The sequence below is a fragment of the Diadema antillarum genome, unplaced genomic scaffold, assembly GCF_040938485.1.
Source record: "Diadema antillarum isolate AM-2024a unplaced genomic scaffold, OU_Dant_1.0 seq00001914_RagTag, whole genome shotgun sequence".
NCBI lineage: Eukaryota > Metazoa > Echinodermata > Echinoidea > Diadematoida > Diadematidae > Diadema > Diadema antillarum.
This window is the reverse complement of record NW_027272577.1, coordinates 53,496-180,875: the sequence shown is the minus strand read 5'-3', so window position 1 is coordinate 180,875 and position 127,380 is coordinate 53,496. Positions and strand designations below refer to the sequence as shown.

Here is a 127,380-nt window from a genome sequence, read left to right as displayed (position 1 = left end):
GGATTGACATTGGCCACAATTTTGAGAGGATGTGACACGCCTATCCTAGCAAGGAGGAAAGTTTTTTATTTGCCAATCCTACTGACCCCTGAGGCCTTTGCTTTTACCTCTTTGAATGCTTCTGACCCTGCTCCAATAAAATGCCCTTTTTCAAATCAGTTTTTAGCTCCGTGGCAACCTCTTTGGGATTTAATGAGGGAGGATTTTCTGTGTTATTGGACAAGGGGTGAATTTTGTGCACGTTCATTTCTGAGCGAATGGTTATGAACCCTGATAAAAATTAATCAGAAGCAGGAACAACATTTGCTTGCTCTGTGGCAAATGTACCCCACAGAATCACACACACACACACACACACACACACACACACACACACACACACACACACACGCACACACACACATGTGACAAGACAAAGTCACCTCTTACTAATAATTTGTAAGTGAGACCACTCATATTCCTACGGAGAATTGATTTGCAAAGTACAATGTGAGCTCTTCTGTTTTATGGAACATTTATCATAGTAAGAGTGACATATACTGAAAATTTTACTGTCCTGCCCATTTGGCAAGAAAACAAAATGTTTGAAAAACGCAAAGATTTATACTAGCTTTCTGTTTCCATCATAGCATCCTTCATTTGGATTCTTTTTTGTGATATAGTGGGGAAATTTCATCAGTTATGAACCACTGAGAGTTGATGGACCAGGGCCTCGTTTCATAGAACTTGTTATCAGTGACAAGTTGTCATAGTTGTTGTAAGCTACTGAAATCCTTGCATCTGATTGGCTAAGAGCAAATTTGTCACAGAAATGTGGCAGTTGTCACAAGCTACTAAAATCCTTGCATCTGATTGGCTAAGAGCAAATTTGTCACAGAAATGTGGCAGTTGTCACTGATAACAAGTTTTGTGAAGCAGGACCAAGGACATGCCCAAAATGAGACAGAAATATGGAATGGATATTGAGGAAATGAGGTATTCCAATTGAATGATTGAAAATATATGACTCTGAGCGAGGATAAAGGAATTTTGTACCAATTTTGATCCACACATAATGAATGCTCAGAGCACTGCTCTCAACTGAGTGCAGCAGTGTTTTTAATGCTGCGCAGAAACAAGACGGGTAACAAAGTCGTCATACAAGCGTGCTAAGTTTAACATGTCTGCCGACTGCCAATATTGCTCAGTCCATATAAACAACAGGTGTTTTCGCAGGGTGCTGTTAGTCATTTATGGACTCCACACTTCTGGCTTAAAGGGCAACTCGTCTTCATGGTTATAAATTGTCTGTCACACTTGCATGTACAAAATATGCATATCTAAGAAGGTTATGACATCATCCTTGCCTCACAGTTCTTCCATTGGTTTGTGTGTGAAGATTATTTTATGGGCTATTTGTTGGATGTTTTTTCTTTGCCAGTGATTTTGCACCCATGATTCCGCTATGTGTAAAGTGGCATCGCCAACTTGCTTTTAAGATCCCTAAAACTCCTGAACAATTGATGCAAAGGATTCAGTTTTTTCCTGTTGATTCTGTTCAACAGTGATAAGTTGGTGAAGACTTTAATCTTTAAGGATTTCCTGTATTTCTTGAAGATTGTCTAATTTCAATGAAACTTTTCTGTAAGATGTGTTTAGTGGAGGTCAATTCAAGCACAGAAATGGAGTTTCTCTTTAAGAATCGGCCGCACTCCAGACATCTCTACTGTGGGCCAGAAGTGACGAGTAATTCGGGTATTAAGTCTGATTGAGTGATTCACACCGTCGACAGATGATCACAATCTTACACACTGGCCTGGTTTGCAATGCTCCTAGACAAAGAGGAGAAATACAAACAATCATTTCACTTTATATTCATCTCTTCATATTGATGAACCCTTTGAAATAATGATAATAGAAATAATGATAACAATAATGGTAATAATGATAGTAATAATGATAATAATAATAATAATATTAATAATAATAATAATAATAATAATAATAATCATGATAATGATAATGATAATAATGATAATAATAATAATAATTATAATAATAATAATGATAATGATAATGATAATGATAATGATAATGATAATGATAATGATAATAATGATAATAATGATAATAATGATAATAATAACAATAATAATAATAACAGTAATAATAATAATAATAATAGTAATAATAATAATAATGATAATGTATAAACTTATATTGCACCAAATCCACTCTGTAGGGTGCCCAAGGTGCATAAACACAGAGCAAAATTAAGACCTGTAGACCATGATTTCAGAAGTGATGTTTTGCCAAGTTTGCATTCAGACTCGCAGAAGAAAAAAGAAAGTACTCATGATCAACTTGAAACATATAGAAGGGTATTTGCAGTGTGAAAGCCCTCAACCACTGGGTGACCATGTTTACGATTCACGAAGCTAATCTTCAGGTCACTCTGGTGAACCGAAAAGAAGGAAGACTCGCCCTGTGGATGTCAGACAAGTGGTTAATGAAATGTTTCCCCACTTTGCAGTATGAGAGGTCACTGCCCTTTGACCGCAGTGCAGTTGGTCAGCGAAACCACAAACACACCTGACCACAGCAATGGTGTTTACCTGTTTTTGTCTCTGTGTGTGAATAAGCAGGAAATCGCAGCACAAAAGTACAAAGAATAGCTCTTTTCGCCTTCATCGTGACTAAAAACTTTAAATCCATGGGGAATTTATAGATCATGAGTTATATTGAAAGACGACTATAGGGGGGGGGGGGGGAGGAGTGCGCGGTTGATGCAAAGGACGAGAAGGGAAAGGATTTTAAAGAATGGTGTTCGGCAACACCAGGAGGGTCAACCACATGTCAAACATTGTCATGTGATTAGTAACAAATGTGCAAGTTTCTTATGATATGTGTAAAACCCCAAATATTGGGCATTGGGATTGTTACTGGTGGTCTTTTTTTTTTCTTGGGGGGGGGGGAGGATTCTGAAAGTGGAGGATGTTCTTCAGTTCTGTTGTTTTTATACAAATACTGAAGTTTATGACATACAATGTAAGCGCAGGATTTATGACCATTAACTATAATCTTATGGGGGAAAAATTAACCATTGTAATAGGTCACTTGCTTTTTCAGGCTAGATCATAGCTTGTAGTCATAGATCTTGCACACACAGTTTTTTTCTTTCTTTTGATGAAACATGCAACCACTCTGTTAGGATGATGATGATTATGATGATGATGATGATTATGATGATGATGATGATGATGATGATATGAAGATGATATTACTTATGCTAATGAAAATTAGAATGGTAGAAATAATGAGATTTCCTATTTCTACTACCACTTTTAATTCACTAGTTTTGTTGCTGTTATCATTGGTATCATTATCAGTGTCACATTAATATCATTGTGGTTAATATGATTATGATTATTCTCATTGTCATTATAGATGAGTCATTTCTTCATGAAATGATAAGCTGGCTGAGCTTTGTGTATGATGGGATCAAGTTCTGGTCCCCATCATCTCTAACAAACCCAGTAGTGTAGGGATTCATGGGTTGCCTGATTCATTCGCTGCCCACAGGGGTACATTAAAAAAACATGAATGGCGCCAGCCAGCGAATTTGTGCATTGAAGCGTACACTCATCAGCAATGGTCGACTCCAGTCAAGATTCTTTGGCTATGTGTGCACTTTTTTCACCGAGTTCAGTGATAAAGCTGTCCATGATTTCTTTAAATAAGGATTCTCGAATATATCCAACCTGGGCCGGCCTTCCCACTCCAAGGTATCCCAACACTACTGGGATTTTTAATTCAAGGTACTCTCTGGGCACCTGCCAGCTCCTTATGGCTGATTTCCCCTTTTAACGTCAACTTTGACTATTCCCCCCCCCCCCCACCTTGGAGTAACCAACCACTCACTCACTCATAACACAGTGCGCTTGACCAGGGAGGAAGTCCCCTTCTATTAACCCATTATACACAAGGAGGGTAAGGGGGTGGAGGGGGGAAGGGGCAGGTAGGGAAAAGGGGGAAGAGGGGGATGATCAAATTTTGGAAAGTGTTATAGAGGTAGGAAGTGAAACTAGACAGTGAATCACCTGCAGAAGTGCTTGATAATGAAAGGAAGACACAGAAATCTATTTTTTTTTTCCACTGCTCAAAGTTGTATTCCTTGGCTCGTCTCTGCAATTTTCATGTAATGAAGTGTCGAGTGTATTTGATATCAATTTTATGTGGATCACATGTTGTATATCTTTATAGCCTTGGCTCACGGTAGTTCGTGTGTGTGGTCAGCTGCAAAGCAGATAGGTGGCAGTGCCGCATTGAGAACATCTGCTTTAAGCCTCTCAGAACCTCCACACGAAGCAGCCATTCACATCGTGTGCAAACAGATTGCCTTTGGTAGAGATAGAGTTAAGCAGCCAGGCTCTTTAACTATTGTTCACATTTTGCATATATACAATACTTAACATTTATAGTGATCGTGATTAAAATTTTTACATTGGTTGTTTCTATTCCTAATTCACATTTCAGAACTATTTTGCAGCACAAAAGCTGGGTTTTTGTTTCATCTGCAAATGGTTGATAATGCCTTTAAGGTAGGCTATTATTCAGGGAAGACATTGGAACGTTGCTCAGGCTGTACATGATAGATATGAAGCTTTGCTGGAGGTAGAGCACATCAAATACATCTAGTGTTGCAAGTGAGCTTGAATGAAACTTTTGATATATATATATATATATATATATATATATATATATATATATATATATATATATATGTATATATATATATATATATATATATATATATATATATATATGTATATATATATATATATATATATATATATATATATATATATATATATATGAAATATGCCCCCCTTGACATTCTAGTGAAAAAGTGTATTTTCTCTTTCTTAAAAAGAGATGTACCATGTGCAAAGTTTTGTTTTTGTTTTGTTTTCATTCACCATGTGCAAATGTAGTCCCGTTTCTACTGATTACATGATGGAAAACATTGGAGCAGCAACTCCTATTCATTGTTTCAATTTCGTGTCTTCCTGTTCCCTTTGCCAATTAGGTATCACGTGAAGAAGATCAGTCCAGTTCAGTTCAGTTCAGTTCAATGACATTTATTTCCAGCAAACACTATACTAGGTACAAAAACCATGTGATCAATTTGGACATGCCGGGGGCACGTCTCTAGAAGTAAAAAAAAACTTTTGGCGAGTGGGCCCCTAACATAAATGAGTATGATATACAGTAATATAGGATAGAATATACTGAAAATCATCTCAGAAACTCCCTTCATCTTATGCTGAAAACAAAATAACTGGATGAAGTGTTTGTGATGGTTGTTGTTTTTATTGCAATTTGTTGCAAGCGCACTCAGTGCAAAAATGAGAATTCTCTGATTTTTCTTTCTAATTTTAGACTCTTTCTTAATGGAGGCTTGAAGTTCTCAACTGGTATTACTCACCAGGCTGAGTCAAAAATGAGCACACAAGGGGTGTAAAATGGACCCAGGGAATTTGTTATTTTGAGCGGTTTAACCTTGACTTTTTTTTCTCCCCTTAGAAGCCTTTCATAAATGGAAAGATGCAGTCATAATACTTGTGTTATAAATGGAAAAGCGTAGTCCTATAATACTTGTCGAGCTAATTTGGGGAGGTGGAAGGAGGGGGAGGAAGGGTTCCTATGTTTGAATGCATTTGAGGCTCTCAATATATGAGTACATTCTTTCTATGTTTATGTTGTTGTTATTTCGCTCCCAGGGTCTGCTCAGCTTACTGTTATTGTTGTGTGTTTAATCACCTCGAGGCGTACATGAGGAGACATGACACAAATTCTGCGGTTTTTGACGCATCTTTTCCTTTTTCGAGCCCCAGCTACCGCTATGCTATCATTACTGTCTGGCGGATTTGCGATGCAAGAACAACAAGCTCTTTCCACGTTGGCTCCTCAAAGAAAATAAAATCACAGCATCACAGCCTCGTAGAAAGAGGATAACGATTCCTAATGGAAAAAAAAAATTATCTCCCCCCCCCCATGTTAGACTAGAGCACAGTCACTTAGTGCTAGTAAAATGATATGGACAGAAATGAGTGGAATTAATGAACAAAGTCGAATAGTCTAGAGCTAGATTTCTGAGTACCTCAACATCCAGAATATTGTTGTTCACATCCAGAATATTATTGTCCACCATCCTAAGGCATGATTTCTGTATGTTTTCTGTTACATCTAGAATTTTGTTGCCATAGGAGAAAATACACTGAAGATGTTGGATTGTTCCCTTTAATTTTTTTTTTACCTCTGTTCTCACTTTTATCCTGTCCAGAGGGCTGCTTGGAGTCGGTTACTATGGCAACGAGGCTTCTGCAATAGGAGTGCATCACTTTGTCAACTCAGCAGATGAGATCAACGAGACAGTCACGCAGATCGATTATAAGGTGATGGTTTGAACCCCGCCTCTTTCTTTAACCCATCCAATCCAAGAAACAGGATCTTTAGAGTAATGCAGTAGTAGAGTTACTAAAAATCTTAAGTCAAAAAGCCTGTTCCTTGTGGCGTTTGTAGTAGCAATGGCCATCATGGAGGTCATGGTTGTGATGCTGGAAATGGCACCAACTAACAACAGCCCCACTACCCATTCAGTACATCTTAAATAATTAAGTTTTGTGGTGTGTGCATTATGCCCGATATTCATATCTCTTTTAAACTGAGTTCAGGCTTTAACCCGACGATGTTAAGGACGTCACAAGGTGCGCATTGCATGGCAAATTTTTTTTGCATCTTTGTAGTGAAAATGCATGTTGTGACATTTGTATCACATGCTTTTCATTCGAGACACACCATTTCCCTACTCCCACATAAATTTGCAAACAAAGGACCCGTGATTTTAATTGATGCATGTTCGCATCCCCAGCAATTCATCTCCTCAGCCTCCTACGCACTTTGAGGTTGAGGTTGTTGACGCAACGCTGAAAAGTATAGATGGTTATCTTTGCCCTTTCCTATATATACCGGTTCTTTTTATCACTCTGTAGGATTTCATTTCGTTGCTGATGCATGCTATTTGTTTTTAATTTCCTCTAGTCCTTCAATCTCGGATCAGAGACTAATGGTGGAGATATAATAACAAGATTGATTATCGTGCCCATTCCTTGAAGAAAGAGAAAAAAAAAAGAGGGGGGAGGGGTGGGGGGCTACTGACTGACCCTAATCGACCAACCCAAAGAGGACTTGCCTGGTCACCAAACATTTGGCAGGGGAGAGAAAGGTTACAACAATTAGCCGTAATTGATGGCGCGGGGAGACGGCCCCTTACCCCATTTGCTCACTTCTACCGTTCGCTCGCTGCGGGAGAATACAAATCAGTCATAGGCTATTTGCAAGCTTTCTTATACTTCTGACACATTAATCGAGTAGAAGATATATAGATATAGATATAGATAAGGGGCTGGAGTTCATCGGTAGGGAGGTGGTTTGATAGCAAAGTTCTGAGGAAGTTGGAAGTGGAAAATCAACAAGAAGCTCGCTTGTTTGACGACATAATTGCTGCGTGTGGGTTTCTATGATTCTGCTCATTCGCTTCCAAATAAACATCAACCATCTAAACTTAATTTGTAACTTACATGGCTGCGATGCAGACTGAAGGAAGTAAGGAAAGGAAATCGTAACAAAATTTGTGTTTATTCATTGAGATGAGGGTTTACTTGCGCTTGTTGCTTTTTAAACATTTTTTAAAGTGAAATAACAAGGAGTAGCATATTTCAATTTGTGTCAAATCTACTGCCTGTCAGAGTGGGAGATGATTCTACATTTTTTATTTATCAATCTCATTTTGGCACCTCAAATTTCTTATGATACAGAATTTTGATATCACAGAAATTTCAGATGTATCAATATTTTTGTACATTGCAAAAGTATGCAACTTTAACTTTGTGGATTAAAAGCCCAGGCCCCATTCACACTGGCAAAATGAGAGCGCTCATTTTGAGTGTGATTTGGCTGGCTTCTCTGTTGTTGTTTTTATCCACTCAATGCTGGGTTTTCAGAGCATTTTATTACACACTATGGCAGGTCTGTTGTCATGGTAACATTGGAGAGAGGACTACCTCGTTATACTTTAGGACTAGTTGTGGGAATCAGGCATGTTCACACTCAATGTTGAATTTCTGGGTTTGTTTTTTTTTTCTCTGACTGCTACATTGTACTTCCTGGAGAGTTTTGAAGCTTACCAACAATGTTTCACTGGACGTTGTTGTGTCCTCGGCACTTATGTAATCTTTCAAGTCTTCCATGCTGACAATTCACGTTAATGAGGGACCTGTGGTAATACCACATGTTTTTTCGTTGAGTGATTAAGGTGGCCGGGGGAAGGCCAGCATGAATGGGTGATTTTGAGGTCACCTTTATCACTCTCCTCATGTTCACATTGGGTCACAATTACATGTCACGTTGACGATCAGAAGAAATCTTATCTTTCTTACAATTGACTGTCCTTACTACTGTCGACTGTCCTGAAGCATTGGGAGGAATCACGGTTAGAGACATGCCCCATCATTTGACATCTGCTGGGGGGGTATTTCATAAAGCTGTTCGTAACCACTTACGAGCAACTGGTGATCAGTTCTTGTGCTGAATTATGGAAATTTTGATAAGTATACATCAGAACTGATCACCAGTCGCTTGTAAGTTGTTCGTAACTTTACTCACAGCTTTATGAAACAGGGCCCAGATTTGATGAATACAGTTTGAGTGCTGTCAATATGGAGCCCAAGGTTAATCTCCCCTCCAAATTTTGTCCCTGGACCCAACAAGCTTTGCAAGGGCTCAAGGAGATGTCCCACTGATTGTCCACACTATGCTTTTGGAAGGGAAGCATGGGACATTCTTGGCTATGTAGGATCCAGTGTGAATGCTGGGCCAAGAATTACTACATTATGCTTGATAATCTTCACATCATAACTTGTATTTAGCATGTTGTGACCACAGGTATTCCTGTTTAGACTATGCTTAGTTTATGAGTGTGATTCGGGTCTATGGGATGGAGTGAAGTTTCTCTTTGACCACGATCACAGTGATTGCCATGTTTGTCTTCTTTTCTTTTAAAAAATTCTCCTGTCCAGATAAACCAGATCGAAGACGATCTCGACGTCACCATCCCTGCTGAGGTCGAAGAACTGGAGACCCAGCTGCAGAGGACGGTGACGAACCAGACGGTGCTCGAAGCCATGCTGGCGATGACGGAGGGACTGAAGACGGCCTCGCAGACGGCGGCAGCAAACCTGGCCGACGTCTTGGGCCAGCTCTCTCACAGCGGGCTGGATGCAAGCCTGCTGCTCGCAAACATCGTGTACTACGACTATTTCAGGTGGGGAACTGAATATAGAGCAAAATTTAACACTTTCCTCCATATTCCTATTCATTTGTGTAGAGATCAGGTCTAACCCTGCCAGTTTTTAATGAGGTATTCATGTGACGCTTTGTATGCGACTCTCTCTACATGCTCTTGAGTGACAGTCTAGATCGACCAGCTCTCATGGTTAGCAACAAATAATAACAATTTACCTTCAATCTGCCTGCTTTTTCTCTGGACTGAAGGTATGTTTCAATCGCTCCATTATCAAAGAGGTACCGAGTACCGAGGAAAGACTTCCAAAGGATTGGACCTGCATAAGCAAAAGTCCTTTTACCATATCTCTTGGTCCTTCTTGTGTTAACTCAAAGCATTACCCTATTTAGAGTCCTCCAAAACAACCTTTTGAAGTCATGCCATGTTCACCTCATGGCACAAAGCACAAGTCTAGAGCAAGTCCACAGTGAGTCTGACGTGAATGTCATTCTAGACAGCATAGCACGATCAAGTCCAGCACAATTGCAAAAGGTTGTGCAGAAGAGGGGACTCTAAACGGTCTTGCTGTGAACATGGCACACACTTCCAGTGACCTGCACTGTATGTGGTGGAGTGCTTGAGAAACAGGCTCCCTGCCCCTCTCTGTGGAAGAAACATAGCTTCCATAGAAAGGTGCATAACATTGCATGCTGACCCCGTGCTAAATGACCAGGAAACTTGGGGAAAATTGGGTCTCTCTATCAATGCCCCCTCCCCCAAGTTAGGCTAAAAGAAACCACATTTTCATCTGGCATGTCTTTCTGAGGTTCTAGTTAGGGGGACTCTAAATGGTGTATACCAATCAGATGTAGTCATATGTTGGCTATCTGAATCAGCATTCTATACCTACCTACCTACCTACCTGCATTCTCCATCATTACAGAGTTCCATGTTTATATAATGACCTCTTTGTTTCTTTTTCTACAGGTGGATGGGGATCATTCTGCTGTTGACCTTTCAACTTGTGACCTGTCTGCTGATCATTTTGGCCGCATCCAGGGCCTCCAGATATCTCCTGGTCCTGTAAGTTCACCAGATTAGGTGTATAGCTTGAGGCCAGTAAAGAACCACTTGTACATTGGACCATCCAAGGCTAATTAGGGTCACTCAGGTCCATTGAGGGTACAAGTTTGGGACATTTAGGTTTACATAAGTCAACCGAGTTCCATTTGGGGCTTTTTAGGATTTTTTTTTTACCCATTTGTGGTCACTTACTGCCATTGAAGGTCATTAGGTGCAAATGTTTTGTACATTCTTGGCCCACTTTGGGCAATTTTGTGCCATTTGGGGCTATTTAGGGCTACTTATGGAAATACAAACCTTGAAAGCCTCTGGGAGGTTACTGGAACACATTCTCAGCCAACTGTGGTCACTTAAGGTCACCTCTGACTGTTTGGCCATTCAGACCACACCATTCTTCTCATGGTCCAACTAGGCCCAGTGTGGTGGCCTACTCGGGACCATTCCTTTTCAGGTACCCTTGGTAAAAATTAGCTAAAATAAACTAGATATGACCAAAAACAATGCTGCACACTGGCACTAGTCCGACAGTTCAGGACCAGTTACCTTTTCAGCAATGGACCAGGAAAAAAGGGAAAAACTGGGCACCTACTGGTCCGACAGACAGGTGGGACCAGTAGAAAAAATGGGTTAGTGTGCAGCCCTGCTAAAATGACTATTCATAGAATCTGGTGGAAGTCCCAGTTGGAAAATGTGCTTAATAGCAGGGTACACCTTCCTTTTGGAATATCCAGGAAGAGATATGTAGAGGTTTATAGGGAAATAAAGAGATGAATATATTATGTAAACATAAATAGACAGTGAGAGAAAGAAGGAATGATTGGAGAAGGATGGGGAGAGTTGGAAAGAGATGGAGTATATGTAGATAGATGCAATGCAGCTTTAATCATGTGACTGTGAGAAGGAATAACATATCTCTGTCATAAAATGTGATTGCTTCAATGATACAGCAATTAGCGTAGATTATATTTCCTTTTCCCATTCAGAGCTCATTACCATGTTTAATGCAGATTTGATTAGCTTCCATACACTGTTAAATGAGCAGGTAGTCGTAGAGTTGTCACGACCGATGTGCATGAATGAATGAGGGAAGTGTGTGTTGTTGCCTCATTACCGGTGATATATAACTATGATCTGCAGTCATGGCTAAAATCCCACTGGGGATTTGGGCCACAATCTGAAATATGAAAGATTTGGCCATTAGGTGAGATATGTGATTGTCGCAGGAAATGGCTTGTAGTGTGTTTTACTCCAAACGCAAACTTTTCCTGGCAGTAACGATAAGGTTAAAACTCTACAACCAAATGGACTTCCAAGGGGAACAAACTCTGTATCAAAGTTTTCTCTGTTGGGAGATGGGACGATTTGTGTGGAGGGCTTTTGGCGGTAATTCCCCGTCAAGTCGTGAGATCGCAGCTGTACATGTGACAGTGGTGATTTACCGGCAATGTCGCGGTAGAGCGGATGCCCGTGAGATGAAGTGCTGGAAATAGTCTGCCTTGCCGGGCTATCAGTCGGCGCAGCCGCGGCAGCAAAGTAATCCACCGTAATATTTCCAGGGGGGGATTTAGATCGACTAACGAGCGGTTGAGAGAAATATAGGGACTTGTTTTGAGCGAGGGCGATGTTTAGTGACACTACACGTACATGGGTATTATGCTAATAGTGTGAAAGCTTTCCTTTAGCCAGCCACGCTTTCTATATGGCATGCTTTCTCCATCAATACATGAGAAACTGCCTCATTCTATACGATATACAAAATAATTACAGACAGTGACAAGATTCTTTCTCCCATTCACATTATTTGATAGGTTTTGACAGAGATTAGTAATATTATGGAAGGTATTCATGAAAATTGATGCCTAGCTTGCAATGTAATGCATTGTATAGTATGAGGGCAAATCTATTATTCCAAAGTTAAGAAATGATTTCCCCTGTTCCCCCCCCCCAAAAAAAAAAAAAAAAAAAAAAAAAAACGAACTATAGAAATACAAATAAAATGATTACTCCCAATGAACTTGTGGTGCTTTTGTCCTCCAATTTTGATGAATACCTTTATCAAAATTTGAAGAGAAAAAAAGCCTAAATAAGGCTGTTTTGACAGAGAGTAGTAATATTATGGAAGGTATTCATGAAAATTGATGCCTAGCTTGCAATGTAATGCATTGTATAGTATGAGGGCAAATCTATTATTCCAAAGTTAAGAAATGATTTCCCCTGTTCCCCCCCCCCCCAAAAAAAAAAAAAAAAAAAAAAACGAACTATAGAAATACAAATAAAATGATTACTCCCAATGAACTTGTGGTGCTTTTGTCCTCCAATTTTGATGAATACCTTTATCAAAATTTGAAGAGAAAAAAAGCCTAAATAAGGCTGTTTTGACAGAGAGTAGTAATATTATGGAAGGTATTCATGAAAATTGATGCCTAGCTTGCAATGTAATGCATTGTATAGTATGAGGGCAAATCTATTATTCCAAAGTTAAGAAATGATTTCCCCTGTCCCCCCCCCCCCCCAAAAAAAAAAAAAAAAAAAAAACGAACTATAGAAATACAAATAAAATGATTTCTCCCAATGAACTTGTGGTGCTTTTGTCCTCCAATTTTGATGAATACCTTTATCAAAATTTGAAGAGAAAAAAAGCCTAAATAAGGCTGTTTGTCCTCCAACTTGATTTCAGAGCATAAGCTCTTGATAGAGAGCGAAAAGAAGACAAAGCACAGGAATTTCTTTGGGCAACGTTTTTCGTGCTTGTGATTTAGAGTTGTCGTCCACACAATAAATGCATCTATGGGAAAGCAGTACAGGCAGACCTTGGTGTTTGCATTCAGTGTTTTGTCTTGATGCAATAGAAGCTTTCAGGTACAAGGGAAACAATGGTTCACTATCTCACTTTCATACTGCTAAAAAGCCATAAAAGCAAGGGCAAAGAAACCCCCCAAATGTTGCTGAATGGCCTATGTTGTCTAACTGGCGTCCTCTGTAACTATATGTCCAGGCACCTTAAGCTTAACTTGCGAAGCCTTTCCATCAGGATTCATTGATTGTTTGTGTGCCACGATATTAACCTCCTTTGTGCTACATTATTCCGGGACCACAATGCATGAACACTTTTGGGAAACATTATGCTTTTCAAAGCCATACCGCTTTTTATAGGAGACTGTTTATGCTAGAAATGCAGTACAGCAAACTTGTAAAGAGAAAATTGCCAGCTTTGCTATGATGTTAGTGTTAAATGACAAAGCTATCACTAGTTTTAGTGCAAATGACCAGTAAATTCAAAACATAGCCTTCAAAAGAGACTACAAAACTTTACTCTTGGTCATGCTTTCCTGTACTTTTATGAGAATGACAGGGGTGGTCATTACTATCAAAATTTACTCGAAAAACCCCTATGACACACTGCTATTCAGTCACCACACACGGCAAGCTTCGTGTGTGGGGGATGGAATCAGACATGATACTTTCAATGCACCCTGGCATATCATGATTTATTGATCAGTTTGTGCAGGATTGCATGTTTAATAGAGCAAAATTTGCGAAGTTAGTATGCCATCCATTGAGTCGGGGACACGCAAAGAGTTAATCTATCCCAGCTGGACCTAATTGTAGATTGCCAAGCCCCACTCAGGTGTGGGAACGTGCCTCAGTCCAGCAGGAAGGCCATGGTGAAACAAGTGGGATTAGCTAGGGGGGATAAGATAATCTCTACCCATTGATGGCTTCCAGACATCTGTACCAATCAGCGAAGAAATCACCTCCTCAGTGTACGTGTCAATCAATCAAACGATGCACAGAAGGGGTCAAGCGAAGGACTGTTTTGGTATCCCACAGACACTGTCCAGCAAAACGGTGCTTTTCTGTTAACAGTAATGAATGCAGGACCAAAGTAATGATTTCTGCCATAATCGTTTATGAGCAACTGCAAGAATTGAACCCACAATTTGCAATAATCTGCGTGTACATCTATAGTTACGTTCGTATCAGATGGCGATCGTTAACCTGGAGGGTAGCTATCTTCGAGGATAAGCTCGTAGTGAAGCACTGTGTAGATGCACCTGTTGATAGCTGGGGGGGGGGGGGGGGGATGGGTGGGGCAGTAAACCTATCCTCAAGGATGGCTACCTTCAACGATAAGCTTTGATGTGTGAACGCACATCTTAATTAGGGGGCCAGAGTTTATTCTTGAAGATAGCTTTCCTCAAGGTTAAGGATCACCGTCTGAAGTAAGTAAAGCCTACTAGTACTTCAAAGCGGGGATTCAGTCTGGCAAACGGAATGTAATTTTTCCTTCATTATGCAAGTTTAGATGACATGCAGTGAGTGCAAATTGTAATGTTCAAGCATTCATTATCCAGAGTTAAACCAAGTCATAGGTTAGCAGAATTGAGTGTACCAATTTTTTAGGATCAGCCGTGAGTAAGTGCAAATTTGCACAATTTAAACGTTGGGAATCTATGATGAAAGTGAGATACTATAGTCTCATCGAAACAAGAGCAATGTTTTCAAAACTGCTTGATGAAGTCAATGTGAAGTCTATAAGCGGTCTGTCACTTACGTCTTAAGTAGAGTCAGATTTCAGTAACATTCTTGACTTGAAGTAGAATCAGATTTCAGTGAAATTCTTGACTGGGTTGTTGTGGCTTTTTTTGCTTAAATAGTGCCTTTTCGTGATCATACTCACGTCAGTGGCAATTATTGTTTTGCATTAGTCATGCTCACATAATGTTATTCTTGCAGGAGGTTGAATCCGTGATTTTTGTTTGGGGCCAAAATATTGACTTTTTCACTGACTGCTCGGTACAGACAAATGATTTGAGATGACAAATGTTTAAAATGTACATGTATTTTTGTTTTTCCTGAAAAAGGGGGGTAGTGTTAATTTGCTCTTTCACACTGGTGACTAATCATGGTGTAGTACAAAATAGATTTTACATTGACTCTTTAAATTTCTAACAGTTTTAATGATATGATATTAACTATGTGAACAAAGTCATCTGGCCATGCTTATAAAAAGTTGTTATATGATTGTTATGCAGTCAGCAGTTTAGAAGTAATTTGAGCCAAAGGTACTCAAATGAATGCCCGAGTCAAACTGATCAGTTAAGTTATACACACAGTGTCAAAAGTGTAGACACACTTATGAGTAAGTTTGTTTGGTTAGCTGCAATCATTTCTGCACTTAGGTCTTTAATGTATACACAGCTGATTGATTCTTGAGTTCATCTGTGCAATCTAGTTCTAGTTATTTATTTCTGCTTAATAAGCAATGAGAAATATTCATGCATTAGTTTCTTTATCACAAATATGAATATGATGATGATGTATAACTCCTAGTATCATCATTGTTATCAATATCAAACTTGTGCCTATTATTGCTAATATCACAAAAATTATTGTCATCATCATTGCTATCATTGGTAATATCATTATCATGTAGTGTAGATTCTTCTGGAAGCTTCTCAAAGTTTTGAAGGCCAATTGATTTAGATACATGTCCCTATTAAAGTATTGTTCAAAGGAGGCTTTAGAGGTATCTTTGTTTACTCCCAAAATCTTCATGAAAATAGATATGTATGTGTTGTGTGTGTGTGTGCATGTGTGCACATTTGTGAGTGTGCGTGTAGTGTTGAAATTCTAGACAGGCAAAACAAAGGGTAGTCACCTGCCGATCCATAAATCACGAATTGATTTTCGCTTCACATTAGCCAGAGACGCCGGTCTCGGTCTCGTTATGTGAATCGTGATTTCCCCGGTGGGTGGCTAGCCAGGCAGAATTTCCGCCATCTAGAAGGTGCTCAATTTTTAAAGGTAGCAGTTGCCCTTTTCAACCGATTCCAATTTCTTCCGAATTTCTCTTATTAGAGGGAAGACAGGAACCATTAAAAGGAATCATGTTAACTTAAAGCGCTTGTGTATATGCCATCGTCTACGTTGTGAGGGGAAAAAATGTTCTTTTTTTATGATTTTACTGAATTATTATAATGTTTAAAGACTTCTGTATCATGTCTGCATCCATTTGAATATATCAGCAAGGTACAACATTCATTTAGCATTCGAGCCACAGTGGACTCCCAGTTATAACGAAGTCCTCGGGGCTGGCAGTTTTCTTGCATTATAACTGAACAAATAAACAATAAAAAACATAGAGCCGATAATGTTGCGGCTTGAATTTGTATTTCGTTGTAACCAGAATTTCGTTATAACCGTGTTTGTTTTAACAGGAGTGCACTGTACCACAATGTTAAATTGTGTGTTTTTACTCAAGGACATCTGGTAGCAGTATTGACATCATGCAACTTTCATGCCATCGTTGTTCTGAATGTCTCTTCCATCTCACTTCTCTCCTGCCGTTTTTATTTTCCCTTCAAACAGATCAAGCATCCTCTGCATCGTGTGTCTGCTTATCATCTGGTGCATGGTGGCCGCCGAACTCTTCGCGGAAATCGTAAGCATGACAACAAGAGTTTTCTTCTCTGTTGGGGTACCCTAGGAAGCACCAAGCTTGTCTTCCAGTAATGTTCTGTCCTCCTCCCTCCCTTGTGATAGTGAGATGATGTGTCCAAACTCGAGGCCGACAAGATACCAATGTTGTCTGCTTTGTTTGCAGAGTGGACGGATGACACAATAAAGAGCCATTTTGGGCAAATTTTTAACCCCCTTTTGAAGGCACCAAAAAGGTGTTCTATTAAATTACCCAATCAGTGAGGAGTGTACATGACCGATTTGAACATTGTAAAGGACCTGAAACATGTCCAGCCATGGGGGGAGAAATATATGAGGTACTTTAATAATTGATTTTAACGGACTATGATTGATTCTGGTCTTGGGTGGAAAGCACAACCTCTGAAGCAATGATTTATCTTATCACAGTACCATTTTTTTTTTTTTTTTTGGGGGGGGGGGGGAGGGGGTGTATCTGTGTGTGCATACAATATAGAGGTACATGTACATGTACTGTATGATGAACATCCATGCCCCAGATATATATCCATGTGTATTTCATACCTTGTCATAGCATGTATATTCTTTGTATATGTGAATATTTCATTGACCTGTTATTTCCCCATGTGGTGACCTTTTCCACCATATTGATTAATTCTCTCCTTTTTTTTTGCCTACTTTCTTCCACTCCTTTTCTATATTTCCTCTTCCTCTTGTGTTCTTCCTCTTATTCCTCCCCATCCTTCTCTCTATCTATCTATCTATCTTTCTTTTTCTCATCACTCAACCCCTCGTACTTCTTTCTTCTCCTGGGGCTTTGATCGGCGTGCAGGGTATGAGTGACCTCTGCGTGGACCCAAATCGATATCTCATCTCGGAGGCTGCGAAACGATCCGAAATATCAGAAGGTGAGTACCCCTCCCCCTTCCAACCCTCATACCCTACCCTCCCCCAGCCCAATCCCAGCCCCCTCTCAACCCTCCCAATCCCCCTCCCCCACTACCACTGTCCCATACCTCACCCCCCCCCCCCCATGTCCCATGCCTCACACCCCCACCGTAGCCTGGTCGAGACAATTCTTTGTTCTGTTCTGTACATCATTGTGCGAAAAATGTAAAATCCCCCAAGGTGGCATGATGCCAGATCAACAATTATAAATGTATGTAGAAGGTTTATGGGGTTCTAGAGTATTCCACCAGGGGTCCATTTTTGTAGGGAAATGATACAACAGACAAACCTATTACCATGTTCGACCATCCTCCATCCGCCATGCAGTAACAGATACTTGCGATGTTACTCACTCATTGAAAATTGTTAGTTTTTGGTCGCCATGGTAATGCGTTTGCATAATGGTTTTGGCAGTCTTGCATGCAACGACGGATGTGGTTGAAAACAATAGCCTGGCTGCGATTCACATTTTGCGTTTGGCCGTGGGAAGTAATCAAGCTATCGAGTTGAAGTGGTGTGACAAAAGTCGCACAATTTTGGCAATGACAGCAAGCCTCACACTAATTAAGCAAAATGGTCGCTCGGCTAATTTTACCATTATATCGCATCTACATTATGTGATTATCACCTCCCTGTAGTAATGCACAAGGGGCATATCCGTATGAAAGGAGATTGTTTATTTTCATAGAATCTTTATGTCTTGTGCTCTGCAATGTGAGAAAATATTTTCATCCGCCTGCTTGGGGGTTGACGCCGCTCGATCTATGGGGGATTCCCCCAAATTCTGCCATTGCAAAGACACCTGAACAGGAAACGTAATGTGAGCCACATTTCCTTCCTGCAAGGACACCGGAGGGCATTCTGTTGGAGCGATTGTTTTCGTTATGGTAATGCCGGTGGCATGGGAAACACATCTTAAAATTACGTCACCATTTCATCAGTTTCCTATCATCGAGAGTAAAGCAGCATTTAGGGAAAGTGATGTGTTTCTAGTTTGGCTGAAAAAAATGTCGAGCAGAGTTGCCAACTGTTGTTGGTTGTTTTTTTTTTTGATGGAACATTTGTCAGTCTGTTTGACATTCATTTGTTCATTAAAATCAATGTGAACGTATGAAGTGTATGTGCACCTGAATGTTAGATATTCAAGTGTCCACATAGTAGATGAGTTGAGGATAAAGAAGACAAGGAAACTGAACGAAAAACGAGCTGGCACAAGAAATGCAAAAATATTAATCAAGATCACATTGAGCTAGCTTGACTTCAAGTTGACAGGGGGTTAGCTAAGTTTAATTGTCGTTGAGCCATGGGGAAGTTTGAACATCAGTGTGAATGCTCTCTCACTTTATTCAATCTGGGTTATCTTGAAGTTATCTCAATGTTCTTAACCTGTTAGAGTTCTTGTAGCCATGTAATGGATAGATCTATAATAAGAGATAATCCTCATCCGCCCCCCCCCCACAAGTGCATGAAAGAGCTTATGGTGAATGGTGCCATTTTCCCCATCCTGATTGGTAGTTAACCTGTTCCATACTGAATTTTAAAACCCCCATAGACTTTATACACAGTCCACCATGTTCCCATATGGAACGGGTTAATATTACCGATACGGTGCCATATGAACATGCCCCCCCCCCCCCCCAATCAAAACCAGAGAGTGCACCATGAAAGTTTTCACCCCAAGGAGGAAAAATTTGACCCATCCCACTCAGATGCCATGGGTGTGGTGTTTGCACCGATGGGAAGAGATACTTCCACCCACAAACACTTGAATTGCCGTCAGTGGTATGACAATCAGGAAGCTCATTAAATTCTATCAGAGCTGCACATGACTGAAAATGAAAGTGATACCCTCATCAATGACAGCAATATCTCATCATTGTCTCTCCTACTCTCTCTGTCTCTTGGTCTCTCGGTCTCTCAGTCTCACCCTCTCCTCTCTGTCCCTTATCTCTCTCTCACTTTTAATTATTGAAAGACAGAGTATTGTCATTTTTAACCTTGGTATATACACGTAGGTCATAACACTAGCATTTTACTCAAGGCAGCTGCTTTTCATCATGTAAGAATCACTCGAGAGACCTGTTGTGGATAAAAAAAAGCACCTCTGAGTTTGAAAAGTTGGGAGAAGATAGTTCATAATCAAATAGGGCTACATGGAAACTCCCCCCCCCCCCCCCCCCCGAAAAAAAGACAGTTTTCCAGGGGAACATATAGATGCTACCTCTTGCAAGCTAAAAATTTATTGATGATATCTTGAGCAGCCAATGTCACTCAACATCTGCCATAGTTCACTAACCTGGTATTGCATGAAGATTGTTAATGCTAGTGGGCTTGGCATTTTTCTAGTTGTGCCATGTGTGTGTGAATACCAGAAACTACTGTAAAAGTGGAAATTTTCACACATTTCGCACAACCAGAAACTAGTGCAAAATACAAGCACGCGAATATTTTTCCTGCCCGTATGTTCCAATAGATGATGTCTTGATTCCGTGGAATTAAAAACATGAACTCTTCTTGCCCGCCGAGAGTGCGAAAAAAAAAATCAACTTTTACATTATAAAGGAGTAAATTGAGAAAGCAGCCTCTTCCTGTGAGCAGGCCATCCGGGTCAAACTCCGTAGTTGTGAGTGAGGGTAGATTGGGGGGGGGGGGGGGGTGGGAGGAGTGGTAAAATAGTTGTGTTGATACTGTCAGGCAGAGGCTATTCTATACCAGTGTCCTGATGACCTGGATTATGATATCGCAGTCTTTAGTGTGAATCCTGGAGCTTTGCCCTCTTCTGCCCTCCCACCACCCCAAGCCAAACCCAGGAGTCATGATGTGAGGGGAGTTTAAGGGCAGGATAAATTGGTCAAGACCGCCCCTGTCCCAGGCAGGCCAGGAGGTGGCCGCGCCCACCCCCGCCTGAAACTCAACCTTGATCTGCTGGTATCTCAGGGAGTAGGAAACAGGGGGAAATAGGAGAAAGGGGATGTTGTTATGATGGATAGGTATGTTATCCTTTAAAGGTGAAATGGGGAACAATGTGGGATCATTTAAGGTCATATCCTGTTGTAGCTGAAAGAACTTAGGAAATATTCCCCCCCCCCCCCTTCGAAAATGATGTTTGTGGAGAAAGGGATCGCTTTCCTTATCCCTCTCTACTGTTGTGTTCTAATTTTTTTTTTTTTTGTCCCAAACAGATGTTAATTTTACCATGCTTTTCATCCCTTCCCTTGTAAATCATTACAGGATCAGGAGAAAAAAACAACAACAACAAGGCAGTTGGACTTAACCCTAACTAGGCCGGGGGGGGGGGGGGGGGGGGGCCTCCGAGGCCCCCCCCCTCGACGTTCCGCGCGATGTATCGCAATCGCAAAAAGCTATCGCCGCGACGTTTCATGACTTTTTTCTTTCGAGTCTCGCGCATCTTTTGACACCAAATTTGCGACGCCCAGGCGCACGGTTCCGAAGTTACGCATAAATATATACATACATGTCAGACCAAAAATTGCTCAAAAAACGTGAATTCGTGTACAATTTCAATGCAAACTGTGCTTGCAGGCAAATTTCATAAAAGCATAATTATTTGGTGTTTTATTGATTAAAATCAATGAATAACATATTTTCTTGTTTGGAGCGATGTCGCGAACAAATTTCATCGAAAAAAACAATGAAAAACATAAAGTCGAAAAACACAGAAATACATAAGGAATTCAAAAAACAATAAAATACTTAAGAATTTTTTCTGATATCACAATTTTTTTTCATTACATTTGCTAAGGACACTAAAAAGAATATTTACACAAAAAATGTGCCTGTTTTGAGCTTTATTTTGTGATTTATACCAAATAGTCTGATTTCATGCATAATCATGCATAAATTAGCATAATTTAGCATAAATGATAATTTTTGAAAAATTAACTTCATGGTATTTTAGATTACATCATAGGCAATGTGTGTGCCAATTTTCGTCGCGATCGCGCGGTCAACGGCCAAGATCTGGAGGGGGGGCCTGGGAGGCCCCCCCGGCTCTATCAACTACCTAAATAGCCCGGCCTAGTTAGGGTTAAAAAGAATAGAGAGAGAGCTTGTAGAACATTAGCCTTCAACAGCACTTAAACAAAACCAACAACACTGATAGCATCGATAGTGTGCACTTTCTAAAAAGTAATCTTTCTTTGTATATGCTTGCAGAGCAAGATGAGTGATGCAGTGGTTAGATTTGTAATGAGGCATGTGAGCCCAGCTAATGGGTATCATACATCATTTCCCATCATGGGGGGGGGGGGGGGGGTCTCAGCAGCAGTTGAATAGCCCTGCCCAACTTTGTGGGATGAACTGACTCGTACTGTGTGTCAAATGAGCAGGTGTAACACAAGACAAGCTCCATTACATAAAGGCTGACACAGGGACTTCTCATTTTTTTTTTTTGATTATTATTATTATTATTATTATTTTTTTTTTTTTTGGGGGGGGGGGGGCAAGAAGTTCAGTTTGTATGATATTGTAATCACTGCTCTAGTTCTTTGCAGAAAGGATGAAAGAAACAGCACATAAAATGCATTAAAGACACACATTTTGTAATTTATTGCATTGTGGTAATGATGAATGGATTTGATATGATGGCAACTTGTTTGTGTGGTGGTAACATTCAATGTCGTTTGTAAAACATCTTGCACTCAATCACCACCATGATTGCATATATCAAGGATAGTATCTACTCGGTATCATTCTTATACCCCCCACCCCACCATACCCTCACCCCCACCGTACCCTCACCCCAGCAAACACATATTTGAGAAATCAAAACATTTTTAATCTGTTAATCTGGATGCGGCAGTAATGGGCCATCTGTTAGTTTTTCCTGCCAAGCTCTCTTTTTCTGTTTCTTTTCTCACGATTTCCAATTCCGATTACCACTCTGTGCTTTCCACTCTGATTTCCCCCGGTGAGGATGGAAGCGTTTAGAGCGCTCCCTCACAAGGGGTGAGTGAAAACGCACGTTTGACTCTCCCAAACCGTTGCAAGCTCCCAAACTATGTCAACAAGTGGACATCTGAGGGTCATGTTTACCTTCCCTTTGGAACCGGTATTAGATCAAATATGGGCAAAATTAGATGGTGCAGCTCTTGAATATGGTGGGAAGGCTGCCACACCACCCCCCCCCCCCTTTAAAAAAATGAAGTAAACTTAAAGCAAAACTTAGCCAGTTTGTGTGATTTCTGCGAGCAGTTTTCAGGAGTCACTTTATTATGAATAGAATATAACTTTCGTCTGCCACCATATTTGAAAAGTCTAGGGGAAAGTATTACCCAACGAAACTGAGAGGGTAAAATTTGCAGAGATTACAACAAGACCAAGCTGTCACTGATGAGATAAGTCCAATAATTCTTTTTGAGGTTTCAAAATCACCCAACTCTTCAAGCAGAGTCCCATAAATCTGCTTTCAGTTTTCATTAACACATGCTTGAGCATTGATCCTGAAATGAATATTGGATAGATTGTGTGAGACATATATTTGCTGAATGTTCAATCTGTCACCACAACATATACTCTCTTGCACTTTTTTTTTCTGTTTATCGTCCTGTTATGTATTTCTTGAAGTATGTCCTATTCACATTAATGTTGGGGAAGACTTGTTTCTTGTCACATGGAGTGCTATTAGAAAAGAGACCTTGCAAATCTTCTTGCCATATTCACTGAGTGATCCCTCATCGGTAGGAATATTGTTTACGAGCAATTTTCTTGCCTTCCAGACCCTTTGCATGTCAAATAACAAAATACTGAAAAATGAGAGAAAATCCTTGATAATGATAATAATAATGATAATAGTGGCTTCTTCCCGGGCGCACACATTCCATCAAACAAAGATGCTTACGGCAGTAGAGAAGAGAGGTTACAGTAACACTAGTGTGCATAAGAACCATAGTGAAAACAGTAAACAACAGGGGGTGAGTGACACAGAACTGTCAAGTATAGAATGTGAAATCTCTGTCATTTTTTTCCTCCTAGGTTTTGATGGAGTGTATGTGAGTAATATTGACACCACTACAACAGATGCAATGCATTTTGCAGATGCTTATTCCATGTGAATGGATTTACCTGAGATGGAAAAGAAATGTAGCCATAAGAAATTTGTCAGCTGCCGCAGAAGATGAAGTGTGAAATATTCTCTGGCCATCAGGAGTGCAAAACAAAACAAAGCCAGCAAAAAATAAAGAAAAAAAAGTAGAATAAGCCCCCCCCCCCCTTCCCTCATGAAGAAAAAAGAACAACTAACAACAGCAAACAGCTGGGATTTTTCAATAAAGGTATAATCTACCATTTGCAGAAGAAAAAAAAACAGCATTAGTGCTTTGAAATAGTTCTAAAATGTGAGTTAGGGATAGAAACAACCACTGTAAAAATTTGAATCAATATAGTCAATGTTAAGTATGGTTGAATACACAAAATGTGAACAACAGTTGTAATAGAAATGTTTCCAGACTAAACTGTGGACAGTTATGGTATAATGAGAAAAATACTAATATCTCCTTATGTTATTGGTTTTATTGCAAACATTTTTTATATATGGTAGGATGTTTTGTGATACAACAGACCTACACATATGCATCAAAAGTGATATCTTTACCATTTTTTTTTAAATCACTGCTCCTAAAGGTATAAACAGGACCTTTAACCAGACTTTTTTACATGTTTGGGTAGAGGAGATTAGATGGCTGCCTTAGAGAATTCTTTGCTGGGAAAGATTGAAGTCAAATATGTTATATTTTTTTAGAAAATAATATTTTTTGAGACCCATGGAAGGAGGCAGAGATGCCACCTGTTAGGCCCTACTTTTTATTGCAGAAATTGTACTGTTTTCTTGCCAAAAAGATACTGCAGGTTTCATGGAAAATACTGTTTCTCCCAAAAGAAGAAAATATGATGTGTTTTCAGCCCTCAATATACTGCATTGCTGTTTACGAGGTTGGCATCCCTGGAAAGTGGAGAGGGGGGAAGGGGGGGGGGGTTGCTGGAGGGATGATACAGAATGGTAATTGTGGTTACTGTTGGACCAAGTTTATGAATAAATGATGCTAATGGAAATGTTATGGTCTTCTTTTTTTTTTTATCCAGGGTAGCATATCTTTCAATGCTGGCAGCACCATCCTTCCATGGAGCTCTGTTATATAAATTGCCATTACCCCAGCATTGCCATTGTATGCATGTACACATACTGTATATTAGCTTTTATGGGGATATTTTTATTGAAGAGGATATCGGATGGAATGGAAAGGGGGGAAGGGTAATATGGGAAGCAGGTCGGTAGATGATGCGAGGATGGTACCAGGTAGTTGAAGGGATGTAGCAGGAGTTGGGTGAGTGGATAAATGATTAATGATAATGATAATACCTTGTTCTCATTTACCTAGTGTAGCCAGTTCAAGGCATGGCACTGCTTCTTAGTGGGCTTTGTAGTTATTATATTCCAAAAACAAAAACAAAAACAAAAACAAAAACAAAAACCCTTCCCCATTGGCAACTGGCTGGTACCCCCATTTACAGACCCATGATGGACATGGTGGGTCGAGCATCTTGACCCAGGTTGTATACACCATGGGGGATTCGAACTTGGGATCTTGTACTTACAGACCTGGGTACATGGGCATTCATCCCAATTAATTTACTGCCGACCCTGGTACATTCGAAAACAAAATTAGCACTGGTCAGCGAATATGTGCATTAAAGCGTATGCTCACTGGTAACTCTCGACCCCAGTTGAGATTCTTTGGCTGTGTTTGTACTTACCCAGAGATCAGTGATAGAGCTTTACACAATTCATTACAGGAATTCTCAAATATACAATGTATCCAAGCTGGGCCAACCTTCCCACTCCATGGTATGCCCATGCTACCAGGTCTTTAAAGGGATTGTATAGTTTTGATTGAGACCTAATTTCAGGTTTCTAAAATTTTTTGGTGAGATAATGAGAAACCTCTTATGAAATATGAAAGAGCCTGTAATTCTATGAGGAATTCAACGTTTATTTCATGAAAATTGGTTTTGAAATGGCTGAGATATCCAAGAAAGAGCGATTCCATCCAATAAAGTGTGGGACCCACACTTTATTACGATCGCTTTGTTTTACTTTTGTTTTGGGATGTTTCAGTCATTCCAAACCCGATTTTCATCAAATAAACTTTGAATTCCTCTTAAAATGGTATGCTCTGTACTATATCATTAGTGTTTTCTTGGTATCTCGCAAAAAGTTAAAAGTCCAATTCTCATCTCCACCAATACTGTACCATCCCTTTAACCCATTGAGGACGAGTCCCGAGTATCTACTTGGTCAGGTGTCTATGGGAAATGCGTGTTGGAGCAAAATCAGTCCGTCCTCAACGGGTTAAGAATCAAGAGCCGTATCCGTGATGCGCTCTCACAGGATGATGCAAATGATATGATGCATGTAGGAGCACTCGATGGGAGAACCAGTGAGGCGGGGATATGTGATATTTAAAAGGTGCTATTAGACTGGCGTTTTCTGCTTGCAGATGAAATATTTATGGGAAGAAACTGGATGTGAACAGGCTGTCATTAGAATGCTATGACGTTCTCCGGGGCATGTCAGTAAAGGATGGAATAGAGAAAATTATAAAGGAGAAAGGAAGAGGAGAAGAAGGAAAGGAAGGAAACAGAAAGAAGGGATGGAGAGAGGGAAGATGTTAGAGCAAGAGATATAAAGAAAATAAAAAATGGAGGGGAGGGATGGAGGAGGATTCAGTGAATGATAGGGGTGGGGCAGATGGAGTAGGAAGAATTAAAAATGAAACACAGAAGCGATGAGTATTAACCGGTTTAGGACGGACTGATTTTGCTACAACATGCATTTCCCATAGACACTTGCCCGAGTCTACTCGGGATTCGTCTCCAACGGGTTACAAAGAGAGAGAGAGGACGACGTAAGAGAAAACGGAACACAGATATACAGAGTACACAGAAAATGGAGGGAGATGGGTAGAGGGTTTAATGAATGATGTCGGGTGGCATAGTTGGAAGGGGAGGTATTAATAATGAAGCACAGAAGAGACCTTACGAGAGAGATGGAGGGAGAGAGAAGATATGATGAAGAGGAAGCGAGGGATATGAGGAGGAAAGATGGAGAAGAATATTGATTAGTTGGAAAGAAGGTTGATTGAAAGAAAAATGGTACAGGAAATTTGATGGACAGTTGGATAAGATTGAACGAGAGAGATGGAGAGAGGACTGAAAGGGTGTGGAAGAGAAACTGTCTTGAGAAATTCTGGATGAACCTTCCACTACATTGTCTCTTGCAATGCAGATTTTCAAATCACCACATCAGATCCTACAGTCTCAAGACTGCGGTGACGATTTTTACAAACTACCCTCCCGTTTTCCACACAGATCTTGCGATGCAGGCTTACAGTGACATATATTTTTTTTCTCGATGCAATCACCTTTTCTCATCGCAGGGTTGCATCTCGTCCCCTGGCTTGAATAATTAATTAACTTGAAGATCTTGTGTGCTTATGTCGCACTTAAAGAAGGAGAAGAAAGTGTTTGACTTGACTTGGGCAATCCTGGCAAATGATGCACTCTCCCTTTCTCAAATAAACTTTTGAAGGGATGGTATAGTTTTGGTTGAAATGGGGATTCAGAATTGTAACTTTTTGAGTGATAAGTAGAAACCACTCATATAAAATATTAAAGAGGATAAAATTCTAGGAGGAATTAGAAGTTTATTTGATGAAATTTGGTTTCGAAATGACTGAGACCTCCAAAGACAAAGTAAAACAAAGAGGTTCTTGTAAAAAGTGGAACCCACCTTTTATAAGAACATCTTTGTTTTACTTTGTACTAGAATGTCTCAGCCATTTCAAAACCAGTTTTCATCGAATAAACTTTGAATTCCTCTTAGAATTGTGTGCTCTTTAATATTTCTTATGGGATTTCTAATTATCTCACAGAAAGTTAGAATCTGAAACGCCATCTCATCCAAAACTATACCACCACTTTCACTTGCCGTATTCATGTTGTCAAAATATAATGCAGAGCAGAGCGCTTTGTTCATATCATTTACACAGATGGTGTAATGCGCATTGTCTGTGTGTATTGATCTTGGCAAAATTGTACTGCCTGCATATGAATGATTGATTCCATTCTGCAGGTTATTCGACTGATTCCCAATCTTATCAGTTTTATCTGTTTATCAGACCTCCCAGCCATTCTAAATTTGGAGAAAAGAATCTTAATTTAGACCATTCCCAGCTCTTGATTCAGAAGAAGTTTTCTATTTTTCTCAATGATTTTACTATGCACTCCTATGGGAACTGTTCTGTCTTTCCTACTTTTGAGTTAAGTTTTTTGAATACTACAAACACACTATGCTACTGAAATATTCAAAGGTATTTATTTTCATACTGGTATTGCTCTGTGTCCTGTGGTATTTGTCCTGCCAGAAGTTATTCAGACTTTAAAAAAAAATGAATTAGATAAGCAAAGTGTATAGACAGTGAATGTCAGTGGCATTGCTCCAGCCTCTGTACGGATTTACCCTGGCTTAATTCCTTCTTGGGCAGCTATGAGAAATGACACAATGCTATTGGACAATGTAAACACATCTGTCACAGTCTGTATCCACCTACAATGCCCCCGAAAAAAAGGCAAATGGAAAATTGTAGACAAGATTTCATCAGGTGGCATCCCGTTTATCCAGGCTACAAAGGGAAAAGGAAGTGGTGTCGTTTTGCTTTTCCATGTACAAAAGTATGTGTGTGGTTTTCCCAAAATTTCATGTGGCCCTTTAGCATCGTAAACTATGTGCAGAGTTTGTGTCATGTTAATATTTAGAAGATGACTCATCCAGGTTTCATAGATAGTAAGGATTATGAGGTGTGGTATATGTGCCAGGGTTGAATTCATTCAAAATGAGCTTGAGAATTTGCCCTTTGAACCCCCGAAAGTATAGCAGTATACACTTCTTTTTTCTTTTTTTTCATTCTGTGTATTAAAGGAATAGTATAGTTCTGGGTGAGATGGGGATTCGGGTCTAAACTTATTGCAAAATAATTCTGAACCACTTATATGAACTATACAATTCTAAGAGGAATTAAAAGTTTATTTGATGAAAATCGGTTTTGAAATGGCCGAGATATCCAAAAACAAGGCAACACACATTGGTCCTAATAAAAGATGGATCCCATGTTTTATCAAGACCACTTTGTTTTTGGATATCTTAGCCATTTCAAAACCGATCTTCATCAAATAAATTTTGAATTCCTCTTAGAATTGTATTCTCGTAGATATTTCATGTAAGTGGTTTCTAATTATCTCGCAAAAAGTTAAAATCCAAATCTTCATCTCAGCCAAAACTACATCATTCCTTTAAAAGCATGGTTTTGTATGTTATTATTATTTGTTATTTGACCACCCTCCTTTTCTATCTTATTCACTCACAGAAATCCTGAGATATTACATCGAATGCTCAGACAGCATCAAAAACCCATTCAGCTCGGTGAGTACTTTACCCGATGCCAGTGTGACTGTGAGAAGTATTAGCGTAGCACTTAGTACTCATGTTACCACGCCCCTTTCTAACTCTCATCTGCCCATTATATTCACCTTTAAGGGTGTTGCCTTTGCACCGATGAAATCTGATATCACAAGAATAACACTTTCCCTTTCAAAAGAGCATGTGAGCAGTTCTGTTACATTCTCAGCATTATGTGTCAGATGTGTGTACCCCTGACAAAATTTGATAGAAATATATACCATATATTGCAAGTTTCTGCATTCTGCAGCCAATCATGGACTAGGTCCATGGGCTGATAGAGATGATGATTTGAATCGATTTGAATTGAATCGAACTGAATTCAAATGACAGCTTGGAAGGTAGCTTCAGGAATTGAAAACATGTCCCGCTGTGTCAGGATCAAATAGCCACTCTGCATGGTTTATCTCAGTCATAGTTATTGCCCGGGCATTCAGTAGTTAAGTAGGCAGGAGAGATGTGAAAACTGTGCAAGGTGATTGTCGAATATGAAGATTATAATAATCAATGGCACTTAAACGCCTCCTCTGCTTTTGAATCCAACAGTGTTAAGGATTGTTGTTTCACAAAATATGTGTAGATGGCACACAGTAAAATTGTGTCTCCTCTTATAGCATGCACTTATGGCTTCCCTCACTCTAAAAAAAGAAATGAGAAAAGCTCTTCTGTTACCTGTATGGGAATTGCTTATCCTGAAGTGTAAAAATAAAAAATATTTTGATATGTTAGTTTCATTGCTGGGGTCACTTCTTGCTCTATACAGGTTACAGTGGTTCCAAAACATAAATCCTCAGGTACATAAAGATCTGCAAGATTGCACCCTATAGAGCAATTATCCCTTAGCCATTCACTTTTACCATCCATGTTACAGACAGTATGTAGAAGGAATATTTCCGTATGGCCTTCTTTTTTTAGGGGATGGGTGTAGTCTTTATACAAGTTGTAAAGCAGGCAATAACAACATACACGTACATTGTATCTAATGTTAGGTTATTACTTGGGTTTGTTTTGTTTTGGAAAAAAAAAACACACACACCAAAAAACACATTTCCATGAAAATGTGATACAGACACCGGTAAAAGACAATGGCTGATAGCTTTCTGTTGTGATGATAAACCTTGTGACTACTAGTGGACCGACACTCGTGCAAGTGCTGCTCTTACTGGCAAATGGTCATGATACTATTGTTTTTGTGAGTGATAACATAACTATTGTTCATGTAGCAAGACAAATTCCTACTTTATTTTTCTGTTTTTCTGATATGGGAGTATTGAAAAAAGATATGTCTAAAAGATGATTTTACATCGTTATCACCTATATGCATTATGAAAAACATATTGCGTAAGTGACATGAAAGTCACAAAAACAACAACTTGCAGTGTACTGTCTAAATTTTTACTTGGAATGCTATCATGTGCTTTAAATATTGCTATTTGTGCAATCCTACGTAAACATTTCCTGCAAACTGGAGGAGGAAACTAAAAAATGATATATGATACATTGCTTTCATCCTTGATAACTGTACTTTTTTTGGGGGGAAGCAGGAGTTTATGTTGAAATGTCACTTCCTTGTCCAAGCACTAAGACTACCGTTATTTCTGTGGGAAATTTTGAGACGTGATTTATTTGCTTTGCGATAACTTTTGCTACTGTACACATGGAATATCTGCTGACTCCAAAGCACTCTTGGTAAAGACACACAATCGAGATGAACCCCCCCCCCCTTATATATCCAACACCAGGAATTCCTGAGTTACGTGGATGGCCGAACAATCGCAGAAACAAAGCAAAACAAGTCAACCTCACCACATTGTCACCTGTATTTTCAATAAGATAGTGGTCTTTTCTAGAAAGTTTCTCATTGTGTAAAATTCAACGTGAAAAATGCAGTGCTGGTGACACATAACTTTAGAAAAAAAGAAGAAGAATAGATATAAGTTATCTAATCATATTTACATTAAACAAAAGAAAAATGCGAACACTGCAAAATATATTATGTATTCAGTTACTGTATATCTCAAATATTTGTTTGATTTTTACAAGGTTGCTCACTAGAATTTAACAGGCAGCTGAACTCTTATTCCTGTTCCTTTCCATAGTGTTGATTAACCTAAATCAAAGCGCCTTTTAATAGGGGGGGGGGGGGTATATTTCTCCCACCCCTTTCACACTGAAATGTTCAGCCATTAGATACTCACTTAACCTGAATCAAAGTGCCTTTTAAGGGGGGGGTAATATTTCTCCCACCCCTTTCACACTGAAATGTTCAGCCATTAGATACTCACTTAACCTGAATCAAAGCGCCTTTTAAGAGGGGGGGGGGGGGTGGTGTTATATTTCTCCCACCCCTTTCACACTAAAATGTTCAGCCATTAGATACTCGGTATCATTTGTGGATCTTGTGCTTTTGCTGCTCTTCGTGCTTATCAGTAAAGATACCAGTAGGAAACCTAATTGTCTCACAGACGGTAGCAGGAGAGAGTTGTACAATATCAACTGTTTTTTCAGTGTCGCTGACGTGCCAAGACTGTGGTCTGCTGGGTACCAGTCAAAAGGCTTAATGTGGTTACTTGATCCCTTTCAATAAGTTTTACCTTCTCGTTGAACCCAAACTCACCTGTCCACTTGGCCCGTGCAACGTCTCTTTATGACTACAACCTCGGGTTTCTTGCCCACACCCATCTGTCTCCCTCCCCCCCCCCCATCTTTTCACTACTACCTGCACTTTATTTTACTCTTAACCTGTTGAGGACGAGTCGCGAGTATACTCGGGCAGGTGTCTATGGGAAATACGTGTTGAAGCAAAATCAGTCCGTCCTCAACGGGTTAAATGTAGAGATGAGTGCATGGATAGAATTGTGCTCATTTTTAACTGTGTTTTAACCCGTACTGTGTCTCATTTGCTGATTGGGACACACGCTGGAGTGTGTATGCTGCTGTTGCTGTTGTTGTTGTTGTTTTTGTTGTTGTTGTTGTTGTTTTTGTGTTGTTTTGTTTTGTTTTTGTGTTGGTTGTTTGTTGTTGTTGGGGGTTTTTTTGCTGATTGGTGCAGATGTCTGGCAATTGATCATTAAGGACTGCAGATTACCTAATCCCCTAATCAGTAATCTCTTGTGTGTGTCACCATGATCTTCATGTTGGTCTGAGGCATGTTGCTACAGTGGGCTTGTTGCTTACTATACAGCTACACATTGTTGGTCAAGTTTAGATAGATTATTGAAATCTGATGAAAAAGAATGAAAAAAAGAGAGAATGCCTCAAGATCTCTTGAGGTTTTGAAGATGTACATAGACAAGGCTGCACACTGGCACTGTTCCAATGGTCCAGACCAGTGAAAATCACTGTCAGACCAGTAACTTTTTTTTTTTCAGGAATGAACCAGTAAAAGACTGGGTACCTGCTGGTCCAACAGGGACAGATAAGTAGGAAAAATGGGGTTAGTGTGCATCCTGACATATATTACAGATATCATCATAGAGTACCAGAGGGTGATGTCATACCCATTCATCGCCATGGAAACTGGTTCCAACCAACCTCACCTGGCCCAAATATCTGTGAACACTATTGATGCAAACCGTGCTCGCACCTGATTCCACCCCATGTTGTAACAAAAGACTGTGACGTCATCACTTTGGTACCCTATTAACCCATTGAGGACGAGTCCCGAGTATACTCGAGCAGGTGTCTATGGGAAATGCGTGTCGTCCCTAAATCACTCCGCCGTCAATGGGTTAAATAGACTGTCTCACCATAGTACTTGGTTGTTGTTGTTTTTGTTTTTTTTTCATCATGTCTCATACATCAAACATCTCATCACGGATTTTTCTGATTCTCATTTCTCTCGTATCCCTTGCAGTCGATAACGCAGGCCAACAACCAGCTTGCAGCAGCGCAGGAGTCATTGGCCTCACTAGAAGCCCTCATCAAGCAGTACTCTCCCTCATCAGAAGTATGTAACTTTTTTTCTTTCTTTTAATTGCAGTATAAGAAAATCATACAAAAAGGTATATGTTCACAGTGACAAATATACATAACTGTTCAACAAGCGGAGCTGGAAAACAAATCTTTTGAAATGAGTGCCTAACTTCCCATTTTAGAAGCTATAAAATGTTTTGTTTTGTTTTTCTAACAAAAAAAAAAGGAATTGAGGTGATCAAAGGAAGGTTTCAATGAAGTATATGACTTGGTTTCATGCCGCTATGGACTTCCTCATTCAATACCTCAATGCCATACATATTTGTTGTTATCTATTCAGTTATTTATTAAGTGAGCTTGTTATTTTTATTTATTTGTAAACCTATTTCATAATACTTCATACCACGTTCATTTGAAACAGCAAAACTTGGAGAAACGTAACACTGGCCTGCTTGTTATTAAGATTGCATTTGGAATATCTTTTCTTTTGTTTTAGTCATTAAACTTCAACTAAAAATGACACTTGTGGTTTTTGTTTTTTGTTTTTTAGTCAAACTTTGATCTCTTCAGTTACCTGTGTCTATTAAGGGAATTTAAAATGTGACTATGGGTCTGAGAGAGAGAAAATGTTTTTGTACATTTGTCATAAAAAGAAGAAGTTATCACAACTCAGTCTTATGCACACTCTGCTGACAATTGATGAGGCATGAATTACAACTTTGTAATGTGCAATGTATATCAAAATGATATATCAGAACTGAGACCAGTCTATACAATCTCATCCGGGTGTTACGTGATACTAACGTGGGGCATAATCACCTATGAGTTTCAAGAAAACCAATAGGCTAAGTGGAATTTTCGTGTGCAGCTTGAGAGAAGTATTTATGTTCTTTGAACTGGAAGTCCATTGAGTAAACATGACACAAGATTACTGGAATAAACTGATATATGTTTCATTTCCTTTATACCACTCTATTCACAGAAAAACACATGTATGTGATAGTATCATCTTCACAGACTGACCGTCATAGCTTCTTCAGTTCAAGATAACTTGATGATGTTATTAAAATGAACAGTGTATGTTCATTTTTTTATGTTACCAACTTCATAATTCATATAAAAAAAAGGTCATGTCTGAGAAATTTGATATATCCGCAATACTGACATATCTAATTTTGTTGTCCTCTCCTGTCACAACAGCCATAAGTTTCTTTGTAACTTTTACCATCTGGTGGAGTTTTTCAATTCAAACGGCAAAATTAAAGAGATCAGTATACTCATTTCACTTTCTTTCATTTTTTAGTTACTGGTGGTTCTATTTTCTCCCTTTCTCCCGTGTCTTTTGCAGTCTTATGCCAACAGCGTAAATGATACCGTGAAAGAGGTGATTGGGTACACGCAGCAAGTCACGGCTCTGGTGGACTGCAACAGCATCCACAGGGACTACATCTCGGCGGTGCACGGGATCTGCTACGACACACTGTGAGTTCGTTAACCCTTTTCGTGCCAGGGACTTTGGACAGTGTATGAATTGCTATGTGGTTTTCTGTGCCTCAGAGCTCACAAAGGGTCAAAGGAAAACACGGTCTTGTGATGATAATCTACTGTCACTCTGTAAGGAATATGCCTGGCCATTTTTGCTGTGAAATATTGTTTTAGCTGTCATAAACTAGTTTTATGATTTATCTTCCGTCGATTTTATGATGGTTTACCCAGTATTGTCCACAACTTAAGAATTTAGTATGTATCAGTGAAAAAAAAAATTATCTGTAAATATGTGACTTGTGAATGTTAATATGTGAAGAAGCATATCATGGATCTCCTTGACTATAATGCATTAACATTTGCCACCCTTACGATGATGTTGATTGGAGGGTTGACTATGAGTTGTTTTGTTAAAATTTGTCCTTTTTTTTTCCCCTTTCTTTTCTCCTTTTTTTGTCTCCCAGAGCTGGTACTGGTTTCCTCCTACTGAGTGGAGTCGTTCTGGGTCTGGTGCTCACATTGGTGCTCTGTATGTCATCCACCCTGGCCTCCAGGATCGCCAGAAGGTCGGTAGTCTCTCTCTGGACCTTCCTACCACAACAGAGCCTCATTTGCATAGATGACGTTTTTTGTGGGGGTTTGGCTTCAGGGGAAGAGACAATACATAGGGAGGATCTCTTGCCCTAAAATGAACTTGTGATAACCTGCCATTAAAAAAACAAACAAAAACCAAACAAATAATCTTGTAGGTTTTGCTAGTCTATGAACCGTCAGAGTAATCGCGATGAGTAAGTGCGAACGTGAGCAATCATTCATGAGTCTGTCACTCTCTGTCCTAATCAGATCATCTTTTGGTTTCAATAACGTGGGATTCACCAAGTGGGAAGGTGATTTATTTGCTGGGTTTCATAATACAGGGTGGGGATAGAGGTGATGTGAAGTGTAGCAACTCTTTAACCCATTTCATATGAGATTTGTGAGATTCCCACAAAGTTATACAGGACCCACGGGCATCTCATTTTCAAATGGTTAATGGAGTATGGCTTCAGTCCAGCTCTGAGTGGACCATAAGATAATGATGATGAAGGCTTGTTGCGCTCTTGAAGTACATATTTCACAGCTTTCGGTTTTCAGTCAAGAAATGACGTACGTGTGAGATGCATCCTCTTTCTTCCTCCTGCTGTTTCTGACGTTATGCAGTGTAAACCAAGGAAAACAAGATTTGAGCGTCAGAGGCAGTTCTCGTTGCCAAATGAGAATGGCTGCTTGATTGTATTCCAAACTCTTTGTGCATGAATGATTACATTACTTTGTAATGCGCAGTAGAGTACTGTATAGGCTGTTATTTTTGCGAGGGTTTAATTTTTGCGAATTTCACGAATCACAGCTGGATCGCAAATTCAACAACCCGCGAAAATGACTCCATACGATGTGTTAATAGAGCATTAACATAAAGCATCGGCGTTGTCACGAAAACAACATCTCGCGAAAATGTCTGTGACCTAGTCATTCGCGAAAAATATCTGTACGCAAAAATAAAGCGTATACAGTATATCATTCCATGGTATAGTAGCTGCGTAATATATCTCATTATAATAGTGCTCTTGACCATTTTGATAGTACATCAAGTTTACATTTCCAATTAATTCAAACTTTGTGTGTGTGTGTGTGTGTGATAATCAGTGAGAACCAATGGCAGGTAATGATGTCCATGCACATTAATTGTGCCAGGCTACTCCCTATGCATGGTGCGTGTGGCATACGACATAATGAAGGACAGATACAGAGTAGCAACAGTTGAATATTCTTGCGGTCGGCTACACGTCACTTCCGGTTGACTGGAGTGAAAACAAACAGCTTGCAAGCGCTAAGCCTGCATAATGCGCATACTGACTGCATGCTGTGCATGTGCGACGTGTATAATTTATGTGCAACTCTACGCAGCTCAGACATGGGGACTGTTTTTCATTATTCATTTTGTCATTTGTGCCATCATTCATGAGATACATGCATCATGTCTTGCCAGCAATATTCTAAAAATCTGGATCCTGTCGATCGATCGGTCCCGGTATTTTGCCAAGTTTAAGGCGGCCGGACTGGACCTGTGCCCGTATGAAATCGCGGCAGGACTCTGGATCAACGACCCGACAAAATGGCCAGATGTGCAGTAGAACCTCTTTGAGTAGGCCCTACCCCGATATCTACGCTTACTTAGTACCTCATAGAAACTTCAGGTAGGTCTAACGTTAGTACTGTAGTACTTAGGGTAGGGCCTAATTTACAGTAGGCCTAGGGCCTAATCCTGCCGCCCGCACAGCTACAGTACCAGCTTGCGCTAGCGCTATGCTCGCGGGGCGCCCCGGCAGAAAACACGTACAGCGTTCACTCCAGGCTCACGCGAGTGGTTTGTTTTCACTCCAACGCTATCCATGACCCCGTGACACGCAAAATACCCGGATGTCCGACCATGAGAATTGAGAATTTGTGGTTTTCTCTCTCTCTTTCTCCATGTATTGTATCAATGTTGTTGTTTTTTAACCCGTTGAGGACGAGTCCCGGGCAGGTGTCTAGGGGAAATGCGTGTTGTAGTAAAATCAGACTGTCCTCAATGGGTTAATCGTGGCAAACAAATGATATATAGTATTTTCTACTATGTGCCTTATGCAGCCTACAATAATTGCAGTCTTCATGAGTGTATACAAGATTTACAAGAAACATGCAACAAAGCCATCAGATCTTGAATACATGCTGAAATGATGAAACAATGAAGTTCAACCAAAAACAGTTATCAAGCTGCCGTGTGCTGCCACCTAATTCTATGTTATGATTGTGGTGAATGTGAGATGAAATTATCAAGCACATGAGTTAAAGTCAGTCATTGTTAATGTAAAAGATTTCAAATAGAATTACCTGGTGTGTCTATACATATACAAAGATTCTAACAAACAGCTCTTTCTATATTTTCTTATTGAAGGAAAATAAAATGTGAGTGCACACACTCAACATAACTACAGATACAAGAAATAAGGAAGATTCTTTTGAATTGTTCCACAACAACATTTTGACATTCTCTGGTCCGTCAATCAAATGATGCACTTCAACCCAGATGTGCATTTGACATAACAGCAGGTGAAATCTACAAGCCGAGACATGTAGCACAAATCAAATTAATGAAGGGAAAGTGAAATTCCATTTGAAAAGATTGAAATGAATTAATCCTGAAAGCCCGCCGTAATGCGTGCTGTGGAAACGTGCTGGTGCAAATGTTTTGCAGCTTGTGCGTACGCGTGTCGGCATGGATGTGAATGCTAAGCTTTCTTAACATGAAGCTCCCTTGTGAGGTTACAGGTAAATTATCCATGTAGAACAGAGTCAGAGAGAGAGAGAAAGATTACAAAAAAGCAAACATACTATATTTTTAAGCCAGGGAAAATTTGTAAAGTTTGCCATCTCTAATAGGAATTGAATCTTACTGATATACACATGCAGTGGGGTGGTTTTTTTTTTTCTATCAAAGTATGATATATTTTGCCTCAAAATTGAGCAAATAAAGCAATGAGAAGCATTACATTTTAAAAGAAGAGCACTTTCACCTAGAAATTGAATTACATCCCCCTTGGAGATAACAGTTGTTGTTGTTGTTTTCTCCAGATGGTTGTTCATTCATTCTCGCAAACAGGATGCCAAATTCGCAGGTTGCCTGTTCTGTCAATTATGTCACACACTGCAGCTTTTGTAAAGTGCATTCCCACTGCATGTTCAAGTTGATTTTAATGAATAAAGTCAGATTAAAAGAAAAAAAGTGGTAGAAGTTTCATGATAATTAGACATAAATTAAGAAAGTCGTGGAATTTTCTCACGTTTTAACCAGATGCGAGCAAATAGGAACAGTATGCACAAATTTGTGCACTACTCTTCCGTAGGTTTGTGCATGAAAAACATTATTGAAAATCATGTTTTTGATCAGACATACATCAACCACAATCACTTCCTCCCTGAAAAGGCATTGTTTGCTCAGTTACGACAAAACCACAGTAATTTGATGCACGTAACATATATTATTGTTTTAGTGGAAGAAATAAAAGAAGAGAAGTGTAGTGGATATTCGCGTAAGAATTAGCGAGAGCTTTGTGCAGCGATGACATCATCTCTGTCACGATGTAGGTGTGGTTTATTCAAGTATCACTTTGTCATAAAAACACATGAAACTTGAAACTTCCATGAAAAAAAAAATCTAGATTTAGGTCAAATTTTGAGGAAACATTTACATCAACCATTCTGTTCATGTGATATCGCTCTATTTATTCATCACAGCCAATTTGAACATCGTGCAGAATTGCACTCTAACTAATACGAGGATATGCTATGTTAGATGATGCTTATGACATCCCAGCTTGATTTCACAAAGTTGATTTCAAAGAATTGATGCCAGCCACTTGGGGAGCATGTCCTTCTCAATTATTGTTTGCATAGAAGAGTCCCACAAAATCATTGTATCCAAACATACTAAAATATCTCTTTCTTGTTGCAAGCAGGATGCAAAAAGCAAATGGTTAAGTTGTTTGTAGTCTTCAGGACATACAGAGGAAACACTTATGTGTGTTTGTGTGTGTGTTTTGATGTTACACCCACCGATAATGGTAAAAATACCTTTGTTGTCATTTAGCTCAGTGTGCTTTTTAATCTCAAGAGAGGAATGCCTGCAATCCTCACTAGAAAAGGATCCTGGAAGTTTGTTGAAATATCATTTATACAAAAATGTTAAATTCCCTTTGTGATGAATTTCTCACTTAACCAACACATGACATGGAAATATTACTGCAATGAAGTGCTTTTCATTTTTTTTTTTCATTCCTCTTCCCATTCCCATTTTCCATGTTCATTTCCTGTCCCCATTTACCTTTTCCAATCCCTGTCACTATTCCCTTTTCCACATTTCCCATTACCATTCTCTGCTCTCATTCCCTGTTCCCATTCCCTATTACCATTCTCCATTCTCATTTCCCATTACCATTTCACATTCCCTATTCCCATTCCCTGTTACCATTCTCCATTCCTATTTCCTATTCCCATTTCACATTCCCCATTTCCATTTCATATTCACCATTCCCATTCCCTATTAACCATTCACTATTCTCATTTCCCATTCCCATTTCCCAATCCCTATTGTCATTCTCCATTCTCATTTCCCATTCCCTTTTCACATTCCCCATTCCCATTCCCATTCCACATTCCCCTTCTCATTCCCATTCCCTATTACCATTCTCCATTATCATTTTCCATTCCCATTCCCTTTTCATGTTCCCATTTCCATTCCCTGTTATGCCATTCTCCACTCTCATTCCCGCTGCAGGAAAATAAATTACGAGGTGGACCAGGAGGACCCCTTCCTGCCCCCGCAGACGTCGTCGGCGACCCTTGAGAGGTTCCGACGGAGAGGGCACGACTCCGCCGACTCCGCCCGAGAGACGCCCCCACCCCTTGCCCCTATTTCGCCCACCAGACCCCAATCATCACATGGCTTCGGGTAGGTGCTCCTTGGCCGACAAGTATAATGCTAGTTTTGCCATTTACTTCAATAGAGCTGCCAATTAGGATGTTTTTAAATGATATAGATATCACACTTTATCTTTATCAAAATTTGTCACGAATTTTTTCTTTTAAGGAAATATTTACAAAGAATTGTATTTTTTTCCCTCGAATTTAATTTATAGCATGGTTCAAGAATACAACTATCCCTTATTTGGAGATGAATGTGAAATCAACCTTCAAATTCTTCTTTTTTTTTGTAATCTGCAAAGGATGGCATAGTATAAAAGGAATTCAACAAAAATTTCATCTTCACAGTCCCGAGATGTTTATAGGCTGAAATATGTCTCTGTCATTGTTGATAAAATCTGAAGGAAATTGTATGAAGATTCCAGAAGTACACGTAGCTACTGGTTTTTCATTGATGTATATAAATTGAGTGTTAGTAGTGGATATGAAGCAAAGTCCAATGAATTGTCGAAGAGACACTATGGCTTATTATTTTGAGATGTATTGCAATCATGCCACAGTGGAGACAAAATGTTCTCCCCCCAGCAGTATGCCAAAACTTGATTAGTCCCAGCAATTACATCTCTTGCATTGATGACATGTAGTAACAACACGAAAGCACATTTCTTCACAGTCCATTTACACACATAACATGAGGGATGCTGTACATATTGAAACTTGATGATATTGTTGCCTTGAAAGCTACATGTAGGTGGATAAAGTTTCAGTTCCCACAGACTCTCACACACTTGAGATAACTTGTCAGTTTCTTAAGACGTGTCAAGTGTGTATTTTGCAACACCCTTTAAAATGATCCTCCAAAGTCTAAGCTTGTGCTGTCGAGAAATGGTTTTAATCATCCTAACCTTGAGCATGTTTTCTTTTTGATTTGCTGTGGAATTCTAAACACAATGCAGCGTTGTAGGGAATTATGATGCTGTGTTATATAAGGCCTACCTACAAAAATATAAAATCCTTTTCAATCCTGTGCTTGCTGCTCCTACTATCATTTGAATGCCTCCTAACTCTTGCTTTAAAGATTTCAAGTATGATTGATGCTTCTTAAAATATCCCTTCATGATTGAAACACAATTTCTCTAATATTCCATACCTGGCCCATGATACCAGGTGGAGTGGTGGGATTCATGTCCTGTTAAGTTGTAAACCAAAGTAAAGTTTATTTCCTCAGTTCAAAACTTTGTCAGAAAAAAAAAAGAGAGAGAAAAAAAAAGAAAAGAAAATACAAAATGTCTAGCAATGGTAATCCGACACACCAGACATTGACCAACGTCGATCTATATATAGAAAGTTTCACACAATCATAACTTGGAATCAAGTAAGATTTTGAAGGATGTTACTTTAATCGCTGTGGATGGTGAGAAGGAGTTTTTAGTTTGCCTACGAATTGATGGCATGAATCCATAAAAGAAGATGAATAATTGACCGAAACAGTAGAGCAGGAAGAAATAACAGCTAGCTCCAATTATGACAGTCTATTGAATTAGTGATGATATATAATGAATGGACCAAAGACAGACATATATGCCATCTGTGTTCTTTGTAAAATAGATGACTATAGATGAATAGTTATTCCAATTAGTAACAAGCAACTCAGAGTGACTATAAAGGAACTGTCCTTCATTGCTGGTACTGCGCATCATGAAAATGGCTCTTGTTTGGTGCCAAATTTTCCCTGTCATACACCTTTTGTGGAAAAAAAAAATCCATGAACTAATTAGAGATTTTGGGAAAACTTAATTGGTATATTTGATACTTCCCCTCCACTGCAGTAGATGGTCCAAACATTTGTAACAAATATTGACCTTGTTAGATATTGTGTTTTTTACATCTTCTTTTTTTTTATGGGGGGGGGGATGGTTAGCTATCAAAAGATTTTTTTTTCATATCATTTGTTTGGTTATCTGGAAGATTATGAGTTCATCATTTCTACTTTTTTTTTCTGTCTGCAAAGTGTCAAGAGTCTCCTGGGAAACATTGTGGGATGGAGTTTTGACTGTGACATCTAAGCACAAATCATAATTCATCTTTGGAATAATCCACTCCATGAGAAAACATCTAGCCTTCAACATGTTGTAATCATACCCAATAGATTTTGACAGGTTCATGTTAACACCACAGTTTAATCACAAAATATTTTTTAATTTTTCTGTGGATTAACACATTTCAAAGGCAACAACTTCATTATTGAGGCATCTCACCTCAATCATTCATTCCAGGACCTTCAATGCCCATTCAACACAGCGTTGAGAAGTGAACTGAAACCATGTTTTAGTATCACCATTGGGCTTATTAGCAATATGCCTGATGATCCATGCCAAGAACTAACACATCCCACCATTCATGGGACTAACCAACTTTCCATGCATGAGAAATTAAATTCCCAATCAGTTTAGTTCAATTCAAAGATTACCCGCTACAAAGTGATTTATATTTTTTTTGTTTTTTTTTTAACAGCGACAAAAATTTGCAGTGCAATGCTAACCTTTGACCCCAATTTTGCTTATTGTTTTGCAGTGACGAATGTATTGTGTATTATTGAATTGTTACCCAATCTCTCTCTATTATGCAATGCTTTTGATTAATCGAGTCTTTTATATTCCCAAGTGTGACCAGTCTTTATTAAACTCGAAACCAAGGACATGTTTGTCTTTAGATTATATAATTCAAAGCCTTCAGTTTATTCCTTGAGGCAATAACTTCAACAAACAATGACAGATTTTGAATGCTCATCAAAAAACAGCAGCAATTATGACTGAAGGCAAAAAAAAAAAAAAGAGAGAAAAACTAATCTAATGATCAGAAAATTGATGTTTTAAAGCAAATTAATCTGGCAACACAATGCCCAGTTATAGATTGTCTGAGTTGCATCTGAAATAAAGATTGAGCACACGTCTGCAAGTGTACTATTAATCCATTCTAATATGCAGTCCCACATATTGAAAGGTGTGCAGTGTTTTGTTTCTTGTAAAAAATGAGAGATGTGCCGCAAAACCTTTGTCCCACAGGTCAGTCCAAATGCCTTCGCCGCCTAGGTACCACAGATATGAGCCGCAAGTATCCCAATTCGTGGCGGGCACCGTTTATTTCGGGCCGCTTGCCTCCACAAGAGCATTGTGGGAATGCGATGTGTCATGCTTGGCTTGCCTGCCAGGTGTTGGCGGCTTACCGTTGCATCTCTTTGCAATATTGTCTGATCCTCCGCCAGTGCATGTGTGTTAAAGGGACACCTCTTATCGTGACGTTATCAAAACGCTAGTGGTAAATATGTGCTGTTCTGGATTGAAAGAATTAAGAGACCAAGCAAAATCGTAGAACAAAGTATCAGAATCTTGAAAATAAGTCACTTTGATTCTGAGAAAAGACATGTTTCTAAAACACACACAAAATAAGGAAAAAAATATTCTCGCTAGTAAAGATTTGAAAATGAAAAGTGTTATGAACAGTTTCATTTTCCCTGCAGAAATATCCAGTTAACATCAGTGATACAGATACTAAATTTTAAAAGCAATGGAATTCATAGCGAAAAAGGAAAGAAAGAAAAGAAACGATAAAAAAAATCATTTTAACTTTTTTGATTTGATGAATCATTCAAAGAAGTGCCATCAGTACAGTCAGTCAGAAGATCGGACAATGTTTCAAAGAGTAATGCACTGGGCCGTGTCATCATTGTATGATATTGATATTGCCTGCCGTATGCTCATTCCTAGCCTCCCTACCAGCCTGCAATATAATTTATTTTCATCCTTTTGATTTTTTTCTTCAGTGTTTGTCATCTTGCATCAGAAATATTATATATACCCATGTTTCATTTCATGCCTGCATTTGATATATGTGTTAATTTTGTCACCTGCATCGATGTACCTGGTCCATATTTTGCCTTCATTTTATATTCATCTTCACTCATTTTTCATTTCCTAAATTTTTTCATTTCCTTTTCCCACCCTCCTGTGCACACCTTGCATTTTGATGGATCTTGATGGGAGACATTATGGCTAGAAAGAAAGAAAACAACAACAACTTTCCAGAAATTAAGTTGCAGCCAATTAAACTTATCAGAAAGTCTTGATGAAAGAATAGCAGTCATCAAGCTAGTAGTCTTTTTCATGATTGAGAACATGAGGCATCAAAACAAGATCTCATTTGCAAAAAGAAAGCCAGAAAATTATCCCAAAGGCTTTTACACTTTCAGATTTGTACAGACTCGAGACCAGGCTCGTATTTCAAATGACATGTAACAAAAACTTTGAGGAGCAATATAGTTTCAATTTCTATGTTCATAGCTAGTGTGGTAACTACCAGAACCAGTCAGCAGCAAATGTTTTGTTTGTCACCATGGCAACATCACCATGGCAACATGGCAAGATGTTGCAAACTTTGATATGGAATGGTACTCAGATGATGAGATATACAAAACTGTAGGCTGGATGAGTTGGAGAAAGATTTAGAGACAATCATGGATTGTAATATGTGAACACAAAAACTCTTCATCCTCGAGTACAGTATAAATTCCATGTGTGTGCATCTTGGAGCAATTTTGATAGCAAACAGCAATTGCAATGTGTGGGACTGTGGGTAACATGACACACTAACATGCTGGGAAAAGACGAGAAATTGCATGCCTAGGAATTAGTGCATTGAAACTGATCCAAGAGGTACCAGTGGCCTTTTTAAAAAGTACCAGCACTTCTTAGGGGAACGGAACCGTTTGTGGAAGTATGGCACTATCTTGCCTGTATTTCACAACCACATGGAAGTGAATGTCAATTAACATTAGTTTTCAGTTCAGCCTAGATACACACTCACATGCACACATGATTTTCCAACTCAAAGTTGGATCAAGTTTTTTGTTTTTTTGTTATGAAAACTTCTTGTTTTTGTAACTGAGAAAAATTTCATTTGTTAAATTGCCTATCGTACATTCTCCAATTGGAATTTGCACAATTGTTCATAACAAATTCTAACAGACATCATCAAATCTAAGCCTATTTCATAACTTTTTACGGGCTTTAAGAGTATAGAAAGAATAACTGGAGATAATCCAAACATTTTGTAAGATGATACCTCAAAGAACACCGTCATGGTCGTGTGGTACGTGAAAAATTATAAGTAAAAAAAATCTTAACCATCATTTTCCCCTTGACATTGTGCTAATGGATCACATACCATTTTAATTAGATTTACAATGTCGAGGTGGTGACTGAATACATTGTGAAAATGACGTTCGGCCATGAGATACATATAAGCTAGAGACAAAGAATGATTACTAGGCTTCAAAATGCTTTAGCACGTAGGAGAAACCACATTAAAACAAGAACAGTAAAGTTTTAGTGATGTTATCTCGTCTTTAATATCTGATGTGTACAGAATTACTTTTTGATTTTTTTTTTTGAAATTGCTAATCACATGATTGAGGAAAAAAAAAACAACCTTCGTTTTCAGTACTTTGGTTGGCAAAATAGTAAGAATGCTAGCTGTGTGATCAAAATGGATCTCAAAAGAGGGATCTATTTTTGGTTTAAATAAAATATATGTGATTTGTGGCCCTTATGTATTACCTTGATTACCTTTATTAATTAATGTGCTCTTATAAACCTTTTGGATAACCACTCGAGGTACTGGTTTTTGAAGAAAGGAATAAAAACACAGCAACAATACTGTACTTTTTTCACAGGAGATTTTGACAGTGGATCTTCAAAGAATTATAAGGGCAGAATTTGCCTGTCCGAGAAAGGAGATTCATATCCTGGGTTTCGACCCCTCAATTCATCTGCCACGCCGAATGATGCCATTTTAAGATTTAGGTTGTAAACACAAATTTTATCACCTTCATTCTGAGGAAAAAAACAAAGAAATACTCTAATGGGTCAACTTTAAATTGTGTATTGTTCATGAAAAGAAGGGAAGATATATAGGGACCCCGGTGCCGTAGTTGCAGAGTTTTTCAGGGAGGAACTGCTAACCACTATTAATGCCAGGTGGGATGATGTACTGGCTTATTAAAGAAGAAAGACTTGTTGACTTCTAGGTTGTTGTTTTTTTTTTCCCCTCTCAAATTCCGCGCACACAAAACAAGAGAGGTCTCTATCAAGATATTCTCTCCAGATTATACTGATACTGGGACATCACAACTGTTTCTGCCATGTTCACATTTCACAGAATATACAAGCCTAAATTTAAGAGAAAAAAGGCACTACTTCACTCTTGGGCGATGGAGATACAATTTATGTTTGTCTTCTACCTCATGGAAAGTTTTGACAACAAGCAACCTTTATTTGAAACACCTCTGAATGCAAAATCTGCAATATTCAGCCACCATCTTTCATTTGACTTGTATATCTGACTTGTGTCATTTCACTTTCTCATGTGTAATGAGGCAGACATGATCACAAGTAACATATTCAGAATATTTTTCAAAATAGGCGAAACTTGATATAAACACATGGCAAAATTTGCATGCATTCATGCACTTAACAATGCAATTATTGGAGAGTAATGCCTGGCACATTGTTTCTTTTTTTTCCCGACATGTTTGTTGATTTATAGATCAGCAGTTGCGATCTTAACAAATCTAATTTATAGAGGGAGACAAATTGAAGAAACTCACACCTGAACCTTCACCCCTCTGAATAATATCTTTCTTACATTTTGTTCCTTTTTTTCCGTTTTTAAGTCAATCCACACTGGCCCTGAAATATATGGTAGGAAATTGATCGAGTCTGGGAAAAGACTATAGAAAGGGAACCAAAATTTAAGGAATTTTATTTGTTTTTTCATCTAAGATATTATGAATATTGAGAATCTTTCAGCTAGAAATTTTCTCTCTTATCTGCTGGTATTTCCCTGTCTCTATCTTTCTTTTTATATCCTCTCTTTTATATATATCTCTCTCTTTTTATCTACCATCTGCCAATAAATCTCTCTGTAATACTCTGTGTCTATTTTTCTGTCTGCTTTTGCTTCACTCTGTTAGTCATAGCATTTTTTCATTCCTTCAGTGTTTCATTTCTAACATTGTTTCTTTCCCAAAATGATAGAATTCCTCTATTTTTTTATTCTTTTACCATCCCTGACAAAAAGAAAAAAGGTAAGACACACAACACAGTCAAACAAGGTGTAGAGATAATGTTATGGCACTACCTAAAATTTGGAAATACAAACCTATAACTGAACCAGTAGCCGAATACATTTAACATATATAAAATCAATGTTGGTTTCTTCTTCTTCTTCATATTCTTCCCTTCTCTCTCTCGTTCTCTCTGTCCCTTTTCGCTCCTGTCTGATTTCCATCCTACAGTCCCTTCCACGACATCTCGAGTACGCGGCCCTCAGGTCGCGCATCATATGTCTCCCATCAGCGCGACAGTTTTTTGGAAGACCCGGCGAGTTCAAGGGGCGTCTACGACTCTCCCCCTCCTTCTGTGAGTGTCGCGAGCGTGAAACTCTCCGTCTCTCTCCCCTCATCTGTGTTGTTTGCTTTGCCCCCTTCCCTTTCACCCCTCCCATCATCCCCCCCCCCACATGTCCCCCCTCCCCCACATGCATGAATACTTGTTAAGTGTTGCCTCTGTTGCCATTGTACAGAGTACTGTATCCACTTATTATTCACTGCTGTGTTTTCTGCGTGCAGTGTTGTCAGTTGTTATTTTTTGTGCGTGTTTGAGACATAAGTTTGCAAATAGTACGAGTGCTTATATGTGGATGAGTTTTATAAAAGTCATGCGAAATTCACAGCCCTGTTGCATGTCTGCACTCCAGCATTCACTTTCAAATTTATAATACTCAGTGCAAGACGATATTTAGCATTCACTTTAATTGAGGATGTGTTTACGTTCATGAGTGCCCAATAAAGCACATTCCCTACAAAGCCATGTACTACTTGCCCAACTCCACATGAGATTTGACTACTATAGCCCCCCCCCCCAAAAAAAATAAATAAATAAATAAAAAGAAAGCACCTTTGAATCAATTACATACGTAAAATACACAATGATGTAAAGTAGCTGTAGTGTCACTCTGTAGCTAGTATCCGCATCAAGTGATGGACATACAAACATTTTCATGCTACTTTTTAGTTGATATTACTATTCAAATGTGAAGCATATAAAAGTGCAATTCCATATTGTGTTTGTGTTGGCTTGGATCAATGGTGTAAAATCAATCAGAACAGATTTGTTTTATCAAAATTGGATTTAGAGTATGAGAGTTATGGAATTTTTTTGAGTGTTGTTCCATGTTTTAATAAAACAGGGTCACAATTGGAAACCACATGCAAAGCGTTAAACAGAGGTGTCATTTTGTCGTGGCTATGCAATTATCCCATTATCCTTTTTGTAAAACTTTGCCAAATTTCTGTGCTATTTTCTTTTTTCTTTTTTTGTGGGGGGGGGGGGGGGGGGGGCATGAAATAAAAAAAAAAATCCTATGGTAGCCAGTGCATTCAAGTTTTTGTGATGCAATAATCTAGCAGTGTTGACTGTTACAGCATTAAGGCTAAAATGCTAAGTCATTGACCAAAACACAGGATTTATACAAAACTTTTTGTTAACAAAATGCGAGGAGAGGTTTGTGAGTTAAAGACATCATCAACTTAAGCTTAATTTGAGCATCGTTGCTTCTAAAAGATCACAATTTGGTGAAAACCTTTTCTAAAACTTTAAAAATTCCATCACGCTCATATTTATGGCCTGATTTTGGTGAAACTTCTACCGTTTGGTTTGTCCGATTTTACTCCCTGTGCTGCAGCATCAAAATGAACACATTTTAATGGTCATTCTTCATATTGAAAAGAAGTAGCATCACTCAATATTTGTACCATTCAAAAGTTATGTGACTCTGTTATCTAGCAAGATTCTTTCCACACATAGTTTCATGACTTTTTTGGTCACCAGAGTGTTTGTGCATTTGCAATGTGTGTGTCTAGTCAAGATTTATTCTCTGTGCCTGCGTGTCTGTGTTTTACTGCTGTTATGACATAATTTGTATTCTTTTATTTGAATGAGTGTCAAGTTAATTGAGATGTGCTTATCCCACTGTCTGCTAGTCCAGATGTGATTTGTGTGGTATTTTGGTGATTCGTCCATATGCTGTTTACCAGAACTTGTAATAGTGCGAGTAGATGCTAGGTGATGCATCCGTTGTCATGACTGTGAACAAAGGACGAGATACTGACAAATGAAGCTTTTACAACATGAGCTAGGGCTTGGAATTGGCCCTTGAATCTAAGTCCTTGTCCATTCTTGTTGGAAAGTTGAGAAAAAATGCGATGAATCGTTGAAGCCATGTAGGGTATCGAGCAAATGACTGCTACATGATAAAACAGTGATTAAACTTGCTTAATCAACCTGCCAATTGATGCTTGCAAAAAATGCAATGTGGGATGCACAACCTGTTCCTTGTATATACAAATTTACAGTGTGTGTTGGAGTTGTCAAATTGATCTTTGAAAAAAATACAAAAATGCAGACAAGAAATTGGTTGTTTTTGTTTTTTTTATAATCACACTGGTTTTGACAGGATGTACATTTATTACTATAGCAAGATTGAGGCATTACAAAATGATCTAATATCATAATCTGGGATATCACAATTATGATGATATCCCCCATGTAATCACTGCTACTTGCACTTTTAGGCTGTTCCGGGGATTGATTCCTAATTGATGAAATCTCGTTGAATTTTTTGTAGTTGATATCAAAAGACAACCAAGAGGCAGCAGGCATCTTCCTCACTTAAGAAAAGTTCGTGGTGAGGAAAGGTTTGCATTGTTCAGTGGGGAAAGGAACCTTGCAAAGAGCAGGCTGGATTTGTTGAGTCACAATGTTGTTGGGTCTTGTGGAACTCTGTGAGTGATTGTACGTCATTGTCTTGTTGTCTGTGTTAACTTCGTCTTCCAGTCCGTCAGTGTTTTCCTATTATGATATTAAAACTATGGGAATGGTGGTGGTGGTGGTTGTAATTTTTTTTTTTTTTTGAGAGAGAGAGAGAGAGAGAGCTATGTGGCAATTTGCTGAGAATGATTTGAATCAAAACATGTCGGGATGTCATTGCTGAGAACCACAAAGAATTTTGGAAAAAAAAAGGAAGGTAATGAGCAAAGATGAAAATAGCATCATATGGGATGTGACTTTTGTGGATTTTCCGACGAATCTTTGGTTACCCACTGCTGCAGGATGTGTGTGAGCAGCACAAATCATGACGCCCGGTATATCACATTCCTCGCGTCGGTGTTTTTGCGAAAGATGACGCAAATGCGGGATCGAGAATGATAATAAACAGATCCGGTGTCCGGTTGCCTCGAAGCGATTGCTCAGATAATCTCACGTCATTAAGGGAGGAAAAATAATGGAGAGGTTTCACACTTACAAAAGAAACTTGGATGTAATCACGTTTCTGGAATCCATTTCTAAGCTTGTTTATAATTTATTGAGCATTGAGCGACAAAGATAGTCTTCTTTGCTGACTTCTAACTGTGAGGAACGTGTGATATATTGTTGCACTGCAGTGATAGTGAATACAAAAACATGCTACGCACCACTTCCTTGATCAGACCATAGGACATCCAACCTCTCAAATTGCAAACAAAACTCAAGTGGCAAAAGGACATTATTCAAGTTTGCTTGCATACTTACCAAAAGAGAAACAGCACCAAAAAAAACAAACAAAACATGTTCACAAACGAGTTCCTCGTTAGTGTGAAAGCACATGCCGTGACTTGAACATTCTCAGTCCTTTGCCACTAGCCTGTCACATAATGTTTTTGTTTGTGTGTGTTTTGTTAGTGTGTATGTTGTCTTGTGTGTCATGGAGATTGTCGTCAATGAATCACTCACATACAAATTTAGTGTGTAACCTGAGAAGATATTGTGTTTGACATGATGGCACTGAAATAAAAAAAATAAAAAAATAGCAGATTCAGAGATGAAAGCTTGAGCGATATCAGATTTCTATGAGAGAGTTATGACCATCTAAATTGTCATTAGAGTCATATGGCATGTATTTCAATGGCTACCTGGAAATATTCAGTGATGTCAGATGAAACTGACCGTGCTTGACCAAAAGCACTTCATGCTCTTGAGAATATTGTCAGCTGAGAACCAGAAGGGCACTATCGCCATTTTTGGGGGGTATCGAGTTATTGCTATCACGTTGTAGATCTTGATCTCCTCTACATTTTTAGGTCAAGTTTGAATTATTCACATTTTCAGTAAAATGTTCAGAATTAAAACCACAAGGGCACTGTTTTACCTGATATTTGGAGCAATGCTTATATAAATCTACCCACTTTCGATTAAGTAAACTTTTTATTTCATTCAAATTGATTGTTGTATTTGAATTCGTGCTCAAATCTAAAAATGCAATAGCGCCCTTCTGGTTCTCAGCTGATGATATGATGATATGCTTCTAATTTGCAAATTTCTCAAAACACAATTTGTTCCTCAAAAAAAACCCCTCAAGGGTATTATAGGACTTTTAGACCTTTAAACAGAGAAGTAGGTTTTCTTCATATAAGTTCAAAAATTATATTTTGGTCTGTTATTGAACAAAATGAGGATTTTTAAGCAAGTGACTACAAAGTAACATGATCAAGGCAGTTATTTTTAGGTCCCTGTATTACATGATATCAAATTACTGACTGACATCGTAACTTTTGTGATGCATTTCTGCTTTCGCTCAAGCTTTCATTGACCTGTTAAGTTGCTTTCATCATACTCATTCAAAAAAGCTTTTGTCTTTTCAGTCAAATTTCAGTTCAGTTCAGTTCAATGCAATTCAATTTTCTCATTATTTCTCTGTATACAATGTGGATGGATAAGTTTTGTTGGGATTTACAAGCAATACGAATAACCATCAAAAGAATACCAAGGAATTTGAACACCAAAAGTGTAGAATGACTGAGATACAAATCCCATATTTTATCCCCCTAAAACGCCCTGAAATTTTCATTTTGAATGATAATTATAATTACTTTAATGTCCAATGAGGTAATAATAATTATGATACTTTATTGAATATAAATACCAAAATGATACGTATTTCTTATGAAAAAGATTATCATTCTTGTCGTTCAACTTTCGTCGCACATTCACAGTATACCATGGCCATGAGACGGGATGGCAACCGGCGGAACCACAACCAGATGACCCATTCAGAGCAAGAGGAGCAAAACGAGAGGAACAGGAATCGTTTGTCGGCTGGGTCCGCCAGCCTGGTCTGACTATGGCTCCTAGACCAGACTCTACGCTAGACACGTCGCTCTTTAAATATCTCTTGTTTGCCGCTGGTTTACAAAAAGAAAAATAGTTTATTGTTTTATTGAAAGATAAACATTAAAAAAGCATGTATGAAATGTTGGATGTGTGAAACAAGCAGGATTGGAAAGCAATCATCAGCTTTGCGCGTTTGTCTGGTCCAACTCCTTCTCCTGGAATAGTATCACAATCTCGTCATTGTCGCTGCAGGTTGTTTTGACTGTTTGTTTGTTTGTTTGTGTTTTTGTGCGTAGAGCTAGGAGAAAATAAATATTTGAGTTACTTCCAGCAATGCGAGGCTGATGCATTGCTTAAATGTCACAGTTCTAGACAGCGGTATCAATCAACTGTTCTTCAGAATGCCATGCCCGTGGGGCACAGTCTGAACCAATTTTGGTGCGGAAGCCATCGTATTTGTGAGAATGCACTCTTTGAGATTAGAGGATCAATGGGGCAAGACAGACGAGCGTTCCGATATCCACAAGAGTTCTTGGACTTTCGGGGGGAAGGACCTGCATGAAAGCGACACGGGTCTTCATCCTATTTGTATTTCTGCTGTTTTGTTTTCTGACATGAAGGACTACTTATATTCAGGAGAATTTGTGCAGTTGAGAGGTCGACCAGAATGAGTTAAGTGAAGAACTATCAGTTTTTGTGTCTTTTTTTCCCCGCCATATCAGCCGCCAAATATTGATCAATGCATTTCCCTCTGATTTGGTTCAATCTACAAAGTGTATCTATCTTAAAAGAACTTCACTTGAAATATGTTTGACCATGTTTGGAAATTGTACAGTAGATGTATGTGGCTAATATCTCATTGATATTAGCAATTGAATTGTGTAGTTGTTAACCCATGAACTAATATACCGGTCTTGACGAATGGAAGTACATGTACATTATGTGTAGTGCTGAACAACTGCACAGTCAGTTTTCTGTAATTTGCTGTCTCGTTTTTCTTATGTTATTCATTTCAGCGGTTTGCTTTTGGCATCAAAGTACATAAAGTCTTTGGTTCATGCAACCAAAGCAGCACAAAATATCTTCATGGCGCATGCTGTGCAGCTTAAACTCACAGAAAATTGTCTTTGCTCGTCTTTTTTAAAGTACGAACTAGAATTCAAATGTAGCTTTGATCACAACACGTCTTGAAAGTTGATGGGACATTTTGCGGCAAAGTTGTGTTTGTACGCTGTACAGTTTTTGCTACTTCTGGAAAAAGAAATACAAAACATTCCTTTTAATACTAGCTCTACACAATGTTCACGCATGTGATTAGCTTTTTTGATTCGAGTATAGGAACTTCATGTTTTTTTTCCCAAAAGTGCTATGCCTATCAGATTGGATAGTGGCTATGCATACTGTAAAAGTGGATATTTTCATGTTTCTAATTTTTCGTACTCAGCGGGGTAAGGAGAGTTTCGCATGTTTTTTAATTCCGCGGAATCAAGACCTTAACTGCTGGAACATATGGCAGGCAAAAATATTCACGTGCTTTTATTTTCGCGCTAGTTTCTGGTTGCGTGAAATGCGCGAAAATTTCAACACCGCGAAAATTTCCAATTTTGCAGTACATATGCTTGTCTTGCACTTGCTCAAATCATTTAGAGAATTCAAGTGATTTGAAATGCTTCTTTCTGTCTGCAAGGAGCAGAAAAAAAAAATGTTTCTCACAAATGTATTCTTATTTTCAATGATATCAAATGATATGAACAAAAAAGAAAAAGAAAAATAGAAGAGAATACTATCATATTTATATATACATATAAAATTTCTATATTTTATAAAGGAATAATATTCTGTACAAGACTTGGTGAATTGTGATTGCACTATGTGGTTATGTGTTTTGGAAATGTAAGGATAGATTGTGTTGAAATACATATTTTGCTGTCTTGTCAGTATATGATGTACACATGTTACTCTCACTGCTTTTATCACTTGTCACAATGTGATAATAAGGGTACAGAGTGTTGAAACTATTTCTAGAGTAGGTCGCAATCACGGAACCTGTAAAGTGGCAAAATAAACTCTAACTTTGTAAGCTATATAAGCTTTGTAAGCTATATAAGTTTCAACCTTCTTCAGAACTATAAGCGAATTTCTTGAGAATTTCTTGCAAGACCCCACAAATGAAATAACAGCAATCAAACAAACAAATGAAGTATAATACATTTCTGTCATGATTGATATAGATATTTCACTTCTTGCATTTAAGCATCACTTTCAATTTTTAAATATTGAAATTTTGAATGTGAATTTTCACTCTCCAGTGCACTCCTTGCCCACTTTCCCTTCAAATGCATTTTATGCAAATACAATCATTACTACTAATTGTTCACTTTTGACTAATGATAATATATATTCTTCTGCCAACAACAGTGTGGATAAATAATCATATGTAATTAAACAAAAGTGACCGTCATTGACATATGTCACCATGCAACTACTATGAAAGCATACCATTTTAAAGAAAAATAGCACTTCCCCCTTTTTCAATTCATTTTTTCAAGGGGGAAGGAGATTTTTGATGATGCCAATTTTAACCTTCTCAAAATTCGGGTAAGAGTTTTATATGATACTAGAAATGCAATGTCTGTTTGCGTATTGCAAGTCAACTGCTGTGTGTGTGTTGCATGCAGTTCTAAACAGATGCTTAATAGTGATGAATGTTGACCTCGTGCTGATGTCGATCATGTCGACGTTGAGCCGTGACGATTCTTTACAAATCGTACGTCTGTCTGGGCTAGTCTGGAACTGGGCCTAATTTGAGATATTTATATGTAGATTCATGTTGATGTTTATACTACAACCATATGAAACATTTTCATTGATCTCATTTATAGTCTATGTGTGACAATTGCAATTAACAGTTTTTGGAGACCATACACAATTTTCCTTTTTTTGACTGTTCATTCCATCAACATACCGGTAATCATGAAGAACGCTTTATGTGTGTAACACAAAACCTCCATGCGTTGTTTCCGCCAATATTGCCTTGAGATCCAATTGTTTTAAATCAGATAGCTTCACTGTTACTCATTGGAAAGAAATTGTGCTCACATATAGTAAGTATGTTGTCCCCACATATTGGCATTTATGTTTGTACACATGTAGCTTTTACAGTGCATAGTCTTAAGTGGCAAGGGTACCCTAGTTTTGCTTGCTTATAAACTGGTCTACCTAATCATGTTCTCTTATGGGAATTTCACTTCATTCATGATCAAATATTCTGGACCAGTGGCAGAAAGATTCTCATGCGATGCAACTTTATTTAGCTGTAACTTTGCCATGGTTGTAGATGTACCATTAGATATCGGGGCATAAATGCTTGCTATTAAGTATGAAAATATGAAATACTAATTTCCTGTCAAATGATATAAAGTATGCCTTATTGCCAACGTTAAATGTTTTCTTCTTGGTGCTCAACATGCTTGCTGAAAATTTTGTTGTGGGTCTGCAGCCATTTAGGTCTGTGTCAACAACAACAACAGAGAAAAAGTGTGTGGTAAAAAAAAAGAAGGTGATGTTTTCAAATCGATGTACTTTTGAAGTTGATCTTTATTTATATATGATGGGACCAATAACAGAAGATGGTGGAGAGAGAGAGAGAGAGAGAGAGAGAGATGAACAAAGATCAAGCATCCCTTAGTCCTTAGTTTGTGTCAATTTCTTCAAAAGTCTGGTAGATAATTCAAGATTTTTTTTTTCCCTTTTCTTTTACAGTTTCTCTCCCAGTTGCTTTTGAACCTTCGCCCTGATTCCCAGATATTCATCCTGAAGCGTGTCTAGCATGTATCATTTTCTCACATAATGTTAATGTGTAATTTCATTTCACTTTGCAAATTTTCTGAATTTTGCACTCTGGCAAACTAGCGTGAAATCGAAACACATAATTTTTTTTTTCTTGAGACAGAGATATTACAATACGTACAGATCATACTCTCACTTGCAAAATGATAAATGAGGGAAGTCTGCTGAAATTGGAGGGGCATGAAAGTCAAAATTACCATGATTGTTTTCACTCTGGTATGCAAGTGTGTGATACAATGTACCATGCACATGTCATCAAAGCATTTCTAATAAGCTCCAATGCTACATTCTCCGATAGAATAAACTATGTCACAACCTGTTGTTGGTACATTTCAGATTTAATGCCAACTTCCTGCACTTAAGCTTGCCAGTGACAACGTTCTCCAAAAAGGGTTTTTCTCCATGCGAAATTCCTTTTCACTTTGCTAGTAGCAACATTTGAGACTGTGTGTATTTTGTCATTTCTAAAATAGAAATTTGAATTTGGATGGATTCACATTCTGCATATACTGTATCAAAATGAGATGCGACCAGCAAACTTTTGCTATTCTGTATTCTTGCTTTGAGGACATGGGAACAATTTCTATCCTTTTTTTTAAACATGTGAATTTGAAAGCCAATAGGTGGCAGTTGTATTTTTTTTTTTTTTTTTTTTTTTTTTTTTGCTCTTCGTGGCCACTTCTACCAAGTCATGTTATAGATGCTGTAATATAAGACCAGACTTGCCTAATGTGATGCATTATGTTATAGAACTGCAAGGTAGATACAAGTTGTTGAAACATATTCCACTCCCAATACAGTGTACAGATCGTTGGAAGAAAGTCAGTATGGTAGTGTTTTCATTTGTGATGGTTGTATAAAACATATTTCCATGCATGGCAATTGTTCTTTTTTTATATACGCTGTCTTCTATGAACCATTACATTTAGATTTTTATAAAGAAGTCATTCCTATTTATTCTATTTAAGAAAAAAAGAAAAACCTTTCCCCATATATAGCATTGCCTGTTGTCACAGACTTGAGTAACTCATATTCTGACTTGCGTTGAAAATCCTACGATAGATTTCCCTAAATCATGTCATATGGAAAATTATTTCTGTATCAAAGACTCGTGAAATAACAGTTTTGCTTGGAATGTACTTGTCCTGTCAATGTTTTTTTGTAAAGCTACACCCTACTGAGTATGTCTGGAAGATGTAAAATTGCTGGTGACCGTTGGAATTGGACAGAACTTCTCTAAAATAGCAGTCAGAAAGATATGTAATGTTCTTTCCTATCATTTTCCCAACTTTGATATGAGGAAAACTATCCACACATGCCAATTTTGTCAAAAGATTTCAAAGGGAAATACGTGTATCACATCTTAACAGATGATTTTTAGTTATAGTACAATCTCATATGTACATAGATATACAAATTATACTTGCAATGTTGATCATGTAATTATACACCTTATTCATTTTATTTTAAAATGTAATACAACTGTGTCTTGGACGTCAGTCTCAACCAGTACACTGCTCTACTGTACACATTTCTACATATTTCCGTAGAAGTGCAATATTGTTATATTGAAGCATGACATTTTGGTCATTTGAAGGTGAATTTGCTATTTGTTTGAAATAAATGTTTGCAGACCTTTGTTGATGTTGTTTTCTTTTATATTAGGGTATTAATTTCTCAATTCTTGAATAAGATCGAAAGCCCAAGGTATTTACCCCGTTGAAGTTGGTTCTAAATGTTGCGGGCTGAAAACAGGAATTGTCAAACAATATCATGCTTCCTGTGGAATGAAACTAATACTGTCAATATCTATGTAAGTTCTTGTTTCTTCTCTTTAATACACCCCCCCCCCCCTTTCCCGTACATAGGGTAGGTGATGGAATTTGCTACTGTCTCATTAACCAACAAAAACAACAACCTTTTTTTCTGTGTATATTTCCTCCATGACCTTTATTGATTATGCTGCATTGAATGTGTGGTAGGATTCCATGCCTTTTATGTGCAATGCTACCTCTTTTAGGTCAAAGTTCATATGATACTCTAATCTGCATCTCTGGGTTTGTTTGTTTTTGTTTTTTTCTGTGAAAAGTCTAGTCAGCAATGCTGCAATGATTATTACGTACATGATCAAAAACTTTGAAATGGAAAAAAGCTGGAAAAAGCTGGAAAGCCTTTGTGTGCTTTGCGTCTGCGAGGGAAATTATGAGCTAGCATCTGTACAGAAGTGACTGCATACTTTGTTAGCGCTATCACAAAGCTCTGAGAAGTTTGTTGTGGTGATGTGCAAGCCCACAAAATAACACAAATTCATAAATATTGATGACTGTGTATACAGTGATTTTTTTTAGATAATTCTTTATTCGAATTTCGTTCAATTTCATATCACAGAAACAGAAACGTTAACAGAAACGAAAACAAAACATCATACAGAGACAAACTGCATTATACACACACATTGTACAAAATAACGTCAATCTTACACTACATGTGATGAAATGTCAACTCTTGGTATGACACACACACACACACACACACACACACACACACACACACACACATTTCCCTGTCCTGGTCTCTGTACTGTTCCTCCAAGAGTGCTTGTGCTAAAAGATTCACAGATTATTTCAAGATTTTGAGTGTCTGGTTTAAAATATGCAAGGCCTCCAAATTATATTGAAGGGGGGGATTTGTCTCCCCACTCACAAGAAGTACATGTACTTCTACTCGAAGGGGAACATACAGTCATTTTATGTGGAATATTTTACAGTATGGAGAGTTGTTTTTGTTTAAATTGTATTTATTTATTTATTTTTTTCGGGGGGGGGGGGCAAAAATGCTGACACAAATATAGAGAATGTAAGTACTTATTTTTTTCTTGGGGATATATTAAAATATGTGTAAAGGAATACTATCTACAAAATTATGAACTGGTGACATTCACTGAAATCGCCAACCCCCAGGAAAAAAAATAAATAAATATGATAATCATGCAAAAGTGTCCGCTTTTAGAATAAATTTGTAATAATGCAGTCAGCTTGTAACCTGCTTCTAAATGTATGAAACCAGTTGAGGAAACAACAATTTTGTTTTTAACAAATTATCTTTAAAAGTGATCTCAATTTCGAGCTGATGACAAACATACTTTTTTTTTTACATTTACCCATGTACCCTCAGGGTGGAAAGTTAGAATATTGTGTCATTTTACCTCATTCATATCCTCAATTTTCATTCTTTTTTTTTTTACTTGCTGCAGATCATGAAGTTGTCACAAGTTTTTAATCATTTCCAAATGAGTTTAAAAGTGCCTTGCAAATTAATCATCTGGTTGAGAAAAACTACACACAGCCCTTCATTATATTTCTCTCTTTCCCTCTCCTATGTTGAGGGTGGGAGGTTAAAGAACATTTTTTTGTATGTCTCATAACAAATTATATACTTGTGAGACTATGATGCCGTTGCCGTGACGTTAAAGTCGGTGTTTGTTTGAAGTCAACGTTGGTTTTGTGATATTAGAGCAGTGTGGCAAATGCATCGTGGGGCTGCTATCTTTGTGATGTTCCTGCTATACTTCCCTTACGGATTCTTTAAAATGATCAGCCGTTGTGTTTCGTTTGCCAAAGCAGTGGTGCAAAAATCGAATGAGAAATGAGTTTTTATTGCACCCGTGTGGACTAAACAGTAGGCGACCTGTCGAGTATGAATTGTCGATACATTCTGTTGCCATTTTGATTGTATATAGATTCTTGTATGTATTTGTGTTGAAATGATTATGGCTGTAAATACTCATTTCCTATTTTGCACAGAATATATTGTAAAGAAAAAAAAATACTTTGCAAATGAGTAACTTCAAACACATGATATACTATTGAGTAAGACTACAACATTTCTCTGTTCATGTCTGTAATAGTTGCAAGGTAGAGATCAGCACAATTTTTATGCATAAATGATTAAAATATGGTACAAACTTGAAATTATTTTGACTTGTTTCCTTTATATTTGTGTCATTCTTCCTAGTACACCTTTACCTCCTTTGAACCCTGGAAAGAAAGCCCTGATATTTGGCAGGTAATCATTTCAAGTGTCTCAGTGATATACAATGTACAAAGAAACCTTGTTATAATGAAGACCTAAAATCCATGACGATTACCTTGTAATATCAGATTTCTTAGAACTTCCCATAGCAACAGCCAATCAGGAAGATGGATTCTTCTTGTTACTATGACAATTGCCACTCTAGCAAGAGTTGCTATCATATCAACTTTTTATGAAATGGGGCCCAGGTGGTGATCCTTAACCTCGAGGATAGCTATCTTTGAGAATTTTAAGCTCGTAGTTAAGCACTGTGTAGGTGCACTCGTTGATAGCTAAACTTGAAGTTAACTTGAAGATAGCTATCCACGAGATATCTCAGGGTTAGTGCTCTATAAACGAGCCGTGGGGGGTCTCCACTCGTAGATAAGGATCTTGTGGACAGAACTTGAAGATAAGTGCAGTTATGGGGGTCAGTGAGCCTATCCTGGAGGATACAGTGGACTCCTGTTATAACGAAATCCTCGGGATCGGCCGTTTTCTTTCGTTATATCAAAATTTCGTTATATAAACCTAACAAATAAACAATAAGAAATATAGAGCCGATAATGTTGCGGCCTGAATTTTTTAATTTCATTGTAACCGGAATTTCGATATAACCTAGTTCGTTAAAACAAGAGTGCACTGTAGCTACCTTTGAGGATAAGCTTCGTCCTGTGAAAGTGCATCGTAGTTAGGGGGCCAGAGCTTATCCTCGAGGTTAAGGATCACCGTCCGAACGTATTGTAACTAGTGTTCCCTCATCTCTCGACATTCTTTTAATTTTGTTTTGTCTTTCCCAAAAGCTTGCTCTCTCTCTTCTGATGTGGAAGTGTTTCCCAAAGTAGTGCCTGCTTGTGTGTTTGTGCCTTGTCTGTCTGTCTGTCTGTCCTTGAGTGTTGTAGCAAATTTGAGAAGAAAATTATTTTTCACAATATTCCCTCCCAGAATCAAATGTAAGTGTGAACACAATCTATGATACAAGGAAATACTATATCATATAAGCATTGCTATTCTCACATGATTAAAATTTCATGCTGAGTGGCTCAAAAACATATTTACTGGTTCTTAAATTTATGCTGCACAATTTATTGCCTAAACGTGTGGCCTCTCCAAATCCACAAAAAAAAAATTGACATTTCCTTGCATTTACTTCTGCGCACTTTACCGTGCAACATGCGTACCGATGTACACACATCACGCTTCAATTACACAAGTACAATGTGTACACAAATTTGACTGCAGAACACACACACACACACACAATCCATTATATAAAGATTCTAGCATACACAAAGACATACGTGTATTTATCATCAGGTGACAAAACGTACGAGTCAACCCGTTCAAAATGCGCATAAATAAACATGAAGATATTTTTGCGGATTTTAGAATTCATGCTAGCCAAAAGTCATGTGAAAATTAATGTACTGCAAATATTCCTTCATTCACAGTAAACACACAGCATACCGATGGTGAAATAAGAATAAACACCCTTGACCCATCCACGCAAAGAATGCAAACAACACCATATTTCTGAGGTCTTCAGTTTAATTTCCATCTGGACATGAACCAATGTATGTACAAAAAAACAGTCATCATAATCCTTGCATATAAATAGATCCTTATTATGTCCTGGTGGTGTATTTTCATTTTCTTTTTTTTTTCAGAAAAGTTGTAATATATATTCTGTTATTGCTACTATAATATCTTATGCAAAACTAAAGCAGAATCATCAAATATTCAAGTCTTTTTGTTTCATCATCTCTTTTTCTTCTTCTTTTTTTTTTTTTTTTTGGTGAGAAAAATATATCATCAGTATTTACACAATTTCATCCATCCTTCCTAATTCTCACTGCACAGTTTTACAAAAATTGTCAGTCCTAAAATGCTGTTCAGAAAAGAGTTCTCCACTTCATAAAACATCTACTCTACCACACCAGATTTTTTTAAAAAGACTGGATTTCATGATGGCCCACAACATGCTCGTTAAAAAAAAAAAAAAAAAAAGAGAAAAAAAAATGACCAAGGCCGGCTTCCTCAATGATACACCTTCATAACTTCGGGAATTTCTCGCTTGTTAACAATCTCGATCGTCTGCAAATAAATGGATGAGTTGCCCGTGGCAACGCATCACTAATAGAGAACAGCTGTGGTGGCTGTAAGTGGCACTGCATCTCTGTACTGGACTCTACCACTGTAGGTATACTCCACTATATGCTGCTCACTTTAGTGGGATCAAATTTGTTAACAGAAATAGAACAAAACGAAAAACAAAAACAAAAACAATAAAAGGAGGCGGAGTGGGATATATGTAATATATCTAACTGCAAAATTTCATTTTTCTCACACTAGTTCATAAGCCCTTAATTCTTGAATTACATTTCTTCATCAAACATATTTTGTTTCATTTCTTTTTTTCCATTTCACTTTTGGCTTTTAAATTTTTTGGGCGAAAAAAATATTGAGAGCAAAATGCATGGATGTTGCGTACTTGGTGTGGCAAGTAAGAAATGGAAAGTGCTACATATATCATGCTAAACAAAAGAAATTCAAAAAAATGAGGACATACTTTCCCAGATGAAGATGATAATAAGAAAGGGGGAAAAGTGCTTTCTGATAGTTGAAATACATTGTATTCAATGCAATGGTGGATATTAGGGATATTAAACTCTCTCTACCACAAAATATAATGACAAGCTAAACCAGTCATTTTGCCATTTTTCCCCCAGAAAAGTACTATGAAAAAAAATTCTCTTACTACAGAAATGGACCTAGCCTGCTAGTATGACACAAATTTGAAGAGAACCTAATAGATTTAAAACAGGGTGTAAAAAAAATATAGTTTCCAATACACAAAGTTGCTAGGTTAATATGCAGCCTATTCAATGGCTGCTTGGGAATTGAGGTGATACTCCCCAATAACTATGGCAGCCATAATGCCCATTAAACAGCAGAGAAGCATGTTGCCGTATTTTCCCCTACCGTTGACTGCTCCTAAATCTTACTCTTAAAAAGTGTGACGTTCTCATTTCACGATCATGTTTGCATACAACTTTCTTCTACTTTCTTTTTTCTACCCGTTTGCATTATCGTAGTTTTACAAATTCAAATCTCTGCTTTGCTTTCAAACAAAATTTGCAGAAGGATGAAATGGGCAGAAAATAATCAATTTGGTATCGTTTGAATGAGAAATGTGCACAAATTCAAGTAATAAATGAGTATATGTATATATCATTTTGCAATAAATCTTCACCACTGATTATTCCAAGTGCTCAATAAATATTTCACGGTTGCAATACTGAAATGAAGACGCAAAAATACATGGATGGGGCTACGGAGTCATTTAGCGGCGACATGGATATAAACATTGCATTCTTTACAAACCAAACTTAATGCAATACGGAAAAAAAAAAACAATGAAAATATTACTGTTGCTTGAAATTGAAACACCAAGCCAACCATCCCACAAAATGATGATACACGCCATAAGGACATTTTCTGGACATTTTACAGGTACGATATTGCCGTGATAAGAATAATTGATATTTCACCTCAACAGATCATGCTGCCATTACAGGCTATACAGACAAACTTAACATTTCTTTAAATAGATCCTAGCCAAATTTCACATGAGAACGGCCAATCATCACGAGTTGTAATAAATGTTAGGGGTTTGTTCGACACACTCCCAGTCATCTTTGTACGATTAAATGACAATATCAGAATTGATCACTTTCTATGGAACAGTGAGGGATCCTCCACACTTGAGCTAAATCGCTTACATCATAGAAAACTGGGATAAGACAGAAGGGGGTGAGGGAGGGGGGTGGAGGGGGGAATGGGGGCGAAAAGATATAGAACTGCACGCTTGAATACTGAAGACGCCTATTCTTTCTCTCTCACAAACACATACACACACACACACATATACACACAGAAGCTGCGATCCCTTTACAAGCAAGTGAAATACAAGAGATCAGTGTGTATGAACTTCACACACTTCATGAACACCCATCTGGGGACACAACTAACAAAGAGTAGTCCTCACATTTTTTTCACAATTACCATCACCCCTCCAATTACCAACCGAGTGATAACTCTTCATTCCATTCCCACCCACCCCCCCCCCCCCCTTATCCTCCCTTTACTTATGCCTGCAGAGTCTCTATCTCATTATAAGTTTGAAATTGGGCTTCATATAAAAACTCTATTTTACAAAGTGATTAAAAAGAAATCATTAAAAAGCAGATAACTGTTTTCATAAATATGTGTACTGGAGGGACGTACTGCATCGAACAAACCTGAAAATATGCGACAAAGATGAAAAGATGTCAAACTTATGTTGACAGTTTTTTGCGGTGGATTTGTATCTATACTTTGAAGGGTTCATATGCAGGTCGATGGGGAAGAACACAAACGAGTGTCTAAGCCCGGTCGCAGCCGGCTTGACACACTTGCAAATGTACATACGTACCAACGGCACGGAGTAGACACCGAGAATTTAACAACCTGCAATGCCTCTGTTCACATTCGGGAACAGTGTGTGCGTGCATATATGCAAACAATAATACACACACACATATACACACATGCACACACACATGCACACACACACACACACACACACACACACACACACACACACACACACACACACACTCATATCACTCACATATATACGCACACATATATACTGTGTCATCCAACTCAATATGTCCCTGTGTCTAGATTCGTCTCTACCTATCTAATTCTGGTATACACACTGACAAAATGAAAGAAAGAGTTTATTCTTTTTTCAAATATATATACATATACATATAATAAATGGCACACACTCCAGGAGAAAAAAACAACAACAACAACAAATAAACACACTTTCATTCAAAATGGCATCTAACCCATAGCTGAATTCTCATACGGGATGCTTTGGATAGCCACCAAAGTTGGCACAGATAAAAGGCTTTTGTGTTCTCGAAAAATCCCTGAACACCATCAGATTCATAACCCTCGTAATATAAAGTTTTGAGGTCATGGATCATTTCAGAGCTAGTGCAAAAGGAAACCCCCTAAAAATAATGTATAAAAAACCCCAAAATTAATGACAATTTTGGGGTGCATGATATTTTGGCAGGTTAGGTGGATGAGAAAGTATTTCAACATTAAAAACCTTCGATAATGTTTACAATTTTGGCATTAAATTCTAGTTGCTCAAACAAGAATCTTGATAAGACATCGCACCCACGGGATTCGGAGTTTGGGGGTACAGGTCATGGTGCTGACGTCAGGTCCTAGGTCGTCACTTTTAGTCTTTCATCAAAAAGCACATGCATACTTTTTTTAATGATATGGTACCATCAAATTATGTGCCTATATGGTACAATCTGTTATATCTGATTAAATTGGAGGCTACACAAAAACATATGGGGGTTGTTATATCTCATAACATACTTGTTTGTTTGAACTTAACTGTTCTGCTCAAAATGATGAGTCAATTGCAAACGACAAAAATCAGTCAGATGCTGCGCAACTGCATATTAAAATTTAGTGCCTCCATCATGACTGCTGGGCATTAAAACCTTGTTTGTTACAAACTGAATAATTTACCCCAGTCACATATGGTCACCATAAAAAGAAGGAGAAAAAGATCACCAAACAATAAAAGAAGGAGAGAAAGTAGTCACCAGTTTTTCATTTGATTTCAAATAATCTTCTCGTGCAGATGTAGTCCTGACAAGCCACGGGATAGGATGGGGGTGGGGTAGGGAAGGGGAATTAACTGACTGATACTGCCAGAGATAGGAACCCATCTCATGCAGGAAGTAAAGTCGCACCATCCAACTTGTTCTCCTCAATCCTTTTTTTTTTGTGCAGCATGTTTCTCTCCGACATCCCTTGGAAGGTACTCCGCTCATGACATCCAAACTCCCGCTTCTAATGAAAAGCTATAAGGGGCGGGGGGAGGGCCAACTGATAGTTCGCGCGTCCTCTCCCCCATGCCACGTACTAAGATTGCTACGGGAAGTGAAACGTGAAGGGGGCTGGATGAGGTAAGAAAGAGAGGAGAGGGGGCGGGCGTGGGCCTGGCGGGGGAGCTTGCGTTAACTCGTCGCCGCGGCCGGGAGCTCTGCGTTCAAAATCGGCGTGATGAACGCGGCCACGTCCTCCTCCGTCACGTTCATGTGCTTCTTGATGAACTCGTCCTCCTGTTGAGAGACAAAAACACACACAGGACAGAATACGAGAGGAGGATGAGCATAAGCCATTTGACGTGGTTGCCCAGGTGGTGAAACGCATCTGACATGCAAAGGATGATAGCAGCTCTTTTCGGCAAATGGGATTAATGTTTGAAGTTGGCTCTTTTCTTTGGAGGGGGGTTACAACATTGCGGCTCTTGAGAAATAAGTCTTCCAAGTCTCAATGTACATCAGAAGCAGTTTGTATAAATGGTAGTTTTTTTGTTTTTGATTTTTGTTTTTTGATCCGTACCCAGTATGGGCATTTGCAACAAAGAAATTTTCCTTGAAATTCCTAGCTCTCACAGGATTTCAAACAAGTTTTGCCCTTCTACAAGTCTCATCACCTCACTAAACCTGAGTATCGACTTGTAAGTGTACTTATGGTGTGACACGAAATACGATGTATGAATAATATTTAACACTATTCTAGTAGAAACAAAGGAAATACATGTATGCTAAAATTCACTCTTTTGAAACAAGTCATTGTTCTAGTTAACCATATTCCAATTATAAGGTTTCATGGTAATTCCAAGCATTTCTTGACTGGTCTGAATAGGTGTAGACTGTTATGGTGCCTTCTTGCACACTGTCCCATATACCTGTATTTGTGTTGGTTGTTTCCAGAACGTATCACCTAAGGGTGACTCACGTCATATTCCTCACATTCAGCTGCACCAAGCAATCCCTACTGACATGGAGATTTTTGATTGATATCCCTATCAATGAAAAACACTGATCTCTTCTCGCGATATGGTGTTACCACAAACAAACAAATAAACAAACAAGCAAACATACACACAAACAGTATATTTTGAAACTTTACAGTAGGCACTCACCAGTAATCTTCTATACGACGGCCTCTCTGTATATGACTTGTTTAAGCTGTAAAGAGGAAAACAGGGGGCACAAAAAATGATATCACCGGTAAAGAGGAAAGACGATAAAAAATCAACAGTTGATCTTTCAATCAATCTACTGTGTAGCAAGCTTTCTTAAAACATTAATATGAAAATCTGTTGGCAGAGGTAAACACAAAGATGGAACTTGATTGTGTGTGTGTGTGTGTGTGTGTGTGTGTGTGTGTGTGTGCGCGCAATTTCACATAATCCTAAATAAAATTTACAGTTTACATCACTGACACTTACAAAAACTGATACACACAGAGCTCTACTTTTCACGAACCAATGTCTATCACTTATCGATTCCTCACAAGTACAACTGTTCTCCTTTTCGGTGATGATGATGATGATGATGATGATGACATTGATGATGGTGTTGATGATAGTTCAAGATGATGATGATGATGGTAATGATGATGATGATGATGGTAATGATGATGATGATGACGATGATGATGAAGTTGATGATGGTGATGATAATAATTCATGATGATGATTTATGATGATGATGATGATGATGATGATGATGATGATGATGATGATGATGATGATGATGATGACGATGTGGTCTTAATTACTGAAGAAAACCTCTACAGTGTGAGCACAGTTCTCTCTGAGGGACCTGCATTTACTATCACCCTGTCACTGATAGCTACCCATGTGTTTTCATGTGAAGATCGCCAAGGAACATTATTGTGGGTAATACATCTTGACTAAGGAGTCCCTCTTGATCTAAAATGTGCACAACAGGCAAAATTCAAACATGGGATCACCTAAATGTCAACCTAGAGACCTATCCAAAATACCACAGTGTTTCCACTCTCCTTGATGTTTTCTACAAGTTTTCCGGTCCAAACTTATATCGAAGAGAAGAGTACTAAGACTTTGGAGGGTTCTTGGGCCTGCATTGTTCGCGCTGTCATTTATGATGATGCATTTCCATAGTTACCATTGGTTGACGAAGTCATTCATCTCTGAGGAGAACCTCTCCTCCGGCAGGGTGGGGGAGGGGCCGTGGACCACCTGTTTGAGTTGTTGGAACATGTTGCCCCACCTCTCGTATGGGTAGGCGTTGTTTGCGATTTCAATCTGCAGCAGCAGCAGTTACATAACAAAACACAAGACAAGGAAACATTAATCCAATTATAAAGACTACATAGTTTATGATGTGGTTTCAAATTGTACAGTGGCACTCCTATCAAAACAAATACAGTTACAAGAAATTTTGTTACAAGGAAGTAAAAATTAGGTACCAAAATATTATTATCTATATATCTTTACACACTTTATTTGTTCAGCTTTAATAAAATGTAGATATAACGAAAGAAAACTGCCACTCTGGGGGACTTTGTTATAACAGGAGTCGCCTGGACGGACAATCCACCCTTGTTTATCTAGCACCAGAACAAATTAAGCCCACGGACTATTCTCTCTGAGGAAAATTATCCCTAAAGGGCTTTCCCTCAGAACAGGATAATATGCTCGTGGGTAATTCCTCACAGGACAACAGACTCTGAGGCAATTTTTAAATTTCAGCCCAAGGGGGGTAAATCTTTACCCATCACCCACCATACCAAGACACTCAAGCCTACTTTTTCATTTTCCAAAGTGCAAAAATCACACTTTTGCACTCAGACCTGGATCAATCTGCTTCCGGAATATTTGAATGTGAGAGGAAATCTCCACTCCTCCATCACATTCATCGCTCCCTCATCAACGATCTCTTAGTCTATAACTGATCTTAGCATGCATCCATGAATCAACTTAGACTGAGGGATACGTTTTTAGAACAGCAACATCAAACTTTCATGTCATCATCAAATGCTCTTGATATTTTACTTGTCATATATTGACTAGCCATATATGTATTCATGATATATATTCACTTTTCATTCTATTTATTTCCATATATTCTTAAGTAAGGCTCCACCAAGAAGACTGCAACTAATGCAGAGTTGAATTAATTCACGATTGATGAGCTTGGTCCTCAGCTGTATGTTACAGCAGATTCTCTCTCACCATTGAGATGCCAAAACTCCATACATCTGACTTCACGTCGTAGCCCATTGAGCTCCTTTCTGGATCTATTCTCTCAGGCTGTCAGCAAAGGATTCAAATCAACATAAACAAAAATAATGCACATGAATGACAAAGAAGGTCTACTTCAGCAGTGTGTTTCAATATTTCGTCACAAGGAGATTCGCATGACAAAAACACCTTGTCTGTATATTCAAGCTTTGAATAATTTGTGGACAGTGCAAATCACTTTGGATTCCCCCCCCCCCCTCATTTTCACTCTCTTTTGGCTTTTACATCTAAATACTGCACAAATTAGTTGTGTGTGTGTGTGTGTGTGTTAAATCATCATCAGATTTAGCTTGACACAAATGCAGACAAACAAAAATTCTTTATAATAATCAGATTTTATAGTCATGCAAGGATTGAGTGACATCATACATTTCACAAAATGATTCCCTGACACCAGCCTGTACTAGCTCTTCACACTCTTACCACTGATTAAATCTTTCCATTTTAGTTTCAACTTCTCCTTTGCATCCCCACACTTCGTAAACTGTACCAAAATCTCTTCAGAGCCCTGAAGTACAATTATTCTTCTTTATCAGGAAAGGTACATAACTGTAGCTACATCTGTTTTCTGATATGCACATACCTTTACTGCTTTCAAAGACAAATTATGACACTTGAAAACTTTACAACTATTTAGCACATAAAAGCTCTGCCCCTTAGGATTACATGCTACATTTGAGCCACCCTGTGCCCCCTGCCCCAATGCACGACCCCCCACGGAATTTGGTCGAAATCTGACAATGAGTTTTAAGGAAGGAAATGAAAATGTGAAACATTCCTGAAGAACTTTGCAATCAGATGCTTGACAATGGGGGAACACAATGGTTCAATGGTGTGCCTCTGGGTCAGAATTTTCTTGTTTCGTGGAAATGCAAGACCACTCAAAAGATCTAATGACTCAAAGACAAATAAGACATAGAAACAACAAACAAACAACATTAACTCTGAGCCCATCTCCCCTCCCCCCATGTTTGAGACCCTATGAACTCACAGCCATGTACTGCTTGCTGCCCGCATCCTGCGTCTTGGCCAGAGAGTTTACCAGCTGCCCGCTGATGCCAAAGTCGCAAAGTTTGATCTTGCCGTTGCGGTTGGCAAGGACATTGGACGGTTTGACGTCCCGGTGGATGACATTGAGTTTACTCTGCAGGTATTGTAATGCTTTCACTATCTGTGAATAAAAGCATACAGTGGCAATAGCTCACGTTTTTAAAGGAAATTTGCTTTATAGTATTTTGTTGCTTTGTATGAAAGCAGAAAAAGATCAGAGAAGTTAATCAGTGACAATTCTAAGAAAAAAGTCAGACACATCAATAAAGTTAATATTGCAAAAGTTAAGAGCGTAAGACTAATTAGCAATTTTGTGTGTGATATACGTGTTTAACAGCTCTCAATTGTTTTGTACTCAGCATTTTTACTCCTTTTCATCTTTTTCAAATATCTGAGAACAGACAGAACTTATGATCGTATCCACTGAGGGCACCAAAAAAAAAAAAAAAAAAAAAAACATGTTTCACTTTAATATCATACACCACAAACATGTCTGTCAAAAATTGTTGTTGGGGGAAAAAAGTACATTTGTGAATTTTGGTCTACTAATACTGGATGAGATTTCCCCTCTTCGTTTCCTCTGACACAACACATCACTGTTTCACATCTAAACATCATGGCATGCGCATAATAGACACACTATGTACTCTTGTCAGATGAAGTTTTTACTGTATGTAGACATTCTGTCACCATTAACCTGTTGAGAATGGGCTGATTTTGCTACAAGCATTTCCCATACACACTTGCCCGAGCATACTCGGGACTCGTCTTCAACGGGTCAACTGCCGTTTTATTAGGAGAATGATGCATGTAAAACCGATGCACAAGTGACGGCCATGAGCACACACACACGAATGTAACCGGAAGTAGCTGCCACTACGAAATTATTTAGCGTTACCTTCGGTGAAGCTCTTAAAGATATTGTTGATCTTCAAATAGTTCAATGAATTTCATTTGCTCATAATCTTGCACTAACAGTATACTTGTATTGGATATCTTGCCATACAATCCTGTAATTGTATAAAATTTGCAGCTGAGTGCAGTCAAGCAAAAATGAAATCATTGGAAAATTTTCATGACGTGAAATATCAGAATTTATCAGCATTACTATGGACTCACCGAGAATGCTATCCTGCTGAGTATGTTTTCAGGGATGTAGATCTGTTGCGGCCTCAGTCTGTACTTGTAGAGTTTGTCTAGACACGTATCCATCACCTCCATGCATATCCATACATCTCCCTGTAATGACAGAATCAAGGCAGGATGAGGAATAAGAAGCAGGAAATACAAATTATTATGCATGCATCTATATTATATCAACCCATCCATTCATCCATCCATCAACCCATCCATCAACCCATCCATTCATCCATCCATTCATCCATCCATTTATCCATCCATCCATCCATCCATTCATCCTCCATCTATCAATCATCCATCATCTATCCATCTATATATCTGTCAATCCATTCATCCATACATCCATCCATCCATCATCTACAATGTATCAATCCATCTATCAATCTATCCATCCATCTACCCATCCATCTACCCATCCATCCATCCATCCACCCATCCATCCATCCATTCATCCATCCATCCATCCATCCATCTACCCATCCATCCATCCATCCATCCATCCATCCATCCATCCATCCATCCTTTCATCCATCCATCCATCCATCCAATCATCCATCCATCCATCCAATCATCCATCCATCCATCCATCCATCCATTCATCCATCAATCCATCCATCCATCCATCCATCCATTCATCCATCCATCCATCCATCCATCCATCTACCTATCCATCCATCCATCCATTCATCCATCAATCCATCCATCCATTCATTCATCCATCCATCCATCCAATCATCCATCCATCCATCCAATCATCCATCCATCCATCCATCCATCCATTCATCCATCAATCCATCCATCCATCTATCTATCCATCCATCCATCCATCCATCCATCCATCCATCCATCCATCCATCCATCCATCCATCCCTGATATGATTCAGGGTTATGATTGATCAAGAACTAAGACTGGCCAAGACAACAACTACTGCATGTCTCAACAACATTGCAATACTGCCAAGTTTCAGAACTACTTGACATGTGGTCTACCTCGCACATACACTTGTACAAGTAACTATCATTTGTCATACCCAGGAGAAATATAAGAATTCTCTCCTCCTCTTTCACTTATATATATGGCTCCATAAAAGTCATTACAAAATTGCAGACTTTAATTAGCTGTCTGTACAGATTGTGGCATCATTGACCAACTCCTGATTACTGTGAATAAGTGTTTCAAATTCCTTTTTATCAGCCTTTGCCCAACTCTTTGTCGAATAAAACATGGAGTTATCTTCAGAAGTTCAAGACTGGTCGGCAGGAAGAACCCCACCCCCTGCTTCCAATCAATCACTAATCCATCTGGACGTCAATCTATTCTGGGCTGCGTTGCCCACGGTGCTTCGGTGATAACATTCACCGACCACTGCTAGTTACCCAGGGGACAACAATACACTATTGGCATTCTTCGCCCATTTCCTGGAAGATGTTCGGAACAGACCACTTCCTAGGGTCTCTACCATGCACTTTGCAGGAAGTGAGGTGGAACCTTTTACGCAGACTGTCAATGCCAAATATATGTGTTTTCTGAGCATGCCATCTCAAATATGCGGATGTGGTAGAAAACTTTGCGATGGGTCAAGTTTGCAATCAAAACCCACAGAATGACACCTGTTATCCCTTAATTTACAATTTCCCACCTTAGAGACAATATACTTTACATTTGTGTTGCTGGAGGTAATGTTTTGGTGTGCCGCTAATTTCTCGAATAGCAGTCCTGATAAACCTACCAGACTACCAAATACATCGCCTCCAGCTGCTCCAGAACTCTGCTGCAAGACTACATGTAGTAACTCTAATGAAGGAAACTTCACACATCTCTCACATCCTCCATAAATTACACTGTCTTCCAGTTGACAAGCGAATTGTCTACAAGATCTTGATCCTGGTTTTTCGTTCTTTACATGGCACAGCACCCAGCTACCTTCAGGATCTATTCCATAAGTACAGACCAACTAGATTTCTTCGTTCATCCACTGCTCATACCCTTTGAGTTCCCTGTACTCATCATTCATGGGGCAGCAGAGCTTTCACCCAGTCTGGCTCTTCTCTCTGGAACTCATTGCCTTTGAAACTGAGAATGGAGACCTCATTCCCTCTGTTCATGAGGGAACTCAAAACCTTTTTGTTTCAGTAAATGTGTGCTTTCTTTCAATTGTGGTCTTTTCCTGAATGAACCAATGTGAGAGGAGGTCTTACCTTCCTGCGCCAGGAGTGCCACTGTGTGACAGACATGGCGCATTACAAGACTCCATTATCATCAACTCGAAAAAATTCAAGAAAATGAAACCACCAAGAAATCTATGCTGTCAACACGAATTGAGTTGCGACTTGGTCCTGCCAAAGGACAGAGCACTCTGCCTCTAAACAGAAGGCGTCGCATGACACACTACGCACTGAGCTCAGCTGGTTTCACTGAGGGGCTTGAACCTAGGACCTACTGATTGTAGAGCAGACCTGCTCCTGATCCTCGAAAGCTCACCATCCACCCTTCACAGTGACAGCAGCAAGCTCACATGCAACACATGGTAACACATGGCAATGAAACCAGATGCACTCTCAACTATAAAGGCAACTCCACCCAAATTTTTTCTTTTCACAGAATAACACTCTCGATCTCAAAATGTCACTAGAATTAACAGTATCATCAATTTCGTTTTGCAAGCCCTATCCCATAAACTACCCCATTGCCTTCTATTCTCAATCCCTTTTCTCCCTCTAACTGTTCCCATTTGTTACCTACTCGTCACTATAACTTGTACATCATCTACCATTCTCTTTTGTCAGTAACAATAACAGGTCTGTCACATTAACCTAGCATATAACAAGGAGACCTGCAGGTCTAGTGCTCACCTGAGCATCACAATCTGCCTTCACTGCACTCCACCTTATGCAAACTACTTCAATAATCTTGAGAATCGGGGATTTAATTTGGGGTATCTGGCCCTGCCTTAGCCCACCCCCTATTAATCTATAACAGCACAAACTATGACCCCCCCCCCCCCCCAACTGATAATTCCGGCAAAGTTATGGTCAAAATCCAGCATCCAGTTTTCCCACAGAAGATAAATCTGTCAAAAATCATGAAATTTGCTAGTTTGAGGTACATGTATTTGGGCCCTGTCCTATGCACCCAGTAGTTTTCAAGACAAAGATGAAGACGTGAAAAAAAAGCTTATGCACAAAGCATGATTAACGCAAAACACACAGTGGATGCTGGATAGAGAATTATCAAAATAGCTCGCTTGAGACTTTCGGCTAATGTGACTCATGAGCAAAGAACAAAAAGCATCAAAATGATCTCTGCTGCGATTCCAAGAAAAGTGAAAATTGGAATATCCCTTGCTTCCTCTTGCTGGTGAAAATAACATCATTCCGTGTGCCACTGAATCTCTCTATCTCTCTCTCTCTCTGTCTTTTTATCTACTGTAAACGCTATATATTTCGCGAGTCTCAATTTTTGCGAATCGAGACTTCCCGACGATTCAGCGAGTGGTTAAATTCGCTATCGTGGAGTCCTGTACTGAATGGAGAAATGTGTACGCGCACATCACATTCATACCAGGATTAATCAATTTCACGATTAGCAGCTGACTCGCAAAATTCGCAAAAATAAAAACTTCGCGAAATATTTGGCGCATACAGTATCTATCTGTCTTGTGATCTGTCTATTCATCTATCTATCTATCTGTCTGTCTATCTTTGTCCATCTATCTGTCTATCTCTGCCTATCTATCTATCTATCTCTGTCTATCTATTATTCAATCTATCCATCTATCTGTCTGTCTATCTCTATCTATCCATCTATCTATCTATCTATTTCTATCTATCTATTCATCTATCTCTGTCTATCTATCTATCTGTCTAGCTATCTCTGTCTATCTATCTATCTATCTGTCTATCTATCTATCTGTCCATCTATCTATCTATCCATCTATCTCTGTCTACTAGTATCTATCTATCCATCTATCTCGGTCTATCTATCTATCTGTCCATCTATCTCTGTCTATCTATCTATCTATCTATCTATCTATCTCTGTCTATCTATCTTTCTATCTATCTCTGTCTATCTATCTATCCATCTATCTCTATCTATCTATCTATCTGTCTATCTATCTATCTCTGTCTATCTATCTCTATCTCTATCTCTATCTATCTATCTCTGTCTATCTATCTTTCTATCTATCTATGTCTATCTATCTATCCATCTATCTCTATCTATCTATCTATCTGTCCATCTATCTCTGTCTATTTATCTATCTATCCATCTATCTCTGTCTATCTATCTGTCCATCTATCTCTATCTATCTGTCCATCTATATCTGTCTATCTATCTGTCCATCTATCTCTGTCTATCTATCTGTCCATCTATCTCTGTCTATCTATCTGTCCATCTATCTCTATCTATCTGTCTGTCTATCTATCTATCTGTCTATCTATCTCTGTCCATCTATCTACCTCCCTCTCTGTCTATTTCTCTCTCTCTCTCTCCCTCTATCTACACTTGTATCTCTTTCTCTCTGTTTTTCTTTCTGTAATGGTCAATCAAAGACAAATGGACAGAATCTCCCCCCAAAAAAAGAAAAACATGAATGATGAAATGCAGTATGCTTCATACAACACCATACTTCAAGCCGTTGAATCTCTGTTTTCTTTCTTTGAATAGTCAAACAAGGACAAATGTCCAGAGTCTGAAGAAAAACATGCGTGACAGAAATGAAGGAGTGCTTCATCGAACATCATACTTCAAGTCATTGAAACTCTCTTTGTTTTCTTTCTGAATCAATGGGGAAATGAAAAGCATGCATTACACCTGAAGAAAAAGATATGGGACAAGACGCAGTGCGCTTCCAAGAAGAAATGATGTTCATTCGTCGTAGCAAGGGCACTTGAGAGTACTGCAAAGTGGCGCGAAAGGTCCCAAATGAAAATCCGATAAAATCAAGAACCATCATCTTTGTTGCACCAGTTTTCTTCTTTTTTCTTTTTCTTTTCTTTTTTTTTTTTTTGGGGGGGGAGGGTAAGGGAAGGGGTCTCACCTCCTGAAAAAGAGCACCGAAGAACTCCACCGTGTAGCCGCAGTCTGAACTCCTCATGGCGACGTCCATGTCCATTAATATCCTCTTGTCCTCCGTACTGTTCACCTGCGCCCTCATTTTCTGTCGGATGAGAGCAAAAGTAAACTTGCCATGTGAGGAAAGTGACAAGAAATCCGACAAGAGAGATGGTATCCCTATCCCCAAAACAGCGTCAACAGTAAACTATCAATATTGTCATACAATGCTTCACTGTTTTATTTATAAGACAAAACACAAAAAGTAAAAGTACAACAGCAAGCAATAATAGTGGAATTTTTATGTCTTGCCTTCTCCATCACAGCTCAAAGGAAAGATCTGACATTTACAGCTCCAGTTATGCAAACGAGAAGGAAGGAATAACGTCACCAGAAATTTTGCAGTTCTTTCTCTTAACGATGTATTTCCAATTAAACTGATGTCATGTACCCACATATATACTGCGTATGTGATTATTTCCCAGCTTGTTGCCCCGCCTGTCTCAGGGTATCTCCCACTTTTTAACCCTAGTGTTGGATCATCACAGACCTCATGGAAGAATACCCAAATTTAAGTACTAATACTACTACTTCTAATAATAACAAACATTTTTACTGTGCTTGATACAAAGCTCTTAATGCAAAGTATTCATGCAATGGGCCATCCTATATATACCTACCAACTTACAAAATACCGTCAAGAAACCTACAAATACCTGCAAAGTGCATTAATGCTCAATTTAGATCTGACAAGACCCATTCTTCATGCAAGGATGTTTACGGTTGGTACGTGTATGAATCAGCAGCTAGCAGGGTTTTTGTTTGTTGTTGTTGTTGTTGTTGGCTGGTTCCCATTTGAAGGCACACACACACACACGCACACACACACACACACACACACACACACACACAATACACACAGTGGAGCAAATATTCAACACATGTGAGGCATGCCCCATAATCAATTGGTGCAAAATGGCAGCTTCTCATTCACATCAATAGATAAGAACCAAATTCGTACAAACATACACACAGACTGACTAATTTACTCTGTGGCTACTTTTGTTGACCTTTGAAAGGGCGAAACCTCGAGTCTAAGATGCGCTGCTTACATACTCACTACACATTGGTAAGACTTCATCTCCACTGTTTACATAATGCCTGTGTAAAGACTGACCTGCATTGCTGGCAATGCAAACACCGCTGTAAACTAGTAATAAGTTTCAGTTTCATTTGGGGGATGACAAAGGCTCATTCGAGAACAAAGCAATTACAAAGCAATACCTGATTACCAGTGGAATACACTAATTCCTGATCTTTGGTATCATCTTCACACAATAGCATCCACTTGATGCTGTAGGCACACAGAGTCATGTTTCTATGCACGTAAACACTATTTTACAACAACAGACCAGGCGGCCTGGAGACAGAACTACAAAGGAAACTGAGTCATCCAACTTCTGAGAACAGGAAAACTAGATCATTAAAATGATGTCTTGATGATGATGGTGGTGATGGTGATGGTGATGATGATGATGATGGTGCTGATGGTGATGGTGATGATGATGATGATGGTGCTGATGGTGATGGTGATGATGGTAAGGGTGATGATGGCAAGGGTGATGATGGTGATGGTGATAGTGATGGTGATGATAATGGTGACTAGTTCAATAAAGGGTCCTTTACATCACTAATTGACATACACAATGAATGTCCCTAAGAAGCTCCGTCTCCACATGTACCTTTCATATGTATCTTCAAAAACAAAATTCAACTCACATTTCACTAGGACTTTTGTTTTAATAAACTTGCAACTGGGACTGATACATGCCAATGTGAGTAACAGCATACCTTGAGGGGCCATGCTGGGCTCAGTGTACTAGGTGAACTATGTGACACAATGTTCAGCAAATAAATCTGAAGCAAACCTTAATCAAAACTCCTTCACATATGTACAGTGTAAATTCTATATGTGCTAAAAGGTTTAATTCAATACCCATGGCTACAGCTGGTTTTGAAACTCGCCAGTTTTCCTCCTTCAGTAATATTCAGTGTAGGCAAAATTTGTTATTTTGTATACACATGTATATCTGATGGAAATTTGTCCCACTTTAAAAACAGTAAATACAAAATGCCTGGGAAGTGCTACGGTTATATTGTCATATTAAAATGTGTTCCTGGTAAACCACAGTCCTGATTAAACAGTGGTGACTGTACTCAGCTACACCACTAAGCCTGCCTCCAAGTCACCCAGAGCAGCGGGTGGGATGTGCCTTACCTTGACAGCCATGACCACCTGGCTCGGTGTGTGGCTGACTTTCTCCACGATGCCGTACGCCCCTCTGCCCAGCATTTCCAGCACCACCATGTCGCGGGCGTGCACCTCGAATTCATGGCCGCTTATCGTTAGTGTGCCCTTGTTGTCCAGCCCGACTGGTGGCCTGCCAAAACAACGGTAACAACACAAAGAATGAATACCCAATCGAATAGCATCACATATGGAGAAAATACAAAGAGAATTCAACATATTTTAAATTTTTCAGAAGGGAAAAGAACCTCAGGGAAATGCTTAGCATACACGTACATGCATTGTATGTCAGTCACAAGTCAGAGGAATGCATACTTTTCAGTACACTTTTGTGGAATTCTCCTTATATTCTTTTTTTAAATAAATTTTATTCTTACTAAGGGGACATCATGACTGTCTGTAGCCGTCTCAATCTAGTAGTTACATCGGCACTTTGATTTTGTTAAAACCAAACTTTACAATTTATACTTGTCTCATTTTCCTAACACTTCATTAGTACTGGTACATTCTAATTTCTCTGCATGGGAATTCACTGAATCACTAAATCACTGAATGTTTGAAGTAAATTCCCTAATCATAAGTAGGTGTGTCTTCTGGGAAAAAGGTTGATGTAAAAGTCAGCTGAGCATGCCATGTCAAAAATGAAACAGGTGGGAATGAGCACCTCACCACACCCTTCCTCCCTCTGTATGTACACAAACCACAAAACTGCTGTTGGTGTTAGTGTTGTGTTGGGGGGGGGGGGGGTGGAGCACCCCTCAAAGAAAAAAGTTCAAAATAAACCACAACAGGCAAAACCACAGTCAAAACATCAATATCCTCAATCAGATGCCACCGCCCACCCAATCTGGATGCCTCAAGAGTAAAACCCTTGCCCTCATTGAGAGGTGTACTGCAAACTCATGTGATAGATCCGAAAGCAACGATGACACACACTAAATTGGGTGTTTATGCATGGATACAAATAAGCTTTAATTTCTACATACTTGAATATCACTCATAATCTCAGACTACATATTGCATTTATATCTGCACACTCGTTGATGACTAAGTATTGATATCTTGATGTTAACACAGAAATATAGACCATTTAATTTGTCTGTATAAAACAATAACAGTAAAACTACTGCTCCCCCACAATGAATTACATATAAACAATGAAAACCTTCTGAGACATCTAAGAAGTGCTGTTTTCATCAGTCACCAGCTACTATAACTGTAGTATAATACAGAAATGTTGACTTGTTAAATTTTGCTAGTTCACCTGACCAAGAATAAACACAGGATCTATTCACATCCCATTGTTTGGGAGCGGTGATAAAAAAAATGTTCGAGTCATCACATTTGATGCACATGTGTGGGTCAATTGTATCACAAAAACATCCTACCATATAAAAATTTCACAATAAGATATAAGGAGATATCACTATTTTTCTCAATAAGCCATAAAAGTAGACAGTTTATTCTAAAAACAATTTTATTATGACAATTGTTCACATTTTTTTATAATTTAACAATACTTCACACTGACTTTACCGATTAACATTTTTACATTGGTTGTTTCTATCCCAAACTCACATTTTAGAACTATTTTTAAGCACTAAAGTTGGGTTTTTGTTTCATTTGCAAATGGTAAGTAATGCCTTTAAAAGACACTTAGCCAGTTCGTTTCAATATCTACGTTCACAGCAGACTATTAACCCATTGTGTCCTGGAATAATACTGCCACAGATATTATTATCAGCTTGATTGCAAACCCTGGATAGGACTCAAAAGAAAGTTGTCATGCAACATATGAAATACTAGCAATTAATGATGACAGAGTTTAAAGCAAAAGACACAGCATCAAAGTACAGAAACATGGTTCTGGGACTGGATGGGTTAACCCATACTACACCATTGTCAGTATGGTACTTCACTATACCTCAAAGAGTACTCACTTTTTAACCTCGGGCTTGGTAATTTCTGGCAGTTCTCCAAATCTTAATTTGGGCCCTTTGAACTTCGGTCCTATAAACATGAGATGAAGAAAAGACAAATATTGAATTTCAAAATGGAAAACTTGTTACTATCAATTGAATATTTTAAGGGCTGATGGACAGATTGGAGAAAAAAAAAAAAACAGACTAAAAGCACTTTAAAAGCGATTTAAGAAAAATCACCAGTGGTAAGCTTACAACAATGAACCAAAAATAAAGCAATTCAACCACTCAATATCAATATTGATACGAAAAGTGAAATTCAAAATTTGATATGGATCTTGCCTTGAATGCTGTCATGAATTCAAAGTGGGAAACAGTAAGCACCATACAAGAAGGGCTTCCAACTCTCACGTTTCAAATTCAGTCATCATTTCAAAGAACAATCAGGGAGATGAAGATGAGTTGAATGCATCCAAATTGGCAAAAAAGATTCCCAAATCAGGGAGACTTTTATATTCTTGATAGAATACAGTACAAGCTGTTATTTTCTCGTACAGATTTTTTTCACGAATGAGGTCATAGACAATTTTGCAAGATGCCGTTTTTGCGAATTGACACCGAGGCTTATTGTATAAAGTGCACTATTACCCTTGTGCGTGGTGACATTTTCATATGTTGTTAAATTTGCGGTCCAACAGTGATTCGCAAATTTCACAAAAATTAAACCCTCGCGAAAATAAGAGCTTATACAGTATCGAGATACACGATTGTATTATATCTTTTTAGCAAGCCCACTGCAGAATCACTTAAATGGCAACATGGCACAAATATAATTAAGTTTTGATTTATAAAGACAAAAAGGCCTACATAAGAAAGGCAATAGCACAAATGTGATGGATATATTTCACTGTGAGTAGTAACACTGGTTGTCTTCAGGGACACATAAACTTGACGAGACACAACCACAGGAGAATGATTGATTTAGTTAATGTGAGCACACAGGAGACGAGTAAACTAAAAGAATTTCGGTTGATTGTACTATACTACAAATGTATATGTCGTACAGAGAGAGAGAGAGAGAAAGAGAATGCTAGTTTCATGCAGTGCACTGTCTTCCGAACATATCATTACATACAGCTGTACACATTTCACTTTCAAGAGTAAAGACTACGATGTTGTTCATCACACGCTCTGTGTGGAATATAGTACATTCATACGCGCCATTCAAGTTTACCATGACCTTCAAGTTAATGAGCTCTATTCTCATTAAGCTACTATAGATAACAGCACTTATCCAGCAATGGCACTCATTTTTAAACAATCTTGGCTGCATGGTCTCCCAAACTACCAGTGTTTTTAATATTATGTTATAGAGTAGAGCCACAGAAAAACTGCAGTTGAAATCTAATACTGCATGCTTCAAATATCTATAACAAGATTCACTGGTACTCAATTTATTCTTATAGAGAATAGAATAAATCCAGAATGAGTTAATCTGTACAAAGCATGAGTGAACAGTTTATGAGCACAGTAATTTTTCAATCATAGATATCTTGATAGTCAGAGCATAATTTTCAAAAATTTTGCAGGCTTTTAAAAGTGATCGTTATTTTGAACATCAACATAGTTTGAAAATTCTTGAATTGGGCCACCATAGGTTATACAGCATCAGAATAACAGCAGTCCTATTTACTATACATCTGTACATGTTGCCACACAGGAGTGAAATCTTTGTGAGAGAATTCATCTAGCAATGCTGTAAAATGGACCCACAATAGCATACTTTTATCCTGCGAGACACTTGACTAATGCACAACATCAGTACAAGACATAAAATATCCCAAACCCCCATCAAAACAGTAAAATCTTTAGCAAATGACACTGCATTCAATTTGATTACATTTCTTTTTGGAATAAACATAAGCTGGCTTACAGTATATGTTTTAACCGCACTGTCTAAGGATACTACACAGGGGAAAGTGGAAGTTAAAAGAGTGATCATGGTTTATGATGATTTCCAATGTCTATGCCATCACCAATGCAATATTTGAGGTGATGATCTACACCAAACATTGCTCCAAAATCTCTGACATCCATTATGGGGGTGAGGGGGGATCAAGAAATTCATATTCCCATCTCCTCCACAGCATGAGCAAACTTTAGAATCCCACACTGAGCATTTTCCCTTACTTTTGGTTGCCATGACGCACGGTGTAGAATCCCGGTCGGAGTCGGAAGCGCAGAATGCTCACGACGTCCTCCTCTGGCTCTTGATAACGCCACAGTCAGGGGGTGGTTGGTGGTCCTTCTTGCAAGCAGGGGAAATCCTCAACTGCACATACTACTCCGGCAAACTCGGGATATTTGTGACTTGGGTCGCTTGTAACAGACAAGTCTGCCAACATGAAGGGGGAGAGAAAAAAAACAAGGAAGGACGAAATCAGTTCTTCTTGTCCTGGCTGTTTGTTTTACCCTCCATCTCCATTACGCGCTAATTTCCTCTCTTGGAGGCTTCGTTGGTTTATCTGACAGTTCAAAGTGACATTGCATTACATCTCTCCCTTCACCCCTTTATTTTTTTTTTCTCTCCTTGTTACTACTCCCCCTCCTCTCCCCACCCCATCCCCCCCCCCTCCATAAAATTGGCAGTGGCAAATGACTGACTAAAAACTTTAACCGCAGACAATTCAGAAATTCCTTCCTGTCCACATCCAACATTCAACCAAGGAAAACTGATAAACAAGCCCCCCCCCCCCCCTTAAAGAAAAAAACAGTAATCAGAATAACAAATAATATACAGGTGCCACAAGTCTGTATTATCTGGAGATAACCACCACCAAAGGCGTGTCACAGCTGGGCAGAACGAGAAATAGGAAATTAAGGGGTGTCCGTTTGTGGAAACCAACTAATGTAATTAGGTCCAACATGGGGAGAAAAGGAAAAAACAAGGGACATTGAGCAATAAGGCATTACGACGGGGGCACTGAGTAACAGCGACTGAAGTCTTGTGCGCTTCGGGGAATGTTCAGGGAATTTATTTGCCTGCATTTCACAACTTTTTGGCTATTTTCATACATGACATTGCAGACTGCTAACACTGGGCCATTTATGAAGTTCAACGTACAAATGTATCTAAGCCAATCTTAACAGGAAGTGATATATTTGCAAACTATAACAACACATATCGGGTTTTCCTAGTCTTGAAAATTGACAGGAGAAAAAAAAACAACAACTCGCACGCACATATTACAATGGCAGAAACTAGTATTACAATATTTGACCACAGCATGAATCGAAAGTCCAAAACACTGATTTTTAATGCTGTAATATTTCTTCAAGAGAAAGGGCATGTATTTTCAACAAACAATCATATGTACAATGCTGTATGTACACAAATATGATGAGGGAACAAAAAAAAAAAAAAAATCCCCCTATCAAGAGATGTGTTCTTTTTTATGGTAAGTTAAATATGAAAAATTAACAACTTCTTAATTCTTGAATAATATCAAGCAAACTATCACTGTGTTTATTTAATTCTAGACTTAACTATCCCATTTCAAAGTCAACTTGACCATGGAAACTCCCATCAACCCCCCCCCCCTCCCCCCAAGAAAACAATAATGAAACATATGGCAGGCACTGCATGCATTCAGAGAAAATTCAAGGTTTGTTGAATTGTTTGCTTGTTTGTTTGTTTGTTTGTTTGTTTGTTTTTTCTTGCTCATTCAAAATGGGGATGATAATATAAATTTGTATCTGTATAGGGTGGTAGCCTCAAAAGAGGCATTTGTAAAACAGAAGCAACCAAAGTGAGGGGGAATTTATACACAAATGTACATTGTATCTCCACTGCTGCTCAAAACATGACTTTTACTTGTAGAAGGGATGACAACCCTGTAAACAGCACAGCAGTATTCTTTTGGTGGAAAAAACATTTTTCTTTTCTTTTCTGCAATATACAAGCAATGACATAATTTGGGGAAAACATCATTTTTCAAGAAACTTGTATTTTTTTTTAAGTATTAAACAATATAAAAAAAGAGAAACAGTTAACATCTTCGTAAGAATTGTAAAACAGAAGGGATTAAAAAGTAAGGGGGAGTTAAATGCGTCTCCAGTGCTCCTGAAAACACGATGACCAGACTTGTAAGGACTCAACATTTTTATTAAAATATCCAATTTAGTTTTCAGAAACACAAATTAGGTTCCCTCACCATTGGAAGACACCTTTTTGGCAAAAATTGCAACACACTATGGAAATAAAGTAAACATAAAGCTAGTATCCTCCTCAAAAAAAAAAGAAGGGGGAAGCTATTACTAAAAACAAAAGGAGCTGCCCCTCAAAAAAACAAACTGATTGAACATAAAGATACAATAATTATTCCATATTGCGGTTACCCAGACTGTTGATGCACATGACGTTTTACAATGTTGATGAAGAGTACATTGTATGTAGTCTAATGTGGACCCACCGAGAGTGAGATCATTCACATTGTGTGTGAACTGCAATAAACAGGAAGTTGCACTTGTATGATCACATAATCCTCCTGATTTACACCACAAGTACCGGTATATTATTTCATAGGAAATGTTTGCTGTTTACCACACATGTCCTAAGTTTAGCCAGGGCTGCACACTAACCCATTTTTTTCCACTGGTCCGACCCATCTGTCAGACCAGTAGGTTCCCATGTTTTTCCATTTTCTACTGACCAGTCCATTCCTGAAAAAAATTACTGGTCCGACAGCGATTTTTACTGGTCAGGGAGTGTCGGACCAGTGTGCAGCGTTAGTTTATTCGTAGCATTCTGTCCGACAAGATTTATCATTTCAGGTTACAAAATCATCAAAGAAAAAAAAAAGCAAGAAACAGAAGGATTTGAGAAAAAATGTCAATCCTTCCCGTCACTGTGTGAAATGCTGGATATAATATCTCAACAGAATAGTAATGAAAACATCATTAATGTGGATTCACCTTGTCATAACTTTGAACAGAATTGAATTAAACTGAATTAATTTCTCATATTTCATGATAAAACCAAATAAAATTCATATCACTGCACAAAAAACATCAAAATCATCATATGACAATTCAAAACACAAACAAAAACGTATTGCTACAAAGCCAAATGTATTGCTATCAGGGTGAATTGACTATACACGGCTATAAATATGAGTAAATGACGTACATGTGTACAATGTAACCAAAGCTTAGATCTATATATTGAATGAAAGTATGAAATATGATGGAACCAACTAAAGCAACTTTGAACTGTACTGCTAAACACAGCGAAATGTGTCCTCTATAAGAGCAAAATTTGATAACCATACATGTACATGTCTAAAAATGATAGTTTTAAAGTTTCAATCGGTTGGATCCAACCACAGTAATTTGATTCCTTGGTTTATAATGAGTGAAAACACAGAAATTTTCCCATGCTTCATTACATCCATGACCACTCAGTGTGTGTGCATGTGAAGACAATAGGTTTCCCTCATCAGACAGATAGAATATGAACAGAGAAGTCTGGTGCACCGAAACCGAGACAAGAACATTTTTCCTTAGATACACACTCAATCCAAACACATAAAATCCAAGACATATACCGGTACTCATTGGAAATGGCACTCACTGTACAGTGGAGCACTGCACACCAGTGAAAATTACACCACTGATATTTCATCTTTGCCACAAAAATGGATGCAAAGTATACATGTACTGTAACATATACAATGCTTATGTTTTGTTTTGTTTTGTTTTTCCTGAAGAAATAATCCAAGCTGAAGAAGGAAGTTAGTGACATTCATCTGTGCTCTATGAACTTGTGACACATTGCCTGTGCATGTTACATGACACTGCTTCTTCCTGCCAGCAAATGTGAAGTACTCATCAGAAATTTAGTATTTACCAATATGAAGCTGTCTACAATGTAGTTGCTTTGAATGTTGGAGTGACCGCAAACGATATGTGTACAAAAAGAGTTCCTTCTGTGTAGATCCAAAAAAAATGGCTACAATTGCCTAAAATTACACAAACGCTGCCTGTGGATACATACACTGTACATAGATGTTTGTTGTATGTAGGACTAGCCTAATAAGTACATGTACAGTATGCACAATGACACAATATTTCTTCATCCTTTTTTCTTTTTTCTTTTTTGCTAAAAGTATGAATGGCTATTCAGTCAAGCATATGGCACAATGTGCATGGTCCATACAGTTTGCTGACTATTACTGGTCACCCAGGGTGAACCGCACGCGGTTGGCATCATTCACCCGTTTTCTTGTGTGGGTGGGTAGGGGACTACCTCACCAGGTTAGCACCCTGCTCTTTGCGATGAATGAATGAAGTGGGTCCTTTTACGTGCGCGAGTCGCGGCTAACTCACACACAAGACCTCAATTTCATGTCCTATCTGATGGACAGAATGTTTTTTACTCTTACTAGAGGGGACGGAATGCTTACACACAACAATGCTCACCAAGACTTAGGAATCAAACCCTGTATCCTTGGATCTGGAGGCAGATGCGCTACCAACTGAGCTACAGTTGTATATCAGTGCCCAGTATTCACCTGTTCCTCCCGCAATTCTCCAAGCGCCTTCAATGTCCCTAAACGAGATTCTTTTTGCAAGTTGACAGAGAACGCACAGGTTGGTAATCCACCTGTGCGAAAGCAGTCAAGTGGTACATGTACCCCCTTTCCACGGACACAAGGTACGAAAAGACCGTGCACTGATGGGCTCACAAACTCTTTTTGTTATACACAAAAGACGCACCTGAATGGGGTCAGCAAAATCAAATATCTACTGAGCTCAACCTTGATTGCTATGTCCATCTTTATATGAGTTTTACAACAAAACAAGGGCATACTTTATTTCAATAACACTGCAATACAAGCTGTTTTCATATAGAAATAAAGCAGAAATTGATGTAGAAGAAGTGAATGACGCTCACGATGATGGAACAGCCCTTACATAGTGCAAGATATACCGCAAAGAACCGCAAAGAAGCCAATGGATAATTGGCGAAATGTCGCAACAAGTGAGTTTAATTCCAGTTCCTTGATTCAACTAACAATTTAGCTTACGTGTATATTTCTACCTCCATTCTACCTCCATGATCGTACTTACTAATCTACACACTGTATATCATCGGTCTTATGCCAAAAGAGCCTTAAATCACTTCCACTGTTATGCCAAAAGGCCCTTAATGCTACAGACTTTGTACACTTTTAGTGCCCTTTTGGCATAACAGGGAAAGTTCTTTACGGCCCTTTTGGCATAAGGCCGACGATATATGCCTAGGTATGTATTTAAATGTATTGTGTTATGGAGGTCAATTTGAGTAAATGGTAGAGAGTAAGAGTGGCCTTCTGCTCACGATTGCGGCAAATACTTAAAATGAACAATTTCACAAGGTTTCTTGAGGAGCCCGCAAACAGGGTTACCGTAGATGATAGAGGGGGCATGTTCCAGTTTGGATCAGATGGCATATCGGACATGCATTCACCGCATGCTTGCAATCTACTGAGTGCTGCTTTAACCTACATGTAACTTCTCATTGTGCGTACCGCCCATCGCCTCACATTGCAAACCGGAACACTCCTCTGTCGCAAAGTCGGGCACCCTGCTGCTACATTGTACATGTACATGTACATGTACAAATACTCTGCATATACCGGGTTATACCCTGCTGCAAAGAGCTAAAGGGACACGCTGACTGCACATTGACTGGTCACTCTTGCCCATACAGTATGGGATGCAAATCAGTATAAATCACCAAATGAGCTGATATGAGTATCCTGGGTGTTGAGTGAGTTTGCATTTGCCGAAGTCGTAATTACAATTAGTGATCGTATCATTTCTTCTGACTCTTCAGAGAGGGTGGAAGATTTTCTAAGGACAAGGTCGCAAGAGATTTTGTCAATCTACATCTATAGAGCCCTACAATATTACGTTTGTATATTGTACTGCAAACCGGGATAGCTCTAAACTAAACTACTGTAATTACTCTTTGCCTAATCTAAGTACAAAACTACAATTTTGAGCAAAACAGCTAGGTCTAGCGTCTAACTTCTCTCTGTGCTCCACCAACATCTTCGCACACCCCTTTTGGTTGGCACCTGCATAAAGAATAGGAGTGCAGTGTTGGAAAATAATTTACCGTATTTGTGGGTAAACCCGGCCTATTAAACTGCTAAACTTGGCCCCTATACATGGCCCCATTACAATGGGGCTCAGTTTACCCACAAATACAGTCAGTACCACGTACCTCTACTTCTACGGTGCTTCTCATCAAAGCCTGTTCACAGAGACTCCAACTCTCCCGTTTTCGACGGGAGATCTCCCGCCGAAAACCCATTTTTGCAAAATCTCCCGTTCTCCCGTTTGAGATTTGATTTCTCCCGCCCTGGCCCAATGTCTCCCGTTGGAAAGGAGTTCTTACTTATTGCTATCGTATGTTGCAAAAATAAGCCTTAGATAGCGCCAGAGAGCATCTATAACCCTAGGAACTTCGCGCTTCGCACACATAAACTTGGGTCTCCCGTTTGCTCGGGGTTTCAGGTGGGAGAATCTCCAGATCAGAAGGTGCTTGGGGTTGGAGTCTCTGTGTTCAGCAACTGGATGAGTACCGCACCCAAGAAGAAGAAGATTCTATGTAACGCTTAGAATCTACTCTGTATCCGTATGTTGATCTGGATCTATTTACGTTGTTTGACCAAAAGATCGGTCTGTATCTGGTCATTGGGGTTTGAAGTTCTGAGGAGACTGCATCTGGCTTCACAGAATCACAGACACAGATCCACTCGATCCTCTACGGAGGAGAGCCGATAACGTTTTTAAAAAAAATTAAAAGACTCCTCCGGACAGACGGATCATTCCGTGTAACAATTTATACTATTATATGTGCTTGGGCCTTGGCATCTAACATTAGTCTGCCAAGGATTGTAAATCTATAAATTTAATTTGTAGTCAAACTATCATCCCACATACAGTCATTCACAGACCTGTGTGTCCTGTGTATTTCGAGATCTGCATCTGGTAGTAACTTTAGAATAGATGCTCTACAACCAACATGTCATACGTTTCCAGTGCTCGAAATACCTTACATTACAGGCGCTAGTGTCGACAAACAGGTGCGAAAGTACACTAGCGCCCACATTACATATTAGATCGAACATATTACGTGGTTTTGATGCTGTTCATCACAAAATTAAATATGCACTGGCGCAAGCCAAACTGCCCGAAGGTGAGTTTCGGCATGCACCAAATCTTACGCACTCCACTCACTTTCATACACACATAACATAGAGACCTGGCTGTAATACAGACTGCGTGTTTGCAGATGACAGAGTACCCAGGGCGTTGCCAAATAAAAATAATCGACTCTAAACGGGCAGATAAGATACCTTCGTTTTCCAAGATTCTACTGAGGTTTCGGACTGACGACGGACGCAACAGATGACATACCACGTTCCTGGACAGCCTCTTCAGACGCATTCAGTTCGCATCAGCAGCGGACTACCTTTTGCAGTAAGGTGTTTGCGGCCGATTAGTCATCACCACCCGGCGAACTAGCTCGTTTGTGCAGCATAACATGCAGTCAGCGTAAAGCATGCGAGGTATACAGCTAGCTAACACACGATGGGAATACGCATAGGGTTTTTCTGATGACTCACTCACGTAGCTTGCCCGTGATGATGACCACGGTACAAGTACTATGGGTAGGACTAGGGTACTAAGTATACGATCATGCTAGCGCTCTGTGTGAGACTCGAGTTTCGTGGTTCATGTACGGAGACGTATAACAGCACGTACTGTTCGGCGCTATGTATTCATGCAGCCTGTACTCACTTTTAACGAGATCAATAAAGATTTCATAGCATGTCAACCTGTGAACTCTTTTCTTAGCTTTGATTGATTGATTGATTGATTGATTGATTGATTGATTGATTGATTGATTGATTGATTGATTGATTGATTGATTGATTGGTTGATTGATTGATGGATTGATGCGAATTCATTTCCACTTTGTGTTCACACAGGCAAACAAACAAACCATCAGTGAATTACACTGATTACTACTATACATACATCCGAAACGTATATCTTAACAACAATACTTTAGCAACAAATAGGCATAAGAACAAAAGTGGAGGGGCTTCCTCCTTGGTAGGATCAGGGAGGTGGGCACCTCCCTGGTGAGATCGAGGAGGTACACTACTCGACAAGCATCTTCACAGGGGCAGCGCGGCGGAACAGGAGGGGGGGGGGGACTGCATCAGCCCCTACTTTTTTGGCTAGGGAAAAAAACAAACCGAAAAAAAAATCAGGGGAAAAATTCATGAATTTTGCAACGGTTTTATCCTTAGATTCTTCCCGTTTAAGGGGGCGGGAGGGCATTGACCTTGATCTCCACCCCCCCCCCCCCCTCCCCGTTGTGCAGCCCCCCCCCCCCCCCGAAAATCCTCTTCCATAGTAGGATGTAATGCGATGTACATTATACATGATCATATTTCTAAGTTCAAGTAGGGCCTATAACTACAAGTGAAGGCCCTAATACCAAGGAGGTTACAATGTAGGTATGCAAGGAGATTATTCCAGTCATTGAGCTGTGTCTGCTGTAGCTCCATGATTGTACTAAGTATACACTTATAACTCCTTGGTACATTTACCTACACACTGTTAATGTGTTTCATTTCATTTCATTTCATTTCATTTCATTTCATTTCATTTCATTTCATTTCATTTCATTTCATTTCATTTCATTTCATTTCATTTCATTCCATTTCATTTCATTTCATTCCATTTCATTTCATTTCATTTCATTTCATTTCATTTCATTTCATTTCAATCTATTTCCACCTCCTTAATTTAACCATGCAGGTATCTTATGCAATTTTCTTAATGACGATACAATAGCATGCCATTATATACAATTGCTCAGCCCCCACCCCCACCCCCATTTCCATTAGTATTTTGTTAAGGAAACCAAAGTCCAAATATAAATGTGGACTGAGTAAAAGGAGTGATATTATAGAACACGTCATCGGTGAAAATATGATGAAAATCGGGCAATCGATTCAAAAGTAATATAATTTTAAAGTTTCTGTAGGGAGCCTATCAGTCATCGCTGGATAAGGAATTTACTACACTTCATGACGTCATTATGGATAACAATATAAAGAAATAAAGAAATTCAACATACCGCTGTCACTTTTTTTTTTGCATAATGAAAGAGCACTTAACTAATCTCTTTTGACAAAAAAACAAAACAAAACAGGGGGAATACTCATTACCGTTAACACATGTCCGTAAAAAGTCAATGGAATGTGTACTTTTCATTAAAGACATAGATTTTGTGGAATTCTACTTATATTTTGTACAGAATTATGTTGTCCAAAATTGTGTCATAAACTGCAGTCCTCTTATCCAGCATATAGTATGACGAGACTTTAAGCATAGCACCTAGACTTTAAAAAATTCATAACTTTAGAATCGACTGCCCGGATTTTTCTCGAACTCTTACTGGTTTGTTATGCTGATATTGCTTCTTTCACTTAATTCACATTGATATTTGGGCTTTTGTGTCCTTTAAATAGTTTAGAACACCCACAGACCGGTAACTTGGGGAGGGCGGAGGAGGGTGTTCTATATTATTCGAACGAACCCCCTCTGATGCAAGCGAGCATGACTCCTTGTGTCCGCTTGAACAAAGTTGATTATTTTTTAACATGAGACAATGAAATAGTTTAGTCTGTTTTCGTGTTTTTTTTTCTTTGCAACTTGAATTTTTAATGTATCTATTATTACTTTTTTGAATGAAAAAAATCCGAATATTCGACTAAAAATATGCGCCGGATCATTTGATTTTAATTCAAAATACAGTGTATGCAAAAGTTCCCTATTACATGACGTACTCTCCCCGTGCTCTTTGGTTACACATCTATTTCGGGTTTTCTAATACTGATAGTTTGAGCAGTAAATGACAAAATCACACAATTCACCAAATTAAACAGTTTAATTTGTTTCGGATTTTATCATTTTTATCATTATTATTATTATTATTATTATTATTATAATCATTATTTGCAATTTGTATTATCCATTGAATAGTTTTACTTTTTGAATTGAAAATTTCTGAAATATTCAACCAAGTGTGTACCAGGTCGTTTCAAATTTGTAAAAAATACTTTCCACGCTCGGTCGCTACGTTTTCATGCTTCCGCCCCCCCCCCCCCCCCCCCCAGATTAAACATTCTTGCTCCAAATGAAGGGTAATTCGAGACCCTGACTTATACAGGTTAGTCTGAGAAAGCGTAACATGTTACAAATGCAACAGTGGAAATTTGAACAAAATCGGATTAAAAGTAGGGAAGTTATGAAATCTTAAATATTTGCTTATTTTTTGCTAAACAGTTCTCCAACAGTTGATATGAATATGCAAATGAGTGAGCTAATGCTGCAATCACCTCATAATTTTCCATTGATCATGAACACAAAAAAAGAAGAAAAATTGACGAAAATTAAATTTTCCACCATAAAAGCGTTCCTGGCTGAATAACTTCAAAATAATGATCACTCAGATTGTTTAGGATTTGAGACTGTGGCCTTATACTACAAAACAAAACAAAGCAAAACAAAACAAAACAAAATTGAGAAATTCAAGACTTAATGTTCAAACTGATGGCAAGTTGCGAAGTGATGACATCATCTACTCACTATTTGCATCATAATTTTATTCATATTGACTTTTCAACAACTGTTTTCGTGAAATTAAGCAGAACTTCACAATTTCAAAACTTTCCGAATTTTTTTATTTTCACTGTTTTACTTGTAAAATTCTACTCCTTCTTTTCAAACGAACCTTTGCCTGCAACGTCTTGAGTTCCCCTGTTAGAAGTTTTGCGGTCCTGCAACACCATACCATACATTCAATTCAATTCAATTCAATTCAATAGTTTATTTATTTCCATCATCACAAAGAAAAGAAAAGAAAAAATTGACATAATCCAAAGTGATACAATTTTTTTTTCATTTCTCTTACACTCGTCCGATAAAGGATTTTTTCAATACAATGTAAAGTATATTATACACGAATGATGTCGTAAAAAAGAAACAATGCACTTTGTCATGGCAACAAAAATAGTAAATAATCACAATGATGGAAAACAGTGTTCCACTAAAAAAGCCACGCTTGTAAAACGTGGAACACTGGAACAAAACAACAACAGCACCAATTTGTTATACCAATAAGACATATTCATTTTAAATTCTTCTATATACTATTGTACATTTTACTCATTGATATAATGATGTTGATACTATGAACAATACTTACTAGGATTTTAGGATGCAAACGTATAAACTATATAACATATCATATTTGTGGCACAGAATATACACATTCTGTTAAAGTAGTAAGAGTTTATGATTATGTTTTTTTTTAATCTTCAGATCCTTATAGATTTCCATTGATCTTAGACTAGTCTCACTTCATTGGCGAGATCCCATGATACAATCGAGAGAATGATAGCCACAAGATATCACAGAATGTGGATACGAAGCAGTCAAGCGAGAGAAAAATTAGGCAGAACATTTGGCGATGGGGTGGGGCATGTCTTCAGTTCTTTCATTCAAGAACTCTGATTTGAAAGTCATAATGCTGATAAAAGTTGAATAAATCAATCTAGTATGTAAGATTAACTTTGAAGCCACGTTTAAGAGGAAAATTTCTGACCATTATATTGCCATCATTGGCACGTGATATAGAAAACAAAACAAAACAAAACAAAACAATCGAATTTCAAAGTGTTGTCAAAGCAATTAGATATATCCAGAAGGCTGTTAAAACAAAGATTGTAATAATTGTTTGATTTTTTAAAAGAATATCAAATAATGTATGCACCTCATAAGCTTTACAGAAATGCCTTGACGAATTTCAGCTTTAACGGGGGAGGGGGGGGGGAGTTTAATAGACATCAAGCATTTTATTATACTTTAGACCATGAAATCAGGATAAAGGAGACCAAAGGAGAGAAGAAAATCCTGCATCCGATTGCATCCTGATGTAAATAGGTGTAATATAGGGCTTTTTACACTTGTGTTTCTTAACCCCGGACTTTCTCTGACCCAGGACTATCGTTAGTCCCGTACCAATTTTTTTCAGCTTTTTACACTCGCCAATTAGTCCCGTACTATCTCTTGTCCGGGGCTAAGGAGAAAACTGACCTTTTTACACTCGTATTTCTTAGCCCCGGACTTTCCAAACCACATGAATATTCATAATTACGCTGTGTACTGTACACGTACACGCACGCACCGGCAGCACTTGATTACCTCGTTTCTGATTGGTCAGTGAGGGTCGGACTTCGTCTCCGTCGCTTAGCCCAGGATTATTTTTTCGTTCTGTTTACACTCACTTGCTTGGCACCGCAATTGCGGTGCTAACCCCTGCTATTTTGCAGGGCCAGATAGTACCGTACTATCGGTGGGGCTAGCCCACTTTGGCAAAAACGAGTGTAAACAGAAAGTGGGCTAAGGATAATCCCGTACCAACGGTGGGGCTAAGGCCCCCCCCCCCCCTTAGCCCCACCGTTGGTCCGGGGCTAAGCAAAAATTTACAAGTGTAAAAAGCCCTTATGAAGATGAGGCTTAGTCTTTTAGATAATGTATTCTTTTCTTGTACAGTTGAAATACCCTGATTATAGAGACCATATAGAGCCTGGCAGATCCAGATGGGGGCGCAACCGGGGCACGCCCCCCTTATTTTACGTTAAAAAAAAAAAAGAAATGAAAAGAAGAAAAATGAAATGAAACCCGAAAGTGGCACCAGAAATATTAGTTGCGCCCCCCCCCCCCCTTTACAGAATTCCTTAATCCGCGGGAATGTCAAAATCGACCACTAATGTCATTTTGTCACGACAAATGTCGTCGACGTGTTGTCGTGTTGTCGTCGACGTGTTATGACATTAGTGGTCGCTATGACATGTGTCGTCGACGTGTTATGACATTAGTGGTTGTTATGACATTTGTCGTCGACGTGTTATGACATTCGTGGTTGTTATGACATCAGTGGTCGATTTTGACATTAGTGGGCTCTACAGACCCTAAAAATGCGGGATGACGAATGCTACTCGCTACTACAAAAACCCTAAATAGACGAAACCTACACCTTTGGTTCCCGTGATGATCACACTCATCTTGTCGTTCATTAAAATTTGTCGAATGCTTCCCTTGATCCCTTCAAAAATGTTGGACAGAAATCGAGAAGGATTTCTTGGAATGTGCTTCTCGAAACATAATGAGTTGCGTTTTAGCCAATACAGAAAGAGTATGTACTCAATGACACTATAGGTGAACTCCTAACAGTACTACACTAGTTTCAAAAGTTTCGGTATATATGTGCTGCCCTCTCTAGCTATAAACTGTATAATGTCATGGTATCAACACGGAACAGTTTCTGTGTATTAACATGATATCTCACCAGGCCGATATATCTCATTATATATATATTATATACACACACATGCATAATATACATATATAAAAGTTATAAATGAAGAAAAGTGTCTCATTCGCTGAAAGGAAGCAAATGTTTATTCTGTAATTCTGTTAATGTTTTCTTTTGATCATTCTACTGCTTTAGATGAATTATGACTCACTTCCCATATATAGAGAACTAGCACTGTACATGAATCAGTAAACTCTTTTTTTTTTTCAAATTCGTAACTTTTCAGTTTCACCAACAGTGTTACATTTCCTTGTTTGCCCGATCTGCTTGTAATATATAATTGTTCTTGGGGAATCTTATTCATTTTAACGTTAATATGTAACTGTGACACATCAGGCCCCTAGTGATGGGGTAGGCTGAAGAAATTAAGATCCTTGGTCCCCATGGCTGTATGCAGATTAAAAAAAAAATGTTTATTTTGTTTGTTTGTTTGCTTGCTTATTTAGACTATAGGATAGTAGATTTCGAATAATTCCATCAGCGTCACAAAAACATGAGAAAATCACGAAACAATTAATTTTTTTTTCTTTTAGCAACTGAGATCAGTAACCTTGTATATCATCTTATACCTTTAGATTGAAAAAAAATCATTATATTTTACTTTAAGTGTACATCAAGTTGTTCAATATTAATTCTATCTATGCAAAAACTTCTTCATGTTTGAGGGAAGATACTCCCTCCTACATCTTCCCTGCTCTGTCGCTGTGCTTATTTTTCAGGTTTGGCTTGATCAGTAAATATAATCAGTAATGATCCATCAATGAGGAAATCATGAAACACAATGGAAATGTGGAATAACCAAAATTTCGTTTTACTTTTTGATTGATGTTTTTCTCAAATATTTCACCGAAATTTGTGCACGATATCATGGAATTTCGATTCAAAGTTGATATGCAAGAGCTCCCTCGAAATACCCTCCCATACCCTCCTACCCCCGTCACTACTGCCCCCATATCATTATAGCCTACCCATTATAATTTTTCAAATTTTGGACCACCCCCATAAAAATCCTATTCACGGGCATGCAACTACACAATGAAATGAAACAGATAAGAAGTTTCAATAAAATCAAGCATAAAAAAAGAAAGTACATTTGATTCTCTTGTTTCACGTGTCTTTTTTTTTTTTCTTTTTGGAAATAATGATAAAATGTACTCTACCACTGATCTCAGCTCCAAAGAGTATAGAAGCGCTCACTCTTTGCTCAGCACTATCAGTGTACCAAGTACTGGTACTCTACTAGACGTAGCGCCACCTACGATCACTGTCTGCCAATTTTAGATTTTGTTATTATACATACTTACTACTACCCTGTAGTACGAGAGTATATTTTCCGAGTGCGAGTTTTGCAGCTGCAGGAAGGAAATATACAGAAACGCGACTGACGAGAGACTACGTCTGTCCCGTAGATCCCGGAAGTTGTCATTTTTGAATGCATGCATTACATGTGTGTGTACTGTGGTGTGGACGTGTATTCACGCCGTGAATTGACCAGACGGTGGCTTTATCACCTGCAGAGAACTGGGGTAGGTAAGCTCATGTTTACTAGCGCCAGCTTCGACACTCGGACGCTGGTGGTGTGGAGATCGTAGCGATCGGGGCGCTTGAATTGTCCATGTTGAACCCCTACACATAACCATGGGTGATGTGGCTGCGGCACTGCAATCCGATCCGTGGTGCAAGCCAGTGCGGTATATTCGTGTAGGCTTTTGCTGACGGTGCGGAATCAGTCCCGACTGATGTATCCAAATTCCATCACTAACTTGGAGATTCCTACCGATTTCGTGATTTCAAGAGAAAACGATGGCCATGAACAACATTCAGATTAACCGTTCGACGAGATTTTGTTACAGATATCGCTTTGTGTTGTTCGCAGCCCTTGCAATTGTAGGTATACAATGTCTTGTCGCATGGAGTTTCCTGTCCATTGACAGCGACGAACGAGCGGAAGAGCTCCGGCGGCAGGCGAGACGAGGAGACGGTGTACCCCATGCGGCTCCAGCTGCAGCGGCATCAAAATCCTCAGATCATGAAGACGTTATGGTATGTGACTGGTTGATGATTAATCTATATTTATTTCGATGTATAGGTTTTGCATTCTAATATGCCTGACGTGGCACTATCGTGACCTGATGTAAGGTGATGTATTATCATACCAGCAATGGCCGTGGCCGTATTAAATCCTACCTCAAATACGATTCATGATCATGATGATGGATTACTGGTATTAGACCGATGGCATCTGTCTCTTCTCGTTGGGCTTGTATCTAAACATTTATAGGTACATGTACACTTGTAACGTGGTCAGCCCCCAAGCTGAAATACCAACACTAGAGAGAAAAAGTCCAATGAGAAGAGACAGATACTATGGGTCTATTATTATTAGTAGAGCTAACATGTTTCATCATAAATCGTATGTTATAAAATCATGAATGGTTCTAACCCTGTCGCGGCGTGTACGGTACATATTTGTCCATATGGGGTCGCTGCTGCGGTTAGAATGGTTCATACTGTATACAATCATTTGTGATGTTGATAGATTGTTGCTCAGATTTATTTGACAGTGGTGAACCAGGAAGAAATACAAGAAATTTAGGCAATGTGCACACATTTGTGTAACCTCACCAATACTAGTTCAGTAACACTCAGAAATATTGTAGTGAGAAAGTTTTTGAACTTGTGGAGCATCCATTGGTTGCATAGGGAATATATACATGTACCTGTGCATCTGTTCATATTTTTAAATACCTACATGTAGATCAGTTCGGGAAACCCACTCACAAGGGGGGCCCCTCCTTATAAGTAACCCGTCCCCCTTATAAGTAACCCCGTCCCCCTTATAAGTAACCCCCGGGGCACCCCTTATAAGGAGTCTCCACGCTTTTTTGCAATGCAACGCGAAAATGAAAGGACTGCGGCAATTCGCTTGATTATGTCCATAAAGCTTCACAAGTTTCCTAGTTACTCACGAAATTTGAGCAAAATCGGTTTGAGGCATCATATCTAAAATCATGGATTTAAATGCGATGTCAAACGACCCATGCGAATGCTGAAATGCGAGCGATTACTGGCGTGAGTGTCGCCAGGCGCGGCGGCGCGGCAATGCTTGAGTGCAGACGTGGTCTGCGGTCTGCACTCAAGCATTGCCGCGCCGCCGCGCCTGGCGACACTCACGCCAGTAATCGCTCGCATTTCAGCATTCGCATGGGTCGTTTGACATCGCATTTAAATCCATGATTTTAGATATGATGCCTCAAACCGATTTTGCTCAAATTTCGTGAGTAACTAGGAAACTTGTGAAGCTTTATGGACATAATCAAGCGAATTGCCGCAGTCCTTTCATTTTCGCGTTGCATTGCAAAAAAGCGTGGAGACTCCTTATAAGGGGTGCCCCGGGGGTTACTTATAAGGGGGACGGGGTTACTTATAAGGGGGACGGGTTACTTATAAGGAGGGGCCCCCCTTGTGAGTGGGTTTCCCGAACTGAGATATCAGTGAAATCATGACTTGAAGAATACTGCATTGACTGCAAACTACAATGTACATTGTACAATTGTATGTCAAACGTATTACTGGCAGATTCTGAAAATTGATTCCTTTCAATGAAAAGCTGTTTTGTCCTGTGTTTGATAATGGGTCTGACAAAATAGTGTGTACATGATAACTCTTGAATAGTTATAAACACTCTTATAGTAAACCATGCATCCAATACTTTTGCCATGCATCCAGTCATATACTTTATGCATGGTTTTCAGGCTTTCAACTATGGCAAGCCAAAACGAACTGCATCCAGTAAATTTGCCATCAGGTTACATGAGCAAAAAAATGGATTTCTGGCAAGAAAATTGCCCCCCCCCCCCCCCCCCCCCCCGTTCTAGAAAACAGTTGACGCACATATGTGTCTTTTCATGTGTCAATAGGAATAGTGTGCATGCGGTAACTATGGAATTTAGTCCACACTGTAAACCCACTCGGCTTTGTTTAGTGGGTTAAGCGTTCCATAGGTACCTTTACGCACACAATCCCGACCAATGCACTCAAACCTGTGCATTATTTGTAGGAGTTTTTACCCCCTGTGTTTGCTCTCCAAGTTTCTATGAAATTGTCAACTTCTTTTACATCAGATAACAATTCCAAACTTTCATATCCAATCATATGAAAGCAAGACATATTTCATCTGAAATACTTGACAGAAATTTTGTCTATACCTGGGGCCTGTTGCATAAAAGTTACCATAATGGTAACTTTTATGCAACGGGCCCCTGGTACACAGTGCTCTTTTCTCAACGATACTTTTTTTTGAATGTGTATTATTTCATCAGAACTTTGGATTGGGCCTCATATCTTTTTTTTTTCAGTTTTGTTTTCTAATTCCAGTACTTGGCAATACACGCACACAAAAGAAATGCAAACCACATTGTATAAAATTGATGAAATACAGTACAGTGATATAGAGATATCATATTTGAATTGCAATTGTAGTAACTGATTTGTTTTGTTACTCCCTGGTCAGACAAAAAATGACTCCTTCATGACATATTACTCTTCAATTTTGTTATATTGAACTCAAAACTTTTTAAAAGGGATGGAAGAAACAAATAAATGAAAACAACAACAACATCAACCATATACACTTGCCCATCATGGGGGTATAAGAATTATATAAACACAGTTCATAGAATTTGTATGATATGTCATACAAATTGCCATGATTTCCAGACACTACATTATACAGTGTATGAGCTCATGTCTGGATTTGGTGTCATTTGTGATGTTACCTGCTATGAAGGGCAACTGCATTGTTAGGGACATCCTTGAAATGAGTAAGCTTTCATGTACATATAGTTGGCCTATAGCTTTGCAAGTTGTACAAAAGCGGCCAAAGAGCATTAACAGTTTCTGTGGTGATTAGGCACACTGTTCAAAGCACTTGGAAGATGGGGATGGGATAGTAGTGGCCACTTGTAAAATGCTTAGAAATGCATTTTTTTTCCCTTCTCTAATCTTCGGTTCCTCTTTTAATCATCAGTAAGGAAAGGTATGGTGCAAAAAAAAAGATAAAAAAAAAAAACCAAAAAAAAAAACAAACAAACAAACCCCAAACCCCTGAGGGTTTCCAAAGTGTAACCTCTGACAAAGACTTTACAACATATGATGGGGAGGTACATGTGTGTAGCACCACTGCATAGTAATCAGCTAATTTGACAAAGAAAGAGCAAAATCTCCATTGAGTATAAAGCTGAGAAGAATGGCAAAGATGTGTGTATTAGACAGGGGTAGTCTTTACTTTTTATGCATTGGAGGCGTGTACAAAATGTACAATGTACATGGTGTAGATTTTCAGGTATGGAGATTTTGTGTTGTAGAATTTATATTGCGAAGTGATTGAAAATCAGGGGTGTCGTAAATGGTGCTTGAATGTGTTGTTGTGTACACAAACCTCAGGTGTTGGCAGTGAAGTTTTTTACTGATTTGGTGTTTTGGGAACTCAAGTTTATTTGAATTCTTAAGCTATCTTTGATGATAGGAGGGCCTTAGGGATGTAGATGTGACACTACAGGCCACACACCCCTGAAATTCTTTCAGTCTACTCTTTTGTTTGTAATACTGTACTTTCACAACTAATTGATATTCTTCTAAACCTTCAAACAACACATAATTGATATTCTTCAAATCTTTTGATGATTGGGGACCCCCCCCCCCCATGCAGTTCACTGTATCTAAAAGCTACACTACCTGATGCATACATGGTACAAATTTAATTTCACATGCTTATAAAGCCTCAATTTCAAATTGATTTCAATCTTTAACATACATATAAATAATCTTTTAGTTTCAAGTCTTACACATAAACACATAAGATGTTGAAAAAGATTATGATTACAAATCACAAGACATTAATCGTAAGCACAATTTTGACATACATGTATGTATAAAGCTTAGAATATCATGTGTAAATCCAGCATCCACCAAAAATCTTACACTTCATTAAACTTTGACTTGAGTATTATACTTATAAGAACACAATTTAACATTGCCTCAACTCATCATAATTGATCAAACAAAACACAGGATTTAATGAAACAGTTTGTGGAATGAATTATCATATTATTCATAGAAATGGAATACACAAGGCTGCCACCACCAAAAATTTTGATATATTCCATAATGAATCAGATTTGAAATGAAATAAGATAAACTAGTACACATACAGTACTTTGTGATCCAAATTATGGGGCTTATCATTGATAATTAAGTATTGTGCGAAGAAGCTTGAAATTAACAGAGCAGTTATTCGCAACATTGGTGGTGGTTTTTGTCTAGTGTATGACTGTATGAGTACACAGTAGTTTGTACATTTTGTGAGGAACAGAATCAGTTATTTTAGGATGATGTCCATCTTAGAAGATTTGTTGTGACAGAATCTCATTTTAGGTCATGATATGAGATTTTAATGATTAACAAGAAACCAAAGCCCAAATATAAATGTGTATTGTTTGAAAGCAACATTGTTAGTAGAACACGTCAGTGAAGGTTTGAGCAAAATCAAATTATTCATTCAAAAGTTATGACTTTTCAAAGTTTCGGTGCTCCCATTGCTGGATATGGAGATTATTACACTTAATGGCATCATTTTGGACAGCAATATCAAGAAGATATAAGGATAATTCCACAAAATTTGATTTTTTTTTCACAAAAAAATATACATTTCATTGACTTGTTTAAAGTGATATGGTTTGGTTTCCAAGTATAGTGACAAATCAGTACAAATTTGTACAGAATATGCAAATAAAAGTAAAAACATACAAATCAATAAAGGAATTTTGAATTTCATAACAACATCATCCCTAATGCATATAAAATCAGAGCAACCTTATGATGCATATTGTAGATGTACATTGTATGTAAAAGAGAGAGAGAGAGAGAGAGAGAAATCAATACAGGGGACCAATTTCATAAGCAGAGCTTGACGTAGATGAGGCCCTATCATATACAATTACATTACAACACCAATAAACCTATACACATTTAATTGAATTAACTGTTATACAGTACACATATTCCTGAAGAATAGAGGCTGTGTGCTTACTAAAAGAAAGATGCAGCATAATCAACACAAAGGTGTGTTTGTGTATTTGTTACTGACTTATGTTCAGAGTGATATTATTCCCCCTGCTTTCTATTAATTCTTAAAGAGGAAAGTCAGGTGATCTTTCAAGAAGCTAGAAAAGTGAAAACACATGTGTGTCGGATTTTCTTCATATCAATTGTTGTCCATAATGATGTCATGAAGTGTAGTAGTCTCCTTTTATATCCACTGGTGATGACAACGAAAATTTAAGAATTCATAACTTTTTATTTAATTGTCTGATTGCTGCTTTCTCTTCTCAATCCACACTTATTGGGCTGTGGTTTCCTTTAAAAAAGGGCAATGCATTTACAGTGTGCCAAAGAATGTGCATTCAGAAATAATGAATCAGACTTTAAGTGCAGTAGGCATCAAACATGTACTTAATTAGGTTTGATCACAGGAATAGCCTCAAGGATGCTAATAAGCAACCACCTGACTGGATGTGAGGTTATGCATTATGATAGAGACACCAGCTGTAGAGACAATGTTGTGGCTCCCAGCAGTACATTTGATGCAGGTGATACCTTCACATTAAGAAATTTTCACATCATGGATAGGATTCTTTTCTAGTGAATGAGAAAGTGATGAGAGAAGGTTACAGTTTAATTAGTTATGAATAACCCTGAGTTTGCTGTCAATTATGAACATTGCTTTTCGTACATCAAGAAGCTTGGTTACATATCCTTCAGCAGGTGTAAAGCAGCATAATCCAAAGAAAGAGACTATTTGAACAAGCAAACAAACAAAAAACACAACGACAATAAAATTAAAAAAGAGAGACAATATTGCTACAGTTGCACTGGCATGGGAATCTAGCCAGACCGCTGATCAATAATGTGCGGAGAACAGTGATATTTTGATAACATGAGAAGAAACTTCGATGGGGATGACCTTGCGCAGGTGTGATGTCGATTTCAGGGGAAAGTGTTCGGAAGACATGCTTTTTCTGAGGCAGGAAAACAAAGCGCTAATGTGGAACTGCTGCATTTTCTTTTTTTCTGGGGCCATAAAGCGCTGGCTATGGAAGTGTCATCATTGGAAGCACCAACAGCTCCATCGACGGCGTGACGCTAGCCCATTGTTTTCGTTATTGATGGTGGTGGGGAGAACAGCATATGACAGGGAAAAGGCATCCGGAGATAAAAAAATGAAGAAGAAAATCCTTGATAGTTTCATGTACAGTGTACATTCAAAAGACACAAAATGAACTGGTGAAGATGCAGTAGGTACCAAATATGTGTATAAAAAAAAATATATGTTGAAGTTGTAGGACTGGTACATTGAATTGGGATACTGGTATAAGTGGTAGTACTTTTTGTTTGGGGGAGAAGGGGAGTTTGTATTACAGTGCATCAGTTTAGAATGAAAAGGGCGTTCATATGCCACTGAAGCCATAGTGTTGGAGGCACCTTTTCGCCCGTATCATTCTCAACCGATGAGTGCTACTGTGGTGATTTCCTTACATGGCAATTATTGTACATGTAGCCATGTAAATGCAGACATTATACCTGCAGAGACAGACAGATACACACACACGTACGTGTACGCACACACACATTTTTTTTTTTATTAGAATGATGCTGCATTCAGCATTGATATTTATGAAAGGGCTTTGAAATTCTGAGCTGATATGATGTAAAGTTTCATTTGTAAGATATGAAAGCTTGAAGTGCGCATGTGGTAGACACAGTACAAAGTGTACTTCAATGTGTTGTTGCTGTACAAAGTTTCTGATATTTCTAATATTGCTACTAACACTTCTATTACTATTGCTGCTACCAGTATGACTACTTGTTGTTTTTCTTGTCTTTTCATTGTTGTCATAATTGCTATAATTGCATTATTGTCAATGATGTTATCATCATCATACAAATTTATAAAGTATGAAACAAATTGAATCAAACAATCATCTCCTATTACTAATGCTAAGCAAATAAACCAAGCTTGATGCACTGGTGACTGCCCCTGGTTTATCGCTACAGGGGAAAGCATACAGACATGGTATGTAGCATGCTGCATTTATGTGTATCCATGGCCCTTGTTTGTGTTATGTGGCTACAAGGAGATATTCCAAGCATCCAATATTCAAGCCGTGGTGATTTTAAAGCTATGTGATGAATTTTCAGCAGGCAACCTACACCCTATCCTATTTAGTGAGAGGGATTCTGTTTCCTATATGAGCTGAATGTCCAAGTCTCATATTTATGAGAAGTTCTGGCCTCCCGAGCCCTTGCCATAGAAGCCCCCCCCCCCCCCCCCCCCCCCCCCCCCTTTCATGTCAACACAACTCTCATAAACAATTAGATATGGGGAAAAAATCAACTCTGTCAAAGCGGACTTACAAAAAAGAAAAATGAAAAACTCTAGATAAAATTCCAGTCCTGAGCCAACATACAAGATTGATGTCGTCATAGCAACTGATCTCATCCAAACGGGAATTCAGGAATGAGGATGACGCTGAAAGGCATCAAGGAAATCCTGTTATTGATGAGAATTCAAAATTGAAGAGAACAGAATCACTATCACGATACACTCTTTGCAATTCAGTGTTCAACCAATATTTTTTAGGGGGGGGGGGAGGGCACGTGCCCCGCTTTTCAATTTCGCTGATCCCTGTTTAGCGTGTGAGTGGGATGAGAGAGACTTTAGGCAGAAATTAAACCAGGAGATGGGGTAAGCAGTGTTTATGCTGACCTTTTGAAGAGTGTGTAGATGCACAGGAGCGATCATAGTAGGGTAATATTTTTGAGGTCACTTTAGTTTCAATTTTCAAACTTCCCAGGGGAGCAGGGGTGTTCTCACAGTACAGAAAGATATACATTGCCACATCTGTTATTAAAGTTTAGCCAAATGTTAGAAGGGAAATGGAAACCAGATATTGTAGTCAACCCCCCCCCTCTCTCTCTGTCACAATTTTCCATTTTCTATGAATTGCAGGACATCTATAGGTTAGTGTTATTTAGCCATAAAGTGTAACATGAGGTTAAGGAGACATTTATTGTTGAGGTCAATAGAACTTTTTTTTTGATCATTGCGAAGATTGCAGAACACCAAATAGTGCAGAATTTGCCATTTCACAATGTTGAGCACTTATCCTTTCAATTTCAAGGCAATTCTAAACAACAGATTTTTACCTCCCTTGAAGTAAGACCAACATGTAGGCCTACATTTGTACAAGAGACGACCTCCCCCCCCCCCCCCGAAAAAAAAAAAAAATCAACTTTGCCCACGACCCCTGACAGGGTCCCCTGTGCCATCAAAATTAGGGACAGATTTTCAGTGAGACAACAAGGTTTGTGAGCAGAAATATTAAATAGTAACTGCAATTCAAAAGTAGTTCAGCAAATGAAAATGAAAATGAAATCTAACAGTTTTATTAAATTTTGACCATAAATTCAAAAAAGGTTAATGAATTTTTGTAAGTTTCTCATGTTTCCACAAGACTGACATTAGGAGTATAAACCACACACACAAATTGGAAAAAGGTGCTGATATCTTCTCCTCCTGTTTCCCAGAGAACTGTCTGCAAATGTTGACTGAATTTCCTGTCTTGGCATGAAATTGATAAGCATAAGCCATAATTCTTTGCTTCAAATTGTGGACTGTAGTCTTGTAATATTTCAGTCAAAACGAGATTTGTAGGAGGAAAGGGGTTGGATGTAGTTAACTAAAGTACCAGTCCAGAACAAAGACTTTCTGGTGTATTTTTGTACAAATTTAGATGATGATATCATTACATCTCCTAATTTGCATTTCTTGTTCCCCCATGTATCCCTGTCTGGTAAAAATGTATGAAATTTTCAAGTCAAACACAACTTCTTGTAAAGAAATAATGTACAATTTTCATGAAATTTCTGCTGCCATGTTCAACTTATCCTCATTCTATGTATTCATTCAACTTGAGCGTGGTTATGGAGTCGCATGTCAGAATGAGAACAAAACAAACATTTAACATCGTAGACAAAACAGAACTTGAGGTAATTCAGCGCTGTTTAGCTTTCTTGCATTTTCAGTTCACCGTGATCAATGTCAATTGGATGGAAACTAACAAGGATTATCCAGCATAAACTTAAAGGTCACTTCTACCGTCCGAAAATTTCAGAAAAGCGCATTTAGCTATTCAGCAATATTCGGCAAGTACTCTGCTTGCATGTCAGATCTTGGGTCGGCTAGGAGAAGAAACAGAGGCAAAAACAAAACATGCACCTCGGGAATATTGATGAGTTGCTGTAACCTGCAGGGCAGTGGTTTGGGGGAGCCTGAGGGTTTCAGACAAGAAATTATTCTTGTTTGCAATCACTTTTCTGAAATGCATTTCTAACTGTGTTGTAGGCTGCAGACTGTAGTAGCACTAAAAACTACAGTGTAGGTCCTTTTTACACATGAAAGCGTGCCTCTGCGCCAGCTTTTTGTGGTTGGTCCAAGTGCTGACCTGAGGCTGGTTGGAGAGCTGTTGTATGAACTTCGGGCTGGCCCCACAGGAAATTTCGGGGGGGGGGGGGGGGGGTCCCATTGGATTCCTTGTTGAATTTTGCGGGTGATCCCCTGGATGACTAGTGTGAAAGGGTCAGGAAAGAAATTGAAAAGCTACATGTATCAGAGATACAACAGAGCCGCAAACCCGTCTTTTATGTGATTTCATTTTGTGTTCGGCATACTCCTGTTGAGAAATGTAAAGCAAGGGATCATCCATGCAAGTGAGGCTCTGGAAGTGGCATAAAATGTTCGATCTCTGCAATGTGGACCAAATGATAAGATTGGTAAAAGGATGCATTTCTTGATTTCATCGCTCATTGAAGTCAGGTGATTGTAAGCGAGAGCAGGAAATGTTCGATGCAAGTAGTGTGTCATAGAACTTACGCTCAAAGCTAGTTTATCCTGGAAGCTGGTTTATCCTCGAGATTAAGGATCATCACATTGTTGAACGTAATTATCATGCATGAAACTTGGGTCATGGGGTTATCAAAAGCCATATGCAATTATGATTGAGTGGTGCTTGTGGATATAATTATAGAGTCTTATGAGCAAAGATATATTTAAGTGAGGTGTGATTGAGATCGTGGAGAATAAATATCCCATGTCATTCATTGTTGCAAGCATGGATGATTAGGTTGTTGTATGAACGTCTAGAAGACAGGAAGACAAGGTGTGAACAGCACATGGAGGGAATCAATGTACATTGACTGTCTGAAGGTCAGAATATTGCACCAGTTTGAATTGCTGCCAAACTGATACCCCCTTCACACTAGGCAACACTCAATTGGTGCCCCCCAGTCATTTTGTTTTTAGTCTGAAATGTCTGTTTACATCATGAACTGCCATTTGAAAGGCCATTGAAACAAAGACAATTTGATAGAAAGTTGCCACTGTCACTCCATGGGTAATTAATAATAGTTCAATGGGGATTCAATGGGGAAAATCCAGTGTGAACGGTTCTCCCGTTGAACTTGAGGTGATTGAACTGAGGATGCCTATGTAGTGACGCGGTGTGCTGCTGCACTTTTGGGGCTGCCGAGTCCGTGTGATTCTGCGGGCTTCCTTGAAATCTACTACTGTATTTCCTCATGTCCTGACCAAAGAATTAAAATGAAAAAAACAACAACAACAAACAAAAACACCTGATTAGGGGAAATCATTGCCTATAAGTATTGAGATGTGTGTAGCACATGAAAACCGCAAGCTCATAGACACAGCATTTTGGAATCTTCCTGACCTTGATGTGTACATTTTGGCAGCTGTTCACTGCCCTTGAGTTGACCTCAAAGTGAGATGAGGACAGAGCTAGCTCTTGACTCCTATCTGGTATCAGTCAGTGTCTACCAGTAAAGAAAAGAAGAAAAAGAAGGAAAAAAAGGAGACACCGAAAGTCATCATGATATCAAGGAGAATGCTTCCCACTGAATCACTAGTACTCATGGGGAACTATTTATTAGGGGAGGGGGTTTCAACCTTTAACATTATGGGTTTAGCTTGTGTGCAGGGATGCAAGTTTGAAACGCTTTATGATCTGCAAGTGATGTCATTTAATAGCATCATTCCTCAGTGTTTATCACTGTACTCTGTTCTTGTATGATTGTTCTTGTATGCTGCTTTTATGTTTGTTAGTTTGTTTTTTGTTTGTTAAAGTTTTATGACATACACCTCTATAATGCCTGAAAGCCATGTAGGGCCTAACTTTAAGTGGCTTGCACATAGTGGCTTTTCTTAGAGGGAAAGGGAAATGTTCATCAAGGAGTGAAATGTTCACACATCTGACAGAACTGTGCTTTTGCATAGTACTCAAATGTGTAAGTGATTGAATGAAGCACTTTTGAAGTGTAATGATTCCGGGCAGAGTATGGGGTCCAAGGGCTGCCCCCTGCCTTGGGAGAGAAAGGTCTCTTCCAAGGTCTGCTCAGTCTGCCATAATATGAGCAGGGTTCGCTCCGGGAGATAAAACACCATGTGAACACGGTACGACACACTCTAGAAATTTCTTTGAAATCGAATCCGTTGACAGCACTTAGTTTTAATGCCTCTGCATAATTTTTAGATCAAATTGCCACTCAGTTTGCCAGTGACGGATGAATGTATACCTCCTTGACTATTTCGCTCCCATTTCCTCCGACCTCCTAAAGCTTTTCTGCCTCAATGGGGCACCAATTGAGCTTGCGTACAGAAACCAAGTGCATTTGTGATCTCAGCTGATTGCATGTTCATGCTGCATTTTCCATTTTTCCTACGGCTTCCCTGTTTCATAATCCCTCAACTGGCTTAGCACAGTTTGTTCTTGGTTACTAAATGCTGTTTGTTCTATGGCTACTAAATGCTGTGAAGTATTAATTGGCTGAGTTATCAAAGCAAGTTTGTTATAAAGAAGAAAATGTGTCTTGCTAGAGAAATATAAATATGCATACAAATTTATGAGAGGTTTCATTTGATAATACTGTATAGATATCTTAATCCCAATGTAGGTTCTGATTTTCATTGATCTGTAGAAGTGAATAAGAATTGCCATTCCCATGATGCTTTGTACTGGACTTCTACTTTGTGTAGAGCAAAACATACACTGCAATGAATATCAGCACAAAAGTCTTTGAATCCTTCAAGCAAAATGTAAACTGTTTCGTGACAGCATGGCATCCCCAAAGCTTTTGAAGAAACCTATTCTTTGGTAAACTGGGAAATATCTTCAGAATTCAAGAGGAAAAAAAAAACCACCCAAACTCTGTAAAGTCATGCTTTGAATGTCAGGAGTTTACTTGACTGCAGGGTTAATTTCTACTTGTCCTTTCAATCACAATGATTGACTTGAGAGCAGGTGGTTCATCAGAGGTGAACATCCATCAGTGACAGACAAAATATCCCCACCATGCCATTAGCAGATCTCTCTTCCGATCCGTCATCACTTGGACCACCTAGTCTGCGCAAAACAGCACGGATAGTGATCAGCTCATTCAACTTCCCCAATACTGACCATCCTATGATGGGGTATGCAATCCACGAGTCTTGGTCAGCTAACCCTCTGCCAGTTGGTCATTAGCATGATCAATTTAACACTTGTATCTATTGATAAATTTAGATGGTGGTAAACTTGATTTTCAAAATAACTGAAAGAGTTGGTATGTGCATTGTGTAAGGGTCTGAGACAGAGTCTAGAGTTGCCTGCAAACAATCTCTTTTGCATGGATGGGTGAAACGTTTCTATCTATTCATCATCTCTTTTCATTTTTCCGAGGGGAAGTCAACAGACTCAAATTGCTCGGAATTACACAGTTGGAAGGTGTTCAAGCAGGACAAATCTGCAGGCCGTAATTAATTCCCATGTGAACAGTCATGGTCACATTTGAAAAGGTCTTTTCTATCAGTCACACTCAGTTTGCACTCCAACTACAGTACCATAATGGCAGGCGATACACCATTGTAACTTTACCAGTACAATTGTATGGTCAATATAATCATGTTAATGTAAAATGATAACTTTCCCATTTCTATTACTGTTAATTATTTCATCACTGAAACTACACCGGTCTTATACTCAAAACTCATTTGACAATTCCAGTAGATTTATCTTCATATTTCACTTAATATCGAGGTCATACAATTATTAAAAACACAAAAGGCAAACTATATACAAAGGACAAAATATGCAGTGAATTATAACTAGGAAAAGAATGATACTGTCGCCCCTTGGCAGACAAAGAAAAGGAGCACAAATTGAGGTTAAAGGGATCGTATAGTTTTGGTTGAGACCTAATTTCAGGTTTCTAAAATTTTTTGGTGAGATAATGAGAAACCTCTTATGAAATATGAAAGAGCATGTAATTCCATGAGGAATTCAACGTTTATTTGATGAAAATTGGTTTTGAAATGGCTGAGATAGCCAAAACAGAGCGATTCCAATAAGTGTGGGACCCACACTTTATTACGATCGCTTTGTTTTTCTTTGTTTTTGGATGTTTCAGTCATTCCAAACCCGATTTTCATCAAATAAACTTTGAATTCCCCTTAAAATGGTATGCTCTGCACTATTTCATAAGTATTTTCTTGGTATCTCACAAAAAGTTAAAAGCCCAATTCTCATCTCCACCAATACTGTACAGGGCTGATAAGGTACTGTACATGTATAATAAGAGCCACCAGCAAGGAAAGTTAAGCACGTACTTGCTATACAGCTGTCGGTGAACCAAAGTGTACTTTCTGCTGTAAATCGTATTCTAGCAGAGATATACACATGCCCCTCATGCCTTTCCAATGATTGGAGCAGTAGTGGAAGCGTATATTTGAATTCCACTGGGTTGCAACAGCTTTGCAAATATGCAAACTCCATTTGCAAACTCATGTGTAAATGGTGAGAAAAAGCAAAAAAAAAAAAGGAAAACAAAAGAAGAAAAATAAAACAAAATGTAGCTTGCAGCACGCTTTTCGGAAAAGAAAAAGAAACAGAAAACTAAACATAAACAGTGTGACATGTGCAACCATGCTTTTAAGTGTTCAGGTCCTCATGAATATTCATTGATCACTTGACCCAGAGTCCGATACCTTGTTTAATATACATTTGATGGCGCTCCATTACACTTTCTCCTCCTCTTCAAATGAGGAAACTCATCCCCCTGCCCCCACCCCAATTTCATACAGGGCAAACTTCAATCAGGGGCAGTAGGGTACATCTATGCCCCCCTCTCCATTTAGTTTTCTTTGTCTGTCAAAGTTCTCCAGTGTACCCCTGTCAAAATACCACTGAAACACCAGTGAAAAATCCAAGAGGAAGTTATCCTTCTTTACATCCCAATTGTAGAACATTATTGATTCATGCGATGACTGAAACAAGGGCCTAAAAGGCTACTATAGTGAAACCCCGTTATAACAAGGTCCATGGGACCGCCGATATTGCGTCGTTATAATTGGTTCCTCGTTATAACCGTACGCACTAAAAACAAAGAAAAACATAAGCATGGAGTCACATACCAAGCAATCAAACTTATGAGCAGTCTTTGCGTTGTTATTACACAAGTAAATGGATCATTATTATTGAGAAAGAATAAAAGGAATCATTTGTGAGTTGATATGAAAAGAATAAAAAAAAGAAGGGGTTGAAAACGTATTCATTGTTTTCTTCCGAAAATCTCTTTGCATGTGTTGTGCATGCGTTCTTGAAAAGTGCACGGCAGGGTTCGATGAATTCATAATCCTTTCTACACCTATCTCTTCCTCGTGTATTGAACCATTCTGAAAGAATGAAAATATCGTTTGTGAAATACAGTATAAAATTTTAATAAACAAAGTCACATTGTATTAAATGCGTTTGTTCTTTCTGAACATGGGCGCAAGCAGTTACGCTGTGTGCGCCCAGCAGGATCGAGATGATTTCATGAATTATTTAGGCTGTATTCCATGATGTTTGCACCAGCAGGGGTTGAAAATAAATTTTGTATTTTTCTTCCCAAAATTTCTCCGCATTTTGTACATGTGTTCTTGAAAGGTACACGACCTGGTTGAATTCGTGATCCTTTTTATGCCTATCTCTTCCTCATTATAACGGACCATTCTGGAAGAATGAAATTATTAATTTGTAAAATACAATGTGAAATAATAATGAACATCACAATTGTTTATCCTGTAATCTTTTACGTAGTGTACAAATCAATGTTTCCCAACCAGCAAAACAACTGGAAGTCGGAACATGGAAAGGAATATGATAAGCTGCACATGCATTCCAAAAACATATTTTTCCATGTACTGCCACCAGCTTGTTTCATTGGATGAAATGTTTTTGAATGAGTTTTTTTTTTTTTTCACGTTACGGACTGTTTTGAGCTAATATCAAGTACGCGTATCTCACAAAAAAAAAGAAAAGAAATCAAATGATTATGTTCAAAGACTGAAGAACATCGGATGGTATCCGTGTGTCTTATCACATGGATTGTAAGAAAACATGCAAAGAACGGTACTCGGTATCTGTCACTGATAATGGAGGATAGAGGGATAACGGCAGGACGACTGTGCCTAGTACGTTTGTATCCTCTTCCCGCCTCAGATCATTCATGTAGAGAGACGGCATGGGGATCGCTACAATAAAGCTCACATGTTTATGCACATATAGTAGAAATGCGCGCTATTTGTTCAGAATTACTCTGCAGGACGGGAAAGAGAACAGAAGGATAGCGTGAATTCGGTTTTCAATGTTTCGTTTGTCGCGTGTTTGAAAGCGGCAGGTCAAGAAATGGAACCTCGTTGTATCCGATCAAATTGCTTATGTTTTTCTTTATCATGACGCACCGAAGATGTCCTCGTTATAACCGGAATCTCGTTGTAACCGATCCGTTTTACCATAGGTTTACACTCAAAGAAAAATGGGACTGACGTGATCACCTTGTTAAAAGCGGTTCCTCGTTATAAGCGAACTCGTTTGGGTTTCACTGTATATTGAATTCGGTTTGATTTGTGTGTGTATCTACATGGCCAGGCATGGACTGCTGCCCTACCCATTACTATTGAGATGACACACACGCAGTAATGCCTGTGTATATGGTGGTCATGTTTTCAACACTTGCAATTTTTCATTTGGCATCATTGCCTATAGGTCTGTATAAAAGAAGTTTTGCAAATTACAGTGGATACTGGAATTATTTTGCTGAATTGCTGGGAGTCCAAAGGGTACGGTAGTCACTTCAAGAAGTTCATGTAAAAGAATGATAGATGACATTTTTCTTCATTTCATATCATGGGATCTCATTAGAGGCGAGACCATTAACTGTTTCCTATCTGACCCCCCCCCCCCTTTCCATTCTGTATATAATGCAATATGGCTGCTAGCGCTTTGCCCTAGTTGTATCAGATGCCCAATGTGTGCCAGCAAGTTGTGCCGTGGAAAAACTTTGTGCTGGGATATTTGATCCTTGCGACATGAAGCCCTAATCCAGCGGCACTCAGAAGTGGGTATCCTCGGCTTAAAGTTGAGACAGAAATGTGGAGCGAGGGATCGACGAGAAGAGACATCATGGTATAGCTTTTTGATTTTTGACATATTGCCACGCATGGCATGATAAAAGTAGCAAGTGAGAGAGATCAGTTCTAATTTAATACTGTGCACACATATTTCTGTTGAAACAAAACCTGAACATTCAAGGCCACCCTTATTCCCATTTAATCTTTCCACTTTTGCAATAAATGGCGCTTTCAGACACACCGAGTTATCAGATAGGCCTATTCATACGTCGTATGGATATACGACGTTTGGATATGAGAGCATTCAGACTCGGCACCCCATTATACGATGATCAAATGGGAGCATTCAGACCTATATTTCTTGAGTAGATGTGTATCTCTTCCATGCGCAGTACATAATCTATGCAGGCTTTGCGCATAGTGTTCATATGCTGCCTTGGATTCATCCGGTAGTTGGCTAGATCGCGCCAGATCATTAATGAGGAATTTTTTATGCTGTCAAGTTCGATTACGTCACAATCAATCTGTCAGCCACCCGTTATAATTCCGCACCGCATATACGTGAGCTTGGTGCGCGCTGCGAATAAGCCCTGCCTACTCATATGACGTATGGATATGAGAGCATTCAGACACAAATATACGTCGTATGGATATGATCTGAAACAATGCTCAAACCATCGTTTCGATACTCAACGTATATTGATACGACGTTTCAATATAAGAGCATTCAGACACGTAAATACGTCTTATATCCATACGAGAACTCTCTAGTCTGAAAGGGAGGCAAGACTTCTGAACAGATGGGGAAAAAGGGCCTGAAAGTCAGTAATACTCCATTTATACTTTGATTGAAACTGTACTCCTTTCTTCCAAATAAAGTGTATTGTCGGAAGTTCTTCTGAGCACCTTTTATAAATGTATGTTTTTCTCTTCTTAAGCCATGTTGTGATACAAGTTAGAATTCCTGTTATTTTCTTTAATCATCTTTAAATGTTATCATGGTTTAATTTCCCCAAGGGCAGCTAGCCTCTTCACTGTATGCACGCTCCCCTCAGGGAACCCCTGCCATCATGAATGTTCTACAACTGTCAACGCCAAGTACCCATTTCAACACTCTTGTTTGCAGAAGAGACATAGACAGCTAAAGGTCTTTCACAAGGGGGCAGGGGGGGGGGGGCAGCTTGCATTAGATGTGGGTCTGACCCCAGAATCTTCTCTTGAAGAGTCATGAGTCTTTCCATCAGTTACGCCAATAGTTAGGTTCACACGCTGTTCCTAAACTTTAAGTTAAGGTCGAAAACTTAACTTGATGATTAGCTTGTAGTTTAGCACCGTATGGACACACTTCAAAGTTAGCAATCTTAAAGTTTAGTCGATGATTAGAACCACGAGACATCTTTATAGGGTTTACGCTCTCTTCACGAGCCACGGGGGTCCCCACTCATAGTTTTGCTTAGTGTGGACACAATAATCAATGAGCTTGTGAGTTAACGTGAACCTCGTGTCTCATTCGCTGGGCTATTTTGTATGGACACAAGGTCATTTAGCAAAGACTCTGCACTTCCGTTGTAATCATCGAGTAGGGCTTGCTCGTAAGTTGTAACTTAAAGGACAAGTTCACCTTCATAAACATAAGGATTGAGAGAATGTAGCAATATTAGTAGAACACATCATTGAAAGTTTGAGGAAAATCAGACAATCCGTTCAAAAGTTATGAATTTTTGAAGTTTTTGTGCAGTAACCGCTGGATGAGAAGACTACTCCAGTGTATGAATAACTTAGATGTCACATGCGTACAACAATATAAGGAAAATATAAAGAGAATTTCACAAAATGCCATCTTTTGAAAAAAGTACACATTCCCCTGACTCGTTACCGACAAATGTTATGGGTAATATTATTCCCCCTGCCTTTAGAAAGAGGCAAGTCAAGAGCTCTTTTATTATGCGAAAAAAGTGAAAATACGTTGAATTTTCTTTTACATTTTCTTTATACTGTTGTACGCATATGACTCACAAGCTGTAGTAGTCTCCTCATCCAGCGGTTCCAACACAAAAATTTTAAAAATTCATAACTTTTGCATCGATTGTCCAATTTTCCTCAAACTTTCACTGATGTGTTCTACTAATATTGTTGCATTCTCTCAATCCTTATGTTTATAAAGGTGAACTTGTCCTTTAAAGTCTAGGTGCGCGTCTGAACCCGCGCCATAATTCACGAGTGGAGCTAATCATCAACAATTAAGTTTTCGTCCTAAACTTCAAGTTTGGCAACTGCATGTGAACGTAAGTAATGTCTTCCTACTGTAATTGTTTCCCAGTGACCATAAGACACAGGCATCAACTCCACCAGAATAATGATATGCCAAAGATGATTGTACATTGGAGAGTGGGTCATGTGAAATATTAACCATCAAATTTTCAAGTGAGCTTCATGTACAATAGGTAGGGTTTGGCAATGTGTGTACATTCATAATTATATTGGCAGATATACAGTAATTTTTGATGTATATTTATACACATATTCAGTTATCACACATTATTGGTAGTCATTTTCCATGTGAGACAACCGTGTGGCAAACTTTCTGATCACTGTTAACGCTATTTCCTTGAAAGATTGTACAAAAAAAAAGAAAAAAAATCTGTATTTGTCAGTTAATGTTCTTTGTCTTGAAACCTCTCTTACCTTCTGAGACTTAAAGGGCATTTCCCCCATTTCAAATCAAGCTGTCAGTCGTACTCCAACACTGTAATGTAGTCTTTCTTGAAATATAGGGCGTATTGTTCAAATAGTTTATTACAATTTTTTTTTTGTGTGTGTGTGTGTGTGTGTGTGTGCCATTATGCCCTCATATATTTTTTACCGGAGGAATGTGGAAGAAATTTAAGGAGAATAATGTCCAGAGCAATTTCGTTCCCCTTCTCGTGGCCAGCTTCTGTCCGATTCAGTTGCGGTGAGATGGAGATGGCATTAATGCTGACAGAGCCAACAGAAAGCTTTCATATCTGTCCTTGGATTTCATCTTGAAACCTTTTAGTAGTATTTCATGAAGAATTTATTGGGTGCTTGCCAACTCAAGGTTATATGTATATGGGCATTTCCGTGAGTTGTGCGACATGACCACCAAAATTTTACCCACATATTTCAGGACAACTGATAATCTTACTTTGTTAGCCATAGTTTGAAGTGTGTGAAACCAACTTTACCTTTAAGAAAAGTTCCCTTTTGTGCATTTTTATACCTTTTGAAACCAGAAAGCATTTTTTGACCTAAAAATCCCTAAAAAGGCATTCTTGTTGCTCTTTGTGATTATTTTTTATATTTGAGGCTCAAATCAATCTTTGTTTGGTTTTACAAATCAAAAATATATTAATCTAGCAGTAAATAAAGTGGAGACCTCGATATAAGATATGTACTTCGGACACCAGCGTGCTCTTACATAGCTCGAGAAGCTGCTGTAACGTGAGTTACCGAAACATGAACTTTTTAACCTAGCAATTTTACTATGCCCAACTGAGACATGGTATTTTGGATTATCAAATAACTATGCAGCACACATCCAAGAAATATGATGGGACTTATAGTCTTTGCTTCAAATTCTCATAACAGAGGTCTTAAAATTGTAACGTGAGTTACCATGTAACGTGAGTTACCATGTAACGTGAGTTACCACAATGTAACGTGAGTTACCGACATGATTTTTCTTTAATACCAAGAAATGATATGAAGGTTGTGACTGTAAGTAACCAATGAGTACATGATTACTGAACTCTTGTATTAAGATTCTATTTCCAGTAGATTGTTATTCTCTTGGTCTCTCTCTATCACCAAACCAACTGGCCTACATGTACAATGTATTATTTACACATGTTCATCACATGTGCTTCAACAGGTTCCATACTATTTAATATTACAGTGTATGTATACTGATCTGTTGCGAAAGTTGTTAAAAGACATTTCTTCTAAAGCTGCATGGACCGTGTTCCAGCAAATTATCAAAATTTTGTGATAACTATTAATAGCCTCCTGATTGGGATAATCACTGCATGATTACTCTTGAAAAGTTCTTGTTTTTGTAATTCAAGTGATTACTATTTGACATTTCATAGTTTATACCTACCTGTATAGACCAAAGCCATTGTTTATGAGGCTGAAACATTTACATGTATGAACAGAATTTTAAGATTGGAGCTCGCTTCCTGCTGTTTTTTCTGAGATTTTTGAGAACTGAACATTGTGAATTTGACACGCTTATGTGTTTTATACTATTCTACTCTGAGGTTTTAGCTATATTGTTGCAAAATCCTACAATGAAACTTTTCCATGTTTACTATAATTTACTTTATATGCTGATCTATTACCAAAAACTTGTTGAATGTGAACCTCATTATCAGACATTTTCTTTAAGAGCTGGACAGTCATGAACCTTAAAGCAAACTATCAACATTTTGTGATATTAATAGTTAGCCTCCTGATCACAAAATATTTACTATTCATGTTTTTCATTGGGATTTACTGCTGCAGTCTGCTTGATTACCCTAGAAAATACTGGTATACTTTTTACATGTATGTACAATTTAAATAATGGCTACTTGACATTTCATAGACCAAAGCCATTGTTTTTTAAGGCTTAAACATTTATGAACATGTTTTATTAAACTGATCAAAACTGGTAGCAGATAACTAAAATTTATCTGCAGTTTCTGTAATTCAAGTCTAATTTCTGTACCAGTTTAGTAAGAATTTGTAAACAAATCAAACATACAATCAATTGATTATTGAGTAATTCAAACAATTATCAAATAATTGGAATATAAATTGCATTATTTAAAAGTTAAAAGATTTATTGAAATATTCATTTCTGAACCTTTAAACTCTCCACAGACTACATGTACAGGTCTCTAGTCTCGTGACTCAGTGTATTAAATGGAATAGTTTATGGATGACTTGTTTTATCTAGATAGCCTGAAATCCATTTAAAGGGATCGTATAGTTTTGGTTGAGACCTAATTTCAGGTTTCTAATATTTTTTGGTGAGATAATGAGAAACCTCTTATGAAATATGAAAAAGCTTGTAAGTTCATGAGGAATTCAATGTTAATTTGATGAAAATTGGTTTTAAAATGGCTGAAATATCCAAAACAGAGCGATTCAATAAAGTGTGGGACCCACATCTTATTACGATCGCTTTGTTTTACTTTGTTTATGGATGTTTCAGTCATTCCAAACCCGATTTTCATCAAATAAACTTTGAATTCCTCTTAAAATGGTAAGCTCTGTACTATTTCATAAGTGTTTTCTTGGTATCTCGGAAAAAGTTAAAAGCCCAATTCTCATCTCTACCAATACTGTACTATCCCGTTAAATCTAGTAAAATAAAACAATCAAATCAAATTCTCAATTAAATCCTCAATTTCTGATGCATTTGTTAACTGGAAAAGAGTGTAATTTAATGAAATAGACTCTGTTTCATATCATTTTGTTGAATACAATTTTTGTCTCAGTACAAATGAAAGCTTGGAAAACGACTCAATTAAAAATGAAATTTATCTTCAAGTTGGTATTCTAAATGTAAAGTTTCCTGCCTTTTGGTAATCTCATGGGTAAAATGGGATTAATTACTGTCAGATCAATGTTCAAATCAATTTAGATTCTTTATTCATGGAGTTTGTTTGTGAAAAAAAAGTTGTCTTGGTAAGTTTTCTTTGGATTATTAAGACAAAAAATCGTCTTGTGATCATGTGGACAAACTGTAACGTGAGTTACCGTAACGTGAGTTACCGCTTCACATGACGATACCTGGAGAATGTAAGACAATTTGAATTTTTACCATACTCGGTGATGTATGTTGTTAGTCCATGACTTTGACACAATAGACTTTAAAGTCTCTCTGTTTCTTGTTTGAGGAAACTTTTGAATATAAGACATGCCAAATTTTTGCATGTCCAAATTATGTAACGTGAGTTACCGACATTTGTAGTGTTTTTTCTCATAGTTCTCATAAGAGTCTGTGGATGTAATGTTGCTGTGAGGTAGGATGGAGGTGCATGATACTCATTCACATATAGTAACTCATATCACTAATTAGGTTTTAAGGATATTGATCTCAACGACCTAATTTTGAGTTCAAAATGTAACGTGAGTTACCGTGGAAATGCCCATATAGAGATAAAGTATGTGTATTGAATTATTGATATGTTATGATAGTGTGTCCCATGGGCACTGTAGCTTACTGTAAAGATTTTAAATTGAAAATAGCATAACTTTATCAGTATCATATTTGTTAATGAAACCTGAAGGTGATATTTCATCAGATAACCGTAGACTTAGGCATTTGTTTTGTGTGGATTAAATACCTTGGGGTGATTTTATTGTCCCTGCCACCAAGAGTGCAAAAGGATTTTTTGTTTTTGTTTCATGCCACCAATAGTGCAAAAGGATTTTTTTGTTTTTGTTTTATGTGTATGATTTTTTGTGCTTGTTTGGGAAAGATGAATATTGCTTGTTTTAATTCTGCAAAATCAAAATATGAAGTAGTATTACATTCTTCAACAACAACGAAAATGTCTGTATTTCTGGGCCAGTTTCATGTTGCTTGAAAATTTCTTCTTTTACAGTATTCGCATGCCTTTGTTGCAATTGTTATTAGGGTGCAACCTCTAAGGATTTAACGACACAGAATGCATTGTCATTAATCATTTGCCTTTACGATATTGTAATTCTTCATTATCAAAAGTGCATCTAAGTAAGAACATAAGGCGATGACACAACATTTGCTCCTGCAACGATGGCTCCAGTCTTATTTTCTCCAAGGACTTAGGGTTAGGGTTGTGATAGGGTTTTAGGTTTAGTTTGATGTGAGGATTAAGATTAGAGTTGTGTTTGTGGTTAGAACTTATGTTTTGCTTTAGCCTTAGCATCCAGATATTTCAGGGGAGCAACTGTTTTCAGAAGCAAATGTCATGAAACGGCATAACACACATGGTTGCAGAGAGCAATGAGTTAAAGAAGAAATCCACTCAAAAAATTGCTCAATTTCATAAGAAAGAGAAAAAAATCCCTACAGAACTATGCAAAAATGATGAAAATTATAGAAATAAAAAAGTTGTAAGATTCTGAAATTTATTTATTTTTTCTTTAAAAAACGCTTCTTGACCAGTCATTATGAATTTTCAAATCAGCAATTTGATTACATTTGTATGTCATACTCTCACAATTTCTTATTCATTTCCTATACAGAAATGACAAAAATCTCATATTTCAGCTGCATGAATATAAAACTTGCCTTAAAACCACCCAAAATAAAAAGGAAGTTAAATGTTACCTTTGATAAGTATGGGAATATGCTTTTACTTGTACCTGTATTATTAGCTCACCTGAGCCAAAGGCTCAAGTGAGCTATTGCGATCGCCCTTCGTCCGTCGTGCGTCGTGCGTCGTGCGTCGTGCGTCGTCCGTCGTGCGTAAACTTTTTACATTTTCATCTTCTTCTTGAAAACCACAAGACCGATTTTCATCAAACTTGGCAGGTAGCATCCCTAGGGGGTTAGGAACTCAATTTGTTAAAATGGGCACCATGCCCCACCCAGGGGGCCCCCAGGGGGCCCATATGCCCCAAAATTAAGGAATCTGTAAAAATCTTCTTCTTTAGAACCAGAAGTGATAGAGCTAAGTTAATACTATGAGTTTGTACATTGATGACTGCAGTTTTAAGTTTGTTCATGGCAGAATCAGGGGTGCCCCCCTTGGGACCCAGGGGAGGGGGGTGAGGCGGGGTCCTAATGGGGCCTAAATTGTACATTTTTATCTTCTTCTTGAGAACCCCATGACCCATTTTTACCAAACTTGGCAGGTAGCATCCCTAGGGGGTTAGGATCTCAATTTGTTAAAATGGGTACCATGCCCCACCCAGGGGGACCCCAGGGGGGCCCAAACCCCCAAAATGAAGGAATCTTTAAAAATCTTCTCTAGAATCAGAAGTTATAGAGCTAAGATAATACTATGAGATAGCAGATCCAGGGGTACCCCTCTTGGGGGGGGGGGGGGGGGGGGGGGGTTGGTTGGGAAGGTCCAAATGGAGGCCTGAATTGTACATTTTCATCTTCTTCCTGAAAACCTCATGATGTATTTTCGTCAAACTTGGCAGGTAGCATCCCTAGGGGGTCACGATCTCAATTTATAAAAATGGGCACCATGCCCCACCCAGAGGGCCCCAGGGAGCCCCAACCCCCCCCCCCCCAAATTAAGGAATCTTAAAAAATTTGGGCCCTTATTGTACATTTTCATCTTCTACTTGAGAATGCCTGGTCAAATTTTGGTAGAGCTGTGAATAATTTAGATTAGTGACTGCGTGAAAGGTGAACTTGCGATACTCAGGTGAGCGCTAGACCCGCGGGTCTCTTGTTATGAGTTAAGAATAACAATTTTAAAACTTTCATACGTAACATCCATGAAAAATTATAAGGGCATGACATCTTTAACTCGCTCTTTTGAATGATATATTCATAAGGATTGGTCGAGAAATTAAAAAAAAGAAATGTTTTCCAAAAAAATGTGAAATTTCAAAATGTCATATCTTCCTTATATCTTACCCAATTTTGATCATTTTTGCAATGTTCTGCAGGGAATTTTTTGTGTCTTTCTTCTGAAATTGATAAAATTCTGGAGTGGATTTCTTCTTTACATGCTGTACCCACAGCCTATTGCTTACAGGAGTTTGTGTTTTCACTTGTATAGCCATACAAACTTGCATGTACATATTGTACACACACACATGCATTCCTTCTTTTATGTATGCATGCATATTTAAGTCTCCTGAACAAGCCACACTGTACTATCATACTGCAAGGATGCAAAATGTCCTCCCTCTTCTCATATCTTCAGTAGATCTAATCAGTCTTAATGGAAAGCATGGCTCAAGAATTTCAGCTGCAGCAGACTCGGCGCAGTGCCCAGACCTTTTAGAGGTAGATACAATCGTGTCTTTAATTGACCCTCGTCTAGAGAGCGACTCTGAACATGGCATCTGTACTTTTCACTTGATTTTTTTTTTTTTTTTGGTTTTTTTGGTAGGGGTAAGGAGGTCTTTCAAATACATGCACAATAACACAAAAGTCTCATGAAGAAAATGCAAATATCAGTCTCCTTTCCATAACAACGCCTCAGTTCTGTGAAGAAAATGTAAATATACTATATATGTGATGAAAACACGGAAATTTTCATGCGTGAGAGAGAAATGGAACACATTTTCCTTCTATGATGTGATGTGATACTGTGCGATGTCGCAGACTGTAGCAGTGTGTTCTTGAAATTTCACACCATGCAAACAGCGTGTTTAGGACCGGTATTAATAATATCCACCGACTTCCTCCTTTATGATACCCCACTTGAAATGGAATTTGATCTGCCGACCTTGTGTGGATAGCTGTTAGACCAGAATCCCCGGCTTTGTCTCTTTTCTTTCCATGTATTTCATTCCAAGAAGCAATATTTATAGCATTATGATGCCTGTTTAAGTGCTGGTTAATAACTGCAAATTTCCATTCACTGGAGAGAAATGATGATAATATATGATGTAACGCTTCCTAACATCATATTCATTCACTAATTTAACCTGTTAGTGTTAGTGTCATCATTGGGAGTATACAATGTACCTTAGACCAAACCTACAGGCATTAACCTGTTTCATTCTCATGATAACCACTAAGTGTCTATCAAATGAATGGAAACTATATTGACAGTATCCATATCACCTGAAAGTACATTACTTTTCAAATTCAACCTTTTGATTTTTGTTTCTTTTAATTAAGATGAGCAGTGTAACTGCTATTATTTTTCATTATTCTTTATTCTGAAATGTGCGTTTGTGTTTTTAGAGGCTCTCATAGAACACCACCATTATTCTTCCAAATTAGTTACTTGCATTTGATACTAGAAATGAATAAATGAAGGCTAAATAAATCTTTCTTGCATTTTGGATTATCATTAAAAGATTCTTTTGTACATACTCAGTCTGCATGTATGCCTGCATGATAGAAGAAACTGCCTGGGAAGTACATTTTGTACATCCCCTCAAAGAGATTTTTTTTTTTTTTTATGATGGCTGTCATTACCTTTGAAGTAGACATTTGGAAGAATTAATGTTTTTGGGGAGACTAAGAGAAAATCTTGAACATTTTATCAAAATTATTCATATCTGACACTACTACTTATTCAAAAAAGCTATCATTGTCATTATAAGTTTTACATTACTACCATATTAGTAATCCTCTTCTGTTTCTATGCTAAATGACCAAGATAATGATAAGCCTTGACGTTTGCCCCAGAAAAGGCAGCAACCCGCCTCCATCTGGAAAGATGTTAGAGAATGTATGATGCCCTTAAAATTGATCTTGAAGGTGAAGAGTATGTTCCCTTCTAGGAAAAAAAAGCGAAAAACAAGGTTGACATTTCATACTCAAGGGACAAGCATGCTGCGTAAAAAGCAACGTGTCACAATCACTTCACTGTGGAACTAAATATCACCCTTCGCCCTAGGATGCCTTGTTATTTGTCTCACTGGCATTCATGTCATAATAACATTCTTCATGCTAGGTTTGGTTCATGTGTTTGCTTCCACTTTGTAAGTACAAACATTTATTACTTTTTGTTTGTAATTCATATACTTTTAACAAAGGAACTTTTTTTTTTCTTTGCTCTGCAGTGTACTTCCTCCAGTTCTGTTGCACAAGTCAAACTGAATCGGATTTAGATATAGTGTTCACAGTGTTTGGAGTTGTAATTTCTGTGAACAGCGAGTTTATAAATCATGATTTGGACATTTAAAAGACATTTTGATGATCCCAGGTCCATTACGATGTACATGTATGTCCATGTTATGACATTGCATTCTGGGTACTTGCTCGTGATGTTGACAAAAATGCAAATGAGCAAACGGTCAAATCCATTCTAATTTTTTTCTTGCAAGTTATACATATTTAAGGGTCCTGGTTGCAGAATTTATTATTCTGAATAGGTATTGTAGTTTCTTTCAATTGTTGTTTCCTCTCCTTTAATTTTACTGGAGCAAAAAGAAGAAACTATAATAACAACAACAATAATTATAACGATAATGATAATGATAATAACATTATGTTGGTTGAGAATGAGAAGGGCGTTAAAGTTTTCTCGAACACTATTGGTTTAGTGGCAACTTAACGCCCTTCTCATTCTCACCCAAGGATAATAATATTTAATTGATATCCCAGCACATTTTTTTTTCTTCTGTTTATTTCAGTTTGGTTCAGCTACACACTGTATGTTCAGTTCAATTTATTTCATTCATCATAGAATACATTAAAATACAAAGACACATGCAACTTCAAACATGGAGAACATATTTCATGTAAATGGGGATCAACAAAAAGAACTTAAAAGTCTGATGACACATTAACCCTAGAAGTACAAAAATAATAATGGAATAACAGTATTAGAGCATTATTTCCCTTTAATAGTTATCTGATAAGGAGCTTGATGCTATTCATGGCTGTACTACTCTTCCGCCATTCCAAAAATAACTTCATTTTCCCCTGACTCCGAACTTCACAAATGATTTCAGGGATGTTGCCCTGTTACACGGCATTTAAAAGCTCTCAAGTGAACGACAATTTTACGCGGATGGCACAGCGACATCATCTGTACAGGATATGTAGGTCGAAAAACAATGCGGTCAGATGCGAAGCAAATAAATCTTGCAGATCGCGGATCGGTATATGTCCCTTTACCGTGGATGGGTAGAAAGAAGGTACAGTACATCCCCCACAAATGTGTTTAGATCGTGGGTGTGCGCAAGAGGGAAGAAAGTTGAAGCCAAACAGGAGTTGTGGGGACACTCCTAAACCCTCGTGGCCTTAGAAGGCATGGGGGAAAGATCAGGCCAATTAGTCTGTAATTGAACAACCTCTCATGCGTAGGAATATGGATTATCTTCGGTGAGCGCAAAAGACGAGCCTCGTGGCATTACTTTATTTTCTTTCTGTCCTGTAGATCTCACGGGGAGGATGGGACTAGATGTTTTCAATTGCAAATTGATTTATCCAAAATTTTTGGAGCTGAGGACCTCCTGTTTAACTTGGGTTGTTGATGGAGGTATTATTCCATTATCTTTAATTCAATCACTATGTAAAGGGCTTTAGCGGCCAACTCTTCATGCATACCAC

At 38.4% G+C, this 127,380-nt stretch overlaps 2 protein-coding genes across 3 annotated transcripts; one reads left to right on the top strand and one right to left on the bottom strand.

Annotated features, from left to right (window-relative positions):
* Positions 1-6,325: 6,325 nt before the first annotated feature.
* LOC139713147 (protein tweety homolog 1-B-like) lies at positions 6,326-54,074 on the top strand (the record flags this gene model as incomplete). Its single annotated transcript, XM_071624898.1, has 12 exons — positions 6,326-6,437; positions 9,120-9,364; positions 10,313-10,408; positions 16,781-16,853; positions 17,682-17,757; positions 29,239-29,294; positions 33,187-33,279; positions 34,594-34,727; positions 35,195-35,296; positions 40,084-40,257; positions 43,295-43,339; positions 52,378-54,074. Coding segments are annotated over 12 exons (1,222 nt in total), but the record flags the coding sequence as incomplete, so codon positions are not given.
* Positions 54,075-66,473: 12,399 nt separating this feature from the next.
* LOC139713146 (dual specificity mitogen-activated protein kinase kinase 6-like) lies at positions 66,474-90,704 on the bottom strand. 2 transcript variants are annotated; one of them, XM_071624897.1, is made up of 11 exons: positions 90,522-90,704; positions 83,302-83,506; positions 81,130-81,199; positions 79,160-79,322; positions 76,868-76,987; positions 71,808-71,927; positions 70,630-70,809; positions 69,570-69,647; positions 68,500-68,639; positions 67,488-67,533; positions 66,474-66,618 (listed from the first exon to the last, which is right to left on the bottom strand). In XM_071624897.1, exons 2-11 carry the CDS (start codon positions 83,312-83,314, stop codon positions 66,514-66,516), a joined length of 1,035 nt encoding a protein of 344 aa, XP_071480998.1. In that variant the 5' UTR covers positions 83,315-83,506; positions 90,522-90,704; the 3' UTR covers positions 66,474-66,513. The 2 variants fall into 2 exon arrangements, with proteins under 2 accessions (XP_071480998.1, XP_071480997.1); XM_071624896.1 differs by lacking the exons at positions 81,130-81,199; positions 83,302-83,506; positions 90,522-90,704 and having other exon boundaries at positions 79,160-79,438.
* Between the last annotated feature and the right edge of the window lie 36,676 nt (positions 90,705-127,380).

Excerpts from the sequence above, each read along its gene's own strand:
- LOC139713146 (XM_071624896.1), bottom strand. The coding sequence starts at position 79,408 with ATGTTGAATTCTCTTTGTATTTTCTCCATATGTGATGCTATTCGATTG. Across the intron at positions 76,988-79,159 it reads AGGTGGTCATGGCTGTCAAG|AAAATGAGGGCGCAGGTGAA; the intron begins GTAAGGCACATC and ends CTCATCCGACAG. Across the intron at positions 70,810-71,807 it reads TCAGCAGGATAGCATTCTCG|ATAGTGAAAGCATTACAATA; the intron begins GTGAGTCCATAG and ends TTTTATTCACAG.